The sequence below is a fragment of the Sus scrofa genome, chromosome 2 (assembly GCF_000003025.6).
Source record: "Sus scrofa isolate TJ Tabasco breed Duroc chromosome 2, Sscrofa11.1, whole genome shotgun sequence".
Taxonomy (NCBI): Eukaryota; Metazoa; Chordata; class Mammalia; order Artiodactyla; family Suidae; genus Sus; species Sus scrofa.
The window spans coordinates 45,499,748-45,621,643 of record NC_010444.4 but is presented as its reverse complement, the minus strand read 5'-3'; the positions used below and the strand labels follow the sequence as shown (position 1 = coordinate 45,621,643).

The 121,896-nt window shown below is 39.0% G+C and overlaps 1 protein-coding gene across 5 annotated transcripts; it reads left to right on the top strand.

Annotated features, from left to right (window-relative positions):
* Window positions 16,053-88,926, top strand: FAR1 (fatty acyl-CoA reductase 1). 5 transcript variants are annotated; one of them, XM_005661118.3, is made up of 13 exons: window positions 16,053-16,646; window positions 18,638-18,735; window positions 44,473-44,668; window positions 53,595-53,770; window positions 60,972-61,151; window positions 65,117-65,294; window positions 66,572-66,616; window positions 66,738-66,856; window positions 67,752-67,819; window positions 69,634-69,805; window positions 77,654-77,783; window positions 82,928-83,055; window positions 85,247-88,926. In XM_005661118.3, the coding sequence occupies exons 3-13, from the start codon at window positions 44,480-44,482 to the stop codon at window positions 85,407-85,409; spliced, it is 1,548 nt and encodes a 515-aa protein (XP_005661175.1). In that variant the 5' UTR covers window positions 16,053-16,646; window positions 18,638-18,735; window positions 44,473-44,479; the 3' UTR covers window positions 85,410-88,926.

Here is a 121,896-nt window from a genome sequence, read left to right as displayed (position 1 = left end):
CAAACCTGCAACCTCATGGTTCCTAGTCAGATTCGTTAACCACTGAGCCACGACGGGAACTCCGTGTGTATTTTTTATATTTACAGCATATTCCAATCCAGACTGGCCACATTTCAAGTGCTCAAAAACCACACTGAATAACCAGTGTGAGATTCAGAAAGAAGCATATCTTGGAGTTCCCTTGTGGCACAGCAGGTTAAGGATCTGGCATTATCACTGCAGTGCCTTGGGTCAGAACTTCCAAATGCCATGGGTGTGGCCAGAAAAAAAAAAAAACCCAAACAAACAATCATATCCTGTCAATTTTTGCATTCCCAGGAGGTTAACTTGTCAGAAATGCCTAACAAATGTTAAGTGAGTCAGTGAATAAATCAATGAATACATTATTGTTATAATAGCTAGTGTTGATTGCTTACCCTGTGAAAGGCACTGTGGTAAGCAACATACATAACTGTTCATTCCTTTCCTTACCAGCAAATGCTTCAGTGGTTTTCAATGGCTACTTAACAGTCATTAGGTAAACTCTAGAAAGCCACTTAACATCTTAAGATCTCAATTTTCCTATTTGTGAAAGACAGAGGAGATGGGCAAAATGACTCTTAGACCAGTTCTAAAACAGTGTGATATAAAGAAACAGAGCATTTAGAGTTGAGTCATGAAAACCATGAATGGCCGGATAAGTTTGAGGAGACGATGTTGCACATGCTTTGGAATCAGATATACTTGTCTAGAATTCTCGGCTCCATTACTCAGTTATGTGCTCTTAGGCAGTTAAATTCCCTAAGCTTCCACTTCTTTGTCTAAAAAATGGACCTACCTTGTTGTAGGGTTTGAAAATAATATGTATAAAATGTTTGGCATATTAGTATATCTTTTAAAAAAAACAGAAGAAAGACTTTATTATTGGTTCTGGGAAGTCTTTCACTCTATTTGTTCCAACCTTAGGATTTAACAATTGCAAAGGTAACTCTTTAGATAGGACTTATCTGTGCCAGAAACCTTGCTAAAATGCTTTAAAACACTAACTCATTGAGCTTGATAGCACACCTGTGAAGTAAGTACTATTTCTGCTGTTACCATTTTACCTCCAAGAAGCTCAGGCCCAAAGGGTGCCTAACTTGCCCAAGGTCACATAGTTATTATGTGGTAGCGCTTGGATTCTACATCTAGCTCTTCAGTGCCAGAGCTAGGACTCTTAATTACATTTCTCTTCTTCTAAAGCCAACCAATGACCTAATTTATTAGAAGAAACCTACAATTGGCTGCTCTAATAAATACCACAAAAGAGTGATTAAATGGCTTTGTTTATGGAGAAACCAATCTGGGCACTGTTCTCTCCTGGAGAATAAGAGACTAGTGACTGAGTCAAATGTTTATTTCCTTAAAGAGTCATACATTTGTAAACAGTGAGAATTTTTTGTACACATAGGTGTGGTTTGCTGCCCTAAGTGCTCCCAGTTCAGGCCCTTTGTTTCAAATGTTTCAGGGAGGAGGCCTCTGCTTAGAAGTACAAGGGTGAAGCTGATCCTGATCTTAGACTTTAGGCATAGTTCTCAAAAAGCACCACCCAAAGAGCAGGAAATAGGGAAGTCAGAGTCTGTGGCTCACACCTTGGATCTGCTGTGATTTTAAGAGTACAGACAATGAACTAGCGATCCCCACTTCTGGGCATCTGCAGCAGCTTTATTCTGACTGATGAATAAAAGGTGTAAATGCCTAAAAAAGAAAAAGAAAAAAAGACAGAAAAAGAATAATCTCCAGGTCTCAGGGTTCCACTGAGTTATTACTATCCCCCCAAATGAGCTCCAATGACAATGCCACACACAAAAGAAGGGAATATGACCATCTGATCAGATGGGGAAACAACTGACCAGCAAGATGGTTACTTCTTTTCACAGTGACACTTGGAAAAAAGACAGCAGATGGTATTTAAAGAAATGTTACAAATAGTCTCCCTCGTCCTCCTAACACCTGTGAGCTATATAACACCAGAACACTGTTATCAATAAACAGGGTCTAGAGGAGGCAATTGAGAATGGAGGGAAGACAAAATTTTATGTCTACCTTTGAAACTGACAGCACTAACAGCCTGAAGCTAGCCAAAACACAGACTGGGTCTTGAACCCACGTGCTGGGACTTGAACACATCCTAAACCCAGACTGGGACTTAAACCCACTGTGGTTTTAAATTAAAATCACTCACCCAGTGTCTGAAATCACTGAGGTTCAGGTTCTTCCTGCCTCCATAAAGAAGGAATTCAGCAAGAGACAAAGTGATAGGCAAGAAACAGATTTATTAGGATAGGACCCTTGTGAGAGATGCAAGCAGGCAGGCACAGAAGCTCTGCCCCAAGGATCCAGGGGACTACAGTTTTATTATCCAAGGGAAGTGGGGGTCAGACCGCCTCTTCCTCTTTCCTTAGGATCCTCCTCAGCATCCAGTAAGGTGTGTATTCAAATCAGCAGAACGGTGGCCCTCAGACTCCTGCCCTTGGTCTGAATCCGAATGCTGGATTCATCCCATCCCCACCCAACGACCTGAGACAATTCTCATACCTCCACTAGTCAAGCAAGCCTGCCTTGTTCTGACAGCTTTCTTGAGCAATTATTAACTTACAGTGATCTCCCAAAGTCCCCTAAAGCACAAAGGTTGTTTATATATGATTTGCTATGATCTTTCTGAAGTTTATATCAAATCGTCTAGCTTTGGCTTGTAGGGCTTGAGGGAAAGAGTGGTTTTAGTTTGTAGTGATTTCAAGTCAGAAGGGTGGGAGAAAAACTGGAAATGATAATTTGGAGAGTTGTAGCCATATACTGGAGGACACTCGAAGTATTCAGGGTCCAGACTAGCTTACAGGCAAATAAAACCTCAAAGACAGTGAGTACAGCTAGAATCTAATAATCATAAGTATTAGAGTTTTTCATTGAAACACAATTTTTTCTCTAGCATCAACTCCATTTTTATTCAGCATAACTGCAATAAGGCTATTTATTTTAAAATAAGTTTAGTCTTGTTAAACTTGGCCTGTTTATTTTCATAAGTGCAGCAAGAATAGTGATTTATCACATAGGCTATTTTATTTATTTTTATTTATTTTTATTTTTTTGTCTTTTTGCCTTTTCTAGGGCTGCTCCTGTGGCATATGGAGGTTCCCAGGTTAGGGGTCTAATTGGAGCTGTAGCCACCGGCCTATGCCAGAGACACAGAAACTGGTGATTCAAGCTGCGTCTGCAACCTACACCACAGCTCATGGCAACGCCGGATCCTTAACCCACTGAGCAAGGCCAGAGATCGAACCTGCAACCTCATGGTTCCTAGTTGGATTCATTAACCACTGAGCCATGACAGGAACTCCCCACATAGGCTATTTTAAAGTCTGCTTTGCTGGAACTTTTAATAAGAAATTTTATACTGAACCTTTAAAAACCTGTAAAGGCTAAGAAGCCATGCCAATAATTCACCATCAGACCGCCTGCAGTTCCCATAGATTATGGTGAACTCCTCTTTTCTTAAAGTACCTAATATACCTTAAGGTTCCTGGCCTTCCAGGTAGTGTCCTTGTTAACTCACCTGCAGGGCTGGGAGCCCTAAAAGCAAGGTATCAGACTGATATTTCAAGGGACTTTATTATTATTTTTTTTAACAGCTGCACCTGCAGCACTTGGAAGTTCTCAGACCAGAGGTTGAATCGGAGATGTAGCTCTGCAGGCTTATGCCAGAGCCACAGAAAGACTGGATCCAAGCCACATCTGTGACCTACATCACAGCTTGCAGCAATGCCTAGATCCTCAACCTACTGAGCAAGGCCAGGGATTAAACCCACATCCTCACAGAAACTACACTAGATCCTTAACCCACTGGACCACAATTGGTACTCCTCAAGGGACTTTATAAGCATTGACTTCAAAAAGTCAATTTTGGTTTCTTAAATCTGGTCATATTTGACTACATGTACATCATTATCAAACATGATATTATAGTCAAAGTCTTGATAATATGAGCAATGTTTCTAATTATGTGCTAAGGAGAGCAGATTGTTACTGAATCTATGTAAATAACTATATTGTCATGAATAAAAATATTTCTTACAAGTTCCCAAATTCTGGTAGCTTCCATGTGACTAGTATCCATGAGGATGTGGGTTTGATCCCTGGCCTTGTACAGTAGGTTAAGGATCTGGCATTGCCATGAGCTGTGGCGTACGTCACAGATGTGGCTCAGATCTGGTGCTGCTGTGGCAGAAGTGTAGGCTGGCAGTTGTAGCTCTGATTCAACCCCTAGCCTAAGAACTTTCATATGCTGCAGGTGGTAAAAAAAAGGGGGGTAAAAAAAGGAGTTTCCAAATTCTGAAGGGACCAGGAAGAAAAAGAATATTTTAATTTTTGTTTACAAAGGTATACTCTATCAAATTGCTGTAAATTTACAGATAGCTTAAGAAAAAAGAGAAATGGAGTCCTCTTAAATCTGGAAAACCAACACTCTAAACAAAAAAAAGACATAAAATTATAATCATCCTTATTGGTTCATTCAATCATATACAATTACTTTTTGCTTGATCTTGGTTTACCAGTTTTATGAGTCAGTTTGTCCATCAGAATTCTAGAAATAGTTATCCAGTTTAGCAGTATTAACTTAAAGGAGAGGGCTCAAGTCAAAATTAGAAATGAAAAAGAACTTACAACAGACATCATAGAAATACAAAGGATCATAAGAGACTACTATAAGCAACTATATGCCAATAAAATGGACAACCTAGAAGAAATGGACAAATTCTTAGAAAGGTACAATCTTCTAAGGCTGAACGAGGAAGAAATAGAAAAGATGAATGGACCGATCACTAGTACTGAAATTAAAACTGTGGTTAAAAAATTTCCAACAAACAAAAGTCCAGGACCAAATGGCTTCACAGGTGAATTCTATCAAACATTTAGAGAAGAGTTAATACCTATCCTTCTGAAACTATTCTAAAAAGCTGCAGATGAAAGAACACTCCGAAGGTCATTCTATGAGGCCACCATCCCCCGATACAAAAACCAGACAAAGGTACCTCAAAACAAGATAATTAAAGGCCAATATCATTGATGAACACATGTAAAAATCCTCAACAAAATACTAGCAAACTGAGTCCAACAATGCATTAAAAGGATCATACACCATGATGAAGAGGGATTTATCCCAGGGATGCAAGGATTCTTCAATATCTGCAAATCCATCAGTGTGATACACCACATTAACAAATTGCATGTGATCAGTCCCATAGATGCAGAAAAAGCTTTTGACAAAATCCAACACCCATGCCTGATAAAAACCCTCTAGGAAATGCACATAGAGAGAAATCTACCTCAGCATAAAAAAGGCCATGTATGACAGACCCACAGCTAACATCATTCTCAATGGTAAAAGCTGAAAGCATTTTCCCTAAGATCAGAAACAAAGCAAGGATGTCCAGTCTCCCCACTTTTATTCAACATAGTTTTGGAAGTCCTGGCCTTGGCAATCAGAGGAAAAAGAAATAAAAGGAATCCAAATTGGAAAGGAAGAAGTAAAACTTTTGCTGTTTGCAGGTGACATACTTTACATAGAAAATCCTAAAGATGCTCCTACAAAACTGTTAGAGTTCATCAATGAATTTGGTAAACTAGCAGGATATAAAATCAATACACAGAAACCTCTTGTACCATGTTACACTAGTCAGAATGGCCATCATCGAAAAGTCTACAAACAATAAATGCTGGAGAGGATGCAGAGAAAAGGGAACCCTCTTACACTGTTGGTGGGAATGTAAATTAGTTCAACCACTATGGAAAACAGTATGGAGGTTCCTCAAAAAACTAAAAATAGGAAGTTCCTGTTGTGATGCAGTGGAAACAAATCCAACTAGGAACCATGAAGTTGCAGTTCAATCCCTGACCTCACTCAGTGGGTTAAGGACCTGGCATTGCTGTGGCGGTGGCATAGGCTGGCAGCTATAGCTTGGATTGGACCCCTAGCCTGGGAACCTCCACATGCCATGGGTGTGGCACTAAAAAAAAAAAAAACACCCCAAAAATGAAAAACAAACAAAAAAAAACAACTAAAAATGCAGCTACCACACTATCCAACAATCCCACTCCTGGGCATTTATCTGGAGAAAACCGTAATTTGAAAAGATTCATATACTCCAATGTTCATTGAGGCACTAGTTACAACAGCCAAAACACTGAAGCAACCTAAATGTCCATCAACAGAGCAATGGATAAAGAAGATGTGGTACGTATATACAGTGGAATATTACTCAGCCATAAAAAAGGAATAATGCCATTGGAAGCAATGAATGGAACTAGAAATTAACACACTAAGTGAAGTAAATTATCACACTAAGTGAAGTAAGTCAAGATGAACATCATATGATATTACTTATATGTGGAATGTGGAAATGATACAGATTAACTTATTTACAAAACAGTAAGAGACTCACAGACTTCAAAAACAAGCTTATGATTACCAGAGAGGACAGGAAAAACAAATCTTTTGAGATCTCCCAGAGGCCATCTGGAAAATCCCAAAGTTTTTTTAGGTCAAAAAGTTTTCATTTTGAATTTGGTTTTGGGAAGTTCATCAAAATTGTCAAAAGGTTTAAAACACCTGATTAAATAGTATCACAGGTAACTGAAAAACAAATACATAGTTATCCATCTAATTAAAGTGATAAAACATTTTAAAGGCAAATAAAGTTAAATAGTTGTAAAAAAAAGTTTTTTAACCCTCAGCTTCTTTAATATTGAAGAACTGAATCTGAAATATCTTTGAGGTATGCCTATATTTTCCTAAGTAATCAAAGACCTGATAAAGACAATGTGAAGCATAGGAAGTTATTTTGATAAGACACAGAATCTGTTTCCTTGACAGATTACACAAAAGGTAAAGGAAAAAATGTTTATTTATTTATTTTTTTGTCTTTTTGGTATTTCTAGGGCCGCTTCTGTGGCATATGGAGGATCCCAGGCTAGGGGTCGAATCGGAGCTGCTGGCCTACACCAGAGCCACAGCAACTCGGGATCCGAACTGTGTCTGCAACCTACACCACATCTCACGGCAACGCCAGATCCTTAACCCACTGAGCGAGGCCAGGGATCGAACCCGCAACCTCATGGTTCCTAGTTGGATTCGTTAACCTCTGAGCCACGATGGGAACTCCCTATCTCTTATTAAAAGCAGACCAAATGGATAAAATGGATAAGAAATTAAATTTTTTGTATAAAAAATTGAAAAGTTTTATAGAGTTCCCATTGTGGTGCAGCAGAAAAGAACCTGACTAGGAACCATGAGGTTGTGGGTTCGATCCTTGGCCTTGCTCAGTGGGTTGAGGATCTGGCATTGCCATGAGCTCTGGTGTAGGTCGCAGATGCAGCCTGGATCTGGAGTTGCTGTGGCTGTGGCATAGGCTAGCAGCTACAGCTCCAATTAGACCCCTAGCCTGGGAACCTCCATATGCCATGGGTGTGGCCCTGAAAAACAAAAAGAAAAACGAAAATTAAGAAGTTTTAAAAAAGCATACTAGCAGTTCCTGCTGTGGCGCAAAGGGATCAGCAGCGTCTTAGGAGCGCTGGGATACAGGTTTGATCCCCAGGCGGGCACAGTGGGTTAAAGATCCAGTGTTGCTGCAGCTGTGGCTTAGGTTACAAATGTGGCTTGGATCTGATCACTGGCCCAGGAACTCCATATGCCATGGTGTGGCCAAAAAGGAAAAAAAAAAAGCAGACAATCTAATAAACTTTGTAAAGTTGATAGAGAAAAATACTCTAGTTTTCTATCAGTTCATTTTTGTGCTTATTTTTAAAAGTTTTGTAAGTAAATGCATTTAATTTTAGCCAGTTTTCACCTTGAAACACAAAATTCCTGCTCCATAAATCTTCTGCAATTTTCTATATCCATTTTGATTTTGTACTATTCCTTTTCTCTTTCTCATTCTGAAACATTTAGTCATTTTACTTTAGGACAAAATTACCTTTTTTTTTTTTTTTTTTTTTTAAAGAAACACATCCTATGTTCCTTGTATGCTCTTCATATAAAAATACATCCCACTGATGTTCTCCTGTGAGGCATCAGGTTGAGGATCTGGTGTTGTCTCTGCAGCAGGTTCCATCCCTGGCCCTGGGAGCTTCCAAGGCCCACCCCATCCTCCTCCTGTACTTTGCACAAAGTAGTTTCCTTTGGTGTTATTATTTTTAGTAGTTTTATTTTTATATATTGCTTATAAATTTTAACCATTAGTAACCTTTATTTTCCAGTGAAAATTAGCAAGCAGACAATTGTAAACTATCACATATTAGCATTCTGTAATAGATTTGCAAATTTATGAATACAGAGATATCTCAAAGATATTGTAGGTTTAGTTCAAGACTACTGCAACAAAGCAAACATTGCAATAAAGTCACACAAAGTTTTGGTTTTCCAGCACATATAGGTTATATTTACACTCTACTATAGTTTACTAAGCATGCAATAGCATTATGTCTAAAAAAACAATGTCCATATCTTAAGAATATGCTAATGTTAAAAAATGTAAACCATTATCTGAGTCTTCAGCAAGTCATAATCTTTTTATTGGCAAAAGGGTTTGAAATATTGTAAAAATTGCCAAAATGGGGCACAGAAACATGAAGTGACCAAATCCTATTGGAAAAGTGGCACTGATAATAAAGTATTATGAAAAAGACTGACATATAGTATTAAAATTTACTATAGCTGGGCAACCATGCAAAGAAAAAAAGAAAAGTAGTGTAGACAGATTTGTTCAATGCCGGGTTGCCACAATTTTTTTTTTTTTTTTTTCTTTTTAGGGCTGCACCCGTGACATATGGAAATTCCCAGGCTAGGGGCTGAATCAGAGCCTCAGCTGCCAGCCACAGCCACAGCAACATTAGATCCAAGCTACATCTGCGACCCACACTCCAGCTCACTGTAACGATGGATCCTTAACCCACTGAATTAGGACAGGAATAGAACTTGCACCCCCATGGATACTAGTTGGGTTTGTTACCACTGACCACAATGGGAACTCCCCACAAACTTTTAATTTGTAAAAAAATGCAGTTTCTGTGAAGCAGGATAAAATTAGGTACACCTGCACGTAACTAAAAAATTTTTTAATTTTTAGAGCCATGTACTTTTTCTTTCTTTCTTTCTTTTTTTTTTTTTTGGTCTTTTTAGGGTCACACCCATAGCATATTGAGGTTCCCAGGCTAGGGGTCGAATCACAGCTGTAGATGCTGGCCTATACCACAGCCACCGCAATGCCAGATCCGACCCGTGTCCTACACCACAGCTCACGGCAACAATGGATCCTTAACACACTGAGCAAGGCCAGGGATCAAACCTGCGTCTTCATGAATGTTAGTCAGATTTGTTTCTGCCAAGCCACGAGGGGAACTCCAATAGTCATCTACTTTTTCATATGTACAATTTTTTTTTTTTTTTTTGGCTATACCTGCAGCATACGGAGATTCCCAGGCTAGGGGTCAAATCATAGCTGCAGCTGCTGGTCTATGCCACAGCCACAGCAATGCCAGATCTGAGCCACATCTACACCCTACACCGCAGCTCACAGCAATGCCAGAAGCTTTAACCCACTAAGTGGTGCCAGAGGGCAAGCCCACATCCTCATGGATACTAGTTGTATTTCTTACTGCTGAGCCACAATGGGACCTCTGATATAAGGACTTATTTCTTAAAACCAATTAGAGCTCTTTTACAACGTTTTGGCAATATCATCCAACAGTAGAAGAATATTGCGTATATACATAGACATATAGAGACAGCTATCAAAAGGGATGTTGGAGTTCCTGTCGTGGCGCAGTGGTTAGCGAATCCGACTAGGAACCATGAGGTTGCGGGTTCGGTCCCTGCCCTTGCTCAGTGGGTTAACGGTCCGGTGTTGCCGTGAGCTGTGGTGTAGGTTGCAGACGCGGCTCGGATCCCACGTTGCTGTGGCTCTGGCGCAGGCCAGTGGCTACAGCTCCGATTCGACCCCTAGCCTGGGAACCTCCATATGCCACGGGAGCGGCCCAAAGAAATAGCAAAAAAAAAAAAGGGATGTTATAGTTTTCATTTTAAATCTTAGCCATGAGTTAGATATAAATACAGAAACAAAATTTACTAACTTATATAAGAGTTATCATTGCCTTATTAATTTTTTCCTTTCACTTTGATCTCCTCATAGGTAACAACAAGGTATTTGTTTAGGGTGTTTAGGCTTTCTTAAAAAAAAATCCTTTTAGACATAAAGGTCCAAATATTGAAGAGCATCCTTATTTTAATTGTGACTCAAAACCAGTAAGTCTTTTTACGGCTTAAAATCAATAAGACTTTTATGGCTTAACTATGGACACGAGAGGCATTGCCCAAAGACAGTACAAAAGATGCAACCCTCCCAGTACCCAGAAAGCTCACTCCCAGGGTTAGCTTAAGAATGCAAAAGCTTTGTTGTCACAGCTTTATTGTTTATGAAATGGGTGTCTCCTGTTTCTCTCAGGAATGTGAGATGCCTCCAGCTGTAGACAAGCTAATCTGTGACACTGACTGGGTGGGCGATAGTAGGATAATGGCTTCCCAGCACTAAGAAGACAACAAAGGTTCCTTATGGAGACTGAACCTCTCATTAAGACAAACTTCCCTGAAAGCTGGCAAAGCTGGACAAGAGAATGCTGCTTGTCATTTTGTGTCTTGATTTTCAGCCTGTTTGGCTGGTTACCTAACTCAAGTCAACACTTGTACTGTCCAGCTAGTAGAGACCAGAGGAAATATTTTCACTGGTCACAAAGCCAAGCTCAACAGACATGAAATGAGATGAAAGGAACACCTCATTTTATGACTTTTCTCCTTATAACAAACACCACTAAAGACAGAGACAAAAAACAAAACAAAACAGAACAAACAACAACAACAAAAAGAAAGACTAGGAGGCTATGGATTATAACTAATGGGTACACAGAACCAAATTTATGAGTCACAATTCAAAGAAGGAATTTTTACATATGTTTTTCTCCTGACAATATACATTTATAAAGGGAAAAAGATAAGGAGAGATTCTGATTATTCTTAAGAGACGACGTATAAGAATTTTTTTTGTCTTTTTAGGGCCACACCCATGGCACACAGAGGATCCCAGGGTAGGGGTAGAACTGGACCTATAACCGTTGGCCTACACCACAGCCACAGCAATGCCAGATCCAAGCTGTGTCTGCTCCTGGCAGCACTGGATCCTTAACTCAGTGATCGGGGCCAGGGATTGAACATGTGTCCTCATGCATACCAGTCAGATACACTTTTGCTGAGCCAGGACGGGAACTCCTGATGTCTAAGAATTCTTACCTTCTGCTGGCTTTCTGTCAGATGTCCCTGGATCTCTCAATGTCCCAACTACTGAAATCCAAAACTCATCACCAGAAACTGTAGGGGAGGCAAAGTTTTACTTCTATCTTCTTAGTGTGTTTTGGTTGGCCTGAGAATTAAATTGACATCACAGATTAACAGAATTGTATACAAATTTCTTTGTTTTACATGACACAGGAGCTCTCGTAGGAAAATGAAGACTCAAAGAAATGGCAAAATCTACAGGCTTTTTTTATACTAGGTAGAAGGAAGAAAGGCAGTTGTGATAAAGTAAATTATATGGGAGGCTAAAGGAAGATAAGAATTATTTTAACAAAGTCTGTGTATACAGGATATTCTTGGTTTTGATTCTCAATTAAAGGATGTTTCATTTCTCTTGGTATAAGTGGAACACCCTTCACATGGGAGTTTTTTGGGTTTTTTTTTGGTCTTTTTTCTATTTCTTTGGGCCGCTCCCGTGGCATATGGAGGTTCCCAGGCTAGGGGTCGAATTGGAGCTGTAGCCACTGGCCTACGCCAGAGCCACAGCAACGCGGGATCTGAGCCGCATCTGCGACCTACACCACAGCTCATGGCAATGCCGGATCGTTAACCCACTGAGCAGGGGCAGGGACCGAACCCGCAACCTCATGGTTCCTAGTCGGATTCGTTAACCACTGCGCCACGACGGGAACTCCACATGGGAGTTTTTATCTTTGTTTTTCAGGAAGAAAAGGGGAGATTAGAAGTTCTTACACCTGTTTAAATCTTAAGTGTCTTTAGCTCAAAATAATCCTTATGATAAAGTGGCATATTTTGGAGTAGCATATTCTGCCACCCTTCTAGAACCAGAAAATCAGTGGTGAGGATGCAAGGAATGTTTTAGAAGAGCAAAAAACATAGAAACTCCATTGTTGCTTCACATAGATCAAAGCTGTTAAATAACTGAGAGTCAGATGATTCACCTCCAGGTGAAAACCAAACTTAAATTTTGCAGACCCTAAACACTCAGAACATATACAGGGCAGTATCACCCTCCTTTTAGAGATGAGTAAATGAAGCCACAGAAACCTGTGTGTACTTGTTCAGATTGACAATTGATGTACTAGCAGAAGTGTTAGAAACAGCAGAGTTTTTTTGGTTTTTTTTTAATAACAGGCTTTAAAAACATGTTTAAAGCAGACCAATTCTGGATGCCATAATTGAATACAGAGCAAGGTAGAGATCACCAAATGAATTACAGAGAATAACTGTGGTCACTAGAAATTTGGCTCTCTTGAGAAAAGCTGTCTGAAATGCTTTCTATGCCATGAAAGTGGGCATCTAGTGAGCACTCATTCTAGACAGCTGTAATGAGCTCTTCATTGCAACTACAAAGAAAGTTGTGTTCCCTTCAGTTTTGGTAAAAGAAACATTAATATGAAATCGTTACTTTCAAATAGTTCACACTGGGGAGTTCACCTTGTGGCTCAGCGTTAAGGAACCTGACTAATATCCATGAGGATGCGGGTTCCATCCTTGGCCTCGCTTAGTGGGTTAAGGAACTGGTGTTGCCGTGGGCTGTGGTGTAGGTCACAGATGTGGCTCAGACCCAGCGATATGGTGGCTGTGGTGCAGACTGGTAGCTGAAGCTCTGATTTGACCCCTAGCCTGGGACCCTCCATATAGAGCAGGTGTAGCCCTACAAAAAAAAAAAAAAAAGAAAAAAAAAAAAAGACAACAAAAGCAATAGTTCATACTCCCTTTTGTCATAAAATCTGTAAAGAGAAAGCCTGGTGAAAATAGTTATTGATTCCTTGAGTAAGATTCTGTGCTATTCATTGTGGGGAAAACAAAGATGTATGAGGACAAGGCAAAATGACCTGATTTTGTTTTGAAGGAGGCAAGTGTGGCATTGTAGAACAACTGTGGAGTTTGCTGTCAAATAGAACAAGATTTCAATCCCACTTCTTCCACCTAACAATTGTGTGACTTTGGGCAAGTTACTTGTCTCATTGTGCCTCATTTTTTTCTGGTATAAAATTCAGATGAATAGATGAGTATTTGCACAGGGTTATTATGAAGATGGAATGAAGAACCTTAACTGTGTTTATTATTAACACAGTTATTAGCACTGACAGAACAATATACCATGAATTAGAAAATGACACATGCCATAGGAAAAGTATTTCCTCAGAGCAGGAAGAGGTACATTTGCATAAAAAAATTAATGCTTGCTTTTACTTATCTTCTGTTTTTAAATAAGCTATGAAAGTCTGAGGGATTCATAAATAGCTATAACTACTTTATGTACAGCATATGTGTTTTTGGTATCTATTCATATGTATTTTCTGAGTAGTACATGGTATCTTTAGGCTGTAAACTATAATAGTTGGCTTGGTATAATTTACAGAACTGTTTCTATAGCAAGAATCAAAAGTACATACAGATGTTTCATATTTGAATAAAATTATAATCTAGATGATTCCACTATATGGCAGCCCAATTTTCAGGGCTTAGCAGTGTTTAATTAGCTCTGTATCTTTTAAGAAGATACCTCTAAATTATCTGTTTATGTCTGTTTCCCTATGACACCCAATGCTGTGTGGAAAATACCGTGTTACCTAACTTTATGTCTTTAGTTCAAGGACAAATACTTTGAAAAAAGGTAGTTACCTAAACTGAACAACTTAATGACTGAATTAATATGACTGAATTAATAAAATGACTGTAATCTTTAACTGTTTTGCTGCTGATGCCCTTTCACAGGCTAGAATTTGGTCCCGAGTTTTTCTGTTTGTTTTCGGAATATTATTGATCTAAGGCCAAGAAGAGTTTCACCTGACTCTGGGTATTTCAGAATTCTGCTAATGGACCGGGTTTTAAGCACACACATCTTGCTTAACCTAGTGAAATGACTCATCCCTCAACACTGGCATCTATGTTAGCTGAATGTTCTGTACCCTCCTTCAGGAATGACTGTCCAATCAGCCTTGGTATCCCCAGGTTCCATATCTGTAGATTCAATCAACTGTGGACTGAAAATATTCAGGAAAGGAGTTCCCGTCGTGGCTCAGTGGTTAATGAAACTGAATAGTAACCATGAAGTTGTGGGTTCAATTCCCGGCCCTAATCAGTGGGTTAAAGATCTAGCGTTGCCGTGGTGTAGGTCGAAGATGTGGCTCGGATCTGGCATTGCTGTGGCTGTGGCGTAGGCTGGCAGCTATAGCTCTGATTGGACCGCTAGCCTGGGAACTTCCATATGCTGGGGGAGCAGCTCTAAACAAACAAAAAAAAAGACAAAAATTCCAGGAAAATTCCAAAAAGCAAAAGTTGAATTTGCTGTGTCAGCAACAATTTTTACACACCATTTACATTGTATTTACAACTACTTACCTAGCATTTACATCGTATTATGTACTTTAAGTAACCTAGAGATGATTTAAAGTATATGGGAGAAAAAAAATATATATGGGAGGATGTGCATAGTCCTATGTTAGTGGTGGATAACTTAAACTGTGGTTAAATTTTAAGTGGTTAACTTTAAGATGCCTCTAAATTCCCTAGTCTGGGCTAGATTCCGTTTATATGTATCCCCTCATCCTGTGTTATACTGGAATTATCTCTTTATGTCTGTCTCCCTATTACACCCCATGCTTTGTGGAAAAGGCTGTCTTACCTAACTTGATATGCCAAGTTCAGAAACAAGCACTTTAAAGAAAGACCCTCGGCCACCTTATATAAGGAAACTGAACATCTGTGGATTTAGGTATTTGTGGGGGGTCCTGGAACCAATACCCTACAGATAACCCTGGTGCTGGACTGTGAGCTCCTCCAAGGCAGAAGCCATGGTAGCAGAAAGTTTCCTAGGTTCATAACCTAGGTCAGCCACAAAGTAGGCAGATCAGTAAACTTTTGTGGTTCCCAACTGGGTGCAGGACCATGGGTGCTTTTGTCCTAACAGTGTCAGGTCCTGAAACGAGCTCTAAAAATCATTCTGAACCATCTTAGCACATTCTTAAAGTACCAACCTGTGAGTGTTATTCACCGTGCCAGGAGATTTCACTCCTTTTAAAATTTAAACTAAAAAAATTGAAGTACAACTGATTCACAATATTGTGCTAATTGCTTTCGCGCACTTTAAATCTCACAATCCCTTTTCTTTTTTCTTACTATGGTTTCTAGTTTTTGAATGATATCTAGCTAAATCCTAGTGGGATTGTTTGGTGTCTCATGGAATCTAAGGTTATGGTAATGTTATTACTGACTTTTCCTCAAAATCCTTTTATCATTAAAAAAAGTTGAGATATTATACACAAAGTTGGTGAGTGCACTAATCTTCAGTGTAAGGCTCGGTGAGTTTTTACCTAGGCATATACCACCTCAGTAACTACCACCCAGGCTTCCAGCTCCCATGAGGTGCCCTTGTGCCTCTTCCATTTCCCCTCACCCCCCCACTCCGCGAGATAACGAGATAACCATTATTCTAATTGCTCTCACCACAGGTAAGTTTTGTATGAAATTATCCTGGAAGAAGTGTTAAGCGCAAGCATTTGGCCCGCAGTCCCACCACGCTGGAGACGCACGCCGTCTGCCTCTCTATAGGGCATCCCGAGGAGGTTCCGGGGTATCACGGAGTCAAGGCTCCCCTCTCATCAACTGGAGTCAGCCCCACCAAGAGGCGCGCTCGGCCTCACGTAAACAGTTGCGGGAGCACGCCACAATGGCTGCCCACGGTCTCCTGCGCGGGCCTCGCCGCATCCTCCCCACCTTTCCAGAGGGTACTGCTCTCAAGCGACCGGCAGGCCGGGCGTGGTTCTGGGCGCGACCCGCTGGCAAGCCAGCGGCCAATCGGGGGCGCTCCCGAGCCCGGGATGTGGAGCGCACGCCGATTGGCTGAACTTTCCCCGGTGGCCGGCCGGCTGAAGAGCCCACCTCCCGGCCTTCTCTCCGTCTTCCCATTGGCGGTTCGCGTCCCACTCGCGCCCGCTCGCGTCCCCCTCCCGCGCGGATGGAAACGGGGTTGAGGCGGTGGGAGGCCGAAGCCAGGAGGAGGGTGAGAGGTCCTCCTGGTAAGGGGGCGCGAGAGAGCCAATCAAGACAAGACGTGGAAAAGAGGCGCCGCGCCAGCCAGTCACATTCCGAGGTACGGGTCGGCGGCTGACGCGAGTGCGGGCCGCAGCCAATGGGCGTGCCGCTACCCCGCTCTTCAGCAGCAGGTCGGGGGCTGTGGAAGAGCGAGTGAGAGCGCGACGGTGGCGGAGCCCTCACTGGACCGTCAGGAGGAAAGGGAGGCCCGAGCCTCTGCGTCTAGGTGAGAACCAGGGACGCCTGGTGGGAGAGGCGGGCTGCAGGCCTCTCCTTGCCTGGCCCAGACCGGGGCTTGGGACCCCGGGAGGCAGGCCCGGCCGAGGCGGGGGCGATACCCGCCACCCCGCCCCGCCCCCACCCTGGGCTGCCCCAAGCAGGGGGGCTCCAGCTTCAGCCCGAGTGGTGTCTGCGCGGCTTGGCTGGGCCGCCGCCCTCAGGAGGGCTGGGTCCAGGAGCCGGACCGTAGGGAGGGGCCGGATTTGCAGCCGCGGAGCCTAGGGGCGCCGCCTGGGGCGGGGAGGCCGCGTAGAGGTAGCGAACGTGGGACTGGGTAGTTCACCGAGGAGCAGTTTTGTGTGCTCGATTCGAGGGTGGCACTGAAAGGCCTGTGATGGGGATTCCGGATCTGGGAACCAAGAAAGTGATGGGAATAGGGTGATGCTCAGAAAAAGGAGCCCGGGAAGAAGGTGCCGAGCCAGGGCGTGTGGTTGGCTTCTTGGAAGTAGGCTTTGATAGAGAGTGAGGGGAAATCAACGAGGGGTGAAGGGAGGACAGGTTTTGGTTTGAAGGTTATCCTCGCTGGACAAATGGGGACACGTGGATCTGGAATGAGAGGCACTTACTGAAGCCGGAAGATGACTGAAAGAAAGTTTTAGGTGAGGTGTGGATGGAGGCTGTTTGACTAGAACGCATTAGATGGCCAGTTAGGAGAGAGTATACAAGGCGCAAATGAGATAGGTTTATGTATGGTAGCTGAAGGGTGTGGATCTTTTATAAGTCAGCAAGAATAACTGTCCGTTTTGTCAGGTAGGAGTCAGTCAGCCAGGTCCATAGGTTCATTCACTGCTCTTCGATGGTGAAACGCACAGATTTGTTTAACTCTCACCGCTGATGTTGATTGTTCTCCCTCCTCACCCCTCCTCCCACCCCTGTGACAGTTCATCTCATTGTTGTGCTTCAGCAGCACACAAACTCACCCTCTCAGAAGCAATGACATAGATATTTGTTCGGTTTTGATGGAGTTGCAGTGAGGAATAGCTAAATTCTGTACACTAAGAAATCGAGTGTGTGGATTTAAAAACAACATGAGAAGATACTTTGAGAAAATCTGCCCTACAGGGGAGTGTCTCAACTATCTTGTTGGGTGTGTGTAATATAGCATAAAAATGATGCAAGATCTCTTTTAGTAACACTGAGAATGAAAGTACAACCCTGTTACTCTATAGGATCAACCATTCTTCTTCTTTTTTTTTTTTTGGTAAGATTTTTATTTTTTCTGTTATAGTTGATTTACAATGTTCTGCTGTCAATTTCTGCTGTACAGCAAAGTGACCCAGCCATATATATATGTGTGTGTGTGTGTGTGTGTGTGTGTGTGTAAACATATTATGTACACACACAGATACATTCTTTTTCTCACATTATCCATCATGTTCTATCACAAGTGACTAGATATAGTTCCCTGTGCTATACAGCAGGATCTCATTGCTTATAGGATCAACCATTATGATGTGGAATTTGATTATATATCGTGCTTGTTGGGAAATTTTTCAGCCTTAGGAAGAGTTTTGTAGCTAAATAAGTTCAAAGTTCTTTTGATTTAGAGGAAGAGAAAACAGTATCATTGTTATCTCTGTTAAAAGCTTTGAAATTTTTATTTTTGGGGTGTGGACAGATGTTAGGGGCAGAGAAAAGGGAGAAGATATTATGGCCCATTACTGCATTTCCGGTGGATTTAAACAAGGAGGTGATACACCTGGGGTATAATTTCTACTTGAGGCTAGGACAAAGGATTGTGAAGTTAAGTACTTTTTTATAAACAACGTAGTATAGTGTTAAGGACAAAAATCAAAGAGGGCATTTGTGGTGTAGGATGTTTCCTTTTTAACCAAATCAACAAAATTATAGGTAATGGACCGTTCTTTAGGATGTAGAAATAATTTTGTGGGAACAATTTCTTGGTTATGCTATTCACTGATCACATTTTACTCTTAGTATAACAGAGTACCTAAGTGCTGAGGTGCTGAGGCAACTTGGAGCAGAGAAGTAATCTGAGTGGTGTGGAGTTAATCAGGGAAGGTTTCCTGGAAGAGGTGAGTTTTGAGCCATCTTCTGAACTAGGAGTTGGGTTATTGAAAGACATGAGGATGACATTCCAGTAGTATGGGTATGATGTAAGCAACTGTAGACAAGAGTGACAAATTAAAAATGGTTTTTAAGGAGAATCAAAGATTTGAATGAAGATTTAAGGGTGTGGAAATTAACTTAATCTGTTGTTATAACTTAGTTGACAAATGATGGTTTTCTATGGTGGAGTATTTTTGAATACTGTACTAGATTTTGTTGATAATAGCAAAATATATTGGGTGCTCTTTTGTGCCAAAATCTGTTTTGGGCTTTCCAAGCATCATCATCCTTTGATTATCCTTACTTTATAAATGAGGGAACTGAGGCTTATAGAGATTTAATTTGTGTGCGTTAACACAGCAAGTGGCAGGTCAGGATTGGCAAAGTCAATAAGCAGATGTTAATTGAGCACCTGCTTCATGTCAGGCACTGTGTTAAGTGCTGGAGATTCCAAGTTGACCAGCAAATCAAAGATTGGGCCTGAGCCATTTTTTAGAGATTGTCAGGTACCAGTGAAGAAATAGAAAAAGGTTAGTTGGAGATACTTTTGTAGACACTGAGGAGTATGCTGTTTAGGGAAACCTAGGGTAGAATTTTAAGAAAGAGGAAGTGGTCAGCAGCAAAGTGTATAGCTGAGAGACTCAGAAGAACAAAGATGGAGTAGAAACTATCGAGTTAAGTAAGAAAAAAAGTAGGGTGAATTTAGTCTCAAGAGAGCCAGAATGAAGATATCAAGATATAAACTGGTAGTTAATTGTGTTTGATGGCAAGTGTTCTATATAAATTTAAAGGTTTCATATAAACACAATTATGGTCTAATTCATAGGAAATATGTTGGTATGTCCCTTGTAATATTTTAATTATTGGCTGGTAAGATCATGGGTAGTTTAAAAATGCTGGTACTTTTTGTATTTTTCCAAGTTAAAAAAAGAAGACCATTGTTATTTTTATGATTAGTGGGGGAAAAATCATTCAGCTAAAATGAACTAACAGTGAGGAGATATATGCGTGGGTGAGTTTGTATTATGTTTGGGGTAGGAGAGAGAGGATGGTCTTATTTCAGTGTCTACTGCAAATGAGTTACTTTAGTAGGCACAATCCCATCTTGGAAATGACTGGTTGTTACTGGTGGAAACATTCTGAAACTGTACATTTGCTTAAACTGAGGGCTCAGTTTACTAAAAGACCCTAAATCATGGAGATAAGTGGTCTTGGCTTTTCTGAACATTGTTTAATAAATGAATTTAAGGTTAAAAAGCCAAACCATTTCGGTGATTTTAACTGTGTCTTTTGGCCTTATACCCTTCCCACCTCGCACACATAGGTTTATAGTTCCTCTATTCAGTGGGTTTGTAAATGGGCTTAAAGTCTCATTTTAGTAAGGCAATAAGAAAGTGCTGAGTTTACATAAAACAAATTTAACTTAAACACTTAAAATTCGTCATTGTTTCCTGTTCCCTACTTGAAGAGGAAAAGAGATAAATTTTGAGAAAACAAGCTTTTTATCAAGTAACTATTCCAAAGCAAAGCATTTGCCCTAGGGTTAGTACAGATTTATTCCAATCTTGTAAATCAAGAATAGGATGTAGTTTTTAGTTTGATTTTATTTGGCCCATAGAAATTGTGGGGGAAAACTTAACATTATGTTTGTTGGAGAAATTCTTTATTTCTACTTTATTTAATTTAATTTATTTATTTTTGTCTTTTTAGGGCCAAACCCACAGCATATGGAGGTTCCCAGGCTAGGGGTCAAATCAGATCTACAGCTGCTGGCCTACACCATAGCTACAGCAGTGCAGGATCCGAGCCTCATCTGTGACCTACACCACAGCTCACAGCAATGCAGGATCCTTAACCAACTGAGCGAGCGAGGCCAGGGATCTAACCTGAAACCTCATAGTTTCTCATCGCATTTGTTTCTGCTATGCCAAGACAGGAACTCCCTAGGTGTATTGGCAATAACCCTGTGACCCACTGGAGTTAATAATTTTCTGAGTAATATACCACTAGGAAACAACTTATTTTAATATGTGGTGATATGTAGATTTGAGATCAAGAAGAGGATCTATCCATCAGTGATTGGCTTCCCCTTCAATAAGCTTTATGAATGATAGAGCAGTTAATTCACTTGCCTAAGGTCAGGTGGTTGGTGACAGTCCCAACAGTAGTTATTTACTACTCTTATCTTATTTTTGATAAGTCTCTTATTTATCTTGACTGTCTTTTCATTCTGAATCTCAGTTTCTGAAGAAGGAAATATCTTCTTTTTTTCTGTCTTTTTAGTCTCTCACCCTTCACATATGGAGGTTCCCAGACTAGGGGTCTAATTGGAGCTGTAGCCTCCGGCCTACGCCACAGCCACAGCAATGCTGGACTCCAGCTGCATCTGCAAACTACACCACAGCTCACAGCAATGCCAGGTTCTTAACCCACTGAGCAAGACCAAGGATTGAACCTGAGTCCTCATGGATACTAGTCTGGTTCGTTAACCACTGAGCCACGACGGGAAGTCCTAGAGAAGGAAATATCTTAACACTTGAGTTTTTAGCATTTTGACTTTGAGTCTCAGTAGAAAAATTGACTAAGAATTTCCTGAATATTTACACTCTAATGTTTTTATTTTGCTGTATATTTTCTCATTCCATCTTTAGCACAATAATCTATGGTTACAGTGCTTATTGGTTATTGTGGTAGGCTTCTTAGGAGCCTAAGTCAGTTTACAGCTGGAAATATGCTAAGATCCCAGAGTGATCAAACACTTCCCTCCTGTTTTCTATACCTGAATTCCTGAGTGACAGCATATTTTTGCAAATTGTACATATGAACTTGGCAAAGTTTTAAAGATAAAGCAGGAAAAATTTTTCGAGAAGAGGCTTTGTCATAGAGTTTAGTTGTTTTAAGACATCCCTGGAAGCTTCCTACTCAAAGCTAGAGACTAGAGGGATACTGATACTCAAGTCAAAGAAGCATTACTTCCACGAAGGGCTCTGGGCTCTGATTTCAAGTCCTTATTGCCACATTTGGTTGGTGTGGATCTGGTGGCCAGGGAGAAGACATGCCCTTTCACTGGTGGTCCCATTGCAAGGGCGAGGACCTTTTAGTACAGTGACCCTTCAGCTCTTTTAATCTCAGCCCTTTAGCTTGGTCATTCTTTAGCACAGTAATTCCCACTTTCCAGTAGAATGATAACAACTAAATTGTCAAAGTATAAACATCTTGTGGGGAGAGAGATTTTATTCAGCAGTTAGGGACATGGATGATTCCTAATTGAATCACAAAATATACTTAAAGTATAGACTATTAAGAAAACTATAGGTTGCAAGTTCTTTTTTTTTTTTTTTTTTTTTTTTTGCTTCTTTTTAGGGCTGCTCCTGTGGCATATGGAGGTTCCCAGATTAGGGGTCAGTTCGGAGCTGTAGCTGCCGGCCTATACCACAGCCACAGCAACACAGGGTCTGAACCACATTTGCAGCCTACATACACCACAGCTCATGGCAACTCCAGATCCTTAACCCACTGAGCAAGGCCAGGGATCGAACCCGCAACCTCATGGTTCCTAGTCGGATTTGTTTACCGCTGAGCCACGACAGGAACTCCTGAATGTGCATATTATATAGAAGCTTTGCAGCATTGCAAGTTGCAGCAAACAGAGTTATTAATTGTGTACAAATTGAAGTCTTTGGTACATTCTAATAATATGCTCATTTTTGTAACTCTTTTTTTTTTTTTTTTTTTTTGCCTTTTGCCTTTGGTCTTTTCTTTTCTTTTTTTTTGTTGTTGTTGTTGTTGTTGTTGTTGTTGTTGTTGTTGTTATTGTTGCTATCTCTTGGTTCTTGGGCCGCTCCCGCGGCGTATGGAGGTTCCCAGGTTAGGGGTTGAATCGGAGCTGTAGCCACCGGCCTACACCAGAGCCACAGCAACGCGGGATCCGAGCCGCATCTGCAACCTACACCACAGCTCACGGCAATGCCGGATCGTTAACCCACTGAGCAAGGGCAGGGACCGAACCCGCAACCTCATGGTTCCTAGTCGGATTCGTTAACCACTGCACCACGACGGGAACTCCCATTTTTGTAACTCTTAATAACTGGCTTTATAGTTTATTCATGAGTAGCTTGGTGAATCAGTGGAAGGTCATGCTTTCTAAATTGTTTGTAGTGCATGGGAGGTTGGCCCATGTTTGTACAGTCATTACCTTAGAAGGCTGATAGAGCTTTTCAGAAGTATTGGTTCTTTAGCTGTGTTGGGAAATTGGTGAAAGGCCAGGTGTAAAAAGAGGTCTTGCGAGTTTCTTTACCTCAGGACATTTTGTAGGTCTTTGATATGCTAATGTACTTTGTAGCTCTCTTGGATGGAGATGAAGTGTACAGTTCCCCAGCCTAATTTACCAGTGATTTGAAAAATGCTCCCTTGGGACTTGAGCCTGTTCTTAGGTTCAGCCTTAGGAACAGATTCTCTGGAAGCTTCATGAGACAGTTCCTGCTGTGGTGCAGTAGGTTAAGAATTGACTGCAGCAGTTCAGGTCGCTGTGGAGGTGGCAGGTCTGATTCCTGGCCCAGCTGCACCTGCGGCTAGGATTTACTTCCTGGCCTAGGGACCTCCATATGCCATGGGTATGGCCATTTAAAAAAAAAAAAAAAGAAAAGAAAGCTTCATGAGAAAGTGACACAAGAGAAACAGAGAGGAAATACAGCATACAGCAGGAGCTTCAAAGCACTTCCTATTAAGATTTGCAGGTCATTTGCTGTAAGAATCAGACCGAGTATAAACTGCTTTTAAACAGAGTCTAACTGCTTCTATAACCAATGAAATAATCCGATTCTACCAACTTGTTCTAAAGTTATTAATTGTCGTAGATAGGCTTTGGTAGTTTTAAATTAGACCACACAACATATATGATTGGTAATCTACAAGAGTCAGTTTTTTGAGTGAACTTGTATGTAGTCTACACTTAATGTTCAGGGTATATAAAGAACATTTTCCTCTTAAAATCAGATTTACTGAGTAATTTGAAATATATGTATTTTTTTCACATAAAAGTTCTTAGTTTATTGTCTCATGAAAAGTCTGCACAGTCACCACAGGTACTGTTACTGTAGAATCTTTATGATCTCCGTTGTCCAATCTCTCTCCAGCTCAATTTTTGCCAGCTCTACTTCCTTCATTCTGTCATGTGTTCTTTTCTCTGTTTTCTTGAGGTCTTTGTCTTTCTTTTTTTATTTTATTATTATTATTATTATTTTTTTTTTTTGGTCTTTTTGCCTTTTCTAGGGCCACTCCTGCGGCATATGGAGGTTCCCAGGCTGGGGGCCTAATTGGAGCCGTACCGCCAGCCTATGCCAGAGCCACAGCAATGAGAGATCCGAGCCACGTATGCAACCTATACCACAGTTCATGGCAATGCTGGATCCTTAACCCACTGAGCGAGGCCAGGGATCGAACCCACAACCTCATGGTTCCTAGTTGGATTCGTTAACCACTGAGCCATTGCAGGAATGCCTCTTTTTTTTTTTTTCCTTTCTTTTTTTAAATTCTTCTTTTTTTTAGTGGCCAATCTTGTGGCATATGGAAGTTCCTAGGCTAAGGGCCACAGCCACATCTGTGACCTACGCCGAAGCTTTTAGCAACCTCAGATCCTTAACCCACTGAGTGAGGCCAGTGATTGAACCTGAATCCTCATGGACGCCGTGTTAGGTTGTTAACTCGCTGAACCACAATGGGAACTCCATGTCTTGCACATCTATGTATGGGTTCAGTTTTCTTTGTATAATTCAAGGAGTAGTAAATCCTGCCAAAGCCAGTTTTGTCTTTCCACACCAAAATGGATTCTGAATCCAAATGCAAAATGACATCTTGGGTGGTCTTGTACATTTTGTCTAGTTTTTCCCAAATTTCTGTCTTAGCTACTTTTGCCTTCTAGGTAGGAGGATGTCGATAACCATTTGTTTCCATTAAAGTAGTTGGTTGGTCATGAACTTCCTGGAAAGTTACTGTGTCATTCATAATGGCAGCTGGCCTTCAAGCAGCCAGGGAGAAAAAGAATGAAATATTTTTATATTCATTCTTAGTCATATTATGGAATCAGATGCACAACGTTCATGAATTTTTAAGCAAAACGTGTTTCACTTTCCTCTGCTGTGTTGGAAAAGTTTGAAAAGCATTGTCTTTAGTAATATACTTACAATGTTAGTATATCTTGTGTACTGGAATAGTGTTTCACCTTTCTGAGTCTGAAAGTATTAGGATAAAAATTACATGTCTTAACATGAAAACATTTTTATTAAGGTAAGGAGAGACTATAGCACGATGTTTATCTGAAGAAGAATCATGTGTGACTTTTGGCGATTACTTAAGTTATCTTTCTCTCAGAATGGAATTGGATACATGTTTTTGCACAGTGGAACTGTTTATTACCAAATTGTGTTAAAAAGAACACAGCACTTCTTATGTAGGCTTTACAGTAGAGAAGTTCCCCACTGGTATAGGCCTTGAGGACGGAAACAAAGGAAAATGGGTATTGCTAAAAAGTTTTTGTCAGCAAATAATTTTAATTGTATAGAATTGACATTTACTCTCTCATGAAGCAGAACTTGACTTTTTTTTTTTTTTTTTTTTGTCTTTTGTCTTTTGTTGTTGTTGTTGTTGTTGCTATTTCTTGGGCCGCTCCTGCGGCATATGGAGGTTCCCAGGCTAGGGGTTGAATCGGAGCTGTAGCCACTGGCCTACGCCAGAGCCACAGCAACGCGGGATCCGAGCCGCGTCTGCAACCTACACCACAGCTCACGGCAACTCCGGATCGTTAACCCAGTGAGCAAGGGCAGGGACCGAACCCGCAACCTCATGGTTCCTAGTCGGATTCGTTAACCACTGCGCCACGACGGGAACTCCAATTGACTTTTAAAGATGTTTTTGTGTTTGATTTTTACATTGCTCAAAGGAATTCTGAGTCTGATTTTTCTTTCTTTTTGCTTTTTAGGACCACACCTGTGGCACATGGGAGTTCCCAGGCTAGGGGTCTGCAACCTACTGAGTGGTCTCCAACCCACTGAGCAAGGCCAGGGATCAAACCCGCCTCCCCACGGATACCAGTAGGATTTGTTTCTGCTGTGCCACGATGGGGACTCCTGAGTCTGAATTTTCTTTTCTTTTTTCTTTCTTTTTTTTAATGCTTTTGCTAGGGGTCGAATCAAAACTATAGCTGCTGGCCTATGCCACAGCCACAGCAGTGCAGGATCCGAACCTACTCCACAGCTCACGGCAATGCTGGATCCTTAATCCATTGAGCAAGGCCAGGGATTGAACCCTCAGTTGACCTCATGGTTCCTAGTCAGATTAGTTTCCACTGTGCCACAACGGGAACTCCTGATTTTTCTTAATGGCCAGTATTTTCCAGGATATTGAGGTCTTAGAGGCACTTTAAAAGTGCCATGCTTAAGGAGCAACCTCAATATACAGAATAGTTGTTTAGACGCCCTAAGAACTAATGAACTTTCTGAGATTCCTTACTATTAAGTATCTTAGACATTGGGGAAAATTGGATATAGAGAGTTAAATTGGTGTATCCAATGTCTGTGTAGGCAACAGAGTGGCCATTATATTCACTTCAATGGGTGCTTACAACAGGGTTGGACACTAGCATCTTTTATTGAAAAAAAGAAATGTTAACCAAGATGCTAGAGCTATTCTTTTGTTTGTGGAAAAATGCCTTATAAGTCTGCTTTTTGAAAGGAAAAAGGAACCCACTATTCTTATCAGCTTGTACATTTTGAGTTTGCATTTTAGTCTTTTATTTGTTTACAGCTTACTTGCAGAGAAGGTTTTCTTTTATGTTGAGTCTTAATCAAAACACTAAATAAAGATTCTGGAGTTAGTAAAATGTAGTGAAAAGACACTAGACCCCTGGTTCCCAGTGTGCCTTCAGATAGGAGTCTATCAAAAATCTTTAAAAATATATATATATATACTCAATAATGTATCTAACCAAACTGAATTGGCTTATTTTTGGGTAGAAGTGTATCAATTCCAAGTAGTAACTTACTGGTTAGAAGTTCATTATTAAGTAAACATGGGAAAATGAAATTTTTGTTCAGTGAATGATGTTATTTGGTAGACAAAAATCAGTAGGCCCTGGAATAGTAGTGGGCAGTTAGGGGTGCCAGTCCTCTGAGAAATCAAAAATCTATGTATGATTTTCAGTTGGCCCTCTGTATCTGTGGTTCTGCATCCTCAGATTCAGCCAGCTGTGTGTCATGCGTCCTGTGGTATGCATTTATTGTAAAAAAACCTATGCATAAGCACAGCCATGTAGTTCAAACCCATGTTGTTCAAGGATCATTTGTACTTAAAAGTATGAGGCCCATGGGGCTACCAAAGGCATTTTGGTAGCTTAAAAATGTAGTAAGGAGCAACTCTTTGTTGTGCCATAATCCTGTGGCATAGGTCAAACATGGATTAAATGTGTTACTGAACCAGGTTCATTTGCTCAATGTGCAGCACACCAAATGCTGAGACATTGTGGTTTGCAGTAGAGAAAGGATTTGTTCAGGAGGCAGCCAAGTAATGAGACAGGAGAACAAATCTCAGATCTGCCTCCTTGAGGCACGGGGTTTGAGATGTACTACCTACTACCTAAAGAAGCAGGGTAGTATTAGGCATGGGGGAAAGTGATTGGAGGTAGAGAAAAAGTAAGCTAATATGTGTTCTTTGCAGGCATATTGAGTTACCTGCTGCTTCTTGAGATGCATGTTCAAAAATGGAGACACTTAGCATGATCTTAGAGTGGAGTTTTGGGCCCTGTGATGTCACAAGATCATTTATTGGACACCAGCATAGTCCCAATTTTAGGGTCAATGGTAATAACCAAAAATTTTAGCCAACTTGAACTGGACAAGAGCTTACTCCAAGTTTCTGAAAAACATCATAAGTCCCCTAATGCTATAGGGACCCATATGACAGAAGTGTTATCTCGAGGAGGTGGTGAGTTCATCAATGAAGGCAGGTTACAAGCAGAGGGGTTTTCTTTTTTTTTTTTGTTTCTGCTTTTTTTTTTTTTTTTTTTTTTTTTTTTGTCTTTTTAGGGCTGCACCCAGAGCATATGGAGGTTCCCAGGCTAGGGGTCTAATCAGAGCTACAGCGGCCGGACTATACCACAGGCACAGCAACGTAGGATCTGAGCTGCATCTGCAACCTACACCACAGCTCACAGCACCTCCAGATCCTCAACCCACTGAGCAAGGCCAGGGATCGATCCTGTGACCTCCTGGTTCCTAGTCGGATTAGTTTCCCCTGCTTCACAACAGGAACTCCAGAGGGGTTGTTAATAAGCTGTTTCCTTAGCTGCTATTCTGTAAGGCAAGGTCAAGAATTTCTTTTAGGAGTTCCCATTGTGGCGAAGTGGAAATGAATCCAACTAGGAACCACGAGGTTGTGGGTTCGATCCCTGGCTCTGCTCAGTGGGTTAAGGATTGGGCATTGCCATGAGCTGTGGTGTAGGTTGCAGACGCAGCTTGGATCTAGCGTTGCTGTGGCTCTGGCGTAGGCTGGCAGCTGTAGCTCTGATTCAACCCCTCGCCTGGGAACCTCCATATGCTGTGGGTGTGGCCCTAAAAAGACCAAAAAAAAGAAGGAATTTCTTTTAGTCACCAGTTTCTGTTACCCTATGAGCAGTTTCAAATGGTTGACCACCTCAAAAAAAGTAATAAGCAGTTATTTCTGCATATTTTGTGTGACAGATTGTATTTTCTAAAGATAGTTGTAACGGTATTTCCCTCCTCACATATTCTTTCAGTGTGACCTTAATTATTCTCTCATCCTGAGGTGGAGTTTATGTCCCCTTCCCTTGAATTAGGGCAGTCTTGTGAATCACTTGTGAACAATAGAGTGTGGCAGAAATTATACTATGTGGCTTCCAAGGTGTGGTCAGAAAAGATGAGCTTCTACCCATCTCACCAAAATACTGGTCTTTGAAGTCTTTAGCAGCTTTTAAGCAGTGTAGCCTGAGATTGCCATGCTGTAAGGAAGCCCATACTACCTCATGTGGACAGACCATGTGAAGAGGTTCTAAGATCAGGAGCTAGAGCTGTTCAGCTAAAACTGCTTAGGTGAGCCTTCCCCAAATTCCTAACTCAAAGATATTGTGAGAGAGAACGAAAATGGTTTCTGTTGCTTTAAGACATTAAATTTTAGTGATTTTGTTACATAGCAATAGATAATGAGAACACTGCTTTCCTCGAATCTGCTACTATATACTGAGATTTGACAGTATACAGATGTGCAGTCAGTGATACACCCTAGTGATTTGTTCTGGGATCTGAATGTTAACTTTATTTTGATTTTTTTACCTTTGATATATAAAACTTTTTTTCTACCATTCTTTGTCATACCCATTTGGAAAAGTCACTCCATCCTTAACTATTGAATAGATTGTATTTTGGTAATTGAAACTATCATGTTTGTTGGGAAGTGCTTATGTTTATTATGACATGAGACCATATGATCATCTTTAGAAGGCTTTTTGCTCTGTACCTTAATTTAGTTACTGTGAGTATTTGGCCTTCTGTTCGTTTCCTAGGACTGCTGTAACAAAGTGTTACAAACTGGGTGGCCTAAAATAACAAAAAATTATTCACAGTTTTGGAGGTTAGAAGTCCAAGATCCATGCTCTCTCTGAAACCTGTAAGAGAATCCTTCCTTGCCTCTTGCTAGTTTTCTTCTTGGCAGTTTCAGTGTTCCTTGGCTTGTAGCTGCATAACTCCAGTCTCTGCTTTTTTTTTTCCTTAGGCTTCACCCACAGCATATAGAGGTTCCCAGGCTAGGGGTCAAATGGGAGCCACAGTAATGCCAGATCCAAGCCATGTCCACAGCCTACACCACAGCTCACGGCAATGCTGGCTCCTTAACCCACTGAGCGAGGGCAGGGATCATGGATTCATCCTCATGGATTCATTTCTGCTGAGCCACAATGGGAACTCCCTCTGCTTTTGCTTTCAGGTGGAGTTCTTGTGTACCTCCGTCTTCACATGCTCCTTCTCTTGTAAGGACACCAGTGATGTTGGATTAGAGACCAACTCTACAATGGCCTCTACAACTCTGCTCCAGTGTTGTTTCACTTATCTTAACTAATTATACCTTTGATGACCCTATGTCCAAATAAGGTCACATTCTGAAGTTGTGAGGATTGGGATTTCAACATATCTTTTTAGAGGAAACACAGTTCAATCCATAAAAGACTTCAAGGGACATTGGTATATTTATGTTTTAACCAGTTATACATTTTTACTCCAGATTAGATGAGAATGGGGTCTTTCATCAGTGACTGTGAAGCTTAGCTCCTCTGTCCCCCTAATCTCCATTTCCTAACAAATGAAAAGGAAAAAAATAAGGAAGTATGCATGTAGTATCCCCTCATGGCCAGTGTAACTCAGTAAGCTTTCTGGGGAATTGTCATTTTTATGTGATATTTACCAAGTGCTTAGTTTCTTTTCCCATCCCCATTTATAACCTTTGGCTAGTAAAATTATAAGTAATGTTATATTTTTCTGTAGTAAAGAATAACTTAGGTACTTTTAGACGTATACACAGTATGTAAGCAAACCTTTGTATCATGCCACATTATTAAGTTAACTCTTGACCTCTTTAAGTTTTGTGTTATTTTTTGATTATTATATCAAGATATTTCTGAGTCTATGACAGGATTATATTCTGTGCTATTCTTCGCTTGTAGCCTTTTCTCCAAAATAATAATAATAGAGCTGTTTTTAAAGCTGTTATATCAAACTTCAGCCCTGGACATCTTAATAGGCTTTCCTTTTAAAATACAGATTTTTAAATATACCTTGAAAAAGGCTATATGGAGTTCCTGTCGTAGCTCAGCGGAAAAAATTTTGACTAGCATTCATGAGGATGCAGGTTCAATCCCTGGCCTCACTCAGTGGGTTAAGGAGCTGGCGTTGCCGTGAGCTGTGGTGTAGGTCGCAGATGTGGCTCAGATACTGTGTTGCTGTGGCTGTGGTGTAGGCCAGCAGCTACAGCTCTGATTCGACCCCTAGCTTAGGAACTTCTGAATGCCATGGCGTGTCCTAAAAAGCAAAATAAATAAATAAATAAATAAATGAAACATTGGTTTAAAAAAAAAAAAAGGTCTATAGGTTGTGTCTTTGTGTTGCATTTAGTCTCTGGCATAGCTGTATTTATGAAGTTTGGCATTCATTTGTTTTTGTTTGTTTGCTTTTGGTCTTTTTAGAGCTGTTTTTAAAGCTGTTATATCAAACAAATATTTACTGTCCACCTTATTTTTATTTTTTTTACTTATTTATTTACTTTTTGCTTTTTAAGGCTGCACTGTGGCATATGGAAGTTCCGAGGCTAGGAACTGAATTGGAGCCGCAGCTGCTGGCCTATGCCACAGCCACAGCCATGCCAGATCCGAGCTGAGGTAAGTGGTTTTTTAATATCTTTTTGGAACACAGCCATGCCCATTTGTTTACTTACTGTTCACTTTATGAAAAGTGTATTATATTTCTTCTTTACTCTACTTTAGGATAGAGTAAGTGACTTTATGCCCCAAATGGCAGAACTGAGTAGTTACTACTAAGATTGTGTGGCCCACAGGCCAGTTGAATTTTCTTCAGTACTTCTGCCAAGTGGTCCTCCAGCTTAGAGGTATAGGACTGTGAGACAAAACAGCACTGGATGTGGCTGTGTTAAACATAAAATTGCCCCCGAGTGGGAATCCGTCAGTGACTGTCAACAAAAAGATCGATGAAATAACTTATTCTTTGTCTATTTGCTTTCTTCACTGTCTCCATTGGTAGTTTTTTTTTTTTTTTTAGGGCTGCACTAGAAGCATGTGGAGGCTTCCAGGCTAGGGGTCAAATCGGAGCTGTAGCTGCTGGCCTATACCACAGCCACAACATTGCCAGATCCGAGCTGCGTCTGCGACCCACACCACTGCTCAAGGCAACATTAGATCCTTAACCCACCATTCAAGGCCAGGGATCGAACACTGTGTCCTCATGGATCCTAGTCAGATTCGTTTCCCCTGCGCCACAACAGGAACTCCCTCCATTGGTCATCTTTTTATTTTATTTTATTTTATTTATTTATTTATTTATTTATTTATTTATTTATTTGTCTTTTTGCTATTTCTTGGGCCGCTCCTGCGGCATATGGAGGTTCCCAGGCTAGGGGTTGAATCGGAGCTGTGGCCGCCAGCCTGCGCCAGAGCCACAGCAACGCAGGATCCGAGCCGCGTCTACAACCTACACCACTGCTCACGGCAACGCCGGATCGTTAACCCACTGAGCAAGGGCAGGGACCGAACCCGCAACCTCATGGTTCCTAGTTGGATTCATTAACCACTGCGCCACGACGGGAACTCCAATGGTCATCTTTTTACTTCTGGTTTGTTTGCATGCCAAGGCATAGAGTAGCCAGCTTTTAAGTGCAAGACAACTAACTAGACCCTACTTTAAGGTATAGCTGTAGGTAATGGAAATTTATAGAAAGCTGGAATGAATGTTTAGACGTTGTCTAGAGACTTTCATATTCAGTGCTTAGTTTCCCTAGATAAATTTATAGCAGCTAAAACATGGAACCAGGAGTCCCCGCAAATTCCTTTTGTCAGTTTTTACTGTTTGTGTTCGGTAGATAGTGTGCAGGAGAAACATACAGGTGGAGCCAGTCTGGACTTCGCTGCAGAAGTTTATTTGGTGGTTGTGTGTACTTCACTCGTTGATGAACATAGGGATCCTCTCAGGAGATGGGAGAGAGGGGCACCTGATCTAAAGATCAACATTGTGCAGATAGGGAAGAATTTCTCATTCCATTTAGGATATCCAGCCTGTTAAAGTGTTATTAATGAACAGTTTCATAGTTAAGTCATCATCTGGTTTTTAATCTAGTAGATTTTTCCATCAAATAAAGAAATGGAATGAAAATTTAAGTAATATAAAGATTAGCAAAAGAAATATAATACACTTTTCAAAAAATAAAATACTAGTCTTTTATTTTCACTTTTAAAAAGATTGTCAAACATTTTCCCTGGTAGATTAAAAATGAGTTTGTAAATTGTTTGAAGACAAATGATAGTGAAGACTGGCTAATTGATGGGAAAATATGTGCATTCAAAATATTTTTTTTTTTTGGTCTTTTTAGAGCCGCACCCACAGCATATGGAGGTTCCCAGGCTAGGGGTCTAATCAAAGCTGTTGCTAGCGGCTTATGCCAGAGCCATAGCAACAACGCCAGATCCTGGCTGCGTCTTTGACCTATACCACAGCTTACGGCAACATTGGATCCTTAACCCGCTGAGCAGAGGCCAGGGATCGAACCCACAACCTCATGGTTCCCAGTCGGATTCATTTCCACTGCACCATGATGGGAACTCCCAAAATATTTTTGATACCTTCTGATTTTTGTGTTTTACAAAAATAATGGGTTTTAAATATATGTAATACATGCACTTAGTATCTAATTTAAAAATATCCGAAGAGATGTTAGTGAAAAGCAAATGCCTATCATCTCTGTTCCCTAGTAATCCAGTTCTCTCTCCCAGAGGCAACCATTATTACCAACTTTTTGCCAGAAAAATCTGTATTTATAAACATATGCATTCATTTTTTCATCCTTTTTCCATAAAAGATGACATATCATACAGTGTATTACATCTTGACTTTAAAATTAATAATGAATGCTATTTCATATCTACATGGTGAACCACCTTTTCTAGTTAGAGAGTATTTCATTACAGGAATATATCAATTTGTTTGCTCAGTTCCTTACTGATGGACACATAGGTTCAGTCTTTTGCTGTCAATGTGGCACTGAATACATCATTTCACACACATGCAAAAATAGCTGCAGGCTAAATTTTTAGAAATACAATCGCAGGACTAAAATTTGATAGATCTTGCCAGATTGCTCCTTCCCCAGCAGAGACTGTACTAATTTATAGCCTACCAGCAATATAGCTTTCTCTGTTCTTTGTGCATACGTGATCTTTTTTTTCTTTTTAAGTCTCATAGGGAAAAAAATGAATCTTGTAGTTTTAATTTACATTTTTCTAATGAGTAAAGTTGAACATCTTTATAGATGGTTAAAAGCCATTTGTATTTTTTTTTCCTGTTTACTGTCCATTTACATCTTTTACCTTTCTAGTTGTTCTATACCACCATCCTCATGTTTGAGAATCCCCAAGGTATAGAGCAATTACCCAGGTATATGGCTCCTATTAAAGCTGCTCTGAGACTGTAGCCTGATTTCTTAAGTTTGGAAGCTTAAGGCTTGTTAACCCTTCTTTTGGCCTAAGTAGGTATGGCTTGTCAGTTGTTTTTCCAACCCCTCAAATGTTTGGTTTAAACCTATTTCTCCTAAAATCATTAATTTCCTTCCCAGAATTAAAAAAACAGGTATTTGTGCATGGGACTATAATAGTATATAGTCCAGAGATAGAGTAGCTATTATTTACTCTGGTAATAATTTTTTTTCTTAGTCGAAAATTACACTCATAAGTAAATGATTATTTTCAGAAAAAAAATCACTAAAATTTTTTAGACTGAAATATTACAGTTTGAACTGACTACTAAGGGACCCTACTGAGAATCACTGCCAAAGAAGTAAGGGGATGATGAATAGGGAAATGTAGTTATGTGCCCAATCTTTTGTATATTATTTCATTTATTTAATCCTTACATAAATGTTATGAAGTGAAGGTTGTGTGTGTTATCTATATTTTAGAGATGAGGAAACTATAGAAACATGCAGGTAAGTAAGCTCACTCCCACAAGCTGATTGGCCTGGATTCCAGCCCAGCCCTGCTAGACTCAGAGACCAAGGGTTCCCGATACATCATGGCATTGGGTTATCCGAAAGGCTTGTTTCCCCAAAGGGCCTATCTTATTTATTAGGAAGTAGTTGATAACTACAGATTTAATATAGTACTGAAAAATGGCTTCACTAGAGATGTAGCCTTTTTTTTAACGGGCATATGGAGGTTCCCAGGCTAGGGGTCGAATCAGCTGTAGCCGCCGGCCTATGCCACAGTCACAGCAGTGCCAGATCCACACCACATCTGCAACCTACACCACAGCTCAGGGCAATGCTAGATCCTTAACCCACTGAGCGAGGCCACTGATTGAACCTGTGTCCTCATGGATGCTAGTCAGATTCATTTCCGCTGAGCCACTACGGGAACTCCGAGAGTTAGCTTCTTAATAACTCATGTAGGGGAGGAAAAACTGTCCTCCTTGTCTTTTATGTCCTAGGACTGATTCCTACAAGTTAAACTGATGAAAGACAATAGGAGAAAAGATATACATGTATTTTAAAACATGTATAAGGGCTTCAGAGAAAGAAGTGAAAACCAAAAAAGAGATGGTTAGACTTGAGAGCTTATATATCATATTAACAAAAGTTACAAATTTTGAAGAAGTGACTAGACAAAGGGAAAGAAGTTTGGGCTTCTCACTGCAATAAATTCCAGGAAGGTAAACATATGGGAAAACTAATAGAAGGTATGAGTTATTTTAGTAAAGTTGGTGCATACTCATCTTGGTGCTAACTTTTCATCTTCTTCATCATAAAACTCACCCAGAGAATTTGCATTATGATGACAAACCTTATTTCTTGGAAGTATCTGCTTTTTTTTTTAATCTTTTTGGTCTTTTGTCCTTTTAGGGCCGCATCCGAGGCACATGGAGGTTCCCAGGCTAGGGGGTCTAATCGGAGCTGTTGCTGCCAGCCTACACCAGAGCCATAGCAACGCAGGATCCGAGGCTTATCTGAGACCTACACCACAGCTCACAGCAACGTAGGATCCTTAACCCACTGAGCGAGGCCAGGGATTGAACCCACAACCTCATGGTTCCTAGTTGGATTTCATTTCTGCTGTGCCATGACGAGAACTCTGGAAGTATCTGCTTTTAATCAGATGAGGAAAGCTCCGAGAAGACTTCTTTCTGTATCTGTTGAATCTCAGTTCTTCAGCCCAGTTAAGTAATCCATATACCATAGTTATGTGCTTTGGGGTGCAAATTCTGATCCTCTGTGCTATCTTACACAAAACTATTTTTCAAAGATAGTTAAATCCAGTGTGTAATATATGTATTAGTATAGATAATTGTATGTCTTGTTATAGATATTTGTAGAAACATGTTCTAATTTTGTTATCAATCTTAAGCAAGACCTCAGAGCTTTTTGTCTTCTACCTTACCTTATTACCTCTACTGCCCTGAGTTTTTTGTTTCTAATATTCCAATAAATGATTCTGTTTGGGAAAGGTCTTTCAGTGGATCAGGTAGAGGTGGAATAAATCTGCTAACTTCTTGTAAGTGCTTGTTTCTTGAGAATAATGTGTTTTTATTCAAACTGACAGTGGCAATTATTAAGTCCACCTAGGTGGTCTTATGAGTCAGGTTCTAGGTTTGACAACAGACTTCTTCCTTTCTCACTCTCTTTGTTGGGTGCTTTTGGAAATGGCCCTCAGGGAAATACTGGTAAAGTCTCATTGCCTTTGAATTTTAGTTTAAGAATTTATCTGAACCAGTTAATAGTCTGTAGTTTTTAAACTGTGTTGCTAGATTGGTCCATCAACTTTTATTATGGAATGGTGTGGAATTTTAAGGATTTTTCATCCAGAATATACCTTATTTCATAGGTTAAAAATTTTTGTGGAGCATATTCTTGTCTGCCAAGAAGGCTCTGCAGTGAATAATGTTGTTCATTTCCTTTTTTTTTTTTTTTTTTTAAGCTGTTCATTTCCTCTTAGAGTGAATCATGCAACTTTAGAAATGGAAAGGACTTTTTTTTTTTTTTTTTTTTGCTTTTTAGGTCTGCACCCAGGCATATGGAAGTTCCCAGGCTAGGGGTCCAGTTGCAGCTGCAGCTGCCAGCCTATGCCACAGCCACAGCAACACCAGATCCAAGCCAAATCTGTGACCTATAGCATAGCTCATGGCAACACCAGATCCTTAACCCACTAAGTGAGGCCAGGGATCGAACCCGCATCCTCATGAATCCTAGTTGTGTTTGTTACCACTGACCCAGTACAGGAACTCCGGAAAGGACTTTCAAGACTGTCTATTCCAACCTCTTCACTTTCTCTGGACTTCTCTCGACCACCGTACCCTAATCTGTATATACTTGTTCACAATTATTTTTCTGCTTAGCAAGTGTCTGAAACAACTACTTGACAGTGTATTAAAAAGTTTTAATTGATATGGATTGTCTTGGGCTCTAATGTAGCAAAAGAATTCCTATTTCTTGGCACTTAGGAGCTGCTTTTTTGGGGGGGCAGATTTTTGTGGTTTTCTTGTTATTGTTATATCCTAATCTCTCACTTTAATTGCTTTGTCTATTTAAAGAACTCTTTTTTAAAAAGTTGAAAATGTAAGAGGATCTTATTTCTAATTATTTAACTACATTTCTAAAACAATTGGTCTTCCATTAATATTAGAATATTTATTAAGACACTGCAACTATGTTACAAGGGAATAATTTCTATTGATTGGGTAGATGCTCTGAGCATTTCTCTGTGGTTTCTCCATTTGTTTCCATTTCAGGCTCTATTTGCCCAGGAGGCCTGCATGTTCTCCTTTTATAGATAAGGAAATAGATTCAGAGTAGTAGTTTTATCTTAACATCTCCTGGCTTCAGAGTGGCAGAGCTTGGACTTGAGCTCCCAGCAAGTGAAGGTTGCGTAATTTTTTTTTTTTTTTTTTTGGCCACGCCTGTGGCTTGCAGAAATTTCCAGGCCAGGGATTGAACCCACACCACAGCTGTAACAAAGCCATAACAGTGACAGCACCAGATCTTTAACCCATTGAGCCACAAGGAAACTACCTGTAGTATGTTCTCTTAATAGAAATATGAATGCATAATATAAAACCCATTGGGGAAACCCACTTTAGCAAGAAAGCCTTGAAATTACTTTGTGATTTCAGTACCCACCATTTTGCTGGTCTTTTGAAAGATTTCTGCCTCTTTAACTTTTGAGCCATAGGGTAAAGTATTTTTTGAAGAAAATAACCAGCTGTCTCTGCTAGGTGGTGTTTCCTAACACAGCTCAAAAACAGTGAAAATAAATATGAATCTTGTTTAACAGCTCCTCTGCTCTGGCACACAAAATAATACTGATGCTTTTCTCACTATTGCAGTACTGCAGCTACTTTTCAACAGATGATAGGAGCTTTAGATATCTTGCTGTGGTGGAATCACACAGTAGGTATCTAAATAGCACTCTCTAGAAGGATTTGCAGCATTTCTTTCCTGGCTTCTGCTTTTCCTGTAGCTTCCGGCCACACTGGCAAGACTATATGGGAGATGTGATAAGTCTAGACTTTGCTTAAAAGAATTTTCATTTGTATTGGCTTGGCCAATAAGTTAATAGAATAAAGTATATTGATGGGTGGGGAATTCAAGAATACCTGGAGATGGTTTAAAAATACTTGGTACTTATAAGATTTTTGGTTGCATTTTGATAAAGTGGGGGAGTTGTGGGAATTTAGTTATTTCTTCCCTGAAGAAAACCATAAGGGTTTATAGCAGAATCAAATCACATGCAAATAGCTTTAAGCTAGTTACCCGAAACTGGTAAGAAGCAGTTTCATTCTATAACTCTCTTAGCAGATAATCCTTATTCTGTTAAAGAGAGAACTAAGTTTGGTGAAAATTTTATTGCTGTGGAGTTCCCTCGTGGTCTAGCAGTTAAGGACTCAGCATTGTCACTGCTGTGGCTTGAGTTTGATCCCTGGCCTGGGAACTTCTGCTGTGGGCATGCCTGCCCCCCGCCCCCACCCCTGCCAATTCTGCTATTTGGTATTAGCAGATTTGCTCTTTAGGCTTTATAGGAAGGGTGTCCTGGTAGATAAGGAAGAAAGTATGTAATTGTGGGTTTTTAAAGGGTTGAGCCAGTCACATATTCAGGCTGTAAATCCTCAATTTTTTTTTTTTCCCCCGTCTTTTTAGGGCCGCACCTGTTGCATTTGGAGGATCCAGGCCAGGGGTCAGATTGGAGCTGTGGCTGCTGGCCTAAGCCACAGCCACAGCAATATCATATTCAAGCCTCATCTGCAATCTACACCACAGTTCATGGCAATGCCGGATCCTTAACCCCCTGAGCGAGGCCAGGGATCAAACCTGCGTCCTCATGGATGCTAGTCATATTTGTTTCCACCGAGCTACTGTGGGAACTCCTGTAAATTCCCTGTTATTAAAAGGACAGCTGCTTAATAAATATCTTTCTCTGTGAATATGTACACACATCTGTGGACTACCTTCTGGTGCCTGGTACCTAGTAGGTACTTCATAGATATTTGTTGAATAAATTTTTACATGTAAAGAACTTGTTCTAGGTCACGTGGTCAAGGACAATGTGTTTAACATATATTTTGTATGTAATTGTCATTAATGCTCACCAGATTTGTAAGATGAATTGATGTACAATTATTCATTTTACTCCTATGAGAACATTTTAACTTTAATTCCTGTAATAGTTATTTATTTATTTTTTTACTCCTGTGGCTTATGGAAGTTCCTGGGTTAGGGGTTGAATTAGAGCTGCAGCTGTAGGCCTACATCACAGCCACAGCAACACAGGATCAGAGCCACATCTGCAACCTGCACCGCAGCTGGTGCAATGCCAGATTTTAAACCCACTGAGTTAGGCCAGGGATCAAACCCGCATCCTCACAGAGACAGTGTCGAATCCTTATCCAGCTAAGCCTTAAGGCGAACTCCTCTATAGTTTTGATGAGGTTTTGGGTCAACAAAGTCTTGAAAAAGTTTTATTCGACCTGAAGCAGGTTATAAGTAGAGTAACCATAGTGCAAAAGCTGAAACACTTTTGAGAAGGGAGACTCTTTGTTGTTGTTGTTTTCTCTTTTTAGGGCCACACCTGCGGCATATGGAGGCTTCCAGGCTAGGGGTCCAGTTGGAGTTGCAGCTGCAGGCCACAGCCACAGCCACAGCAACATGGGATCTGAGCCGCGTCTGCGACGTACTCCACAGCTCATGGCAACGCGGATCCTTAACCCACTGAATGAGGCCGGGGATCGTACCTGCAACCTCATGGTTTCTAGTCAGATTCATTTCCACTGCGCCATGATGGGAACTCCGAGAAGAGAGACTCTTAACCAAAATTAAGCTGGGATAATGTGTAAAACCAGGCTTATTCTAGGAAAACCAGGATATATGGGTTACTTTTATCTATCTTTCTATATGCCCATCTATTTATCTGTCTTATCTCTCTTTCTTCTTATTGTAGTTCCTTATATATCCTGCATATCAGTTGTCATTATACTTACTACAAATACCTTTTACCTGGTTTGCCTTTTCTCTATATTAATAGTGTTGTGGTATGAACTCAATTTTAGTGACTTCTGGTTTATCAGTATTTCCCCTTTTTGGTTAGCATCTCTTGTGTCCTATTTAGTAACTGTTTGCCTACCCCAAGATCGTGGAGATATTCTCTGTCTTCTACAATCATAATTATTTTGCCTTTCATGTTTGAGTGTATCTCTAGAATTCATTTTTGTGTGTGGTATGATGTAGACCCCAAGATTCATTTTTGTTTTTGCTACACGGATGTCTAGTTGGACTGTTCTCTTCTATCCCAGTACCACATTTCTTTAGCTTTATAATATATCCTGATACATGGTATTGTAAATTCTCCAGCTTTATTGTTCTTCATGCTTGTCTTAGCTATTCTTGGCCCTTTGCATTTCTATAACATTTTCGAATCTTAGTTTCCATACATAAACAAAAAAGGCATAGATTTTGATTGGGATTATATTGGCTCTAAGGATGGTAAAATGATATCTTTTACAGATATCTTCCAGTTTAGGAGTCTCTACATTTATTTAAGTACTTTTAAATTTCTCTCAGTGTTTTGTAGTTTTCAGTTAGTATCTTTTATGTTTATTTCTAATTTTTGGTATTTTCAAAAAGATAATACATTGAGGTGAAATTCACATACTGTAAAAAATAACCATTTTAAAGAGAAAAAATGTAGCAGCATTTATTACATTCACAATGTTGTGCAGCTATCGCCTCTGTCTAGTTTCAAAACATTTCCATCACTCCAGAGTAAAGGTCTTTAAGCAGTTTTTCTTCATTGCCTTTTCTCCCTACCCCTCAGCCTCTGCCAACCATCAGTTTGCATTCTGTCTGTATGGTTTTATCTATTCTGGATATTTCATAAAAGTGAAATCCTATAGTATGTGATCTTCTATATCTGACTTTTTAAATTTGTTTTTGAAGTTCATCATCCATTGTAATACATATCAGCACTTTATTCCTTTTTATGACTGAGTGGTATTCCATTATATGTTTATACCATAATTTGTTGATCCATTCCTCTGATGATAGATATTTGGGCTGTTTGTGCTATTCGGCCTTTGTGAACAGTACTGCTATAATCATGCGTGTACATGTACTTTTTTGAGTACCTATTTGCAGTTCTTTAGGGATACATACCTAGGAGTGGGATTGCAAGGTCATCTGATATTCTGCATTTAACTTTTTAAGAAACTGCTAAACTTCCCCACAGCAACTGAACCATTTTTCATTCTCATCATTAATGTACATGAGTTCCAGTTTCTCTACATTCTCATCAATACCTACTTGATATTTTCCATCTTTTTTTTTTTTTTTTTTTTTTTTTAAGGCTGTGTCCATGGTGCATGGGGTCGAATGGGAGCTGCAGCTGCCGGCCTACACCACAGCCACAGCGACACCAGATTCCAGCCCAGTCTGCAGCCTACACTGCAGCTCACAGCAATGCTGGATCCTTAACCCACTGAGCGAGACCAGGGATTGAACCTACATCCTCATGGATACTAGTCAGATTTGTTACCACTGAGCCACAATGGGAACTCCATAATTTTTTGGTGTTTTGGATGGGATTATAAGTGGTATAGTTTTTTTTTTAAACTTTACTTCCCTGTGTATTGCTGATGTATAGAAGTACACTTTTTGTCTGTATCTAGTGACCATCTTTTTTTTTTTTTTTTTTTTTTTTTTTTTTTTGTCTTTTTGTCTTTTTTGTTGTTGTTGTTGTTGCTATTTCTTGGGCCGCTCCCACGGCATATGGAGGTTCCCAGGCTAGGGGTCGAATCGGAGCTGTAGCCACCGGCCTACGCCAGAGCCACAGCAATGCTGGATCCGAGCCGAGTCTGCAACCTACACCACAGCTCACGGCAACGCCGGATCGTTAACCCACTGAGCAAGGGCAGGGACCGAACCCGCAACCTCATGGTTCCTAGCCGGATTCGTTAACCACTGCGCCACGACGGGAACTCCACTAGTGACCATCTTAAATTGACTTTGTAATTCAAATAATTTATTTGCATATTGATTGGGTTTTCTATATACATTTGCATTTTTGGTTTCCAGTACTTTCTTACTCGTCATTCCTTTGTCATAGCAGTTTGTTATTTGATGGAGGCAATATTGTTTTTTTTGTTTGTTTTTTTGCTTTTTAGAACTGCACCGGAGGCATATGAAAGTTTCCAGGCTAGGGGTCGGATGGGAGCTACAGCTGCTGGCCTATGCCAGTCACAGCAATGCAGGATCCGAGCCAAATCTGCGACCTACAGCACTGCTCACAGCAACACCAGATCCCTGACCCACTGAGTGAGGCCAGGGAGCGAACCCACATCCTCATGGATACTAGTCACATTTGTTGCCGATGAACTCCCGAGGGAGGCAATATTCTTGTGAATTGCTTAGAGGGTATTTATTAGAATTTAAATTTTCTTTAAATTTTTCAGTGACTTAGTTTTCTTTGCTGTTGGCTCTGTTGTTTTTTGGTCCTTTATTTTGTAGGTATTTCTTAAATATCTAATGATTTCTTGGTTATCCATATTTGTTAAGGACTAGGATGGTTAATTTTGGTAGCTGATATTGGCTTCCTCTCAGTTTTTAGAAGTCTGTTTTTCTTTTTTCTATTTCTTTTTTTTTTTTTTTATTTGCTTTTTCAGGCTGTAGCCGAGGCATATGGAGGTTCCCAGGCTAGGGGTCTAATCTGCCTACACCATAGCCACATTAACACCATATCCAAGCCACATCTGCGACCTACACCGCAGCTCACGGCAATGCCGGATCCTTAACCCACTGAGTGAGGCCAGGGATTGAACCCACAACCTTATGGTTCCTAGTCAGATTCGTTTGCATTGTGCCGTGACAGGAACTCCAAGGAGTCTGTTTTTCCAAAAGAGCTTTTTTCCAAGTTGAAGTCAAATTGCTAATTGACCATTTCATACGAGTTTTTTTTAAGGGCTAGCGTAGCCAGACAGTCCGAGGACCTAATTTATTTCTGGGGCTTGAATGCTCTGAAGACTTTTGTGTTTTGTTTTTTTTTGTTTCCCCTCTCTCAATCCCTCACCCCTCCCACCTCCATTTGTGGGTGTTTAGAGCAACCTCAGGCTCAGCCCTACTTCTCTTTTTTCCCTAGCACCCATGCTGGATGTTCTCAGCAGATCAAGATACTAAGCCTGGGAGCCAAAGTTTATATGGAAATAAAGATTGTCAGGAGTGGCTCTGCTGTTCTGTGAGCAACGTTTAGTTACCATGGTTTTCCTTTTAATTCAGCTTCTTGCATCCGAGCCTGGTGTTTTCTGTTTAGGGGGTTGGAACAGCTTTTGCTTCCTATGACCCTTTGCTATGTTTGTTTTGCTTAGTTCTTATTTCTTCTGCATTGTCTTCTCTTTCAGTTTAGTCTCATCTATCTCTTACCAATTTAGTCTCATCTGTCTCTTACAGAAGTTCTTTTTTCTTACCTTCCTTAATCCCCTCTTTCCTTCTTTACTCCTTCTGATTGTTATTAATTTATTTTTTTTATAATCGTGAAAAATTTGGACATAAAATCCATGTATCTACTCCTTAGCCTAAAGAAAACAGATACAATTGAAGCTTCTTTTTCTCTTCTCTGATTATATTACATTCTCTTAGGCATCTATTATGAGTGTGCATTTCTAAACAATAAATATCATTGTCTTGAATAGCAAATCCTTCTCATCTTGTTTTTTTCCACTCATCATGTTTCTTCTGTCTGTTCATTCACTTAGTATACTATCTTTTCTGCTGTTTCAGTGAAATTTGGGTAGAGAAGATAGGTCAGCCTGTATATTTCTTACTATGACTTTTTTAAAAGGGAGTTTAAACACCTTTTGGGTATATTGTCACTACAGACATGTAAGAGAAAGGACTTGGTGTTACCTCTTCTTTCAACTGGTGATATTAGATGAATGTGACACCTCACCATGTCATACAAGCTAGACAATTGAGTCTTGCTGCTGACCTCTATTTGGTGATATAAATACTTCTGGAGATAGAGAAACACCATTCATTGGTGTTTAGGGTTTAACTGAGTTTAAATGAAGGGTTTAACTGAGGTTTTGCATTCTTATTGCCGGAGTTTTTAGAGCTCTCTTGGTACAACCTGTACTAAAGAAACCCAGGCCCAGAAAAGGTGAGTGACTTGTCCGAGGGGATCCAAAAAGAAACAGGGATTAAAAGCCATAGTTGCAGTTCATCATACTTTTCACCTTACTGCAATGAATCAGAAGTTAATGTCCCCTTTTGGTAACATTCTGCTTTGATTTTTGCCTGTCCTTTAACATACTTGCTTGAATACCAAGAGATTTTTAGTACATAGCAAGGAACAAAAATTTTTGAACTGATGCTTATGTGCCCCATATTTTCCTTAGGATCAGAATGGTTTCAATCCCAGAATACTATGAAGGCAAGAATATCCTTCTCACTGGAGCTACTGGTTTCCTAGGGAAGGTACTTCTGGAAAAGTTGCTGAGGTCTTGCCCTAAGGTGAATTCAGTGTATGTTTTGGTGCGACAGAAAGCTGGACAGACACCAAAGGAGCGAGTAGAAGAAGCTATTAGTGGCAAGGTAAGTGTGGAAAATGGTCATTTGAAAGAGAGAAAGAAGTGTGTGTTTGTGTGTATAATTATTTTAGTCATCAACAACTTAGTATATTTCTTCAGTATCCTGAAAAAAATAGTAAAAAAAATCCTATAAGAAGGACAGTGAACTGAATATGACTTGTGATCAGCAGGAGAAAAAAGATTTCTTCTCTGAAGAAAATTGGATATAATAAGTTCTACCTTTATAGTAGATGTTTAATGTGTTTTTAGAATACTTGAGGCAGGTTATATGTAATTACTAGATGTTTTAAATAGTTTTCAGTTTAATTATATTTGAGGTAGTTTCTAACTCCTGTGCTGTGAGACACAATGTTTTGATAACAATTAAAAACTTAACAAGCACTGATTGCTCCCCACAAAAGTATTAGGAGGCAGCAAAGTCATATATTCCCATTTGGCAAATAAGAGCATGATGACAGAGTGGTCATAATACTAGGATATGTCATACATTTTGAACTTTTAGAAAAATATTGCTAAAAAAAAATGGAAATGAGCTGGAGTAGAATTATTTCACAGTCATAAGCTTTTGAATTTTCTCAGAGTCAGTGAATTTATCTGGCATTCATTGATAGTTTAGTATAGTAGCTATGTAATTTTTTAGTTATTAGGTAGATAGCTAGTACCTTTTAACCTTCTAGAGCAGCTGTGACTTAACATACTAAACAAAACAAAACAGAAGAACAAAACCAGAAACCTCTTGGGCTACTCAGTTACCCTGAACACTCAAAGGAATGCTGAAAAGTGTCAAAAGATAATGGTCAATTACAGATTAACAACTCTCTGGAGTTAAATAACTGTAGATATGATTTGCATTCTAGTCTGTTTTGTTTTTTCAGTGGAAAATCATAGTTAATAGTGCCTAACATTTATTGAGTGCTTAACCTTATGCCAGGCACTGTGGGCAAAGCACCTTATATGTATTTAATTATCTCAGCAACTCTTTAAGGTAAGTACTGGTATTATTCTCTTTCAACAAGGTCATATAATTAATGTTAGAGCCAATGTTTATGAACCTTGACAGTTGAACCCAGATCTCATGCTCTGGTAGAGACAGATATTGATATATCCCATTTTTCAAATATGGACAGTGAGTCTCAGAAGCTGTTGTTTTGTCTGAAGTTATGTAATGGTTGTTGGAGATAATACAGACAACTTCATAACAAATCCTTTTCTACTTTATAGCTTTACTTCCCCAGTAGATAAGATAATAAGGCAAAGAGGATGGAAGGCTTTGTGATACAGTGGGAAAAATAATCTTGAGTTGAATAGTTTACTAGTTGTGGGAGGTGTAGTTAGTACACACTGAGTGGAAATAGCTTAATTTCTGAAAGCTGATGACAAAAGCTTGGTGCCCAAGTTGACAAAAATTAAGAGAAAAATGACAGAAGCAGAAAAGAAGTGGGTGAAGGACAAAATAACAAAGGTAATAACAGTAGGAATAAGAGTCCATTTATGGGTTAGGGCAGTGGTAGGAAGCTTATCTCCTAGGAGTGATAAAGTATGATAATAGAACATTAAAGGGAAAAAAGAGGAAAGGTATACAATAAGACCCTGTACAGAAGTGTGGGAATGTTTAAATAACATTTCATTTTCTTAATATTACAATGTTATAAGACAGTATAGTCACCAGTATTCACTATAGTGACATGATAAATTAAGAAAAAGTTATACTATATTTAGAATGTTTATTTTTACTATGGTGGTATATTGTTTAAGAATGATTTCCATTCACTTATAATTTTGGTTTAGAAAGATAATCTCTTTTGTGAAGCATCCATGTTTTTCTTGTTCATATATATATATATATATATATATATTTTTTTTTTTTTTTTCCTCCTAAAGGTAATCTTAGACCTACAGGGTTTTAACAATAAGATGTAAATTAATATTAATTTTTCCTTTTAAAAATAAATTATTTGAGGGAGTTCCCATTGTGGCCCAGTGGTAACCCAATTAGGAACCATGAGGACGCGGGTTTGATCCCTGGGCCTTGCTCAGTGGACTAAGCACCCAGCCTTGCTGTGAGCTGTGGTGTAGGTTGCAGACAGGGCTCGGATCTGATGGTGTTGGTGTGGCTGTGGTATAGGCTGGCAGCTGTAGCTCTGATCCAACCCCTAGCCTGGGAACTTCCATATGTTGTGGGTGTGGCCCTAAAAAGCAAAAAATAAGAAACAATGAACAGGGTATTAAAAAATAAAAATATTTACTTTTGTCTCTACTGTTTACTTTATTGAGTTTGTCCCCACATGAAAACTGTAAGTAATATTTTAACTAGAAAAACTATTCTCTGAATTGCTTTTTAAAAACAAATCTATTTCTTTGAGAGCTACTTTGTGACAGTATAGCTCACATGGCTATTTATACTCTAGTAACATTCTTCCCATTGACCCAGACTCTCATGCGCTTTTATTCTTCCGTTTTGCCCTCCTTCCCTAAAGATAGATCCAGTCCTGCTGTATTGTAGAGGTTGTTCAGGTAATTAGAGATACAGCAAAAACAAAGTCTCAGCATTTGGGGATTTACATTCTAGTTAAGGAGACAAGTTAACAACTATGTAACATGTTGAATAGTGGGATGTGCTGTGAAGGAAGCAAAGCAAAAAGGGGAGATAGAAAGTGATGGAGATCCTTCTTTAGATATGATGGTCAGAAAAGTTCTTTCTGAAGTGACATTTAGTCAGAGACCTGAGTGAAGTGAGGAAGAATCCATGTGGGTATATGGGGGAAGAGTATTAAAGCAGAGGAAACAGCAAGGACAAAGGCTCTGGAGGTTTCTAGCCAGGGATCAAATCCGAGTTGTAGCTGCCGGCCTACACCACAGCCACAGCAATGCGGAATCCTACACTGCAGCTCACAGCAACGCAGGATCCTTTAACCCACTGAGCCAGGCCAGGGATCAAACCCCAGTCCTCATGGATACTAGTTGGGTTCATTACCACTGAGCCTCAATGGGAACTCCTCAATATTATTTTGAAATGAGAGCTATTTGGTAGCCTAGTATAAGAACTTTTTTAAAAAGCATGATATAATGTAGAGCTTTTTTTCCAAGTGACTTTTAAGTATAACCCTTGAGCAAATAATTTAATGCTGTAAATTGACTGCAGTGTATTGTAGACCAGTTTCATTACCTGGCTGTACTTTTTCATATTCTTCAGATAGATTGAAAGACTGTTTATTTAATGCAGTGATTCTCAAACTTTTGGTCTCTGAGCCCCTTTCACTCTTAAAAATTATCGACTTCAAAACCTTCCAAGGAAGTTTTGTTTTTGTGAGTTTTTTTCAGCTGTCTTACTTATTATAGAAATTAAGATTGAGAAATGTTTAAAGTAAAAGAATATACATAGAAGCAGACATTCCATTATCCATCAGAGTGTTGGTGTCATTACAGGTGTAGCCTTTGGGAAGTTCCTCTCTGTACTTGTGAGAGAATGAAAGAGAAAAATGCAAATGTTTTAGTTTTACTATGAAAAAGTTTTGACTCGTGAGCTACCTAAAATAATCTTGGAAACTCCTAAGATCTTACTACACTCTGAGAACTGTGGCTGATTAAGAGTGGACAGTGTTGCTTGGATGCTTGGACCATTTGGGGACAGCCTTCTTGTGTATTCTTATGAATATCCCAAAGAAGGGCAGATGTTCGTTCATGCTTTAAGAAGAGGGTTGACTTCTGCAGACATCCACAATTAATTTAAAGCCAAGCTTGGCAGTAAAGATTCAGAGAATGAAGTTGGGACCAGGAACAAAAGTGATTAGAAAGTTGTGAGTTCAGTTTTGGTACAGGTAGGGACTCTGACTCTATAGGATATCCCCCAAAGAAATGTCAGTGATAGTGGTTTTTTGTTTTGTCTTGAATGAGAATGATAATCATTTGAATATCTAAATTCTTGTAGTCCTGTTGAAAAAAAAAACAAAGTAGTAGCAAATCCTTACATAGCAACTAACCATGCTTTTATTTTGAATGAATGAACGTTTACCTTTGTGATAGTTTTTTGGATTGGAGCTTACTGTCACATTAGCTTATCTTCGACATCACACAGTGTTGCTTTTTATTTAACTGTGGTATGGAAGAGTCTTTCTCAGAAATTTAGAAATTATCCCTGTACTTTTTTTTTCTTTTTTCCCCCATATTTCTTGTTCTTCTTTTTTTTTTTTTTTTTTTTCCTTTTTCTTTTTGTTTTTTTGTCTTTTTCTAGGGCCGCATGCACGGCATATGGAAGTTCCCAGGCTAGGGGTCTAATCGGAGCTGTAGCTGCCAGCCTACACCACAGCCACACCAATGAAGGATCTGAGCTGTGTCTGTGACCTACACCACAGCTCATGGCTGGATCCTTAACCCACTGAGCAAGGCCAGGGATCAAACCCGCAACCTCATGGTTCCTAGTCGGATTTGTTACCACTGCACCCTGAAGAGAACTCCTCCCCCTATACTTCTTAGCAGTTCAAATACTGTACATTAGTCTCATGTTACCTTTTATTCTCTTTCTCATATTTTGCTGAATCTTTTTGGAATTTTTTGCTTCCCTTAAAACTTATGAGAAGGGAGTCATTAAGGAGGCTATAAGATCACAAGGCTTATTTTAAGTAAAAATGCCTGCATGTGTATTTTGTCTCTACCCTTTATTTACTCATCTTGGCGTTTTATCATGAATGACTTATAATTGGTATGCCGTAATTCCCTTCTTAACCCTCTCCCTCGTGAGAGATTATTATTCTTGTTTTTTATTTTTCAGAAAACACTTACTGTGCCTACTCAGTACTGGGCATTTGACTTGATATAAGGGGTTGAATTCAGAGATAAATAAGAGTCCCTGTCTTAATTGGGCCTATAGGCTATTGAGTTCTTAAGAGGGAGGAGGGAAGGAAGAGAGTGTAAAAGTATTAAGAGAGATTGGATAGGAGCAGTTATTGAAATTGATATTGGATTGAGGGCCTAAATAAAATGTAAGCAATTTGGTCATCTTCTCTGGGGTCTCCAGGATAATGCTTCCAAAATTTTTCCTTGGGGTTCCTGTTGTGGCTCAGTGGGTTAAGAACCCGGCATAGTATCTTTGAGGATGCGGGTTCCATCCCTGGCCTTGCTCAGTGGGTTAAGGATCTGGTGTAGCTTGCAGATGTGGCTTGGATCCCGTGTTGCTGTAGCTTGTGATGTAGGCTGGCAGCTGCAGCTCTGGTTAAGTTCCCTAACCTGGGGACTTCCATATGCCACAGGCGTGGCCATAAAAAGAGAAAAAAAAACAAATTAAAAAGTTCCTCCGGAGTTCCCGTCGTGGCGCAGTGGTTAACGAATCCGACTAGGAACCATGAGGTTGCGGGTTCGATCCCTGCCCTTGCTTAGTGGGTTAACGATCCGGCGTTGCCGTGAGCTGTGGTGTAGGTTGCAGACGCGGCTCGGATCCCGCGTTGCTGTGGCTCTGGCGTAGGCCGGTGGCTACAGCTCCGATTCAACCCCTAGCCTGGGAACCTCCATATGCCGCGGGAGCGGCCCAAGAAATAGCAACAACAACAACAAAAAAGACAAAAGACAAAAAAAAAAAAAAAAAAAAAAAGTTCCTCCACAGTAAGTCTGATTTGTAAAGAAAATTATTGTCTTATATTTAAAGCCTGAAATTTCATTGAACTTTTGCGGTGTAGTCGAAACATATGGCCATTGCTTTCAGTATAAAAATCATTTGTCTCCAAGTTTTTGTCTAAATAAATATTTGATTAAAATACTCCATACTGTTATATCATTTTATCTTATACATTTAATTCCCCCTTGGGCACATTGTTCCTCTTAATCCTAGGGCAGTTCATTCCCACTTATGAATAGCATTGCTGGTGAATCAATAAAATGAGTTCTTTTTATATCAAATAGCAGTGAATATGTACACTTGAAGTTAGTAGGAGATTTAATAGGTAGAGCTTAATATGATTTTGAAACAGGAATGAAAGGGTATAGGAAAGGAACATGTGCTATAGTGGGACATTGTCTTCTAGCAGAATTTCTTAACTTCAGCACTATTTACATTTTGAGTTGGGTAATTCTTTGTTACGGGGAGCTGTGCTATGCATTATAGGGTGACCAGCATTCCGGACTTCCACCCACTAGATGCCAGCAGCTCCTTCTCCTCACCATCCCAGTTGTGACAAAGCAAAAATGTCTTTAGACATCACTGCATGTTTTCTGGGAACTAAAATTGCCCCAAGTTGAGAACCACTGATTTACAGCAGTGTCTCAGCAAAGAAACTTCCATTGCTGGTGAGGACTGAATTAAAATAGTTGACCATGAAATAAGTTCTGGAAAGGGAATAAAGGGTGTTAAAGAAGGCATTAGTGGACTTAGTAAGGTAGGGACTAATATGGGTACTAGTGGGTTGAATGCACTGGAAAAGATATTATTAAACAAAGAGATGATGGCTAGAGAAGAGAAGAGAGGAACTTATGAAGCAGCATAATCATGCTTTGGTGGTAGTGTTAGGGATACCTGATATGAAGGGGAATTAAAAGTCATTGGCATTCTGGGAGAATGAAAAAGTGTGAATTCAGTATGTTAAACATACTTTTCTGGTCATTCCTCAGGCTTCTTTTTCTCTTATTATTCTTCAGAGTTCTGTCCTAGGCCTTGATCTCTTCTTAATAGGGCCAGTTAGGTGATGACTTAGCACCCACTGTTTTATATGAGACGAAAGGTTATATTTTATTTTATTTTATTTTTTGCCTTTATTTTATTTATTTATTTTTTTAAGGGCCGCACCTGCAGCATATGGAGATTCCCAGGCTAAGGGATTGAATTGGAACAGCAGCTGCCGGCCTATACCACAAACACAGCAACACCAGATTCAAGCCACGTCTGCGACATACACCACAGCTCATGGCAACACTGGATCCTTAACCCACTGAGCAAGACCAGGGAACAAACCCTCATCCTTGTGATCCTAGTTGAGTTCGTTAACCGCTGAGCTACGAAGGGACCTCCAAAAGGTTGTATTTTAAGTTAGGTTTGGAAAAAGCTTCATATAGTCTGGACCTTGGATGCTTGTCACTGAACTCCTTGGGTGATACTCTGCTCCTAGGGCTACCTGTATGTGGTTAGTAAAATCTGTATCAGTAGTCTAGCTTTCTCTTTCCTCAACTCAGGACCCACAGAGCCAGTTACCTCTACTAGACCAGTCTTCTGAGGTGTCATATAGTCACTATACCCTCAACATTCACAAAATCGAACTATCTCCATGGCTGTACTGCTTTCTCTTCCAGTGCTTTCCACCTAATGAATTTATTCACTTAACAGGTGTTTATCATTTCTGTATCTTGCCAGGCACTCTGTTATCTAGGGCCTGTGTGCTGAGCAGAATGAACATGGTCCCTGTTCACGTGAGGTTTATATTCCTTATCCCTCATCCATTCATTGACCAAGTCTTACTGAATTAATTTTAATTTTCCAAACATTAAGGCATTCTTGTGGTTATACGTGCTACTTTCTCTGTTTGGAACACTTTTCTTCTACTTTATAATTTCAGATTATTCCTTAGCTAGGCTAATTGTTTCTCCTGTGCAGTTCCTATTTTTTTACTTTTAACATTATATTTTAATTTTTTACTTGTGTGATTTTTCCTATCACACTAAATAGCATGAGGCGTAGGCCATTTTCCTGTTTTGTCAATGTCTAGAAGGTGCTTGGTTCATCTGAAATGTTTAGTAAATATTTTATTAATATAAGACCACAGTGATATTGAAGTCATTAGCTAACAGTGGTGGAGGGAGAGACTATTATTTACTGAAAGCCATCTAGGAAGGTGGAAATGTGTACCATATATGTTAGGTATAGACTTTTTTCCCAGATTAAGAATCTCTGCTTAAAAAGTAAGTATGGACCCTCAGTGGAGTGGAGACTCAGGGAGTAACAGAGCAGTTATCTGGAGGTTGCATCAATGTTCCTCTATAAAATCTGGGATAAAAATTTAAATTTGACTTCATAAATTAATGTACCTTTACACTATAACCATCTTGGGATCTGATTCTCTACTTAAGTATATTCCTTCGAGTATACTTAAGGAATATTGAATTTTCAAGTTAGAATCATACATATATATAGATTTCTCAAATTTATACAGATCCTAATTTGCATATTTGCTTACTAACTTTTTTTTCCTTTAACATACTTTGCTTTTTCCTTTAAAATTATTTTTCTAAGTTTTTAGGATGAATATGATTACTGGTGTTTTGCTCTTACCTATTAAAAGGGACTAAAACCGAATTAAAATGAAGTGATAAATTAAGGTTTGGATCTTAGAAATCTGATTGATCATTGTTCTGATGTCTGTACTGCTAATATCTATTCTAAGGGTTAATATGATCTCATCAGCAAAGGCATGGATGGTTTGAGTTTTGTTTTTGTTTTTTTGTCTTTTTAGGGCTGCAGCTGCAGCATATGGAAGTTCCCAGGCTAGGGGTCAAATAAGAGCTGTAGCTGCTCATCTGTACCATAGCCACAGCAGCGTGGATCCAAGCCACATCTGCTACCTATACCACAGCTCCAACAACGCCGGATCATTAACCCAGTGAGGCCAGGGATTGAACCCGCGTCATCATGGATACTAGCCGGATTTGTTATCGCTGAGCCACAACAGGAACTCCTGGATGGTTCAAATTTAACTCTGCAAACTGCCAGCTTTGTATTCTTGGCATGTTATTTAACTTCTCTGTGTCTCAGATTCCTCATCTGTAAAATGGGAATAATAACGTGGGCCCGCATAGAGTGTTTTTCATACAGGATGATAGCAGTTCAGAAAGCAACCTTAGGATTTGCACAGTTGAAATTTAAAAGATACTGATCCTTGGGGGAGGAAAAATGGTGATGAGAGGTTGTAGTAAGTTGAAAAATACTGTTCTAAAATGTTTTTCTCCTTTGATAGCTTTTTGACAGATTGAGAGATGAAAATCCAGATTTTAGGGAGAAAATTATAGCAATCAACAGTGAACTTACCCAACCTAAACTGGCTCTTAGTGAGGAAGATAAAAAGACCATCATAGATTCTACCAATATTATATTCCACTGTGCAGCTACAGTAAGGTTTAATGAAAATTTAAGGTAAGTAAAGGTATTTATATGATATTTGGACTTCAGCATAGTTAAAAGATCTAATTTGAATTTTACTTTTTAGTCAGGTTGTTTCGAAAATGTTTGCTCTCTGTTAATTATAACTTTTAGAGTCCTACAGAATGTTAAAAGAATTTCCTTCCTCTTGTTAGTTAAAAACATCAAATAGGTAGGGTATGTTTATTAGAAGAAGTTGCCATGAATTAAATTCATGAGACAGAGAGGAGGCAAGAAATGGGAAGTGTGAAGTAGAAGAAAGAAAAGTTTACCTTGGGTAGGAATATTAGTCCTAACAACTAATAGTGTTTATTTCTACTTCGCTCTATTCTTTCAGAAACATACATAATTTTTCTACTCCACACATGTCCATCTGAAAATTTTAAAAGTTAGGCTCAGATTTTGCCAAGTAAGATAAAATGACTTGTACATTGAAGTCATACATTGTTTTTGTTTTTTGTTTTGACCATGCCTGTGGCATGCAGAAGTTCCAGGACCAGGGATTGAACCCATACCACAGCAGCAGCCTGAGCCATAGCAGTGACAAACGCCAGATCTTTAACCCACTGAGCCACCAGGGGACTCTTATCTTGTTTTTGTCTTAGAACTTTGGTATCAGTGTTAAGGGCAGGATACCACTGAATGTAAGTTTAACTTAAAAATAACTTGGACTTCCTTTAACATGCCTATTTCTTTTTTTTTTTTTTTCCTTTTAGGGCCATACCTGTGGCATGTGGAAGTTCTGGCTAGGGGTCAGATCAGAGCTACAACTGCCAGCCTACACCACAGCCACAGCCACAGCAATGTGGGATCCGAGCCTCATCTGCGACCTACACCATAGCTTATGGCAACGCCGAATCCTTAACCACTGAGCTAGACCAGGGATTGAACCCATATTCTGGTGGATCCTTGTTGGGTTCGTTAACTGCTGAGCCACAAAGGGAACTCCTAAGATGCCTATTTCAAGAAAAAGAGAATGTTTTAAATGGTCGCTATATTTAAAAATTCTAACAACTATGCATTTGAAATAATGGTGCTTAATGCATTTCTTTTGATGTTGTATCCAACAATACAGTTTTATACTATTAATCTAATTGTATGATCTTTTATCAAATAAAATGGTGCAGACTTCTTTAGGCTTCACAATTGCTTGTAAACTTTCTTCTTAAAATGTTTTTAGAAAGTTCAATTTTGATTATGAAAGGTTTTGAGATTATCCCTCATATTGTCTATGTATAGGTGTATAAACCTTAATCAACTTTGTGTAATATGATGGTCCAGTGCCAAAGCACTACAATGAGTTTTTCCTGTGTTATAGGTGAGGGCACTGTAGCAGTCCCTTACATTTCTGTAATAATGCTTTATAGCTTCAAGGTGTTTTCTCATTAATTCCATGCTTACATTACCTACTCTAATATAATGGGCAGAGTCCTTTCATACTTTGAGGAGGCTGAGGCATCACTGTGTAATGGAAAGGGCATGAGCTTTGGAGCTACGTACCTTAGTTCTAATCTTGAGTTTCTCCTTTATTACCTCATATGAGTATTTACTTTTTAGTTCTTTCTATGCAGCAATATGTATTCATGGTTCATAAGTGACAAGGAATCTTATTAAAATTATAGTATGTCTCATTTTCATAAAATATGTGTACATATATGTGTATTTATATGCCTATCTTTTTATAATGGCCAGTTATTATTTTTGGATAATGTGATTACAAGTGGGTTTTTAATTGAAATAATCAATCAAACAGATATTTTCTCCTGTAGTTCATTATTTTTTTCATAACCAAAAGAGAGAGTACACATAGCTTTATGAAACTGTTTTCAAGAAAAAAAGCTATGTAGATACTGGCTTATTGGTTTCAAGGGAAAATTAGATGCTTTTAAAGGGGAAATTAATTTGTAAACAGGTAACATTAGAGTGAAACTCATCCAAGTAACCTTTAGGAGAAAGACCAAAGTGCAGTACTTTTGGGGATTGTTTCCTCCTCTTTCTGTTCCCCTTGGGGTAAGCAAGTTTACCATTAACAGAAGCCTTTTTTTTTTTTTATTATTCTTTCCTCTTTCACTAAAGGTATAAAAATGGAAACACTAAAGGTATAAAAATGGAAAGAGGTAGACAGGTGAACAAGAAAATGTATTGTTCTTCTTTTCCTTGTCAAGGCATGTATGATTACTGACCTAACCCTACATTACATTGAAATTACTGTTTTCTGTGAAGCAATTTTAATGGATTTTGATGTCTAACTGATGATATAGCAACATTAGATTTGGGCCAGACATTTTAAAATACTGTAGATGGGCATATAAGGACTACTTGCGAAACAGTTTTTCGTTATGACCACTTTTTAAGTTAGCCACAAATAAAAAAAAATATCTCAAAGCCATTACTACCAGGGCAAAAAAAATCCAGATTTTACTTCCAACATTATACCCAATATTTTGGGAGAAATCAAGATAAATTGCACGCAGATCCTATTTGTAAAGTCCATATAGTCTAATAGAGAAGATAGAATATGCTTAAATAACTACAATAGGATAGAAAATGTGGAGTTACTGAAGAGCATACATTAAAGTGCGATGAGAGGTGACAGAGCTCATTTATTTTAAGATTTGATGGTTATAAATCTTGAAGTGAATGAAAGGAATTTTGGGAGTAGGAATTGTAAAGAAATACTGACAAAGGATGAGTTGATATTGAGGACAATAAAGGTTAAACAGTTGACCTTAGGGTCTGGTATACCTTAGGTAGTAAGGAAAGTGAAGATAGAACAAAGAAAGGCAGTGGAGTTGAAAGTTAAGAAGTTTCAGGAGACTGGAGACCATCATGAGGACAGAAAACAGGCTTAAGGGCAGAAATGGGAGGACAGCTTGTGTGATCTGAGGAAAATTCATAGTCTGAGATTTCAGAGATGGAGGAGTTTATGTGAGAAGGCACAGGGTATGGATATGAGAGGTGTTCAGAAAGGAGGAGAAGTAAAGATTGGTGACTAGAAAAGATTAAGAAACTGTTGACTCTAAGGCATTGATTCTCAAACTTTACAATGTATTAAGAATCTTAAGAATTATTGGGAGATGTGTTAAAAATACAGAATCTTGGACTCTCCTTGCCAAGTCAGACCCCCTAGTTTTCAGATAATAACCAGAATTTCAGATAATAATCAGAAATTCTCATTTTTGCTTTTTTTAGTCACACCTGTGGCATATAGAAGTTCCCAGGCTAGGTGTTGAATGGGAGCTGCAGCTGCTGGCCTGTACCACAGCCACAGCAACGTGGGATCCGAACTGCATCTGTGACCTACACTGCAGCTCACAGCAACACTGGATCCTTAACCCACTGAGTGGGGCTAGGGATCGAGCCTGCATCCTCATCGATACTAGTCAGGTTCATTACCGCTGAGCCACAATGGGAACTCCCAGAAATTCTCATTTTTAGCAAGTGCCTTAGGTGTGATATAAATTACAAATGTCTGGGTCCCCTACCCTGATTGATTAATTGGCCCCTAGACATTGTGCCTTTATCTTCATTAGGTTAAAAAAAATCAGCAGCAGTAGTGATGAGATCTCATTCAGGTTGTATTTTCTCAGAGGTGGGGATGGGAGTGATGAGGAAGATATCAGAGTGGCCTTGGGAACTTATGTACAGTGTGGTTTCCTAGGACTTAAATCAGACATTTAAAAGTGTCTTAAGGATGAGGTCCAGCAATCTGCATTTTTAATAAACTCACAGGTGTCTATTATGCCAAGCATGAGAGCCCTGGTTTATGGTCTTAGAAGTTGTTATCAAGTTAGAATTTTTTTTTCTTTTGATGGCCGCATCTTCAGTATATGGAAGTTCTTGGGCTAGGGGTTGAACTAGAGCAGTAGCTGCCAGCATACGCCACAGCAATACGGGATCCAAGCCGCATGTGTGACCTACACTACAGCTTTCAGCAACACCAGATCTTTAACCAGCTGAGTAAGGCCAGGGATCAAACCTGCATCCTCACGGACACTATGTCAGGCGCCTAACCTGCTGAGCCACAATAGGAACTCCTCAACGTAGATTTTGAACAACTTAAGATGTCCATAGAAGACAGGTGAATAAGAAAATTTATAGTCAGTTTAAGTTGATTTTTTCCTTTATTGAAGTAGTTTCTATGTCTACACTAGTGATGGACCATAATTATAAAGATCTGTTCATTTTGCCTGTTCCCCTACCGCCAAAAGCCAGTGTTAAATAAGGTGCATTTATGAATCCATATATCCAAAACATAGTGAGAACTTTATTTTTGTTTGGTGCTACTAAATACTTTCAGATCTAACGTGTCAGGGTCTCAGCCTAAAGTTCAAGGATTAGAAATTTGATGTTGGTAAAACAGATTGAGGATACTAGCCTGGCAGAGATACTGAGAGTTATTTATGAGGGCACAAAATTGCCTTCAGGTTTGGGCATTCAGTCACCAGATGGGTGGGAAGGGATGGATAGGCAAGGCAGAGGAGTGCTTCCTCTCTCAAGTTATTCCTTATTTTCAGTGACCCAGAAATTCTGTCACCATCCTCAGGAACCTGTAACAGAATATCCTTTGTGTCCTGCTCCCAAAACATTACTCTTCCTGCCACCATTGTTTTGCAAATGCAAAAGAAAACAGCACATTGCCTTACGTTCCAGCGGACAGTATCCTCTCTGTGTGAAATGTCTTTTTTTTGCTGGATATTTATTTTAACAGATTTCCCCTTCCCAGTTGAGATAAGGTAGAAAAAAGATGTACCAAGGAGTTTAAGACCCCCCAACCGAGTTATTTCATTAAAAAATTTTTTTCTTCTAGTATGTTTTCCTAGGTTCTCAGATAGTATTAAATTAAAAGAAAAATAAGGCCCAGGAGTTTTTCGTCTCATGAATTATTTGTTGTTCCTTGTGACCCAGAACTTATTGTCCTGTCCTCAGAAACCTGTAATAGGATCTTCTCTGTATACCTTTCCAAAAACAGTACCCTCCCCATTCCCAATGTTTTGCAAATGTGGTAGGCATCAAAGCACTGCTTTAAGGTTGAGTGGACCAGATTCTATCTGACATATCTTGGGCTTTTAAAAGAATAGCAGATATTTTTTCTTCTTAAATACTGAAAATGTAAGAATTTTAGAAAGTACTCAAAGCTATATTTTTTTAAAAAATTTCCTCATGGTCTCTGAAAATATATTGTTTTACATAAAATATAAATGGAGAATTTGTAACTTTACTTACTGAAATAATTTCCATTCTCCTGAATTTTTTTATAGTTATAATTTTCATAATGTAATAATATTTCATCATGTTGTTATACCATAATTTATGTAATATTCACTTACATAAATTAGTATAGTGTATTTAGGGAATTTTAATTTCTATTTGAAAAATTAGGATTAGAACATGTTTTTGGAGTTCCCATTGTGGTGCAGTGGAAATGACTTCAGCTGGTATCCACGAGGAAGTGGGTTCAACCCCTGGTCTCGCTCAGTGGGTTAAGGATTTGGAGTTGTGTGAGCTGTGGCATAGGCCAGCAGCTGTAGCTCACATTCGACCCCTAGCTGGGGAACTTCCATATGCCACAAGTGTGGCCCTAAAAAGCAAACAAACAAACAAACAAAAGAATGCATTTTCTCAGTTATTTTCAGTAGGTTAACTGGAGTGATAACTATATCATTTCTTTAATTCGTGGTAGTTTGTCCTAGTCTCTTTTGGATCAGTTATATCAGTTTATAGTGTCAACAACAGTGTGTTACTTTGCCAGCTTTACCATAGTATTACTGGTATTATTTCAACTTTTTTTTCTCAAGTTATAAACAAAAAGTGAGGTTAGAGTACTGAAACTTCCCACCCCTTAAGTAATATTTATTGAATGCCTATTTTGGGACTGTGTTAGAAATCATTCTAAGGTCCCCGTCGTGGCGCGGTGGTTAACAAATCCGACTAGGAACCATGAGGTTGTGCGTTTGGTCCCTGGCCTTGCTCAGTGGGTTAAGGATCCGGCGTTGCCGTGAGCTGTGGTGTAGGTCGCAGGCGTGGCTCGGGTCTGGCATTGCTGTGGCTCTGGCATAGGCTGGCAGCTACAGCTCCGATTCGACCCCTATCCTGGGAACCTCCATGTGCCACAAGAGCGGCCCAAGCAAATGGCAAAAAGACAAAAAAAAAAAAAAAAAAAGAAATCATTCTAAATCTTGCAAGCTATTTATTTCACTTAATTTTATACAGATCTTAGTAGGTAGTCTGCACTATTTGTTCTCATTTACAGATGAGGAAACTGAGGCCTGAGTGCTTGAGTGATTTTGCAAAGTCACCTAATCTTAGCCAGTATGTTGCCCAAGCCAGGGTTTGAACCCAGATCTTTTCCCAGAGTCTTATTTTTAAATCCTGCTTCAGTTTATAATGTATGTATTTAAAAATATTATTCATACAGATTTTCTATGTTTTTATAATTGTTGTAATTTTTTTAGCGGCTGTATTCTTTCATATGATAAAGTATCCACTTTATTAAAACATTTCATTCACAGTGAATATTTGGGCTCTCTAGGTTTTGCTATTCCTAGGTGATGCTTCATGGATCATAATTCTGCATATATACTTTTGCATTTGTGAAATTATTTACCCAAAATAAATTTCAAGAAGAGAATATATAGATTATCTTGAGTCTTGCATGTACCTCTTGTAACAAATGCACTAGTTTAATTATAACACCCCTTTGAATTTTGTAAGGTAGTCTTAAAAAGGTATTTGGATTAATTGCTTCAAAAAGAAGTGAACATAATTTCTGCTCATTATATGTTAATGTAGTTTAATGTTTTTGAGTTCTCTTAGACTGTTTTACCCTTATTGACGATTCTGCCATAGCATTTAAAAATTACTTAACTATTCTCACATCTCCTTATGGTATTGTCATTTTATGAAACAGAAAAATCAAGATGCAAAAGAAGTCTAATGACTTGAAAATGTATGCATAAATGCTAAGGACTAAAATTTTCTGTGTCTATTTCTGGGTAATTTAAATTTTTAAATGCCTGCTTTTATTTTTTGAATTCTAATATGAAGTTTATTTTATAATCGGAAAAATTTTAAACACAACTGATAGAATGGTTTTGGCCCTTTCTTTCTGTCTCTAAAATGTAAATAAGGGTTTTTTACATTTACGAAAATGATATAACTTCCCAATTTTTTACTGTCACTTTTTATTTTACAGAGATGCTGTGCAGTTAAATGTGATTGCTACACGACAGCTTATTCTGCTTGCACAACAGATGAAGAATCTGGAAGTGTTTATGCATGTATCAACAGCATATGCCTACTGCAATCGAAAGCATATTGATGAAGTAGTCTATCCACCCCCTGTGGATCCCCAAAAGCTGATTAATTCTTTAGAGTATGTTTGTTTGAAATTTTTATACCTTTGCTTTGATCCTAAACTTTGGATCCAAGTTTCTCTGTTTACATTTATCTCTTAGTCTTTTTTTAGTTTCTTTTTTTCTCTCTCTCTTTCCACACCTATGTATACGTTCATCTTCTTTATTCAGCAAATTATTATATATTTACTATGTACTTTTTTTGTTATCAATTTGTACCCAAATGACCGCTGGTAAAGCCAATGTGGAGCTTTCACATTTGACAGGATGTCATAGTTTGGAGGAAAGCCTCTGAACAACTCATCCATGGTATTAGAATCTCCATTTTCCAGGGAATCAGTCTTAACCACTAAGAAGTGCCAGATACCATGGAGACAAATGCCTGACTTTTCAATAGCAAGGTCTGATTTATTAAAAGATTGTCCTTTAATTTTGCCCAATGGAGTACAACTGGATCTTGAACAACCCAGGTTTGAACTATGTGAGTTCACTTCTGTGCACATTCTTTTCAATAAATACGTACTCCAGCACTACACAGTGTGTGGTTTGTTGCATCTCTGTATGCAGAACCACGATACAGAGGGCTAACTATACAGTTATATGTGCATTTTTGACTGTACAGAGGGTTGGCGCCCCTAATCCCATGTTTTCCATAGGTTATATCTACAAAGGGGCCTTGAATTATTAGGGGATCTTTAACTGATACTTTTACTATTATTGTTTATCATCTTTCTGAGGACTAGGATCCTAGTGTCAGTTACTGCTAGAGAAATATTTGTGAGTATTTGATGGGTTAGGAGTGAGTGAAATACACATCCAGGATTTTCCTTGCTTCAGCCTTCACTTTCTCATCAAGTGAAACAAACAAATAGGATCAGAGCAGGAACAAAGAGAAGGGTCTTTTCTTCTTTTGTAGACTGTAATTAGAGAAAATTCCAGTATCCATCATATTTTTGCATATTTGTTAATCCTCATAATATTTCTGTGGGCTTTTTCCTCCTTTATTATTTGTTAGGTTTCCTTTCTTCTAAGAGATCCTATACACTTTCAGCTCCTTAGTTACCATCCTCTACTTTCTCAGTCAGATTCTTTTCTTCCCAAGGGTGCTACAGAGTGTTCATGGCTCTTTCTCCAAATTTTCTTCTAAAATAAGCACAGAAGTCCTTCTCTTTAAGGATTTCTCAGAAGTTACTATGAGAAAGTAGACAGATTGTAAGAAAATTACTAAGTATGGGAGCTTATTGAGACATTCTTATGGTAATTCCCTGGTTTCTTTTTTTTTTTTTTTTTTTTGTATCTGTTTTCTAACTCTGTTTCTTAGATAGTCACAAATATCTACCTCATTTTCCTCACAGGTCAGTAGGCAGAAGTATTTAATATCTCTGGGAGAGGGAAGTTAATAAATCTTTTTACTTTTTCTCTTATTAGTAGTTGGTGTATCCAAATATCCAAACATCTGAGTTGCTAAGAAAGAGGGTATAGCCTTCTATTATATCCCTTCTTTGCTTACAAAGAAATCTGGCCAACAGACAATTTTAGGATAACGCATAGATTGGCTCTTAAACTCCCTCCAGTGATAAAGCTTACTGGCTTAGCCAGTGTTGGGACTTTTTGTTTGTTTGGTGTTTGTTTTTTTGTTTTTTTGTTTTTGTTTTTGAATGTAGCAACTCTCCCATTTTTCAAAATTTTTCCTAAATTGAGGATCAGACTCCCTTCAATTTTAGTAATATTCTTTTCCTTCCATACATAGGAAGTACTTCCACATACAGAAGAAAATTTGTCTTGATATGGCAAAAAGACAAAAAAAAAAAAAAAAAAAAAAAAAAGCATTCTAAATCTTGCAAGCTATTTATTTCACTTAATTTTATACAAATCTTAGTAGGTAGTCTGCACTGTTTGTTCTCATTTACAGATGAGGAAACTGAGGCCTGAGTGCTTGAGTGATTTTGCAAAGTCACCTAATCTTAGCCAGTATGTTGCCATTTTATGCATCCTCATCAATTAGTATGGGTATCATTAGTATACTGACAGCATAGTGAGTACACAAGTATTCATAGTGTCATAGACAGTAAGGAAAACTATCTGAAAACAAGAACATAACATTGGAATTAGAAATTTAGCCTAGGAGGAGTTCCTGTTGTGGCTCAGCGGTTAACGAACCTGACTAGCATCCCTGCGGATGCGGGTTTGATCCCTGGCCTCACTCAGTGGGCAAAAGATCCAGCATTGCCATGAGCTATGGTGTAGGTCACAGATGAGGCTTGGATCCCGCATTGCTGAGGCTATGTCGTAGGCTGCAGCTACAGCTCCGATTAGACCCCCAGCCTGGGAACCTCTATATGCTTGCGGGTTTGGCCCTAAAAAGACCAAAAAAGAAAAAGTAGACATTTTCTTCAGAGACACCGAGAGAATTGGAGGAATTTCTTGACTTGCTAGTAGATTGTAATTGAATTAAAGCATGGTTCAATTTATTTCTGTCATTTACCCCAGTATTTGTTAGTCTTGCTAGTGAGAGTACAACAGTTTTTATTACTGGTTTTTTTTTTTTTTGTCTTTTGTTGTTGTTGTTGCTATTTCTTGGGCCGCTCCCTCGGCATATGGAGGTTCCCAGGCTAGGGGTTGAATCGGAGCTGTAGCCACCGGCCTAGGCCAGAGCCACAGCAACGCTGGATCCGAGCCGCGTCTGCAACCTACACCACAGCTCACGGCAACGCCGGATCGTTAACCCACTGAGCAAGGGCAGGGACCGAACCCGCAACCTCATGGTTCCTAGTCGGATTCGTTAACCACTGTGCCACGACGGGAACTCCTAGTACTGTTTTTTAAGATTTTTTTATCTTTTGCTTTTAAGGGCTATACCTGTAGCATATGGAAGGGGTTGAATCAAAGCTGCAGCGGCCAGCCTGCCCCACAGCCACAGCAACACCAGATCTGAGCCACATCTGTGACTATACCACTCCTCACAGCAACACCAGATCGCTGAGCAAGGCCAGGGATTGAACCCGTGTTTTCATGAATACTGGTCAGATTTGTTTCCATTGTGCCATGACGGGATCTCCAAGAGCATAACAATTTGTAGTGCTTCACCTTAAATACTTTGATTACTAGATAGTTACTATTAATTATAAATGTATGTTCACTTAAAATGTATGTAATTAACATGTTCTGCTATTACAGTGATTATATATAAGTCCGTAATTCCTAATCTGAAACCCTTGGGGCCAGATATATTTGGGAATTTATTTAGACTTTAGAAAGGAAATATAATCTGTGTACTATATAATATGACATAATTTCAGCTAGATCTGGGTGGGCACCCCTCATCTAACATGTGAAGTATATGAATACTTACACTAAGTAGTATTGAGAAAAAAAAAAAAAAAAAAAAAAAGACCATAAGGGAGTTCCCTTTGTGGCTCGGGGTTAAGAATCTGACTAGTATCCATGAGGACGTGGGTTTAATCCCTGGCCTTGCTCAGTGGGTTAAGGATCTGTTGTTGCTGTGAGCTGCAGTGTAGGTTGCAGATGTGGTTTGGATCCTGTGTTGCTGTGGCTGTGACTGTGGCCAGCAGCAGCAGCTCCAGTTCAACTCCTAGCCTGGGAACCTCCATATGCCCTGGGAGCGGCCCAAGAAATAGCAAAAAAGACAAAAAAAGACCAAAAAAAAAAAGAAAGAAAAGAAAAGAGCATAAGTCAGTTCTGATTCATTTTTTGCTGCCTACCATATGATTTCTGAAAGAACTCTTAGTTTTCAGACCTTTTTGGATATAGAAATTGGACATAAGAGATGTGGACTTGTGGTTGATGTTTAAAGTAAAACTAACTTCTGTGGATTTTTTTTTAGTGAAAATTGTGTTTTCATATCCCTTGAGTCAGAGCCACAGATACGTTTGATATGTACAAAGTTAGGTGGTTTTTCATTTTATAATGAAAAATAAATAAAATATCTGAAAATCATTTTGCATGTAATTTCTCTGTTTATCAGGTGGATGGATGATGGCCTGGTAAATGATATCACACCAAAACTGATAGGAGACAGACCTAATACATACATATACACAAAAGCATTGGCAGAATATGTTGTACAACAAGAAGGAGCAAAGCTAAATGTGGCGATCGTAAGGCCATCAATTGTTGGTGCCAGTTGGAAAGAACCTTTTCCAGTAAGTTGTTAGAAATCTTTGTAAGTAATTGGAATATAGAATTTTAAGTTGTAATTCTGTATAAAAGAGTGAACAGGGCTTATAATGGCGAAAGTTGTTTCCATTTGCAGAGAGACACTCTTATTGGTACTTTTATTTCTGTTGTAATGCTGCATGTGTAGAAAGGCAGATCAGCATTTCAAAAATGTTAGTTGAAAATTAAATCAAAGGCTATGGTGTTATCTGGAGTCAAAGGAGACCAGGCCCTCTGAGTTTTCTTTGTGATTGGTAAGAAATCAGACTCTGACATATCAGTGTTCGTTGGCTTTTAAAATTATTGGCCAATTCCCTTGTAGAGGTGAAGGGAATAGAGATGAGACTATTCAGGATCTTATATTATTTCACTTACTTTTTAGTACTAAAAAGAGGCAGACTTTCCAAGAGAAAGACTCCTCCTTGTAGAGATCCCAATCTAAGGAAGATAAGAGTTCTCTATGATCTGCTGCAGACAAGCAAAGCATTATAGTATTTGTGAATCCCTGAACTAAGAGAAAACATAGATATTAAATAAGAGATAAATTGACTTAGGAAAAACTTAGGTTTCTGTAACAATAATAAATGGTAGCATCTCTTTTGTTGCTTTGATGTTATTCTCTTCTGTTTTATTCACTGATTTTGTTGGGGATTTACCATTTCCCCATAATCTCAGGATACTGCCTCAGGAAATAGCACAAAATCAATCAAACTTGAACGAGCTTTTTTTTTTTTTTTGGTTTTTTAGGGCTGTACTTGCAGCATATGGAGGTTCCCAGGCTAGGGGTCCAATCGGAGCAACAGCAGCTACAGCTGCCGGCTTACTCCACAGCCACAGCAACATCAGATCTGAGCCACCTGTGAGACCTACACCACAGCTCACAGCAACACTGGATCCCCAACCCACTGAACAAGGCCGGGGATTGAACCCGAAACCTCATGGTTCGTAGTCGAATTCGTTTCCGCTGTGCCATGACGAGAACTCCCAAACTTGAACAATCTTAATTTAGCTAAAGTATTTGACAGATATAAGCTCCTTTTTATAAAATTCTCATTGCAGAGAGCTAAAGGGAGAGTAGATAACCCTTTGAAAATGATTTTACGTAGTTGTTTGCAATCCCAGAGGAAGGCTGCTTCTGCTTAGGACGGGGAGAAATATTATGGCCTGAATCTAGGTATATATGTGGAGTTTCAGATTGCAAATGATGAATCTCTAGTTTCATAATATTTCTAAGCTCCTCCCTTTCTTTACTTTTTGGTATTAGGGATGGATTGATAACTTTAATGGACCAAGTGGTCTCTTTATTGCGGTAAGTAAGCCTTTTGTTTTATTGAATACTCTGTATGTTTTTCTGTTCTCTGTGTATCTTTATGTGTGTGTATGCGCTTTGGCTTATATATCTTAAAGTGTTGTTTTTAATTTCAACAAAGGCAGGGAAAGGAATTCTTCGAACAATGCGTGCCTCCAACAATGCCCTTGCAGATCTTGTTCCTGTAGATGTAGTTGTCAACACGAGTCTTGCAGCAGCCTGGTATTCCGGAGTTAATAGGTATATGAGATGACAATGTTGCTTGTTAAATATATAGTGACTGAGATGGGGAAACTAATGTTAATTAACCTCTCAGAACCGATATTCCCATACTGATATTTATGTGGGTGTTGTCACTTTCAACTGCAAGAGTTAATTTATCACAGGTGATAAAGTGGTTCCATCAGCAATAATTAAGAATTAATATAAATTCTTGTGTACTACCTACAGGGTGGACAAGGTCTTTTGGATTAAAAATTAAAAAAGAGATGGTTCCCATGATTTTTTAAAATCAAAACTAAAACTCTCTATAAAACTTGGCATATATAAAGAGCTGAAACTCACAGAGAATGGCTTATATTTATCAAACATGCACAGTAGAGCACTTTAATCAACTTCATGGACCTCCCTTTAAAAGGGAGTAATAGTATTTACGTAACACCTAAACCTAAACATCTGAGTGTCTCGTAACTGTTTTCCTAAACAACAAACTGCCTTATTTTTGAAGTTAGTATTTTAAATCCTGAAAAAAGGGGGGGAGGTGATCATATAAATATGTTGTTTTTGGTAAAGGGAACTCAATTCAAAATGTTTTTCAGAGAGAACCTCTGAAAATTGGAAAGAAATAAGAAGAGCGAAGGTTGTTTGCTGTTATTTTTTCCTTGTGTAAAAAAGAGACACTCCTATTAATACAAGGAAGAAAAATATGAAGTCTGTAAATTCTTATAAATAGTTATTTTGATGAAAAAAGGGTAGTTGTTAATAGTTGTTCAGACACAACCATTAATCCTTTAAAGATAATTTTTAAAGCATTAGAAAAGGTATCCACCTTTCTTGTTTCTGTCTACTTAAGTATCATTAGATTGGTTAAGTTTGGACTCTTTTTGTTTCATTGCTTTGATCTTTGTGTTTGCAGACCAAGAAACATCATGGTGTATAACTGTACAACAGGCAGCACTAATCCTTTCCACTGGGGTGAAGTTGGTATGATTTTACTTGTGTTTTTGAATGTTAGAATAAATTTAAAAGAACGTAAAATATTAACTGAGGTTTTATGTTAGAATAACCCATGAGACCTTAAAGCCACCGAGTTACCAATTTATTCTTATTTTAATTGCCATGTTAGAATATCTAGTAGTATTGCCTTTTGGTCCTTAATAATGTTTCACAAATTTTAAAATATCCTGCTGTATAGTCCTTCCTCATCCCACCCTTGTTTAGCCATTACTGTTTTTCTGCTACCATCTGCAGCATTACCCATAGATAACTGTGGTATGGATGTAATGCTTTTTTCCTCCCTCATGGGTATTCTCAGATCCTATTGTGCCCTGTTTGCAGTACTCTCAGATCCTATTGTTCCCTGTTCGCATCACCTCCAGCTACAAAAATTGATATATCACAGGAGATATAGCTAGTTGTCCCAAGAATAATACATGTAGGATATAGTTTACCACAGTATTTTGTATTACATTTCTTAATCTGTTTAAATTCACAAATTCAGGAGTTCCCGTCGTGGCGCAGTGGTTAACGAATCCGCCTAGGAACCATGAGGTTGCGGGTTCGGTCCCTGCCCTTGCTCAGTGGGTTAACGATCCGGAGTTGCCGTGAGCTGTGGTGTAGGTTGCAGACGCGGCTCGGATCCAGCGTTGCTGTGGCTCTGGCCTAGGCCGGTGGCTGCAGCTCCGATTCAACCCCTAGCCTGGGAACCTCCATATGCCGCGGGAGCGGCCCAAGAAATAGCAAAAAGACAACAACAACAAAAAAAACAACAACAAAAAATAAATAAATTCACAAATTCACAGTAGGTAGTGTGTTTGCTATGTTAACTTGTTCTAAAGTAGGAGCAGTATAACTTACTTAAAGCCTACTGAAATTGAATCATTTAAAAATTTTGGTTTATGTTTTCATAATTAAAGTAAAATATATTTACAGCATTGATTTAGTACTAGGTCTTATTTTACCTCTAATTGGACAATTTTTGTTACCTTTGTGAACGATTTTGATTTTAAAGTAAATCTGTCTTTTGTCCTAGGGCTTTTCTGTGGCATTTTTATTTCAATTTTAAGATTCACTGTTAGAATATATAAGAAAAAGAATCAGGGTGCTTTTTAAATTTTATGGTAATTATTTGTATTTTTTTAAAGAATTTAAAAACCCCTTGTATTAAGTTAGGTTTTTGTAGTCTTTTATTGTGTTGTAAAGTTTAATAAAAATCAAGTTGAGTATTATTTTTTTAGTAAATATCCCAGTGTACATTTCCAATAAAGTGTTAACATAGATGATAATAGATTTGATTGTTTTGATATTGCATAATCTAAGTAAATTACAGCAGAAGTTAGTTTTTGATTGTTTTAAGCTTCTTGATATATGTTAATTTGACTTAATCTTAATTATTCATAAGCAAAGGATGATGATTTTCCTTTTCTTTTTAAAGTAAGTACAGTAATAAGAACCTGGAAAGAGGAACAGAAAGAAAGACGCTATCGTGAGAGGTGAAATATAGAAAGTGACATTGTAAACTGATATAGGTAAAATATAAGGATTTTTAAGAGTGAATTTTAGCAAAAATTCATTCATCTAATTAAAATTCGTAAATAGTGGAAGTTCTAAAAGCACTTGAGTTCAGGAGTCTGATACCCATATTCTCTTAGCTAAAATAGAAAGTAGAAAGTTTGGTTTTTTTAAATGAGCAAAAACTGATTATTTTTGGTAAAATATTTTGCTTTGAAACATGATTTTTTTTCAAAACTTCATTACATGGTGATTATCAAAGCTGTTACACAACTTTTCTTCCTCAGAATACCATGTAATTTCCACTTTCAAGAGGAATCCTCTCGAACAGGCCTTCAGACGGCCCAATGTAAATCTAACCTCCAATCACCTTTTATATCATTACTGGATTGCTGTAAGCCATAAGGCCCCAGCATTCCTATATGATATCTACCTCAGGATGACTGGAAGAAGCCCAAGGTAATGGTGACTAGCTCTGTCTTATCTGTTCCTCTGACTGTTAAACAACCCATGCTTACACTAAAATGCATATTAACTCTGTATTTGTTTATGCTTATGATTAAGGCTTAATGGCCTTTTGTGAATGAGAAGACTCTTGAATTTAAGAATTTGTCAGAAAAGCAAAGGTAGTGTTATAATTCACTCTAATTTATTTTAAAGTATGAATGGTAAATTATCGTCATGTGCTGAATTCTAGGTCTAACTTTAGTTATTTTTTCCTAAATAACAAATAACATTCAAAATGCTTTGACGCTTATTTTTCCTACAGGGTATTATCTAAATCATTCCTTCAAGACGAATCCTTTAAACCAAGTACTCAGGCGCCCCAATGTTAAGTTCTATACCAACAACTTATTGCTTCATTATTGGAAGGGTGTCACACATACAGTACCTGCATTATTGCTCGATCTTGCACTCAGGTTGACAGGTCAGAAACCGTGGTAAGAAGAATAGCAGTAAATACACTGTGTATTGGTAAGGTGGTAGAAGCTTGCTGGAGGGACAAAAAGTCGCTAGCATGAGCTTTTACCTTTAGAATTACTAACCTAATTAATCACAATCACAATCAGGATGCTAGGACATTTCTTCTTAGAATTAAGGATATTTGGGGAGACTAACTGGGAATCTCATCTTACTGGGCCGTTAATCCTCCAAAATCCCATAATATAGGAAATGTCCAACATCAAGGTTGTAATTGTTATTATAAGCTGAAATTGAGCCCTTCTCTTCCCCCTTAAACTTGGAGGTGAGTTTTATAGGGGGGTTAAGGGTTAAATGTTTTGCTTGAAGTGGATCATGCAGTTTTATATGAAAAAACATAAGATGCTTCTAGAAAATTAATTGTTTGAGATATCTCAGCTTCCCATTCAGCTTATAATACAGTAATTACAGTTTTTAACTAATTTTCCAGGTTGAAAATGTCATAGTTTAAAACAAAAGTTAACAAACGGAAAACTTTCTATTTTCTTATACTCATTATGGCCTTTCTTTCTTCTTTCCTTTTTTTAATCAAAACCCCATGAACTTAAATAAAGTAATCCTACTGTCTTTACCACAATTATAGTGACATGTGCTATAAAAATATTTATTTTTTAACTACATTGGCATTACAGTGGAGCCTTTGATTGGAGAGTTCAGGATTTGAGTATTTATGTATAAAGAAGATGCTGATTCCAGAACTTCCGTCAACTGCTCAAAAAATAAAAGTGAGGTATCTGCCAGTGATCTGAGTTACTTGTAGGGATTTTCTGTGGATTCAGTTGTCCATTAAGTTTCTAAGTCTGTATGTTATATATTGAAATATATATGAAAGGTGTTGAACAACTTTAGAATAGGTAAAGAAATATGTAATGGAAAAAAGGCCCAAAATATATCAAAATTCAAGTTTCTCTAAAATAATCTGCAAAATCTAGTATTTGTCATTGGCAGCATTATTTCATGGCTAAAAAGGGGATGTGAATTTTTGAGTGATGGCAGTGCATGCTGTTAATCTTAAAGTTGTTGCAAATTAGAGCAGAAAAATCAAAACTAGGTCAGAAATGTAAAATAAGTTAAATATATCACAATGCCTTACACAGAAAAGGGGCTTAGTAAAATGAAGAGCCAGAGTTTATTAAATAATTTGTAGTAGATGTTGCTGCATAACAGATCATCTCAACCTTAGTGGCTTAAAACATTAGCAGTCATTTTATTATTTCTCTGTGTATCATTTCTCTCAGGATCAGGAATTCATGAAGGATCCACTGGGCAGCTTTGGTGTGGGGGGTCTTTTGTGTGGTTGTGGTCTGATGGAGCTGAAAGGGAGTGTGTGTGCAGTGGAACAGCTAGTATCACTGTCTCTTACAGTGTCAGGATCTCTTCACAGTATCTCTTTGCAAGGACCAGTGGTAGCCTTAGTGGGAGTTGGACTGCTGACATGGTAACTGAAGGCTCCAAGGTAAAGTGTTTCAGCAGGCAAGGTGGAAGCTAGGTGCATTTTCTGACCTACCTATGGAAATCATGCGTCACTACTTCCACCTCATTCTCTCTCATGGGTGAGTCACAAATCCTCCAAGGTTCAAGAGGTAGAAGAATAGTCAAGATCATGTTGTAAATGAAGGGGTGAGATGGAAGGCATTGTTGCAGTCATTTTTGGAAGTGCAGTCTGTTCCAGTCAGGCTTCTAGAGGTCCCGACAATTCATATTCCTCCCACTTGGAAAATAGCCTTGCTTATGCCTCCCCAAACCCCTCTGACATCAGCTTGATGCCAGTGTAGTCAGCAAAATCTGGTGTAATTGTGGATGACACTCTTTAGGTATGTTTTTTCAGGTATAGTTCCTCAAGCATTGATCTGAAAACCTGTGAACTAAAGTGACAAGTTAGTTACCTGCTGTCTAACGAACATATAATGGTTAGACAAGCGTAGGAAATACTTCACAGTCTTGTTCAAAAGAGAAAATAGGAGGCAAATAGCAATCACTGATCCTTAACAGTTCTGCATTCCAGCCAGATATGGTTCGATGGCTTCTTAGTTAGGACTCATTCCCACCCTGGTAGTTCTTTGAGTCTTTTGCCTCTCCCCTCTGAGTCATACTTCTTTTCCCATAAAAAATCGGCCTGTATTTGCAACTAAATAGCCTTCTTACCTCACTTCCTGCTCATAAAAGGTTGGAAGTCTTCAGGGCTGGGATCGGCACTTTCTGTAAAGGACGGTAAAGAATATATTTTAGTCTTGATGAGCCATGTGGTTTCTGTTGCAACTGCTCAACTCTACTGTTAAATGTAGCTTCCATTTTTTTTAACTTCTCAATTCTGTAGCCTTAGACAGTATGTAAATTAATAAACTTGACTGTGTTCCAGTCAGACTTTATTTACAAAAACAGGTAGATTTGGCCGCTGAGCTCTGGTTTGCTGACCCTTCACCCAGAGGCCTCTTTTCATTCGGTACTATCTCTGTCCTTTTAGTGTAAACTCATATGATTCCTGTTAAAACTGTGTGTTTTCTTATGTGTCTATTTTAAAGCAATCCACTCCATTAGACCAAAGCCATGCCCACAGTTCTTTTCGAGACATACCCTTCTCTATCTTGGATTTCCTATGAGGTTCCTACGGGGTAGCACCCTTGAATCTTAGATTGTTCCCTCTTAGATTCTTAGACTCTTATATCCTGCCTCTCAAACAAAAGGGCTTCTATAAGACTTCTTTAAGATCTGTAGCAAAACTTGAGTTTGCAAGGTTTTGTGACGTGTATTACCTTAAATCTCTGACGTGCTAACAGTCTTACGTCTGCATTTTGGATTTGATCTATGTACAGAAGCTGTTTCCTAAAGACTACTGGCTGTTAATTTTTTTTTTTTTTTGTCTGTGCCCATGGTATGCGGAAGTTCCCAGGCCAGGAACTGAACCCACGGCATAGCTATAACCAGAGTCAGAGCAGTGACAACATCAGATCCTTAACCCACTGAGCCACAAAGGAACTCCTGGCTGTCATTTTACATTCCTTCCAAATTCTTCTCAAACATAGTTCCTTTTTTAAGGTCATCTTTGTCCTCTTTGAGGAAATCTTGGCTAGATCATTGAGTTTATTAGAGACTCTTATTTTCTATGTGACCATATATGACAGGTGGTTTTTTTTTTTTTTTTTTTTTTTTTTTTTTTTTTTTTTTTAAGGGCCGCACCCACAGCATATGGAAGTTCCCAGGCTAGGGGTCGAATCAGAGCTGCAGTTACTGGCCTACACCACAGGTCCAACTTGCATCTGTGACCTGTGCCACAGCTTGCAGTAACGCTGGATCCTTAACACACTGAGAGAGGCCAGGGATCAAACCCGCATCCTTATCGTTACTAATCAGATTCTTAACCCACTGAGCCACAGTGGGAACACTCCTAACAGTTTTGTCCTTCTAACTGCTAACATTTTTTTCCTCACTTACCTTGAAGCACTCAGCGATAGCCTCCTTAGAGCCCTCTTATGGTTTACACTAACATTCTTGGTTCTTCCAGATCTCACTGCTGGGGTCCTCAAGGGGCCTTCCAGATTCCGTCTGCCACCTGATCCTAAAGCCAGTCATGGCATGTTTTAGGTTTTCATTATAACAGCCGCTCACTCCCCGTACTAATATCGTTTTCTGTTATCTGTGCTGCAAGGCAGGTTTGCTGCTATTGACAAACCTTTCAAATTCAGTATCTTTTTTTTGAGTTGAGATATAATTGACATCAAACATAGTATCTTAAAAAGCATTTCATTTATTGCTCATGATTTCTGTAGGCAGGGTTTTTTTTTTTAATAGTAGGAGACTTTAATCCTTCTTCCTCATTAATAAATAGAATTGGTAAACAGAAAGTCAGCCAAGATTAGAACTAAATAGACCATCAACCAGCTGAACCATGGTATTCATAGAGCATTCAATCCAACAATATCACAAGACACAATCTTTTTTTTATAAATATAAACATTCTTTTTTCCCATTAGGTTATTACAAGCGATTGAGTAGATTTTCCTGTGCTATACAGTAGGTTCTCAATCATCTGTTTTATACATTCGTGTGTATATGTTATTCCCACCCTTTCAATTCTTCCCTCCTTCCAGCGGTTTCACTTGTGGTAACCATAAGATTAGTTTTGAAATCTGTGAGTTTTTTTTCTGTTTTATAAATAAGTTCTTTTGTATCATTTTTTTTTTTTTTTTCATTGTAGGCAGGAATTCTAGAAGGCTTTGATGAAGGTGGTTTTCTCTCAGGATCTTTCAAGTGGTTTCAGTCATAGGGGCTGGAGCAGGTACACTGGAGGAGTGGTAAAGGAGAGGAAGTGTGCAGAGCAGCTGGGGGGCCAGGCATCTCTCTCTCTTCATGTAGTCTCAGCGCCTCTCCATGGGGTCTCTACACATGGACTAACTTGTGCTTCCTCACAGCATGGCATCCTCGGGGGGAGTTGGCTAGCATATATGACCTAAAGGCTTCTAGGGTGAGTATTCCAGTGAGCAAGGCAGAACGCTCCGTCATTTTTTCTTACCTGCCCACAGAAGTCACACAGTGTCTCTTCCACCTCATTCTGTTGGTTTAAGTCACCTTCACCTCCTAATGGGAAGATAGTTAAGATGATATTGTAGGTGAACATGTAGGATGGGAGATAATATTTGCAGCCATCTTTGAAAATTAAAATCTGCTGCAAATAGGAAACATCAAATAAAGAATCTTCTTATCTGAGGTTTGTCCTGTACAAAGCTTTCTAAGTGTTAAAACAGGAATGATCCTTTACCTTTGGGAGCTTTTATAGTCTGAAGGATACAGAAGACATAAAGTTTTTTTATGTGGGCAATTTTATAAATGTTAAAGTCCTATAATTTATATTATTTGTTCAGATATTTCCTGGGCTCTATACCTCATATTAGGGCCTTAATATAATATCCAGTTCTCGTTAAACTAATGTCAGTCATGTCATTTGTGGTGTCCCTTTTACTCATTTACATTATTCTGAGTGTTAGCTAGGTAAAAATTTGACTTCCGTATATCTTTACATAATTTAAAAAGTACAACTGAGATATGCACCATGTGGATTCCTGGTTAATAGTCATTGGGGACTAGGATGCATGATATTATTACACATAGAAGCAGTATAAATTATTTACTCTGCCTCTTGAAATGTAGTAGATATTTTACCACTCTTAAAAATATTTTAAAAAGTGATTCCATAGTCTTTTTTTTTAGTGATTTAGCTTAACTCCTCTGAATGTGATCTCTTTTTTTATCTATGTGATTCTTAGTGAGTAGGATAGTTTTGCCTCCCTTGGGGGACATTGAACTATTTTTGGAGATGTTTTTAGTTATCACACCTGGGGGATGGGTGCTCCTGGCATCTAGTGGGTAGAGGCCAGGAATGCTGCCAAGCTTCTTGCAGCGCACAGGACAGCTTCCTACCACAAAGAATTATCTGGCCTAAAATGTCTCTAGTGCTATGGTTGAGAAACCCTGGACTAGAAGATTGTTAAGATCTTGCCTTCCTCCAAAGGACTGTGATTATTTTTTTCCAGGTTGCTGTAATAAAGAATAAATAAATACTCAGAACATACATGGCAGTGTTGTTCTAGGCATCTGCTCTTACAGCATATTTAACCATAGAGTGAGGGTGCAAAGATTTATTTCCTTTTATCCCTCGTAGTATTCAGTCTAGTATTTTGGTTGCTTGATAAATATTTTGTGAATCAGTTTTTTAGGGTAATTCTGTCACTTGAATGAATCTGAAAATAAGACTAGGTGAGAATTGTCAGTGAAAAAGGAGTTAGGAAGAAAAACTTTTGAATGAGATGTTATGTTGGAAAACCAAATATATGTATGTGTGTGATTGAAGTGTACTGTACTGGCTGCGATATGGGTATTCATTTAATTACAAATATATTAAATCTTTTTGTTGTTGTTGTTGCCTAATCTCTTTTCTAAAAGCAGCATATCTTGTTTTGTTTTTTTCCTCTCAAGTGCTTTCTATTTGAACTATTCCTCCACATTTAGCCTTTGATGCTCAAGTGATTCTTTTTGTGATTAATAGAGGTTTTATTTTAGAATTATTTTCTTGCATGAAGTACAGGTTTTCTTTACGTAGCCCATATTGCCTTATTTTCTTTCAATATTCTGGGTTCTGTCTTTCTTTCTAAATGTATTGAATGTGTCATCAGAATTGCTTAGTGAATGTTACTGCTTTGATCCCTTCTGCCCCCATTTCTAATGTTCTAATTTTCTATTTCCCCTATTTCTGAATCTTCTAATTTTGGGAATTTTGAGACTTTCTAAACTACACAAAATGCTAATCTTTATCATAGGAATAGAAATACTTCTATTTCTATTTAGTACTTTAAGTACTTTAAGTACTTCTCCACACATTTTTCTGTTTATCAGAGGTTAGGAATTTTTGGTGTGTTAAGAAAGTTCTTTTTTCTTCCCTTTCTGTACTTATCATGGGTAATTATTTATAGATATTACTTCTCTGATTAGTGTTAATGATATCAATGACTTATAGTCATTGATATATATATATCAATGACTATATATATATAAAATGAGCTGTGATATATATATATATGTATATATATATATACATAAAATGAGAAATTTAAAGATTAAAACCCCTCACCCTTTTAAAAAGAAACAAAATACCAAACTCCCTTATTTCTATAAGGATGGATGTTGGGGATTTGGGGAGATGTGTGAATGAATATCTTGAATACCTGTTTCAGAAGGTGGTCAACATGAGTCATTGATTTCATGGCACATCCAGATAATCAAGAATGGTACCTGTCCATGTTAAAGAGAAATTTATTTTAAATACATATGGAGAGTTGATTAAATGGCAAACGAATATTTCTGTATACTTTGCTTCCATGATGCTGAATAGTTGAGGTTATAATGTAACACACTATGTTATGAATTCACAGAAAATTTTATTAAAATGCAGCTGAACTAAAATTTGGTTTAAGGAACAAAAAGGAAAGGAATACTAATTGAATCCATTTATTTGCTCAGTATTGTTATGTAGAAAATTTGACCTTAAAATACTTGCATTTCCTTTGAAAATTAATTTTCTTATATCAGCAGAACTCTCTTTAGGCAGTGTTAAATTCATTTACTGCTGCTTAAATTTATTTTCATTTTGGATTTATAAAATGTTCTTCTGAGATGCAGAAATATTCTTATTCCCTGGTGTTTTGATATCCTTACTGAATTCCCTATACAGTTTTACTGTGAATGTCTCAATATAGAAAATGGTACCTTGGGTGGTGATGAGATTTTTTTCCTTATCTATGCAAATTATGAATGTCAATTTTTCTCATAAAACAGGATGATGAAAACAATAACTCGTCTTCACAAAGCTATGGTGTTGCTTGAATATTTCACAAGTAATTCTTGGGTTTGGAGTACTGACAATGTCAATATGTTAATGAACCAACTGAACCCTGAAGATAAAAAAGCAAGTATTTTTGTTTTATATTAGAAAACAATAACATTCTAATTAGAGAACCATTAACAAACTGAGAAATAATTGGATATTTTCCACAACCATTATGCCACAAGAAGGTTGATCTGTTTATAGTCTCCTGTTAAAGCTTCACTAACAATTACTGGTGGTAAAATAAAGTTGCTTTAGGAGTTCCCGTCGTGGCTCAGTGGTTAACGAATCCGACTAGGAACCATGAGGTTGCGGGTTCGATCCATGGCCTTATTCAGTGGGTTACGGATCCGGCATTGCCATGAGCAATGGCATTGCCATGAGCTGTGGTGTAGGTTGCAGACGTGGCTCGGGCATAGGCCGGCAGCTACAGCTCTGGCCCAAGAAATGGCAAAATAAATAAATAAAGTTGCTTTATCCTAGAATTTATATATAAGTATCTGAGAGTATCAGAAGTATTTTCAAAGCATGATTGAAATGAGTCTCTTTTTGTTTTTTAATGTCAGGTTCAAAGAGAACTTTGACTTCTTTATGCATTTTTCCCACACTGTTTTCTTTAAGTTTTAAGGAAAACCTTCTCTTAGAATTTTTTTCCATATATTCTTTTACTTTTTGCCATTCTACATTTGCAGTTGTTTGAAACACTGTATATTTTCTTTTTGAGGTTACCTTAGATATTTGAACATGCATACTTAACAAAGTCTAAATTGAACGATTTCTACAGCCTCTTCTTTAATGATAATAATTTAGGACCATAAACTGTTTTAGCTCTGGTTACCAACGACACTAATTCTAAGTTCTAAGACTTTCAGCCATGTCTAAACCACCAATTAAATTCAGTTTCAGTTATTATAGTTTCATTTTTAGAAATTCAATTTATTTTTCAAATCTTTTAGATACTTCTTAATCTTAAGAATTTTTTTCTTGAAACATCTTAATAAGCATAATTGCTTTAAATTCTATTTCTAATAATTCAAAACTTCTAAAGGCTGTGGCGCATTTGATCTGCTATCTGATGTTTAAGCTGGGTCTCGCTCATGGCACTTTATTTCTTTGTTTTCTATTTTTTTTTTTTTTGTTTGACTATTCATTCATATTCCTTGAGAATTTCTATGGGAATTTGTTGAAGTGTAGATTAAAATTGGAGTTTTCCAATAAGGATTTGTTTTGGTTCCACCAGTAGCCTCTGAGTAGAAGCATTAACAGATAGTAGGTGGCATTAATAAGCCGGGATCACTTTTTAAATATCTGATTAGATTTTTAGCATAGCTCAGCTGAATATAGTCCTTAATTAGACTGTAGAGGAGTTCCCGTTGTGGCTCAGTGAAAACAAACCTGACTAGGAGCCATGAGGATGTGGGCTTTATCCATGGTCTCGCTTAGTGAGTTAAGGATCCAGCATTGCTTTGAGCTGTAGGTTGTAGGTGTGGCTTGCATCCAGAATTGCAGTGGCTGTGGCATAGGCCAGTGGCCAAGGCTCCAATTCAACCCCTATCCTGGGAACTTCCATATCCTGCAGGTGTGACCCTAAAAAAGGCCAAAATAAAAAATAAAAAAAGATTGTAGGACTGGTTAATGATTACAGCTTCCCAAAGGAGACTATTTCTGTCTTCTCAGTGCCAGCTTCCTTTCTTTTTCCATTTCTTTCTAAGAAAATATTAATGTTTTATTTAGCCCAGTGTATCCAAAATAATATCATATAATTCGAACAAAATTTTAAAATTACTTAAAACTTTAAAAATTGTTTAAAGAATATTTTACTATAAACTTTTCATGCTGAGCCCTGAAAACCCAGTGTGCATTTTACACTCCACAGCACATTTTAGTTCACTGGCCACTTTCAAGTGCCCAAGAGATGTATGTGGCTTGTGGCTACTATATCAGAGTGCAAATTTAGTCCATTCTGTTGATTCTGCCTCACAGAAGTCCTCAAGTGTGCTGTTTCTCTGCCCAATTCCATGTGTATTGGCTTTACTTTTTGTTTTTTTTCCACTTGAAGTTCAGTCTTATTCCATTGATCTTAAAGTTCATTTTTAAAGGAATCCTTGTCTTTATTTACAGTTCTTTGTTACATAGCAGCTTATTTGTGAACTAGGAGTTTTTCATCTTAAGCAATGATGCACAAGAGTTATGAATACATGATCAATGGGATCTAACATTTTCTCTCTTTCTTTTGGTGCTTGCAGTTTTATTTATTTATTTTTAATTAAATTTATTTTTTATTAGGGTATAGTTGATTTAGTGTTGAGTCAATTTCTACTGTGTAGCATAGTAACCCAGTCATACATATATACATTCTTTTTCTCATATTTTCTTCCATTAGGGTCTGTCCCAAGAGACTGGATATAGTCCCCTGTGCAATACAGTAGGACCTTATTGTTTATGCATTCTAAATATAATAGTTGCATTTACCAACCCCAGACTCACCATCCAGCCCTCTCCTTCCCCCTTCCCCCTTGGTAACCACAAGGCTATTCTGTATGACTGTGAGTCTGTTTCTGTTTTGTAGATAGGTTCATTTGTGTCATATTTTACTTCTTCTTTTTTTTTTTTTTTAGGGCTGCACTCGTGGTATATGGAGATTCTGAGGCTAGGGGTCAAATCAGAGCTACAGCTGCTGGCCTACACCACAGCCATTGCAGCACAGGATCTGAGCTGTGTCTGTGACCTATACCATAGCTCACAGCAATGCTGGATCCTTAACCCACTAAGTAAGGCCAGGGATTGAACCCATATCCTCATGATTCCTAGTCGGGTTTGTGAACCACTGAGCCATGAAGGGAACTCCATGTGTGTGTCATATTTTAGATTCTACATGTAAATGATATCATATGGTATTTGTCTTTCTCTTTCTGACTGACTTCAGTTGGTGTGATAATCTCTAGTTGCATCCATGTTGCTGCAAATGGCATTATTTTATTCTTTTTTATGGCTGAGTAGTATTCCATTGTAATATATGTACACTTCTTAATCCATTCATCTGTCAGTGGATATTTAGGTTGCTTCCATGCCTTAGCTATTGTGTATTCTCTTACTTTCAACTCTTTTGTATCCTTTCAGATGTTTCCCTTATAAGTAGCATATGAGTTTTTTTCTTTCCAGTCAATTTTTGACCCTTACTGGAAGATTTAATCCATAATGTAATTCCTGATAATTTTGAGTATAAATCTATAGTATTCTATTTGTCCCACCTGTTTAAGTTCTTTTTTCTTTCATTTTTTGCTTTCTTTGAGGTTATTTTTTACAACTTTATATTTTCCTATCTGTATTAGTTATGCAGAAGTATATATATATTTTTTCAGGTGTTCTAGTAGTTTACTCTGGTGATTACAGTATCTTTTCTTAGTTTATTAAGGTCTAATATAATGTTGATACTTCCACTTTTTCTTGGATAACACAAGGGCTGACACCTATCTGCTATTGTTATGTATTTTAATTCTGTATATTTTATGTGCCTCATAATCATTGTTATTATCGCAGTTTATTCAGTTAGTATTCATATAGATTTACCAGCATTATTGTCCTTTTACTGCTCTTCTCCCATCCTTGATCCTTCTCCAGTGATTCTAGACTTCAATCTGGAATCATTTTCATTTTGCCTAAGAAGAACCCTTTAGTTTACTTCCTCTAGTATATGTCTTCTACTGATGTCAAATTGTCTCAGCTTTTAATCTTCTGGAAGTATTTTTATTTTTCAAAGATATTTATGCTGTTATAGAATCCTGTGTTAGCAGTTTTCTTTGAGTACTTGGAAGACACCTTCTCATAGTCTTTCTGCTTCTGTTGCTTCTTTTGAGAAGTCAAGAGTCAGACTAATAGTTGTTTCTTTGGAGGTAATCTACAATGCCTCTTCTGATTTTAAAACAGTTTTTTCTTGGGCTTTCTGCAGTTTTACTCTGATATGCAGATATATGTGTATATCTGTGGGTATGTGTGCTTTTGTGACTTGCTGTCTCACCATTTTTGGAAAATTTCCAGCCATTGTCTTTTCAGATACTGCTTTTGTTTCATTCTTTTTCACCCTTCCTGTGGAATCCAGTTACACATATGTGTGACTTTCTGATAACATCTCATATCTTGAGGCTCCATTTCAGTGCAATGGTTCTTTCTTGATTTGTTTATGCTGGGGGTTTTTTTGTTTTTTTGTTTTTTTGTTTTTTTTGGAGGTGGAGTTCCAGAGGTCTATCTAAGCTTGCCATTTTCAGAGAAGTGATGCGAAATTAAATAGTGAATAATTTATCACAGCACAAAATTTACCTGATTTTTTTTTTTTTTTTTTTTTTTTTTTTTTTTTTTTTTTTGTCTTTTTGCTATTTCTTGGGCCGCTCTTGTGGCATATGGAGGTTCCCAGGCTAGGGGTCGAATCGGAGCCGTAGCCACCAGCCTACGTCAGAGCCACAGCAACACAGGATCTGAGCCGCGTCTGCAACCTACACCACAGCTCACGGCAACGCTGGATCGTTAACCCACTGAGCAAGGGCAGGGACCGAACCTGCAACCTCATGGTTCCTAGTCAGATTCGTTAACCCCTGCGCCACGACGGGAACTCCAAAATTTACCTGATTTTATGTGGAGGAGCACTGAGCAGTGTATGGCCCTCTTATTTTGGCAAGAAATAGCATTTTTGTAGGCTTTCTTTTCTGGATTTATCTACCCTCTTAATCAAATGGCCTACTTACTGTCATCTAAACTCCTAAGCCAGCTTTCATAACATATTCTTTCTGTTGATGTCAGTACTATTCTGTAGGAAAATTAATGTGTGTGGTGTGCAGGATGTTTAAAAAGAAGAGATATTGTAGATAGAGGGAAACTAGAAATAAGTGTATTGATTCATATATAAAAGGAATACTTGGATCTATTTGGACAGTGGGGATTTTGTCATTTTTTTAAATGGTACAGGCTTCTTTCATCCTATACTTCATATACTTTTTAAATGCTGACATGAGTTTTCAGATTATCTTCTCAGATGTTTCTATGTTTAATGGAAGATGTGAAATAGAAATACAAACTTTTTTGTGAATAGCAGTATGATTTTAAAAAATAATACTGTAAACATTTTGTAACCATGTCATATGGAATTAGCCTTTAGAAAAAGTATAAATTTTTGACTGATTGTGAAAAAAATATTCAAGAAAGTAACCAATAATTTCCTTTTGTTTATGTAGACCTTTAATATTGATGTACGGCAGTTACATTGGGCGGAATACATAGAGAACTATTGTATGGGAACTAAGAAGTATGTATTGAATGAAGAAATGTCTGGCCTTCCTGCAGCTAGAAAACATCTGAACAAGTAAGTTTTATAAGGATTTGTTTTCATCTTGTCCTCCTCATCATGAAATATTACATTTTTTGGTAAACTGATTGACTGAGATATTGTTAATAATATATTTAGGAAAAGTGATTGCCTTTGGGCTATAACTATGGTAGTATTGATTTAGCCTGTGGTTATTGAAACTTACTATTATCATCAACTTATACTGTTCCTTAATACTAAGTTCAGGTAGAATTTAGTTTTAAAAAAATCACTTTTTTCTTCTTTTATTACTACTGAAGAAGTAAAGATATTCGAAGAAAATAAAAATATTTTTAAAACTGGCGGTAATTTAAACTTTCTTTTACCCTGCTTAAATACATCTTTAGAAGAGGAAAGGCGATATAAAACATCATTCAGCATAGAACTTTTTTCTTCCTTTATAAAATAGGATTATAATTATTCTCTTAGTCTCTTTATAAAAGTAACACATACTAATTATTTAAAAACCCCTCAGGAGTTCCCCTTGTGGCTCAGTGGGTTTAAGGACCCAGTTGTCTCTGTGACAGTGAGGGTTTGGTCCCTGGCCTCACTCAGTGGGTTAAAGATCCATTGTTGCTGTAAGCTGTGGTGTAGGTTGCAGATGCACCTTGGAATCCAGGGTTGCTGTGGCTGTACTATAGGGCACAGCTGCAGCTTCGATTTGACCCCTGGCCCAGGAACTTTCATATGCCTCAGAGGTGGCTGTGAAAAGAAAATAAATAAATATTAAAAATGTAAAAACCCTCAGAAAATAGAAGAGGAAACATTGTATCAATCCATTGTTCAGAGATGCAGTTAATTTTAATGACAGTCTCTTTTATTTGTAGTAATTTTTAAACACAGTTTTATAATTTCAAAACTTTCACATCTTTGTGCTTTCAGCTCTTTGAGACTTTACAGGGTAGCCAGTTGTATAGAGGAGGAAATGGAGATTTGGCAAAGTTGTGTTTGACTAGGTCGTATTTTATTAATGGCAGAGCAATCCGGAATACTGATCTTTGACCCCTCATTCAAAGCTTTTTTGTTTATACTTGTTGTTGATATATTGTACAGTTAACCCTTCAACAACATAGGTTTGAACTGCATGGGCGAATTTACATGTAGATTTTTTCAATAAATATGTACTATAGTACTACATGATATGAAGTTGGTTGAATTCACTGATGCTTTAGAGACACAGATAAGAAGGGCTGACCGTAAAGTTACACTTGGCTTTTTCAGCTTTGTGGTGGGTCGGTGTCCAGTTCCCCATACTGTTTAGGATCAACTATAGTCCTATATCTTGCACTGTCTATTGAAGTTAGTGAAATTTATGTACTATTGCATATCTAAAAGTTTATATTTCTAACATCATTAAAAACATCAAAAGTGTTTTGAAACATGAGCAAGAAAGTGTGCATGTTGCTTTTTGAGAGCAGGAGGGTCCTCCTATGTAGAGCAACTACCACATTTTATTCATGAGTGAAAACTTGTCCACTTGGCCTTTGATCATGTGGCTTTTAGCTGTAACTGAAGGAGCTAAAAGCCACATGTTTGGGAACTTGTAAGCAGGTAAAGATGTCCAAAAAATGTTGATTGTAGGATGATGTATATAATGAATATACTTTTTTAGATTAGATAGGAAGCCTTATAAGTGCAAGGGATATGTCTTTTTAACCTACTACTTGCTGCCTAGCACAGTACTAGGCACACAGAAGGATGCCCAGTAATACTTAAGTAAATAAACTTGCATCCCAGGTATCCTGTTTTAAGAACCCTTTGTGGGGAGTTCACATTGTGGTACAGCGGAAATGAATCCAGCTGGTATCCATGAGGATTCGGGTTTGATCCCTGGCCTCTTTCAGTGGGCTGGGGATCCGGTGTTGCCATGAGCTGTGGTGTAGGTTGCAGACACGGCTCGGATCCTGAGTTGCTGTGGCTGTGGCGCAGGTCGGCAGCTGAAGCTCCATTCAATCCCTAGCCTTGATAGAGATAATGCATTGTTTGATGGACTGCTGTCCAGAGTGTGCACAGTCACGTTTGTTTGATGTCAGCTGAAATTTAAGGACTTCTAGTTAGTTTTTGAAGAAGTTTCAAATTAATATGTATTTGAACTTTGATTAGATTAAAACTGACTGAATTACCTGCTATGCTGCGATACTCTGTTTTAGAAAATAGTATCCAATACACATTTTGATTTGCTTTCCAGGTTGAGGAACATACGTTACGGTTTCAATACTATCCTTGTGATCCTGATTTGGCGCATTTTTATTGCAAGATCACAAATGGCAAGAAACATCTGGTACTTTGTGGTTAGTCTGTGTTACAAGTTTCTGTCTTACTTCCGAGCATCCAGCACTATGAGATACTGAAGACAAGAATTTAGCATTAGAACATCTATGCATATAGTGGTCTAAATGCACAAAATGTAAAATGTACTTAAGTCATCTCACCTTTTGTCAAGACATTAAACCATCTTAGATCAGAGTGTGGAGTAAATTACGGTCCATTTTATGTAACGTTTCAATGTTTATGCTCATAAAAGCCTAGTGAATATGCTGTGGTATGCCAGCTCAGATCTGCAGTAGCCGCCAAAACCATGGCTTAACATTTAGATCCCTAAAGAAAAGGGGTGGGGTGAGAGTAGGAGTAGGGAATAGGAACACTGACCAGTATAACTGTGCAACTCTGGAACATATTAATTAATTAAAATATGCCTTAACATATAGTGATTTTCTAATTGTGATATTTAGTGCAGTGAAATGCATTTATTTGGACAGGAATACCAGCTAACTTGATAGATAATTGATTCTTCAGTGTTTGATTTTTTTAATCAGTTGAAGTGGGTTTTATTTTCATTAATATTACAGCCAATGTTTTCACATCATCTGCTAAGTTATTGAGTGTCTCAAACAGGAAAGACATGTTTTCATTTTTATTTCTCTGATTAGAGGTCTGATGCATATCGTTTTTCTATAAGCAATCAGTTGCTTTCATAATCAAAAGGCCATGTATTGTTAGAGGCCCTACTGGATCTAAATGATTTTGAGACTCCATATCAACATATGCTATGTGTTTTTAGAAGGAAAATGAAAATTCAGGTGAGACTGTTAGTATCAGAAAGAATAGGAATACATTCTTCTTGACCACATTGTGACCAAATAAAAATTAGTCCTGTGACATTTTGTTCATGTTTCGAAGCTGGTTGATTACTTGAGACTTTGATCAACAGGTGCAGGTGCAGGGAGGAATTCACCCTACTTGCGCTCTCCTCCCTTTATAAATTTTATTAATAGGACTTTAAAAGGCTTATACTGTCTTTCTAATGAAAACTGAAAGTGTTATTATGGAAGAATGTATTTGCAGGTAGTCCTAACATTAAGAAAATGTTCTTATATGTGTGTAAACACATACTAACTTTTGACCTTGAGAGCTGAATTTTCAAGAAAAATAAAATAATGCATAGAATAATGTGTATAAAATTAAATAAAGAACTTTATTTACATACCACATAAAGTAGCAAACTGTTGAATGAATTTGAAGATACCATTTATTTTTTTCTGCATGTGGTTTTAGCTTTTAGAAAGAAGTGCATTATAGAAACAAGTAATAGCAAGAAAATTAATGTATATTTTAATGATACATTATAATTCCCGTTAAATCTAAGAGTACCTAACTCTCCTTACTGTTTTAACATGCATTTGGTTTAACAGATCAGTAACATGTTCTGATTTAGCTGATCAAATTGTATATGTTTAAACAATTAACAGTGTATCTTGAATATGTTTAATGAAGTCAGTTCACAATACAAAAAGTTACATAGAACTTTACATCTTAAATTTCTTTGTCAATTTAAATGCAATGTAAAGGTTTATTTTGTTATTGTGAAGAAAATTAAATGTAAAGAAAATCACCTTCTTCCATGCAGGTGTATAATCTTGAAAAGGAAAATGCTTCTGTGTTGAAGCCAGATTTTCTGTAGTAAAACTTTTAAAACATTATTTTAAAAGAAGTATGTATATAAATATATATGTGTGTGTGTATATATATATTCTTTGGAATGATACTAAAGTCTCTGGTCTAGGACCATGCCTTGTATAAGGTGTGAGAGACCATGGCAGTGTCTAAAAATGGAATAAATGATGATGCCTTTGATTTAAAATGGCCCACATAATTAACTCTAGACACTCTATACTTTGAGTACTCCATCTCTCCAAATACATTTCCCTAATGTGCTGAAAGCTAGTTAACATTTTTATGATTTTTATACATCTGCCAGACATACTTCATCAGGCCTGTGAAGTACATGGGAGGTCTACTTTGTCATTGTTCTTGTAATCTATCTTAAATGCTAACTGGGAGGGTGCTGAGACCACTGCATTAATTTTGTGTGTTAAGAATTCTTTTGCAAAGAAAGCTAATGAATGAATTAATATGTCATTCTGGAATTTAAAGTTCAAAAATTAGTATAAAAAAATATTTGGGTTGTTAATCCTCACCAACTAGTCTTTAAGCCTAATTCAAATATAAAGATTTTGGAAATCATTTCTATTTATGTCATTTGCCCGACATGATTTTTAGTTCTTTTTGATTATATTTTATGCACAAACTCAAATTTTAACAGGATAGCCTATTAAAGTAATATTTCACTTAACTCATAAATGGGTTTTTTTCCCCTATTTGCTCTTGATTCTTATAATTCTGGCATATGCATTTGTCAATTGTGAAGTCCATTGTAACTGTATTTAAACTTGACTTGGCAACATAATATGTTCTAAATCTCAACACAGAGAAGCGTGGCAATACATTCTTAAGGGTAGTATAAAAGAAGCACTTTTTGAATCTGTGTGATAAAGTTTGGAATCAGGGAGGGACGTCTTATTTCTCCTCCCTTTTTGTGCTTGTCTGTAGGAACTGGTTCAGGATTTTTTGCTTTTTTGTTTTAAATGTAAATCGATAGTCTTTTATAAGTAGCAAATGGAAACATATTGGGTGCCTTTGTTTGTAAACCAAAAAGTAATAAATGAATCCCTATATTTCCATTATAGTATTTATTGTATTTTTACAATAATTATCCTGAAAATTACCCATGAGGTAATGTGGTTAGGATTGCAGGAAACAGTTCTCACTTACTCTTCTTACCTTTTTTAGGTATACTCATTACTTTCTGTATCCTAATTTTATTTAATTCTAAGTCTCTTACACAGCATTTTAGGGGAAGCCTGTAGGCAGGATGAGTACTTTTTGTTGAGGAATTACTTTTATGTATTAGCTGGAATGAAGTAGTTCTTCTAAAAAAAACATTACCAGGAGACTGCCATGGTATCATTAAGCTCCAGCTACTCTCCTCCACATCCAATGATATTAATTTATAAATATATTTGCTGTAATTTATCTGTTGAATACGTATAAGGAATCATTAATAGAGAGAAACTGTAAAAAAAGGAGAGAGCCTATATCAGGCTGGGGTACAGGTGAATATAAATGGCCTTCCAAGCAAGCTCTTTAGGACTGACTCCAACCCCTGACCTGAAACTATTAGCACTGACTTGGTCTCTTTGAGAAAAACTCTCTAATCTTTTGCATAAGGAACTAGAGAAAAGAATGTATACTGCATAACTTGATATAGAAATGAGTTAATTAAATTTACAGTCTCTGATAAAAGAAATATGAAATATTTTCTAATTGAATTAATATTTTTATCTTGAGGCATTTTCTAGTCATAGAATGAATGTCTTTTTTAAAATGGTGGTACTCTTAGCATACATCGTCTCTGCTACCCTTGAGATTCCTAAACAAATCATCTTTGTCATTTGAGCATAGTTGTGCATATTTGTTAAATAATTCCTTTGATTTTTCTTTATTAAAGAAAAATTTGAGTAACATTAAGTTTGACGTGCTCCTTTGCAAATTGATGACTATAAAATACATTTATATAGAAAAGCATAACATGAGTTTACTATCTTTACAGTGGGCGAAATTAAGGCTATAATTATCTTTTTCTTCCTTTTTGGGGGGGTCGTAAATCACATATAATACCTGTTCTTTTATAGAAGAAGAGGAGAGGCAGTGGGGATTTTTTTGAATCCATTAAAATATATAAGCATTCCTGGGCGTCTCTGTTGTGGCTCAGTGAAAATGAATCCATAAGGATGCAGGTTCAATTCCTGGCCTCACTCAGTGGGGCAGGAATCCTGTGTTGCCGGGAGCTGTGGTGTAGGTCACAGGTGTGGCTTGGATCCTGTGTTGCTGTGGCTGTGGTGTAGGCTGGCAGCTGTAGCATGATTCAACCCCTAGCCTGGGAATTTCCATATGCCTTTGGTGTGGGACTAAGGGGCAAAAATAAATAAATAAAATAAAATATACAAGCATTCCTAATTATTCTCTTCAAAATATTTACCTTAGGATTCTCTTCCAGACATTTGACTTAGTTTATGTTACAGCTTTATGGGGTTGGGGTTGAATTAGATGTCCTCTGAAGATACTTTACTGGCAGAATTCCTTTATTTTCTGCTCTTATACAGAAAACCTAATTCACTTTTTCTATTTCTCTCTCTCTCACATATATCTATGGAGAGCCTGTCTTCAGTTTTTGAGAGCAAGGTATAACTGGAAAATGTTAGATTAAAACACATAGAAATGCTAATTCTTGATGGTCACTGATCTAAAAAGATAATTTCACATGACTCAACCGAGTATTAGAACTTCTATTTGTTTTTGTTTTTAACAAACGCACCTGGACTTAAACATAGAGTTGAGTGGGATTTTATTTAAAATGATCATCCCAGGAGACTGTGTATTTATTTCATTAGTACCTAATCTTTTGATATATATTACCCACTTTTCTGATTTATGTTACATCTTTCATATGTTTTGGTCAATTTTCCCAACCTGGTTGTTTTCTTGAGAGTAAAACCAGCTTGCACCTTTCACGTTATAGAAGTAACACAAGTGAAAACTTGTTGAACACTCATTATGGGCTGGACGCTACTCTAAGGATTTTACGTGTATTAACCAATTTGTGCCTTACAGCAACCCTTTGAAGAAGGCACCTCTGTTACTCATGTTTTGTAGGTGTGCTAAGTAAGGTGTGTGATATGAATAATTTATCTGTGTTACACTACTAGCAGAGCCAAGTTTTGAACCCAGGTAGTCTAGCTCTGAAGTCCACTAAACTTGTCCATTACACTATACTGTCTTTCACTGTAGAAACATGTTTCTGGATAGTTCAGAGAGGATTTCTGACTCACTGTTGGGTTAGGCATTATGTTTTTTGGGTTTGTTTTTGTTTTTATTTTGCTTTTTAGGGCCATACCTGAGTCATATGGAGGTTCCCAGGCTAGGGGTTGAATTGGAGCTATAGCCGCTGGCCTGCACCACAGCCATAGCAACACCAGATCCAAGCCACATCTGCGACCTACACCACAGTTCATGACAACGCTGGATCCTTAATCCACTGAGCAAGGCCAGGGATCAAACCTGTGTCTTCATGGATCCTAGTCAGATTCGTTTCTGCTGAGCCACGACAGAAGCTCTACCTTATGTTTTATATTGCAGTTATCTGTTTCTCTATCTATACCCCTCAGAACACTATAAGCATCTCAGTGGCCCAGACTGGAATATGACACACTGTCTACTCTTAAGGGTTATATGACTTAACATAGGTAAGTAAACATAGTTTTAATATAACATATAGAGAAAAGAACAAAATGCTAAAAGCACAGAGGAGTGATTTACGGCTTAGTGTTTCAGGGAAGAGCTCATTCAAACGTATGGCATTTGAATGGTGGTCTGATTGAGAGACTGCAGTATTCCAGGCACAGGAAGGGCATGTGTAAAGGGAAGAGTGGGAAGCTGCGAGGAAATATTTTGGTGCTGACAGATAAGATGACTAAGGAAAGATGAGTCTGTGGAGGCAAATGTGGGCCAACTGAAGGCCTTTGCATTTTCAGAATTTCCCATGAAATGGTCAGAAACACTCAGGAGATTCTCCTAGCCAGAGGACACTCAATTCCTGTTGAATATGAATAGATTCTAGACATTCAGTGAACTGACCTATTACAAATTTTTCCTAAATGAAATCAGTTTGAGAAAAAAATTCTACTCAAATAGTGTCACTAAGTGTTTTCGAGAAAACAAACCGCCAGTGTTTAAACAGCTGCTCTCTCTGTCAGTTTTCTGGTTCTCAAAGTGTGAACTCTAGGCCAGCAGCATCAGCATCTGCATCACCTGGGAACTCAGCAGAAATGCAGCTTTCAGATCCCACCCAGACTTACTAAATCTTTTTTTTTTTTTTGCTTTTTTTAGGGCCGCACTTGCGGCATGTGGAAGTTCCCAGGCTAGGGATGGAATCAAGAGCTGTATTTTCCACATATTCTGCAATAAGCCTGAGTTTTTTGTAAACCAAAGCAAAATTTATGTTTTAAAGTAACTTACAGATGAGAGTACATGGAATCTGGTAAAATAACAGAAGCATTAGGAAAATTAAAAAACAAAAAAGGTCCATTCATTCTGTGTTTTTATTTGTTTTGTTTTTGCTTTTTAGGGCCACACCTGCAGCATATGGAGGTTTCCAGGCTAGTGGTTGAATCAGAGCTGTAGCCACTGGCCTACACCACAGGTCACAGCAACGCTGGTCCTTAATCCATTGAGCAAGGCCAGGGATCAAACCTCCGTCCTCATGGATGCTAGTCAGATTTGTTTCCACTGAGCCATGAAGGGAACTCCCATCCTGGGTTTTTAACTCCAGATCTTGACATGGCATTTTTGTCTTATGATTAGAGAACAACAACTTACTATGCTACGATAGCCCTTGAAATTGTCCAGGTCTTTGTTATGCTTTTGGTAAACTTGCTAAATATTTTCTGTGCTTGCTAGTTTCTAACTCAGTCTTTCTTTGGTACCACCTGTGAGTGTATGTCCTTTCTGTGCAGCCAAGTAACTACTTAGTGTCCTCCAGCTAGCTTAAATTTCCCATGGTAATTCCCATTATAATGCTCACGTTATACATCATTTAATTATGAGTTTATGGGGTCACCTACCACAGAGAGTGCTCAACTCTTAGATTGAGAAGGTATTTCTGCCCTTAAAGCTGAGTTCAGGAGCCTGTGCCATGCGAACCTCTCATAATTACATGCAGGCAGTTGAAAGTATTGCTAATTTTAGAGTGTCTTATTTGAGAAAATCTGAAATGATTAGGGTTTTTGCCTTAAGCTATATGAAAACAGGCCCTGTTAGATTGAAAATACCTGTTTTGTTTCCGCCATGTGATTATGAGACCTCCCGTAGGGCACAGCCTGTTCTTTAAGGATTCTGGCACATGGAAGTTACTCAGTGAAGGTCTCAACTTAACTGATAAGTTTGTCTTTCCTTCTATCTGCCCTTCAGCCCCGGGATTGTTAAGCTTCCTTTTCATATATAATACAACATTTTGCAATCAAGAAGCATTTGCCAAAAGGCATATGAAAGTTGACACCAATAACCTCTTTTTTTCCCCTCACCTAGAGATGCTAACAGAAGACAATGCAAATGCTCCAAGTTAGAAACTCCACAATTGACAAACTTTACCACATCTTTCATTCAACATATATTGATTGGCATGCTAAGTACAGTCTTCTGAATCCTTAGCGGATCATAAAGCACTAATTCTGGTGCCTGTACTACTTCTAGAGTTTTTCTTTATGAAGATGTCTATCCAGAGAAATCTAGTTGTCTAGATTGAAGGGCCGCTTGATTTCTGGTGTGTGGTGATTCCTAGTGTTATGTGCTATAGATGAGAAAAACTCTGGGTAAGCTTTGTGAATCGGCTTAGCTCAGTAGTGTTAAAGCCTTTGGGAGGGTGGGTTGTGCTTATAACATCTGGCAGCATAGTAAAGCCTAATGGCACATTTTGACACATTTTGACCTGGCTACATCATCTGCCTTCTTTTCCAATATACTAGAATGCATCTTGTACGCCTAGGCCAACTTTTGACTTTTTTTTTCCTTTAACATAAGAAGTAGTGTTGCGTACACTCTAAGAATGGCCCACATTGCCCTGACATCCACTTCCACCCTCACTTTCCTCATTGTGTAATTTCAGTATTATTTTAATTCTTACCATGATAAAAGCACACCCCACCTCTCTTATATTGTCAAATGAACTTTACCTGCAAGCATATTGTATATATCCGTAGTCTATTAACCATAAAATTCTAGGTCATCACAGAGCATGAGGATGGTTTCTTCAGAAGTGTCTGTACTGGGATCCTGGGGTATCCACAGAGCTTCCTTGGCACTAGGCACAGGTATTAGCATAATCTCAAAAAGACACAGAACCATCCCCTAGGTTGGGCATCCTAGGAGGAGTTCCTTATGTCTGAAAGGAAACCTTTTTTTCCCTTAAGGCAGACAAATGCAAGGGGAAAATCTAAAATCTTGACTTTTAGGCAGTTTAAAACTCCACTCTGGGAGGAGGAGGGGAACACTCTAGCCCTGGATCTTTTTCACAAAGCCCAGGTAATGTAGTACAAACCTAGCCGTTTGAGAGTCACTATAGCTTTGTTTGCCCACCCTGGTCCCATTGCTGCTCTGCTTTTGGTCACAAAGTTCCTTGACAGTTCTTGTTCTTCTCTTCCCTATTTCCCATTTGAACGTTCCCTTTCCAGCTGCAGTGAGCCTTCCAGGATCCTCTGACATTCTTGCAAAGAATTGGACTAATACTCCTTCTAGGAGACTGGATTCTTACAAGGTACACAGACATGAAGGATTTTCTTCAAAAATAACTAAGCATTTAGTTTTTTAATTTTTTTTTTTTTTTGGTCTTTTTTAGGGTCACACCCATGACATATGGAAGTTCCCAGGCTAGGGGTCAAATTCAGAGTTGCAGCTGCTGGCCTATACCACAGCCACAGCCACAGCCACGCCAAATCCAAGCCACGTCTACAACCTGTACAGCTCACGGCAACCCTGGATCCTTAACCCACTGAGCAAGGCCAGGGATCGATTCCTCATCCCCATGGATACTACTTGGGTTCATTACCACTGAGCCACAATGGGAACTCCCTAACTAAGCACTTAAAGATTAAACAGTGTCAAAAGGAATTCTCATAGTGCATTGAATGTCTATTGCTGTCCTGACGTGACTCCAGTTTTACCACTGATACTAGTATATACAGATTGTCTTTTTCCTTTTATTTGCCAGAGAACTCAGCAAATAAAAGTTGCTGTCAGAGAAGACACATCGGGGTGGGGGTAGAGGAGGAAGCCTTCCCTGAAATATAAATAAATAATTTGTCAAGCGCTATACTTATTTAATTCTTACTTGAGTTGGATGATTTTGTTAAGTTCACATTCCTCGCAGTATTGCTAGAGTTTTCGAAGAATCATGGCCTAAGTTAATAAAGCCCTAACTGAAAATCCCATCTGTCTGTGGATGATGCGTATACTTTGCAGCATACAGACCACCACAACCCCAGAGCTCATTCCAGTTAACCCCCAAACCTGACCAGTGATCAGAATTACTAGGGTAAACTTCAACATTGAGGTTCCCAAAGCCTCCCCCAGAGTTTCTGATTAAGTTTAGGGAGAAGCCTATGGGATTTTTAAAATTCTTTCACAGAGATTGTGATGAAGATCCAGATTTGGTTTTTCCTCCCTTAAGCCAGTTATCTGAGGAGCTGCATAAGGATAGAAATAAATGCCTAGGTCCCGCCCAGGAGCCTTTTATTTTTATTTTATTATTATTTTTTTTTTAGGGCCGCACCTGTGGCATATGGAAGTTCCCAGGCTAGGGGTTGAATCAGAGCTACAGCTGCCGACCTACACCAGAGCCATAGTAACTCGGGATCTGAGTCACGTCTGCGACATACCCCACAGCTCACAGCAACGCCGGATCCTTAACCCACTGAGCAAGGCCAGGGATTGAAACCGCCTCCTCATGGATCCCAGTCAGTTTCGTTAACCCCTGAGCCACAAAGGGAACTCCCCAGGAGCCTTTAATCAAGGAGATCTGGGATGGGGACCAGGCATTTGTATTTATAACAAGGGTAATTTGACATACTTAGGGCAATTCAAGAACTGCCCAAACCTTTTCAAGAATTTTCTTGCCACTCTTGGGAAAAAAATCTTTTCCAAATAAGACAAAAGCAGATGACAGAAATATGCAAAATTGCAATTCTTTAGCATTTTTCAGCAAGTTCCACTGCCATTTAAGTACAGATAATGATTGGTCTTGTAAATGAATACTCTGTTTGTACTTCTCTGACATACTATCCCATAGTCACTGTGGAGCACAAGTCACTTCTAAAATTTTTAAAAATTGGAGTTCCCATCATGGCTCAGTGGAAATGAATCTGACTAGCATCCATGAGGACGTATGTTCGATCCCTGGCCTCACTCATTGGGTTAAGTGTTGCCACGAGCTGTGGTGTAGGTCGCAGACAAGGCTCAGATCCCAGTTGCTGTGGCTGTGGTGTAGGCCCGCAGCTGTGGTTTGGATTCAACCCCTAGCCTGGGAACTTACATATGCGGCTGGTGCGGCCCTAAAAAGACAATAAAATTAAATTTAAAAAAATACTGTTATGACAAAAATCCTAAGTTTAGAGAAGCAGATTGTGCTTGGTAGCGAAAGCATTTGTTTTTCTGTGAGATTAGGTGTGAATCAAATGCCACTTACTAGCTATGTGATTATGAGTGAGTCATTTAATCTCTCAGCCTTGGTTTCCACATCTGTGAAATACCTGCCTGGGAAGGTGGTTGTAAGGGTTAAATGATATAAAAAACTATAAAGTGTGTGGTATTTAGTAAGTGTTCAGTAACTCTTACCTCAAAATCCCCAGAAACGCCTATGGAATGATTATGAATGAATTGTATTAATGCAACCCAACTTATATTCTCCAGTTTTATTTATTTATTTTCTTTTTATGGCTGCACCTGTGGCATATGGAGGTTCCCAGGCTAGGGGTTGAATCAGAAGTGTTGCAGCCAGCCTGTACCACAGCTCAGGGCCAGGCCAGATATTTAACCCACCTAGCAAGGCCAGGGATTGAACTGACATCCCCATGGATACTAGTCGGGTTGGTTACCGCTGAGTCACAACGGGAACTCCTGAAGCATTTTTCATTCCATTAGCTCTGTAAATTCTCAACCCTAGAAAATGCACACGATGATCGGTGGCCCATAGTTAGGAAAAGCTTTAAACTTTCAAGAAGCAAATTGTGGAAATCATCCCACCTTCACACATTTACATGAAATCTTCCTTTTTGAACAAGACTTCTTCCTCAGAATCAAAAATCTTAGAGGAGATTTCACAACTCCTTAACTAAAACTAAACCACTTAACTTACAACTAAAAATTACAGAGTAGGAGTTCCCATCGTGGCTCAATGGTTAACAAATCTGACTAGGAACCATGAGGTTACGGGTTCAATCCCTGGCCTTGCTCAGTGGATTAACAATCTGGCATTGCCGTGAGCTGTGGCGTAGGTTGCAGATGCAACTCGGATCTGGCGCTGCTGTAGCTCTGGTGTAAGCCGGCGGCTACAGCTCTGATTCGACCCCTAGCCTGGGAATCTCCATGTGCCGTGGGAGCGGCCCTAGAAAAGGCAAAAAGACAAAAATAAATAAATAAATAAATAAAATAAAAATTACAGAGTATATGTTTGAAAATTGTTAAATCACAGATTCTTAGCTCTAGATTTGGGTCTTTGCTTCACCAGGCATTCCATGTAGCTTTCTCACTCTTTCTCATTTACAAAGGAGAATGTATAATGTTTCCACATTCAGTTGTCAGGTTTCTCCCCCCCCACCAGGCTTAAATTGTTTTTTTTTTCCCAGAGTAAATTTAGTTACCTTTTACCCTTTTTCTTTGGTTAGAACTTTCTTGTTATTTCATTTGAGTTTCTAGTTGTGATTCACCTTCCTTACTTTAGCATCCTTCCCTCCCTTTACCCAAAGAGGAAGATTCCTGTGCTGAGTGTTCTTTACCCTTGTAGACCCGCTCTCCTTCCTTTTGGCTGCCCTTTGCTACAGCTGACCTTTGTAGATGACACCTGGTTTCCCTTGCCTTCTGGCTTCTACTTGTTCATCCAGTGAGAGGCACTGATAGGAGTAGAGGAGAGGAGGAGAGAAAGAACAGGGGTATTTAGTCCTCACTCACCTGGGCTCTGACTTGGCAGTGGTTGCATTCCTCTTCCATATGCCCCTGCTGCTGTAGGGTGGCCTCTTCCAGCTCCACATTTCTCAGAGTTTCAGTAATTGCCTCCCCGCTTCATCTGCAGCTCCCCTCGTCGCTGGTCCCTGTGCTTCACCATCCCTTGTTGCTGCCTTAACCCTGTTCATACTCTTGTAGTCCCTTCCATGACCTCTGTTACTTTTCTGTGTGCCATCTGTTTCCATCCAGCTTGGACATAGCCCCTCATCTACATCTTGGTAGTGCTGGTACCTTCCACTGATACTGTTCAGGACCCCAAATGTGGTGCCATAAAGCCTACTGCATGGCCCTGAAAACATGTTCACTGCCTTAATCACTTTCTCAAGTTGGCTACTGCTTCCTTTGTCAGTACCTGACATGGGCACACCATCATTAGTTACATGGCAATCCTTGCTCTTGCATCTATGTCACTTTGGAATGATCCCATAATTCCCAGATTTGGTCCTACCAACATCCAGAAAGCAAATTCTTTACCTGAAAAAAAAAAATTCACTGTTTCACTCTTCCTCTATCTGTACATCTCATCCTCCCCCTCCTCACCCCCCCCCCCGCTCCGGTTCTATTGTGTATCAGAGAGTGGAGTCAGAGTTGTAGTAGTTCAATACAGAACCCTTCATCCATTCCTTAAAATGAACTCAGCTCTGGAAGAGACTAAGGCTGACCACAATGGAAGTAATCTCTTACTTTTCTCCCTTTCCCTAGATTCTTCTCCTCTATCCCATCAAGTAGACCCCATTTTCCACCCAGGTAAACTAGAAATGGGAATGGTTCTTTGCCCTTCTCTCTCTATACTAGCATCAGTCACCAGATCTTTGCCATCCTATTCCCTTAACACTGGGATGTGTTAACTCCCTTCCATCTTCATTGTTACCACTGTGGGCCAGAGACCAACATTTCTCTTACCTGGATCATGATGATACTTTTTCTGATTTGCATGCCTGTAGTCTGGTTCCTCTCCAAAGCACACTCTCTTCAACAACTGAATGAGCTTTCTGAGTCACAGTTCGATCATGTTGGTCCCTATACTTAAAGCCCCTAAGTGACCCCATTTGTACACTGCTCCAGGATCATACTTCATAACTTCATAACACAATTTCTAAAGCTCATATGATCTGGATATTTTTATCTCTCATATTTTTTCCTGTTCCTAATGCCCCAACCATTTGCTGTTTTACCAAAGTCCTAATCCCTCTCTTGTCTTGATCATGATGTGCTTCTATCCACAAAACTTTGTTCTCACCCATTTTCCACATTCTAGTTTAGGCATGAAGACTCAATCAGGAATGCTTTCAACTGCAAATATCCAAAAACAGTTTGCTACTAATTTTTCTTATGTAAGAAATCTGGAGATAGGCAGTTAGTTGATAGCATTGATTCATTATTGTTATCATCATAATCATTAATGTCCTTATAGTCTTCTAACCTATTGTTCTTAAGTGATCCGAGAATTCTGATAAAACTCCTTTCCACATTCTCATTCTTCTGGTCCAAACCAGGGATCTTAAGCAGATTTTATCTTAGGTGTTATTGCCAGTCAGTTGATAAACCGATATGTTTTGAGAAAAATTTTGAGAGGCTCAACAGAAGAGAATGCCAGGCATGATCATTTAGTGATGTCTGTCATGGATGCAGAAGACAGAAGCATGGCATATGTGCAATATATCTGCCATCTCTTGTCAAACTTAAGCATCTCTGAGTGGCCAGGTGGTTAAAAGTTTCACAGTTAGCTTGTCAGGATGGAAAAGGACAATTCTAGAATAGGAAAATTGTTTTTCTCCTCCTTTAATTTGCAAACAGTGAATTATTTCACTTGAAATGATAAAAAATCTTATTTTTCTAGGACTAAACCCAATTTAGTTTTTGTATAGTATCTTTTGTGTACACTACTGAATTCAGCTGTTAATATTTCTACCTATCATAGTCTACTTGCAATTAGTGTTACATACACCACTTAACATATAATATAAAAACCTTATAATAGTATTTCTTTTTGGGGGGGGGCACGTGTGGCATATGGAAGTTTCCAGGCTAAGGGGGTTGAATCAGAGCTGTAGCCTCTGGCCTACACCGAAGGCACAGCAACTTGAGATCCAAGCCGTGTCTGCTACCTACACCTCCGCTCTCAGCAACGACAGATCCTTAACCCACTGAGCAAGGCCAGGGATCGAACCTGCGTCCTCATGGATACTAGTCAGATTTTTTTCCACTGAGCCATGATGGGAACTCCAAGATAGTGTATTTCTATTTATCTCCTTCCCATTCTTCATGGTACTATTATCGGACATTTTTTCTTTCTTTCTTTCTTTTTCTTTCTTTTTTTTCTTTTGCCTTCCAAATGTTACAGACTGTAATAAATTGTTAATATTTTTGCTTTAAATGGTCAGCTCTTTTTCTTGTAATGAAAACAAGACTTTGTATTTTCTTAAAGTACTTTTAGGAAGAAGTATTTAGTATTTCCGTAGTTCTTCATTCCTCATGTAGATCCATATTTCCAGCTGATGACAGTTCCCTTTGACCTGAAAGCATTAACATGCCTTGTAGTGTAGGTCTGCTGGTGATAAATTTTTCAGCTCTTATTTATTTAGAAATGTCTGTATTCCATCTTCATTTTATAGGATATTTTTCCAGGAAAAAGAATTCTAGATTGACAGTACTAGTTTCTTTAGCGCCTTAAATATCATTCTGTTCTCTTTTGAGCTCCATTGCTTCTTATGAGGAGTCAGTGATTATCCTTATCTTTGGTTCCCTATATGTAATGTGCCATTTTTTTCTCTGGCTGCTTTATTTTTATTTGGTTTTTAGCAATTTGACTATGATGGATGTTAAGGTTTTTAAAATATTTATACTGCTTGTGTTTTATTTAGCTGCTTCTAGGGTGTGTGGGTTTATAGTTTTTATCAAATTTAGAAAAGCTTGGCCATTATTTCTTCAAAAATCTTTCCTGTGCCAGTCTTACTCTCTTTTCATCTGAGATTCCCTATATACATATATTAGAATGCTTGATATTATCTCATAAGTCACTGAAGCTATGTTTAATTTTTCAGTCCTTTATCTTTTTGTGTTTCAGTTTGGATAGTTTCTGTTGACCTGTTTGCAAGTATATTGATTTTGTTTTTTTTGGGGGGGTTGTTTGTTTTTTGTAGTGTCCAATTTACTGTTAAACCCATCCAATAAAATTTCATTTCAAATATAATTTTTAGTTCTGTAGTTTTCATTCTGTTCTTTTTTTAATAGTTTCCATTTCTCTGCTAAGATTCCTTACATCCATATTTTTTTCTTTCAATCTTGAATATTTTTATAATAGCTGCTTTAAAGTCCTTGGCTGTTAATTCCCATGCCTTTGTCCTCTCAGTCTGTTTCTTTGGACCATTTTATTTTTGTTGTTTCTATTCCTAGTCATGATTCACATTTTTCTGCTCCTTTCCATGTCTAGTGATTGTTGTTGCCTACTGAACCATGTGGATATCACATTATTGTGAGTCTGGATTTTATTTTCTTCTCATAGAGTGTTGGTTTTTGTTCTTTTAGGCAGTTAATTTATTGGCACATGAGTTTGATCCAACTGGGGTTTGGTTTTAGGCTTTATGAGAGTGGGACTAGAAGTAGCTCTTATTCTAAGGCTAGAGCAGGCCTGCTTCTAAGATATACCCCTTCTGGCTCTCCACTGAATGCCTGGGGAGTCACTTTATTCCAATTAGAACACCAGTATCTCAGCACTGTGCAACCTTTAAAATCTTCATTTAGCTTACACAGACTCCGGTGTATAGCTCTTTACTGACAGACCTGTGTTATCTTGCTTTGTACACCTACAGATTAATATTTGGCTAAAGACCCAAGGAGGTTCGTATGCAATTTTCAGGAGCTCCTTCCTTGTGCCAGTTTCTCCTTTCTGATATCCTGACACCTCAGCAGCTGCAGACTCTGATCTCTCTTTAGCAAGACCACCCTCTGTCCTGGGCTCCTCAAGGCTCTGGACGTCCCTTCTGAGAGGGAAGCAGGTGATCTTGGTACTATTTCTGGATCCCTGCTTAGGGAGGTCCTTGACATTCAGGAAAAAAACTGCAGCTCCTGTTCTCCCTCTAGATCTACCTGGGGCAGCCAGCTCCCTGTCCCCAACATACCCCTTGCTAAGTTTGCACCAGAGGCCTTCCAAACCAGAGAACTCCACCCCACGTCAATATGGTGAAGAGAGAGAACAGGAGGGCCCTGAGCTCCTCCATCATCTGCGCTAAGACCTCCAAACCAGCAATTGGTATTCTTCAATAGGGATGATTTTTCTCAAGTGTATGAAAAGCTTGAATATAATTTTACAATTTTAGAAAATATGTATTTTTTTATTAATTTTTACATTAAAAAATTAGTATGGCAGTTTGGCTTTGGGGGAATAAGCTTTGGGTTGGGGTTTGGGGATCAAGCCCTCCCTCAAAGGAGAATGTGGTACACCTCCATGTCTACCAGGCAGAAAAGGTGCTTGCTGTGGAAATGCAACTTTAATGCAAATCCCCTCACAGATCTTCCCAACCTGATTGGCACTGCTAAGCTCCTTCTAGTTAGAAATTCTGGCACCAGCTGGACTTACATGTTGAAATACCAGGAAGTAGTGAGAACTGGAATATCAGGGAGCCTCACTGGGCTGAAGCCATGGCAGGCCCACTAGCAGACATTGATCCATTTATCCACCTTTCTGTCCATTTCTCCAGTCCCACTCCTGGGCATCTACAGAATTCCCTCTTAGAACTGCTTTTGCTGCATCCTACAGGTTTTGGATAGTTTTGCATTTGTTGTCATTTGCTTCTAAGTATTTTTTAATTTCCTCTTGGATTTATTCAGTAATCCATTGGTTGTTTAGTAGCATGTTCTTTAGTCACCATGTTGTATTTTTTGCATTTTTTTTTTCTTATCGTTGATTTCCAGCGTATAGTGTTGTGGTCAGAAAAGACTCTTGATATGATTTCAGTTTTCTTAAATTTACTGAGGCTTGATTTGTGGCCCAGGATGTGATCTATCATAGAGAATGTTCCATATGCGCTTAAGAATGTGCATTCTGCTGCTTTTGGATGGAATGTTCTATAAATATCTATTAAGTCCAACTGGTCTAATGCATGATTTAAGGCCTGTGTTTCCTTGTTGATTTTCTGTCTGAATGATCTATCCATTGTTGTAAGTGGGGTGTTAAAGTCCCCTGTTATTATTGTCTTATTGTCAATTTCTCCTTTTAAGGTTGTTAGCAGTTGCCTTATATATTGAGGTGATCCTATGTTGGATGCATATGTATTTACAATTGTTATATCTTCTTGGATTGAATCTTCAATCATTATTGTAATGTCCTTTTTTGTCTCTTATAATATTCTTTATTTTAAGATCTATTTTGTCTGATACGAATATTGCTACTCCACCTTTCTTTTGACTTCCATTTGGATGAAATATTTTCTTCCAGCCTCTCACTTTCAATTTGCATGTGTCCCTAGAACTGTCTCTTGAAGACAGCATATATACCAGTCTTGTTTTTGTGTCCATTCAGCCAGTCTGTGTCTTTTGGTTGAGGCATTTAGTCCATTAACATTTAGGGTAATTATTGATACATATGGTCTTATTGCCATTTTATTAACCATTTTGGATTTGGTTTTGTTGGTCTTTTTTCTTCCCATCTTCTCTTGTTCTCTTCTCTTGTGGTTTGATTATGATTTTTAGTGTTGTATTTGGGTTGCTTTTTCTTATTTGTGTATGTATCTATTGGAGATTTTTGATTTGCAGTTACATGAAGTTTTGATATAGGAATATATATATATATTCATACACACACATACATATATATATATATACATACACAACACACACACACACACACACACACACGATTGTTTTAAGTTGTTATCATTTCTAAATGCATCTCCAGTGTCCCGCATTTGTACTCTCCTCATGATTTCTTGTTTTGGTAGCATATTTGTGTTTGGGTGATTTCCTACCTTTACTATATGTATACCTTTACTGTTGAGCCTTGTCATTTGTATATTTGTATATTTGTCATTTGTATATTTTTGTTTCTAATTGAGGGCTTTTCTTTTCCACCTAGAGAAGTTCCTTTAGTATTTGCTGTAAAGCTGGTTTAGTGGTGCTGAATTCTCTTAGTTTTTGCTTGTCTGTAAACCTTTTGATTTCTCCTTCAAATCTGAATGAGAGCCTTGCTGGGTAGAGTAATCTTGGTTGGAGGTTTTTTTCCTTTCATCACTTTAAGTATGTCATGCCACTTGCTTCTGGCCTGCAAAGTTTCTGCTGAAAAATGTGCCAGGAACCTTATCAGGGTTCCCTTGTATGTTATTTGTTTCTTTTCCCTAGCTGCTTTCAAGATTTTGTCTTTGTCTTTAATTTTGGTCAGTTTGATTAATATGTGTCTGAGGATCCTCCTTGGGTTTATTTTATATGGTACTCATTGTGCTTCCTGGATTTGAGTGAGTGATTCCTTTCCCGTGTTAGGGAAGGTTTTGGCTGTTATCTCTTCAAATATTTTCTCTGGCCCTTTCTCTCTCTCCTCCTCCTTGCACCCCTATAGCACAGATGTTGGTGCATTTAACATTGTCCCAGAGTTCTCTGAGACTCTCTTCATTTGTTTTCAATCTTTTTTCTCTTTTCTCTTCTGCATCAGTGATTTCCACTAGTCTGTCTTCCAGTTTGCTTATGCATTCTTCTGCCTCCTGTATACTGCTGTTGGTTGCTTGTAGTGAATTTTTTATTTCAGTGACTGTCTTTTGCATCTCTTCTTGCTTAATCTTTAAATCTTCTATGACTTTTCTCATTGTTTCTTGTAATTCATCAATCTTTGTCTCCAGTTTATTTCCAAGGTCTTGAATCATCTTTACTATCATCAGTCTGAAGTCTTTCTCATGGAGGCTGGGTATCTCCAGATCACTTAGCTGCATTTCTGGGTTTTTTCTTGTCCCCTTATCTGAGTCATAATTTTTTGCCTTCATTTTGTATAGATTTTGGTGTGGTCTCCTTTTTGCAGACAATAGGGTTATAGCCTTTCTTACTTCTGATGTCTGCCCCTCTTGTGGCTGAAGTTGGTATGGGGGCTTGCTGCAGGATTCCTGATGGGAGGGACTGGTGACTGCCCACTGGTAGGTGGAGCTGATTCTTATCCCTCTGATGGATGGGGCTTTGTCTCTGGGTGAGATTAGAGGTGGCTATGTACCTTAGGGTCTTCAGGCAGACTGTTTGTTGATGGGTGGGGCTGCATTCCCACCCAGATTATTGTTTGGCCTGGGGCTTCTCAGCATTAATGGGTGGGGCCAGATTTTTCCAAAATTTCTACCTCTAGAGGAGCACTTGCTGATTTTTATCCCTGAGACCTTTTCCTCCAATGTCCTTCTCTCACAGTGAGCCACAGTCACTCCCTGTTTTCCCAGGAGATCCTCCAAGAACCACAATGAGGTCTGACCCAGATTCCTATGGAGTCTCTGCTTTGCCCTGGGACCCAGTGCACATGAAAGCCTGTGTGCACCTTTGAAGAATGGTGTCTCTGTTTCCTCCAGTCCTCTGGAAGTCCTGCACAGAATCCCTACTGGCCCTCAGTGCCAAATGCTCCAGGGCTCTTCCTCCTAATGCAAGATCCTCATGCATGGGAACCTGATGTGAGGCTCAGAACTCTTACTCCAGTGGGTGAGCCTCTGCAGTGTAGTTACTTTCCAGTCTGTGGGCCACCCACCCCACAGATTTGGGGTTGCTTATGTCGTGTAATCACCCCTCTTACGTCTTGATGTGGCCTCTTCTTTGTCTTCTAGAGTAGGATATCTTTTTTGATAGTTTGCAATCTATTTGGTTGAAGGCCTGTTAGAAGTTGTGATTTTGTTGCTTTTATGAGAGAAGGTGAGATCTATTCCTACTACTCCACTATCTTATTCCCATCTCCAATATCATCTTCTTTTTACTAGAGCTTAGGAAAAAACTTTTAAATCTGCTGATCATGTGAAATAGCCATTGGCAACTCAGAGAGCCGGGATTCTGTTAAAGACAAATCTGGAAATCAGAATTATAAACATGATAAAGTTCTAACTTGCTGATTTCTTGGTTGTGTTTGGAGAGCTACTAGCCCTCTACCCTCATTCTCCCCCTCCTTTACCATCACTCTACTCAAGTCCTTATCACCTCTTATCCTAATCACTCAAACAGCCCCCTAATAAAGTTACTGCCTCCTCTCTGACCCTCCTGAAACTCATCCTACGTAATCAGAACAACCCTTCCAAAGCACACTGCCGATCATCTCATTCTTCTGCTAGACCCTTCAGTGGCTCCCTTAAAACAAAGTACAATCTCCTTAATGTAGTCTATAAAACTGTCTTTGATCCAGCTCCTGTGAACTTCTCTGGCATCTCTTCTCCCTCCCTGCCTTGTGTTTTACATTCTAGCAATACCAAGCTGATGCCTCTGTACCTTTGTTCATTCTATTCCTTCTGTCTGGAGTATTATCCTTATATTTCCCCTTTAACTTTTCCTACCCCTTTTTAAAGCTTAGTTTCTTCTCCAAGACACACAACTGATCCTTGCACTTATAATAGCTTTTGTCACCACTGCTTTGTAGCTACTCATGCAAGAGAGTGTTCTGACTGAGCCAAGAATGGATGTCAGGATTGGGACTGGGCAGCCTTTGGATTCTGTTGGCACAAGCTGATGTCTGTGAGGGTAGTTTGGGGGGAAGCACTGAGTATGAGATGGGATGATGGGATGACTGAGAGAAAGATGGGAGATAGGAGGATATTTGGGGCTGTGCAGAAGAGGTGTTTATTCTCTGCCAAGCCCTTTGAAATGTTTGTGAGTCCTTGTGGAGAGGAGAGTCACAGACCTTGTGAGACTCTGGGCAAGGTAGCACTATGCCAGAGTCCCAGGTGGCAGTGTCCAATGCAGATGTGAGGAGAGGCTGTTCCTCCTCAGTATGGAACTCAGTATCAGTCTGGCACTCTAAGGCTTAGAGGTTTGGGGAACATCCTTGACACCTAGCCCTCCCTTGTATGTTGTGCATGTTGTGATTCACACGTGGACATCTAGATAGAAGGTTAGGAGTGAGGCTCAAGCTCACCCAAAGCAAGCAAGACCTTTCTCTACTTTGCATAGAAGGCTTTATGTTCATTTCTGTTAGAGTACTCATGGCTTTTCCATTACAGGCACTCATTTCTGGGTGTGTAAAGGCTTCTGTGTGCAGCTGTGATGACGTAGGACATTGACAGAGAGAACCAGCGCAAGCTGTGGAGTTGGGGTTAGCTGTTGCTTAAACTAATGGGTTTGTTCATGATTGTAGGTCAGACTCTCCTTGGAAATTTCAGGAAGTATTTGAAGGACTCTTTGCAGGGAATTAAAGTCTCTAAGTGAGTTATATGAATAAATGAGCCCCATTTGTATTCACAAGCTGCTGAGACTGGGACATTGAGTCTATATTTTCAGTCTCGCAATATTGGGCCTGCAGCATCTGAGGATTGGATTATTCCTGTTTCTTTTTTACTCCTTGGGACTAAGAACAGTGCCTGGATATAGCAGATGAGAAATGGATGGATGAAAAGACTCTTCTATTGATTCCCTGCTCTGAGTTCAAGGGATATAAGGAGGCTATAGCAGCCCTGAACAGGCCAGTCCCAACTGCAATTAATCTCTTTTGTTTCTTCAGGCAGGATAATAGCCCTCTGACAGTGAGAGACTTGGCCCTCACCAAGGAGGATGCAAGGAAAAACAACTAGAGGCGGATCTGGTTTGTGCAGTGGCTCTGGCGGCTGTGAGCTCTGGGCCTTTATGGGGCCTTGGGGAGGGAGGAGTGGTTCCATGAGGTGCTGCCTCCACAGGCTCAGGCCTCTCTTCCCCCACAAAAAGGCCACTAAGTCAGTACATTCCCATGTGGCCAAGGGGCCAACCCAAAGGGGAGGAGTTGGCAGAGGCAGCTTGAGCAGCCCTGGAAGAGAACACCCTTCCCAAGCTCTATTCCCCTTCCTGCTTCCACTCCATTCCTGGCCCCCTTCTGAATTGAGCAAGGACCAGGAGTTGAGTGTGCATGAAGCCCTCACACCATCACACAGGGAACCCACAGCAGCCCTCTGCAGACTGCCTCCGGCCAGAAGGCTGAAAAAAACATGCCTATCTTCATTGCCTGGGGGTCACTTGGGCTTGGGTCCCTTTGCTGCCTTTGAGAAAACCATTTCGTTGTGACTAAGAGGAACAGGCTGGTGTAGAGGAAAGGGCAAAGACCTTTAGAGTCATATCTCAGTTCTGGTTTACTGCTTGGGCACTTTAGGCAACTCATCTACCTCCCCTAGCCTCAGTTTTCTCACCTGTGAAATGAGTCACTGTCATGATGGAATGTGATCATGTATGTAACCTACCAGGGACAATGCCTGAAGTAGCTTGCTTAATGAATGCCAGCTCTTATCAGCATTAACAGGCAAGTTTGCAGAGCAAGCTCTTTGGCCTCTTCCTGGGATGCGGATCCTCGTATAGGCTCAGAGCAAATATTCTGACAATCCATTGGTGCCACCTTGGCCCAACCTAAATATACACGAGCAACAAGGAATGAAGGTTTGCTTTGACTGAGCTGGTGTACCAGGTCTTAGAAGTGAATTCAATTTGGCAAATGTTTTTAAATTGCCTGTTTGTATCCACACAGTCTGGAGTTTCACAGGGAGGATGGCATCATTCTGGGGCCAGGGACATGACGACTGGGACTCTGAGCAAGAGTCTTGGGGGTTAGGGTGGGCCCAGGGAGCACAGCTGGGCATCCTGTGGGCACAGCCACCACAGCATTTCCCTCCAGAGTCCTGCCAGGATGTCTGCTAGGCTTTAGAAATGGTGGGAACCATTCCCTGTAGATGAGAAAGAATTTGGTGGGTCTGTGTCACCTGCAAGAGGGCCCAAGGCCTCATCTAACCATGAGATGGTTCATAATTTGGCCTTGATTTATCTTTCCCCTCACGCCCGACACTCAAGCTTTCCTTCCCTATCCAGACTCTTTCTCAGTGGGTCTGCAACTGCCATTTCTTCTTAATGCAGGACCATCTTGCAAGTTTCAGGACATTCGACTTCACTGGCCTCCACTCACTAAAACCCTGTGGCACACACCCCCTTACAATTTGTTGCCAAAAGCCCTCCCCCTTTTCCAAATGCACCACATGCTCTTTGCATGTGCCTGGTCCTCTGCCTGGAATGTCCCCCAACCCCACCCCCGCTTCTCCACCAAGAAAAATCCTCCTTCATGAGAACCCAGCTCAAATATCACATCTCTGGAAGCTCCTAATTCCCCACAGGCCAAGTCGCAGCTGCAGTCAGTCCCACCCTGAAGAGATTTCTGCTGTTGGACAGGTTGGTTGGGGGTCAATTTCCTTCATTAACCTGTAACCCCTGAAGGCTGGACCATATCTTAGAAGCTTTTTTTGATAGTCCTTAAGAGTGCCTAGCATCCACTTTGAGATGCAAAAAGCGCTTCACCCTGGGGGCCTCAGAGACATCTTCCTGGGCATGGCTGGGCGTGCTCCACCATTCTGCAGCTGGGCTTCCACTGTCACCTGGCGGCGAACCAGTGCTGGCATTGATGCAATGGAAAGAGTGGCTGGGCCCGCTGCCAGCCCACCCCAGCCCTGGGCTCCTGAGCCTGGGCTGCAGAGGTGCTCCTGGCAGAAGCCAGGATTTTACAGCAGCCATCATGATTATTATCACTGTGGCAACCACTGTTTATACAGCTGTTTACAGTTTTAAAAGTTTTTATTTCATATACACTGTTTCACTCAAACCTCACTGCAACCTTGTGAAGTTGGCAGAGTTTAAATTCTATTTTACAGATGAATAAAGGGAGATGAATAATACCATTAACAACACCAGCTACTACTAAAAAAATAACATCTCTTCATCCTCCTCCATTCTCTCCCCATCCTAATTACTAAGTCCTTAATATGTGCCAGGCAGCAGTCTAAGTGGTTTGCAGACATCACGTAACAGCATCCTGAATGGAACTCTTCTTGTATCAGAGTTTGGGCCAGGCCCTAAAGCCATGTGCTCATGCATTTTATTTTTTATTTTTTTTAAATTTTTTATTATAGTTGATTTATAGTGCTCTGTCAATTTCTGCTATATAGCAAAGTGACCCAATCATACATATGTGTGTGTGTATTCTTTTTCTCACATTATCCTCCATCATGTTCCATCACAAGTGACTAGATATAGTTCCCTGTGCTAGACAGCAGGATCTCATTGCTTATCCACTCTAAATGTAATAGTTTAATCTACTAACCTCAAACTCTCAGTCTGTCCCACTCCTTCCCCATCCCCCTTGGTAACCACAAGTCTGTTCTCATGTCTGAGTTTGTTTTTTTCTGTAGTTAAGTTCCTTTGTGCCATATATTAGATTTCAGATACAAATAATATCATTTGTCTTTCTCTTTCTGACACTTCACTCAGGATAATAGTCTCTAGATCCATCCATGTTGCTGCAAATGGCATTATTTTGTTCTTTCTTATGGTTGAATAATATTCCATTGTGTATATATATAGCACATCTTCTTAATCAATTCATCTGTCAATGGACATTTAGCTTGTTTCCATGTCTTGGCTACTGTGAATAGTGCTGCTATGAACATAGGGGTGCATGTTTCTTTTTCAGTGAAAGTTTTGTCCAAATATATGTCCAGCAGTGGGATTGCTGGATCATATGGTAGCTCTATATTAAATTTCCTGAGGTACCTCCATATTTTTTTCCATAATGGTTGTACCAATTTATATTCCCACCAACAGTGGAGGAGGGTACTTTTTCTCCACACCCTCTCCAGCATTTGTTATTTGTTGACTCATTAAAGATGGCCATTCTGACTGGTGCGAGGCGGTACCTCATTGCAGTTTTGATTTGCATTTCTCTGATAATTAGTGATGTTGAGCATTTTTTCATGTCCCTGTTGGCCACCTGTATGTCTTCTTTGGGGAAATGTCTGTTCAGTTCTTCTGCCCATTTTTCAATTGGGTTGTTGGTTTTTTTGTTGTCGAGTTGCATGAGTTGTTTGTATATTGTAGAGATCAGGGCCTTGTCTGTTGCATTGTTGGCAATGATTTTCTCCCATTCTGTGGGATGTCTTATTTTTTTAATGGTTTCCTTTGCTGTGCAAAAGCTTGTCAGTTTGATTAGGTCCCATTGGTTTATTTTTGTTTTTATTTTTGTGGCCCTGGGAGACTGACCTAAGAAAACATTTGTATGCTTGATATTAGAGAATGTTTTGCCCATGTTCTTCTCTTCTAGGGGTTTTATGATGTCTTGTCTTATGTTAAAGTCTTTAAGCCATCTTGGGTTTATTTTTGTGCATAGTGTGAGGGTGTGTTCCATTTGCGTTGATTTACATGGAGCTGTCTAGTTTTCCCAGCACTACTTGCTGAAGAGACTGTTTTTTCCCCATTTTATATTCTTGCCTCCTTTGTCAAAGATTAATTGACCATAATATCTGGGTTTATTTCTGGGTTCTCTATTTTGTTTCATTGGTCTATGTGTGTGTTTTTGTACCAGTACCACACTATCTTGATTACTGTAGCTTTATAATATTGTCTGAAGCCTGGGAGAGTTATGCCTCCTGCTTGGTTTTTGTTCCTCAAGATTGACTGCATTGGCAATTCTGGGTCTTGGATTGTTTGTTCTAGTTCTGTGAAAAATGTCACGAGTAATTTGATAGGTATTGCATTGAATCTGTAGATTCCTTTGGGTAGTATGGCTATTTAACAATATTCTTCCAACCCAGGAGCATGGAATATCTTTCCACTTCTTTGAATCTTCTTTAATTTCCTTGATTAATGTTTTATAGTTCTTAGCATATGTTACATCCTTAGTCAGATTAATTCCTATGTATTTAATTTTGGGGGTAGCTATTTTAAAAGGTATTTTTTCAACACCTATTTCTGATTAAAAACAAAAACAAAAGCAAAAAAAAAAAAAAAAAAAAAAAAAACAACTCCAGAGAGTGGGGTTGGAGGAAACCTACCTCAACATAATAAAAAAGCATATATGAAAACCCACAGCTAATTAACATCATTCTCAATGGTGAAAAATTAAAAACATTCCCACTAAGAGCAGGAAAAAGACAAGAATGTCCACTTTCACCACTATTATTCAACATAGTTTTGGAAGTTCTAGCCACAGCAATCAGAGAGGAAAATAATAAAAGGAATCCAAATTGGAAAAGAAGAAGTAAAACTATCACTGCAGATGACATGATACTATACTTAGAAAACCCTAAAGACAGCACCGGAAAACTGTTAGAACTCATCAATGAATTTGGCAAAGTTGCAGGCTACAAAATTAGAACACAGAAATCAATTGCATTTATTTAGTACTATTAATGAAAGATCAGAAAGAGAAATCAGAGGAACCATCCCATTTACAATTGCATCAAAACGAATAAAATACCTAGGAATAAACCTACCTAAAGAGACAAAAGACCTATACTCTGAAAACTATGAAACATTAATGAAAGAAATCAAAGACAATAAAAATATATGGAAAGATACACCATGCTCTTGGATTGGAAGAATCAATACTGTCAAAATGACTATACTACCCAAGGCAATCTACAGATTCAAAGCAATCCCTATGAAATTACCAAAAACATTCTTCACAGAACTAGAACATAATATTTTAAAATTTGTATGGAAACACAAGAGACACCAAATAGCTAAAGCAACATTGAAAAAGAAAAACAAAAATGGAGCAATCAAGCCTCCTTACTTTAGACAATTCGACAAAGCTACATTCATCAAAACAATATGGTACTGGCACAAAAACACAAATATAGACCAATAATAGAACAGGATAGAAAGCCCAGATATAAACCAAAGTACCTAAGGGCAACTAATCAATGACAGAAGAGGACAGAACATACAGTGGAAGAAAGATAGCCTCTTCAATACATGGTGCTGGGAAAACTGTAAAACCATGTAAAAGAATGAAAGAACACTAACACTGTGTACAAAAATTAACTCAATATTGATTAAAGACCTAAATATAAGGCCAGACACTATAAAACTCCTAGAGGAAAACATAAGCAGAATGCTCTTTGACATAAATTACGGCAACATCTTGTTTGATCCACCTCCTAGAATAAGGACAATAAAGACACAAATAAACCAGTGGGACCTAATCAAACTGACAAGCTTTTGCACAGCAAAGGAAACCATTAAAAAAATAAGACATCCCACAGAATGGGAGAAAATCATTGCCAACAATGCAACAGACAAGGCCCTGATCTCTACAATATACAAACAACTCATGCAACTCGACAACAAAAAAACCAACAACCCAATTGAAAAATGGGCAGAAGAACTGAACAGACATTTCCCCAAAGAAGACATACAGGTGGCCAACAGGGACATGAAAAAATGCTCAACATCACTAATTATCAGAGAAATGCAAATCAAAACTGCAATGAGGTACCGCCTCGCACCAGTCAGAATGGCCATCTTTAATGAGTCAACAAATAACAAATGCTGGAGAGGGTGTGGAGAAAAAGTACCCTCCTCCACTGTTGGTGGGAATATAAATTGGTACAACCATTATGGAAAAAAATATGGAGGTACCTCAGGAAATTTAATATAGAGCTACCATATGATCCAGCAATCCCACTGCTGGACATATATTTGGACAAAACTTTCACTGAAAAAGAAACATGCACCCCTATGTTCATAGCAGCACTATTCACAGTAGCCAAGACATGGAAACAAGCTAAATGTCCATTGACAGATGAATTGATTAAGAAGATGTGCTATATATATACACAATGGAATATTATTCAACCATAAGAAAGAACAAAATAATGCCATTTGCAGCAACATGGACGGATCTAGAGACTCTCATGCTAAGTGAAGTAAGCCAGAAAGAAAATGACAAACATCGTATGGTATCACTTATTTGTGATATCCAAAATATGGAACAGACAGTCCTATCTAAAAATAAGAAACAACAACAAACAGAAAGAGATCATAGCCAAAAGGAGCAGACTTGAGGTTCCCAGGGGGGTGAGGAAGGGGAGGGAGTGGGGTGGATGGGCATTTTGGAGGTTTGGGGGATGAAAAGGTGTTATATTTGGAATGCATGGGCAATGGGATCCTACTGTACAGCACAGGGAAATGTGTGTGATTGGGTCACTTTGTTGTATAACAGAACTTGATGAAACATTGTAAATCAACTATAATAATAATAAAATTAAAAAAGGTATTGTATTTTTATATTCCTTTTCTAATATTTCACTGTTAGTATACAGAAATGCAACCGCTTTGAGTATTTTTTAACACCTTTTCTTTTTTGTCTTTTGTCTTTTTAGGGCCATACTCATGACGTATGGATTTCCCAGGCTAGGGATTGAATCTGAGTTGTAGCTGCTGGCCTATGTTACAGCACAGCAACTTGGGATCCATGTCACTTCAGCGACTTACACCGCAGTTCACAGCAACGCTGGATCCTTAACCCATTGAGCAAGGCCAAGGATCAAACCTGCTTCCTCATGGATGCTAGTCAGATTCGTTTCCACTGAGCCACGATGGGAACTCCAGTTTGAGTAGCTTTTGTGTGAAGTCTTTAGGGTTTTCTATATATAGAGTGACAATTTTACCTCTTCTCTTCCAATTTGAATAACTTTTCTTTCTTCCTTCCTTCCTTCCTCCCTCCCTCCCTCTCTCTCTCTCTCTCTCTCTCTTTCTTTCTTTCTTTCTCTTTTTGTCTTTTTAAGGCTGCACCTGTGGCATATGGAGGTTCCCAGGCTAGGGGTCTAATCAAAGCTGTTGTTGCCGGCCTGTGCCAGAGCCACAGCAATGCCAGATCTGAGCCATGCCTGCAACCTACACCACAGCTCATGGCAACGCTGGATCCTTAACCCACTGAGTGAGGTCAGGGATTGAACCCACAGCCTCATGGTTCCTAGTTGGATTTGTTTCTGCTGCGCCAAGACGGGAACTCTGATACCTTTTATTTCTTTTGTTTGATTGCTGTGGCTAGGACTTCCAATACTATGTTGAATAAAAGTGGGGAGAATGGGCATCGTTGTCTTGTTCCAGCATTTAGCAGGAAAGTTTTCAGCTTTTCTTTGTTGAGTATTATATTGGCTGTGGATCTGTCATAAATGGCTTTTATTATGTTAATGTATGTTCCCTCTATAACCACTCTGGTAAGAGTTTTTATCATGAATAGATGTTGGATTTTCTCAAATGCTTTTTCTGCATCTATTGAGATGATCATGTGGTTTTTGACTTTTCTTTTGTTAATGTGGTGTATGACGTTGATTGATTTGCACATGTTGAACCATCCTTGTGAACTTGGGATGAATCCCCACTTGGTCTTTTTTATATGTGGTTGGATTCAATTGGCTAAAGTCTTGTGGAGAATTTTTGCGTCTATATTGATTGAAGATATTGGCCTATAATTTTCTATTTTGGTAGTACCTTTGTCTGGTTTTGGTGTTAGGGTTATGATGGCTTCATAGAATGTTTTTGGGAGTGTTCCTTCTTCTTCAGCCTTTTGGAAAGGTTTAAGAGGGATGGGTATAAATGACCAGTATTGCTTCTTTAAGAAACTCCTAACTATTTTTGTCAAATACCTCACTCAAGTCCAGATACATCATGTAGATTTAATTTCCCTAATACTCCTCAGCTAGATACCTTCTATTTGCCCCTCCAGATCTGCTCTCCATCCTCTATAGCCTGCTCTGTGCCCAGGAGGCTGACTTCTCTGCCCTACATCAATGTCTCCTTTGCACTCTAGTTGGATTTCCAGTTGGGGTTGGCCATGGAGACAAGAAATTGAAGGGAAAGAGAAGGATAAGTTGGGATATTTATTTTCTAAGCTCCCTTAATGCAAAGTGACCTGAGCTGACCAGGTGCCTTCTCCCCCTTACTCCTTCAGGCTTGGGTGGTAACATCCCCACTGTCCCACGCCTGCTCCTTGTGGTTTTCCTACATCCTGCTCATCTTTTTGTATAGTCCCTTTATAAAATACTCTTTTAATGCCATCCTAATGTGAGTACACTGTTACCTGCCAAGACCCAGACTGACATAAAACCTGTCTGTGAAATTTACTGTCAAGTGAAAATTACTTGGTTGTAATTGTCTTTACACCACATTGAATCCTTATGGTTAACTGCCTTTTTTTTTTTCCTCTTATTCCTTTCAGACTCTTTTGGAGTCAACCCCAAGCTTGTCAGCCTGTAGTTTGGGAACACTCTTTTAAGAAATCACTGCATTTGTAGTTTCAGTTCTTTAATATTCTCCTCTGTGCTCTGAATTGCCCTAGAGGTTTGGCCATTTCATCCTTTTAGTGTGTTGGTCAGAATAACCTAGGTTATGCTGTAGTAACAAACAACCTCCAACACTTGACAGCTTAAAACAAAAACAGTTTTATTTCTCATTCCTGCTACGTGTTCATTGCGGGTTGTAGAAGTGCTCTGCTCATGGCAGGTGCTCAGGGACCCAAAATGATGGAGCTACCATAGCTCAAATGGTGCCAGTTCCTGTGCCAGAGGGAAAGAGATTCCTGAGAATCTTGCATGGACAGTTAAATGTTTGGCCTGAAAGTGACAAGGAGGCCAAGAAGGTAGTCCTACTGAGTGTCTGTCCCTTTTGGAGGAATGTGGTTATCTCAGGTATATCTCTTATCTTTCCAGCTAGGTTGGAACAGAATTATTTTTGCACTGCTTCTTTCTAGCATATATCTGGACCCAGATCATGCTCAATAATTACTCACTGGAGAAACAGCTTTTCCAACCATGATTTTAAGAATGAATGACATTTGAAAGCAGGATGCTGTGCTGGGTGTTATGATGTTTAGCTAGAAGTCGCTAAGGTTTTGGTGTGTGTGTGTACATTTAAATGTCAATGGCAAATACTAGTTCTTCCAGGAGTAAAATTTCATACAAAAGGTAAAAAGCATACTACAGAAGGAAATGTGCATTCCTGGGTGTGCCAGTTCTACTCTGAGGTTTGTTTTTAAGTAAGTACACAATTTGGTTCAGAACCAACACAGTGCCTGGCACATATTAGGGTAAATATTTGTTGAATGAATGAATGAGTATCATCATCTCTACTTATTCACTTAGCCTTATATACCAGCTTTTTCTTGTGTTGCCAGGCAACAGAGAACATATGTTTACTTTATACGTAACATAACACAAAAGAGCTGGAACACAATGCTAATAAGGTGAAATGATGAGGGTCCTTATTGAAACACAAAGACAGCAGAAGCTGGAGTGGAGGAAGCTTTTATTGTAAAGGCAGAAAGGTGGGGGTGGGGCACCACACATGCCATACTTATTATTTGCTAGCCTCACCTATGTAATCACAAATCCCCCTGACCTCACCAGCCTGAGAGTGTAAAACACACTGAAGTAACATATAATCTCACCTCTTGATTGTTATAAGTCCCATCTTCTCACAAAGGAGTTCCAGGTGGTCCCAAAATCACCACCCCCCCCAGGTATCTCTGTGTACCTGTGTTCCGGCCAAGTTCATTCATGCTTTTCCACTCCCCCATGTGGGTTGGTATCTGCCAACCATGCTTCCCATACTAGGGGTGCCAGGGGTTTAATACAGTTCTTTCAGGCACAGCTGACATTCCTCTGGCCAGTTCTTTCAAACATAAATGAAGGACCGTTTTGAAGGAATCTAAGTCTCTCTTTCAACTGTGTAGATTAGGATTAGATTGTAGATTAGCTAGGACTGCATGGAGTACACAGCCTGAATGCCAGCAGAACAAAGGTGATGAAAGAGCCCTGAAAAAGTTAGTTTAGAGACAATGAAGTAAGGGTGGGTGTAATTGCTCAAAGACCACAGGAAAGTGACAATAGATTAGGGACAAATTTATGTGATGAAAACGACTTCACTATCATTTGTTAGGAACATCACAGTCCAAAAGAAATAGATTCGGCTTAGTCTTTTATCTGCCAGAATTAACGAGAAAAGCAGTCTGTCATTGCATGTACCTCTATGTGCGGTCACTGCTCAGTGATTGTGCAAGAGCCCTGGGGGCTTATGCGTATCCCACAAAGAAGGCTCTTTTAGGTGGGCGCAACTCTTGGTACTTCTTACTCACATCTTTTTGGATCCATTCATAGACAGCAGATTCCGTGCATGTTATAACAAGTTTGGACACAGCGATCTTTGCCAAGATTCTTACCTCAGCTCTAGTTCCTTGTGCCCAGGGTCCTTAACAATCTGTTTGGAGCCTTTAGTAGATTTTTGCTACTCATCATCCATATGAAAGTTCTTCCAGTTATGGCACCAAATTCTCACAGTTTCAGGGAAGAAGCATGTGACTGGCCAATTAGAGCATTATGGCTCATGGCTTTAGTAATTGGCTCGGTAATTGACATACAGTCTCTTGACAAGCCATTGAGAGTCTGTCAGTTTGAGACAGCTGCTGGAGAACATTATGTAGATCTTGACAGTGGAGTCAACAGAGACAGGGAAATGCACTATTGAGAGATGGATAGAAACAGTGCTTATACCTGGGTCAAACCATACCTGAAGTTAGTTACCCATACACTTTTTAGTAACAAATAAATTGCCCACTTCCTTCATCTTTTTTCTCCTCTTTGAGTCTGTTTGGCAGTTTTCTGTCATTTGCAATAGTAGGAATCCTAGCAGATACTGGAGTCCTGATCCTCCTAGGGACTTTAAGTGAGATGATGGTCACAGTCATTTATGATTCCAGCTTCTCCCCTCTGGCCCTAAGTCTCAAAGAATGTACTTCTCTTCTGGTTTGGGGGTTTTTCCTCTCTCCAGCTCTTAGGATACTTTCTCTCTGGAATCAGTCCAGCTCTAGGTTCTGTATGACTAGGTCCTTGAAAACAAAAGCTTGTTCAAAGGTCACTTAGATCTCTTGGACACAAATACTTGTCTGTTCTTCCTGGAATGGGGAAGGGAAATTTACCTTTTCATTTGCCTATAGCTGGGGAATAAGCTTGAATAAATATTTCAGGAGTTCCCATCGTGGCTCAGTGGAAACGAATCCTACTAGGAACCATGAGGTTGTGGGTTCGATCCCTGGCATCGCTCAGTGGGTTAAGGATCTGGAGTTGCCGTGAGCTGTGGTGTAGGTTGAAGACAAGGCGCGGATCTGGTGTTGCTGTGGCTCTGGCGTAGGCCGGAGGCAACAGCTCCGATTAGACCCCTAGCCTGGGAAACTCCTTTAGGGTGGGTACAGCCCTAAAAAGACAAAAAGACCAAAAAAAAAAAAAAAATTCAGTATATTCTCTGCTAGTTAACTTTAAAGGTGCAATGGTAAAGCAGCAAGTCCTAATAATAGGGCACCTGACCCCTGACTCACTTTCAGGCATGTTTGAAACACTATGAGGACAGGGCAACAGAGAAACAGAGAAGGCACCTGGCCCAGCCTTGCGGATTGGAGAACTCTTGCCAACTGCCACTGGAGAGGCTGGGTGGCCAGAGCTAAACTCACATGGCAGATTGCAGATTCAAATGCCTCCAGGGCCAGGTGGATAACAGAAGGAGTGAACTGGGGAGGGTGAAGGAGCACAGGGAGGAGTGGGCCCTACTGTGAACAGAAGAGGATGTCTCAATAAAGGGGCAGCCCTGTTCTGCTCAGCTTATGTCTCTGTGTGGGCAAATGTGGCTCCAATTTAAGAGAAGTGCTAAATTTTGCAAGTTCTAAATGTTGGCGGCTGATTAATAAAACGAAAAACAGCATCAGCATCGTTGAGTCCAACAAAATATACAAGCAGACCAGATCCATCTTTTTATGTTCCTTTGTTTAAATCCAAGATAAAATAGTTTGTTTCAGATAGCACGTGCATCAGAAACCAGATTCCCCAAACCTCACAAGCTGCCGGATGGGTGCCTAACCTGGACCTATGGGTGATATGGGTGACTGGTTGATCTGTTCCCACTTTCCAGGTACTGGATCTGTCTCTCCTTTGGGGACTGCTCCTTCTCCAAGTACAGGCTGTTTGGCTGAGGCTGACTCAACCCCTGAATCTAAGGGTCAGACCACAACCTGTCCTGGCCAAAGACTTCATCCTCTGGTCATCTCTAGTGGCCTAGGGCAAGGTTGGGGAGCATGTCAGTGCCAATGAGACCATTCCTGTTTGTTTGCTGTTGTTGGTATTATTATTATTATTTTTATTTTTGCAAAAGTTCATGGGAAAGAGAAGCTTTCATTCCTCTGGCATTGCTAGCTATGAGGATTATGGATCTAGAATGGTCCAGGTGCCATCAATGGAACAGGGACTGGAAAACAATGACACTATCCAAGGAAAATAGAAAATGAGGACAGTGAAAGTGAGAAAGAGAGATAAGGAACCAAATTTGATCCCCTGACTCCAGCTGAGCCCGAAGTCATATCTGCCTGTGGACTTCTGAATAGGTTGAATAGGCAAACATTTTCATCCTTAAGATAGTTTAGATTCTCTCCCTAGTAACCAAAATAAACTTGTCAAATATACGCTGTGTTGCTAACTACCTGATAGCACTTCAGACATAACTGAAGCCTGGGAGCCCAGGGCCTTGGTGGCACCCCCGTAGCCAGGAGATGGAGTCATCTGTGCATCCAATGTTGAGTTTGTAGGGAGAGAGGCCAGAGGAAAAAGCAGGGCTGACAGATCCATCCTTTCAGCAGGGGTTATTGTGAAATGTGTGCCAGGGACACATCCCACGTTCTGTCTGTTTTGCTATAACCCTTGCATGTTTGTGAGTGATTTTAGCATAAATTAGCTCACATGTGGTTGATAAATGGTGAAACAATGTCAGTGAAATGTGGAAATGTATTGGTTCATAGGTGACACTCCCAGCCTGTCAGAAGATTAAGGCAAGGTTTAGGACCATGGCTGACTGCAGCAAGCCGAGGGGGGAGGTGGCGTGGCACATGGTTCTCCCTGCCTTCTGTCTCCCAGTCGCCTTAGCTGAGCTGTCATCTCTGTCTAGGAGTGCTTCCTGGCCAAATGCTCCCCCATCCTGCACACCCTTCCCTTCCCTCCAAGACTCAGAAGACAACAGCTTCTCCCACACAGCCTGCTATCAAATTACCTTCTCTTTCTTTTTTCTTTTTAAAGCAGAGCCCTTTGTTTTCTGTGGCATTTTTAATTTATTAGGCACTGAGCTTTCTTGTTAAACTCTGCTGGTATTTTTATTGTTTCTCCTTGTGTTAGTTTTCTGGTTGCAAAGTTGTGTAAGTTCTAAACTGTCTGACTCAACCCTATTTTCCCCATACATATGATTATTTTTATTTATTTTATTATTATTTTTTTGCTTTTTGTTGGTGGAGGGCATGCCTGCAGCATATGGAAGTTTCCAGGCTAGGGGTCAAATCAAGCTACAGCTGCTGGCCTATGCCACAGCAACGTGGGATCCAAGCTGCATTTGTGACCTATGCTACAGCTCACGGCAATGCAGGATCCCCAACCCACTGAGCGAGGCCAGGGATTGAACCTGCATCTTCATGGTCAGATTTGTTCCACTGCGCCACAACAGGAAGTCCACTTTATTATTTTTAGTTTGCAATTTTGCAGAAAGTTTCTCTCATCTCCCTCAGGAACACATATATCTCATTATTGCAGAAACACTTCCATTTTTAAAAGAGCAAAATGAGAAATAGCTGTAGATGTGCTGACCCTGGACCACATTGTTCTCATTGATTTTCCTTGCTTTTACCCAGTATCATCAAAGTTCAACCTGTCTTCTTTTTGATCTAATATTGAAATATTCCTAGGCTGAATCCAGAACTTTTTCTGGATCCCTGAATCCAATTTTCAAACCTGGGAGACCTAGCTCATGCTCTTCCTCTCAGCACCTGGGAGGGGTCTTTAAGCAAAACTATGTACACAAACAATGCAACATAAGCAGATGCTACATACTGTAAGAGATGCGGGATGCAGGCAGCTGGAAAATTGTTCTACAAAAATAAACACCCGGTTTCTGCAAAATGGGTAATTCTCATTAGCCTGGGGAAGCTCATTTTCATGGTTAAGTAGTTAAGCTGCTGATGAAAGGCACAAGACCATTTAGGCACCTGCTGATTCTTTTATTTTCTTTTTATTTTAAACTTTGGCCAGGAGATGGCACTCTTGAATGTAATTTGTCAGAGGACTCCCTCAGAATTGAAACTGTAAGAACAAATTCAGTACTTGCAAATATACTGAGAGGATGACTTGGATTTTCTGAGAGGCAAAGGAATGCAGTTTTAAAACCAGCGAGGGGCCGACTGACTTAAGAACATAACACCACTTGTCATTTTTTTTTGGGGCGGGGGATTTCAAAATCCAGTTAATGCTGATTAGTGGTAGAGCCCCAAGGCTGTGATGTTAAACCAAGAAGTCAAACTATTTTGAAGTAAAAAATATAAGGCACTGAGTAGAAACTAGTTTTAGAGCCTCCAACATTAGAATAAAGGCAGCATTGGTAGTCTGGCGTGTGGTAGACCTGGATTTAAAACTTGTGCACAAATGATGCATACAATGGCTTAACACTTTCTAGGCATGACTTTGCATGTTATCAGAGGCCTTCAAAGCCATTATGCCCAGGGCTGAGTATACCCAAAGGTTTTGAAGCTAAAGAATTTATATATCTTCAAATACTGCTTTTTTAGGCCACTTCCACCAATATTCAAAGAGCTAGTTCTAGAACATGGCAGCTTGAGGTCTGGATCTTATATTGAGATGTGGGTCCAAGAGAGTG

What these genes read in the sequence shown, in the direction of transcription:
- FAR1 (XM_005661118.3), top strand. Translation starts at nt 44,480, where the DNA reads ATGGTTTCAATCCCAGAATACTATGAAGGCAAGAATATCCTTCTCACT. An exon ending in TTTCCACTGGGGTGAAGTTG is followed by an intron (nt 67,820 to 69,633) that starts GTATGATTTTAC and finishes TTTCTTCCTCAG; the next exon opens with AATACCATGTAATTTCCACT. An exon ending in GCTAGAAAACATCTGAACAA is followed by an intron (nt 83,056 to 85,246) that starts GTAAGTTTTATA and finishes TTTGCTTTCCAG; the next exon opens with GTTGAGGAACATACGTTACG.